Source organism: Oncorhynchus keta, chromosome 12, assembly GCF_023373465.1.
Source record: "Oncorhynchus keta strain PuntledgeMale-10-30-2019 chromosome 12, Oket_V2, whole genome shotgun sequence".
NCBI lineage: Eukaryota > Metazoa > Chordata > Actinopteri > Salmoniformes > Salmonidae > Oncorhynchus > Oncorhynchus keta.
In genome coordinates this window covers 29,551,320-29,673,548 of record NC_068432.1, presented here as the reverse complement: position 1 = coordinate 29,673,548, position 122,229 = coordinate 29,551,320, and the positions used below count along the sequence as shown (strand labels likewise).

Here is a 122,229-nt window from a genome sequence, read left to right as displayed (position 1 = left end):
TTCCTACCAGTACACCAGCAAGTTTGGATGGGATCTCTCTCCATGCTCACTCCACGTGGACTCATGTCGCACTCCTGAGAGAAAAGGCAGTTGATAGCTTCGACTGGATGCTGTGTACAGGTTGCTGGCTCGGACTCAGGTCTCACGGTAGACGTGGTGAAGGACTATACTGAACACCATTGTCGCCATTGCTTCAGACGGTTAGGGGGGAGTTGAGGTTCACACGGTTCTTGGTCAAATGATCTCTTCCATGCATCTAGAAACCACCTGTGGTCACCTTCACCATAACCCAGAGAGAGGACAGACCAGAACAACAGTTTAGGTTAGGTTATTTCTGATTCAGGAAATCCACATTTATTTACTGTCTGATAAATTATTACGACCTGATTCAGGAAATCCAGACAAATTATTTACTGTATAACAAATTATTACTACTACCAATATTCTAATACAGATATCTAAAACAATAGTCAAAGAGAATAACAACACCGTTAAAACAATTTTTTTCTACAAATTGGCTTCTACTCCAATGTCATTTCTGCGATCACACTGGAGAGATACAGGGTCAGGGAGTTAGAGGGCTAATCCTTAGGGACAAATCCCAACCATCCAGCAGACCCAATCTAGTGACATTTGTTATTGAAGCAAGACAAAAACAAAAAAGAGAAGAAAGGAAAACAGCAACAGCAATGCACATCACTTGAGGTGGGGAAAACTTAAATCATTTGGAGTAATTGTCAACCATTACAAACATATAACAATTTGCATATCTACCAAAGGGCCAGGGCTCCAGGGGACTGGTAATTCCCCCTTTGTACACATGACTCCCATCGGGATTCATGTGTCCAATAAATGTAAAATAAACAAATTAGAATATCCAAATTAGAATTACAACTATTGACAACTCATAAAGAAATAATTGTGTTTGTGGTAAAAATTGCAGGGTAAAAACAAACAAAATGGCCAAGCCTTACTTAATTTGGGAGCTCCCTTGACAGCTGGATTCGGGTACATTTAACTGCTCTCCTAAAACACTTGCCTTAGGAAGCCTTTCAAAGGGAGAGATACAGAATCATTGCTAAAAATGTTTGTTTTTTTACTTGGTAGTGGACATTCCATCAGTCGTATACAGAATTATACTTCAGACACATGATATAGTGTACCGTCAAGCTGAATATGCACCTTCTAAAGTAAACAATCCCAGAACCCCTCTCTTGTAATCATTGTCATTTTGACCTGTTGCATTGAGATACAATTCTGTACAAACTGTCCCAGGGACATAAACTTAGTCAAATATATAAAACCTGTTTAACATCTGCTAGGATCTTTCAAAACGTTGGTGCTGTCTTATCTGCTCAACATTCGGTATTAAAAACATTTACTTGGATCTACTTCAATTCTGGACACAGTTCCGAGTAATGAAAACATATTATTGTTTTAGATAATTAAATCACTGGTGCTACCCAAACTATGGAATTGAGTAATACATTGTCAAAAACATCTTATTCAATTGTTCATACCTCCATCCAAAATTCCCCCACTGTGCCCCTTACAGCCAGTTTGAGTACCATGTGTACTGGCGGCAATCTATTGTTCCACAGGAAGCTTATCTCTAACCCAAACAATAGAGGGCTTAAACACGAGAGCAGTGAACCAGGCCTTGAAGAGTGAATGGCCTCTAATTTAATATCAGTTCCAATGCTCAATCCCTCTGTTTTACGACTTCAAATTACTAAGATATTGCATTATTGGAGTGCTATCTGAAAGCCAGTTGCAGATACTGATGGTGAGGATTCATTCAATCAGTCACTTGCATGAACACAGAAAACAGTTATCAGAAAAGTACAAACCTAGAACACAAATGTATGGGTAGAAAAGCACCAACATGAAATGTTCCATCACACTACATCAAGTCAAACTTTAAATCATGTGTGATTTGATTTAGTCCTATTCTTTTTGGTTGAGATGTAGACATGAATCCAACAAGTCAAACTGGAATTAAAGCCAGACTAAGTCAATGGCACAAAATATACATCTCCTTCAGATGTTGATATTTGGTTGCGTTGACAAACATAAACAATTTAATATCAACTTTGCAATACAGTAGCTAAATAACTTTTCAACAAGTTAATAGGCTAACAGATGATATGTTGGTTTCATGTCTAAAACCAAACCCCAAAAGAAAAGTTAAAGAGAAGGATTAAGCTAGTAGCTCAGATGAATCTATGCAAGCACTAGATACATCTCCTATAAATGTTCATATTTGGTTGAGTTGTCAACCAAACACAATTCAATATTACTTTTGTAAAACAGTAAATAGCCTAAAGTTAAGGCTATCTTACAAACTAATGCAGGGTTCCCCAACTTCAGGCCGGGTGGGTTTTTTTGCCTGTAAGACTGTAAAAACACCAGGAAATCTGCTCCAAGATATTTTAATTTTGGAAATCGGTTCCCAAGTATTACCATACATAAAAGAGACATGTGATATAAGTAAGGTTTGAAATGATTGTTTTAGTCAAATATTATATCTGCTTGAGCTTCTTGCAGTCTACAAATGATTTGTAATTATGTTCCGGCCCCCCAACCATCCGCTCAAGAAAGAATTGGCCCGTAGCTGAATCTAGTTGATGATCCCTGAACACAGGAGGTTGGTGGCACCTTAATTGGGGAGAACGGGCTTGTGGTAATGGCTGGAGCGGAATAGGAGGAATGGTATCAAATACATCAAGCACATGGTTTCCATGTGTTTGATGCCACTCCATTTGCTCTGTTCCAGACATTATTATGAGCCGTCCTCTCCTCAGCAGCCTCCACTGACCCTGAACTAATGTAACAGTATTTATTCAACCTTAAACTGAGTAACACATCCATGGACACATTGAGGTTACTGTAACTACAAATGTCTGATTTAATCATAGAAATCGTGCATGTTCAAGGAAGCATGCAAAGGTCGCATGTCTATGGATATTTTCACCATTGCTATAATAATCTGTGCAGAATCTCAATGAAACCTAAACTACAATACAGGTCATTTGGTTATGCTATTTCATAAGGCACAGTGATAACACATTAAGTTGTTTGTATAAATACAAAATATCTGACATTGTTTTGCCATTTGACTTTTGTTTAAATGGTTGAAAGTGTAGTGATAACACATTGGGAATTCAACAAACTTCTGGCTGGCTAGGTTGAAATCTCATTGATCAACGTCTCAACCAAATATTAAAATGTCCACGTTGAACTGCCGTGGTGTGCACAGTGGAATATTTCAGACAGACCATCTCTGTACCCAAAACTAATATCACAAACCTTTGGTAGTGTGGCAATAAACACATTTATATTCAGATCTATCAGGCTGGAAGTAACAGCAGACTGTTATCTGTCATTAGTAATAAAGTAATTAGTGAAAGTTCTAGCAAGCTGATTGGTGATTAATCTACCTGATCAGAACACTACCTCAGCCCAGCCCACTGATAATATAACAAATACATATGTGCCATTTTATCAGACATTTTTCTGCAAAACAACTTAGTCATGTATGCATTCATTTTACATATGGGTGGCGCCGGGAATTGAACCAACAATCCTAATGTTCTAAATGCCATGCTCTATTGTACAGAGTGATTAACCAGCTTTCCATTACTTTGACTAATGTCAGATAACAGAGTGAGTCTGATGTTATTGCCAGTGACTCTGCACCCAGCCCAGAGCAGAGCCCTCTGGTTCAGAAGTGAAATAGTTTGAATGAATGGGAGCTGCTGTGTAAACCAAGGTCTGGCCATGATGACTTGACAATATCTCAATCTCCAAAACAGTTTGGTACATAATGATGCAATCACTCAGACTGTTCCCCTACTGGTAGACTAGATGTGGAGGGGTAAATCCCCTTTTAATTACAGTAATTCCAGAGAGAAATATCCTCACAGAAAAGAATGAGAGAATTGCAGATTTTAAATGTGGGTTCATTTCAGCCTTGATCTGAAAGCCATGTCCCAAACATATTAACAGGGATCTGTAGTTTTCTATCGCTTTCCCTCATTCAATTTCCAATAATTATGTTAACATAAATATCTTTATTGAACCCCTCTTCTCCTTTTAACTTTCATCCCCCGCCCTCCCTTTGGCAAATCTGAGGACGACTCCATTTTTCTTTTCCCGTCCTACAGGCAGAAATTCAAACAGGATGTACCCGTGACAAGAACTATTCAACGCTGGTCTGACCAATCGGAATCCACGCTTCAAGATTGTTTTGATCACGCGGACTGGGAAATGTTCCGGGTAGCGTCCGAGAATAATCTAGATTTATACGCTGATTCGGTGAGTGAGTTTATAAGGAAGTGCATTGGAGATGTTGTACCCACTGTGGCTATTAAAACCTACCCTAACCAGGAACTGTGGATAGATGGCGGCATTTGCGCAAAACCATGGAAAGGTGACTGGGAAAATGGCAGAAAACAAACCGTGTAGATATTCCCCCCGCAAGGCAACCAAACAAGTGAAATGTTGGTATAGGGACAAAGTGGAGTCACAATTCAACGGCTGTGGCAGGGTCTACAGGCATCCACGGACTACAAAAAGACAACCGCCAACGTCACTCTTCCAGACAAACTATGCACCTTCTTTGCCCGCTTTGAGGATAATACAGTGCCACCGACGAAGCCCACTACCAAGGACTGCGGGCCCTCCTTCTCCGTGGCCGACGTGAATAAGACATTTAAACATGTTAACCCTCGCAGGGCTGCCAGCCCAGACGGCATCCCTAGCCGCGTCCTCAGAGCATGCGCAGATCAGCTGGCTGGTGTGTTTACGGGCATATTCAATATCTCCCTATCCCAGTCTGCTGTCCCCACATGCTTCAATATGGCCACCATTGTTCCTGTACCCAAGAAGGCAAATGTATCTGAACTAAATGACTATTGCCCTGTAGCACTCACTGCTGTCATCATGAAGTGCTTTGAGAGACTAGTCAAGGAACATATTACCTCTACCTTACCCTAAACCCACTTCAATTTGCTAACCGCCCCAAAAGGTCCACAGACGATGCAATCGCCATCACACTGCATACTGCCCTATCCCATCTGGATGAGGAATTCCTATGTAAGAATGCTGTTCATTGACTACACCTCAGCATTCAACACCATAGTACCCTCCAAGCTCATCATTAAGCTTGAGGCCCTGGGTCTCAACCCCATTCTGTGCAATTAGGTCCTGGACTTCCTGACGAGCCACCCCCGGGTGGTGAAGGTAGGAAACAACACCTCCACTTCGCTGATCCTCAACACAAGGGTGCATGCTCAGTCCCCTCCTGTACTCCCTGTTCACCCATGACTGCGTGGCCATGCAGTTTGCAGACGACACAACAATAGTAGGCTTGATTACCAACAACGACGAGACCGCCTACAGGGAGGAGGTGAGGGCTCCAGGAGTGTGGTGTCAGGAAAACAACCTCTCACTCAATAGCAACAAAACAAAGGACATGATCGTGGACTTCAGGATAGGAGGGAGCACCCCCCTATCCACATCAACGGGACAGCAGTGGAGAAGGTGGAAAGTTTTAAGTTCCTTGGCGTACACATCACGGACAAACTGAAATGATCCACCCACACAGACATTGTGGTGAAGAAGGCCTCTTCAACCTCAGGAGGCTGAAGAAATTTGTCTTGTCACCTAAAACCCTCACAAACTTTTACAGATGCACATTTGAGAGAATCCTGTCGGGCTGTATCACCGCCTGGTACGGCAACTGCACCTCCCACAACTGCAAGGCTTTCCAGAGGGTGGTGCCGTCTGCACAACGCATCGCCGGGGGCAAACTACCTGCCCTCCAGGACACCTACAGTACCCGATGTCAGAGGAAGGCCAAAAAGATCATCAAGGTCACCCTGCTACCATCCATAAGGCAAGGTCAGTACAGGTGCATCAAAGCTGGGACCGAGAGACTGGAAAAACAGCTTCTATCTCAAGGCCATCAGACTGTTAAACAGCCAACACTAGCACAGAGGCTGCTTCCTACATACAGACTTAAAATCATTGGCCACTTTAATAAATGGATCACAAGTCACTTTAATAATGCCACTTTAATAATGTTTACATATCTTGCATTACTCTTCTCATATGTATATACTGTATTTTATACCATCTATTGCATCTTGCCTATGCTGCTCTGTCATCGCTCATCCATGTGTGCATATTCTTATTCCATTCCTTTACTTAGATTAGTGTGTATTAGGTAGTTGTTGTGGATTTGTTAGATTACTGTTAGATGTTACTGCACTGTCGGAACTAGAAGCACAAGCATTTCGCTACACTCTGCTGACCATGTTACCTACCAATAACATTTGATTTGATTTAGACACAGAGCTTACTATGCCCTCTAGTGGTGGGATGGTACAATGACACACTTTAATATTTTTTTTTTTTTTTTTTACATTAACCCTCAGTCAATGCTGAGACCAATATATTTTTTCCTGGTGAGCCCTGTATAGCACCATAATACACATCCAAATACAAGAAACACATTACTACAAATGCATATACACATTAAAATACACTTTATTATACACAACAATACACAAAAAGCTAAACGCAATCATAAAAAACAGACACATTCTTCAATAAAAAGGTCCCCTTACAGCCATCTGAAATGCCCTAGAGGTACCAATTCCTATTTCTTAAGTGCATTGTAGATCATTCCACACACAAGGCGCAAGGAAACCGACCTAACTCTCTAGACACCAAAGGAGTCTCCAGAGTTAACCAACCCTGTGAACTAGTTTGATAACTTGTCATTGTAAATCTTAAAAGTGATGTTAGGTAAGTCGGAAGTTTGTGGAGCAGGGCTTGGAAACAAAAAGAGTGTAAAGATGTGATCTATGTTACTTCAAAGAGGTCCAGCCAACCTTTTGGTAAAGAATACAGTGATGAGTAATAATACTGTTTTCTGTGATAAAACTGAAGGAGCTTTGAAAAACGGCGATAAGGTGTTTAAGAGTAGAGGCAGCTGCACTTTGATAAATACACTGAACAAAAATATAAATGCAACATACAACAATTTCAAAGATTTTACTGAGTTACAGTTTTATATAAGGAAATCAGTCAATTGAAATAAACTCATTAGGCCCTAATCTATGGATTTCAAATGACTGGGAATACAGATATGCATCTGTATACCTTTTAAAAAGAAAATTAAAAGTAGGGGTCTGAGTTAGAAAACAAGTCCGTACCTGGTGTGACCACCATTTGCCAAATGCAGCATGACACATCTCCTTCGCATAGAGTTGATCAGACTGTTTATTGTGGCCTGTGGAATGTTGTCACACTCCTCCTCAATGGCTGTGCAAAGTTGTTGGGTATTGGCAGGAACTGAAAAACGCTGTCGTACATGTTAATCCAGAGCATCCCAAACCTGCTCAATGGGTGACATGTCTGGTGAGTATACAGGGCATGGAAGAACTGAGACATTTTCAGCTCCAAGGAATTGTGTACAGATCCTTGCGACATGGGCCATGCATTATCATTCTGAAAACATGAGGTGGTGGCGGTGGATGAATGGCACGACAATGGGCCTCAGCATCTCGTCACGGTATCTCTGTGCATTCAAATTGCCATCGATATAATACAATTGTGTTCGTTGTCCACATCTTATGCCTGCCCATACTATGACCACATCGCCACCATGGGGCACTCTGTTCACAACATTGACATCAGAAAACCGCTCGCCCACACGACGCCATACAAGTGGTCTGCGGTTGTGAGGCCAGTTGCATGTACTGACAAATTTTCTAAAATGATGTTGGAGGCAGCTTATGGTAGAGAAATGAACATAAAATGTTCTGGCAACAGCTCTTGTGGACATTCTTTCAGTCAGCTGCCAATGCAAGGCAATTGCACGCTCCTTCAACTTGAGACATTTGTGGCATTGTATTGTGTGACGACAACAGCACATTTTAGTAGCTATTTATTGTCCCCCGCACAAGGTGCACCTGTGTAATGGTCATGCTGTTTAATCAGTTTCTTGATATGCCTCACATGTCAGGTGGTTGGATTATCTTGGCAAATGAGAAATGCTCACTAATAAAGATGTAAACAAATTTATGCACACAATTTTGGAGAAATACAAGCTCATGAAACATGGGCCAGCACTTTAAATGTTGTTTATATCTTGTTCAGTGTACTTTTCAAGCCAGCATAATGTGACTTGTGGAAGTCCACAGGACTGAAAATGGATGAATGCAACAACCATGTCAACCATGGCTAGGTTTCCATCCAATTGGTGACAGATTTTCATGCTAATATAAAAAATTCTGCATAAAAACAATAACTATGCAGAGCTGAGATTGAGCAGAGATTGTTGTATGCAAAGCCAGGCACACAAAAGAGCCCTGGAAAGGCCAATGACAAATTGTAGCCAGGACTACTGTACCCTTAAGGGATCTGTGGGAGATTATATAATTGGATCTTGAGTTGTATTATTTGGACGGTTGATACAGGTTTATATTGGGACAGCTCCCTCACGGTTACCCCTCACTTTTTGTGAAATGGAAAATGGAATCACACACACAACCAGTCCCTTGTTTAATGCCATGATAAATGCTATTTTTAACTCCATGGGACTGGAACATTGGCATCACAATATGGTGATGTGGCAATATAGACATATATGAGACATATGATGGTGTGTATAGACATTATGGACAGTATATAGGATGAACCTTGACTATAATACGGTATATACATATGAAGTGGGTAAAACGGTATGTAAACGTTATTCAAGTGACCAGTGATCAATGACTATGTACAAAGGGCAGCCATCTATAAGATGCAGGGTGGTGTACCGGGTGATAGCCGGCTAGTAACAGTGACACAATATCAGGGCAGGGTACTGGGCGGAGGCTGGCTAGTAGTGAATAGTCAACAGTCTAATTGCCTGAAGATAGAAGCTGGCTTTTAGTCTCTCGGTCCCAGCTTGGTTGCACCTGTACTGTCTCCACCTTCAGGCCGTGGTTCAGTTGTCTGATAGATAGAAGCTGGCTTTCAGTCTCTCTGTTTTTTTGTGTGATGTGCCATAATGTGTTTGAATAGTAGCTGCTACATTAGGGTACTGTGGTCATAGAGGGTAAAGAATACTGAGTTGGAGAGATTTCACCTTCAGTCTGGCCAGTAGAGGGTCTCAATCCAAAGCATGGAATCCCTTTCCTTTTATAATACTGAAGCGCTTAGCTTACAGATAAATGGGATGTCTGGAAAAGACTGGCTCTTTAAGATCTTTAATGAGTGGACCTTAGCAAAGACCTTGGTAGGAAAAACTCATAACTTCCAGCAAATCGAAAATTTAAATAGAACTATTTAAAAAAAAATTTTTTTTTACATTGCTCCTACCTAGAATTGGATTCTTTGCAAATAAAGTTGATGTAGTGGTGATTGTCTTTTTTAGCTTTTGTTTCATCAAAACAAACATTTCCATTTGAGAAACCTATCCTAATTTCCTGGCTTAATATATGACAGTGCCAAGTAGAATGTCAGAGAATTAGATGATTGCTGATGCTGAGTAACCCTTCAATTACATCCTTATTCAGTCAGTCTAAATTCTGCTAGTTGACAGGCTGAACCATAACATTATTTTATCAAGATCTGAAATATATAGGTACTTTGAACAAAGTAAGATCAAAGAGGGATCAATGGTCCAGTAGATGCTGTGAATGGGAGTGTGAATAACCCTTGTTCTGCTCAGGTCATGCTACTGCAGCGTGCTTATTTTTTTTTTTACAGCAGCAAATCGCAATGGCCCTGATTCCAACCTGAGTTAAGCGTGTGTAAATGGAACGTTATTCCCTTTATATGCACTTCTCTTTCTGTGTATTCTGACCTTGAACTTTAGCATGATAATAGGGTGCTATTCACTTGCCATTCATGTTTGGTTTAGATGGAATAAATGAAGGTGTGGCAGAGGTGTGCCTACAGATATGCAGTTCTGACCTTTACTTAATCCCCTAATATTTCCAACTTTACGCATGCCGAAACCTTGAATAAGGTCCAGCGAACTACCAAGTGGAAAAATAATTGACTTTATTTTTTCAGATAGAAATAACGCTATTGATAAGAGCTAGGTAAATGAGTAATCTGTTTGGATAAGGGAATTGTAAATATAAATGACACTTGTTTTTAGATATATTTTACCTTATCGCTGAGGAAGTGAAACTAGTCATATGGCAGCGAACTGAAGCATATCAACTTTCTCACAGTAAAGTTTATGAAATGCTGTGCCATTATCCAGAATAAACATTTTACAGCCTTTTAACTGGCGGGGATGGGCACTCTCAAATGTTGTAATTACAGGCTACCCCAACTTTCTAAATACCACGATCAGTCTCGACCCTCAGTAGGCCTAATAACACATATTCAGCTGCCAATTGACTGTTAGTTCCCTTCAGTTGGTATAGCCTACATTATCATTCCATTGTTTAGTTTGCCTTCATGTGCTTCCTTTGTGAACTCCATCACAGACGTGTGGTTGTTGCAGGGGATCATTCGTAATAGTTAATGAAATTGTTATGGAGCAGAGCACAGACCAAGACCGAACAGTTTGAACCCGACACTTGGCTATGTCATCATAGTTCCATGGCTAGTGCAGGCAATAAATTAGGGTATAGCCTGCTATTGTACACTATTCTCCCTATTATATTTGTATATACATTACCTTGGGTTAAACATTTTCTGAATGACTCAAACCACCATGTTTTTTTCATCAATATCTTTCATGCGTAAAGGCTCTCCAAACCAGTTTTCTATTTAATGATTCATACAACCCTAAAATGTGCCTAAATCACATATTTAAATGCATATTTTTAGATGACTTTCTTTCATTGATCCCTATTTTCTGAACCCGTTCTCTCAATGTATTCTAGTCTGTAGACAAATGTCTAATTAAAGGCACACCATCTTTAAAGGGATGGCTTAAGATAAATGTACTGAGAAGTGCGTAGGAATTTGCCTTTCCTAAGTTGGAATGGGGCTCTTTATGATTACTGTTCAGCCTGTGAGTGAATATAATAACTTCTGTACATCTGAGGACTGCGTTATTGCAATCACAAAGACCGTCAGTGGAAGGTCTTCCAATGACATGTACCTTTTTGTATTCTGACAAGGAAAAAGCATACTGGCAATACATTCAACCAAAGCGCATGTTTAGGGAACAAACTGAATGGGAAAAGTGCATTCTTATTTGATTTCCTTTTTCCTCTGAGAATGGCTAAAAATATTGTGTATAAGTTCAGCAAAGTGAAACTGAGCAACATGATTGAACAAACAAAAACATAGGTTGCATTCAGCCAGTTAATCGTTTTGTTATGTTTCCCCACGAGACGTACTATTCTTAACTTTCGTATGAAAGGTTGTACAATCAAATGTATTTATGAAGCCCTTCTTACATCAGCTGATGTCAAAGTGCTGTACAGAAACCCAGCCTAAAACCCCAAACAGCAAGCAATGCAGGTGTAGAAGCACAGGGGCTAGGAAAACCTCCATAGAAAGGCCAGAACCTAGGAAGAACCCTAGAGAGGAACCAGGCTACGAGGGGTGGCCAGTCCTCTTCTGGCTGTCAAACGTTCAGATGACCAGCAGGGTCGAATAATAATCACAGTGGTTGTAGAGGGTACAACAGGTCAGCACCTCAGGAGTAAATGTCAGTTGGCTTTTCATAGCATCTCTACCACGCTTGCTGTCTCTAGAGTTGAAAACAGCAGGTCTGGGAGAGGGAGCCCGTCCGGTGAACAGGTCAGGGTTCCACACCCGCAGGCAGAACAGTTGAAACTGGAGCAGCAGCACGACTCCTTGTGGTCATCAGGCCAGGTAGTCCTGAGGCATGGTCCTAGGGCTCAGGTCCTCCGTGAGAGAGAACATACCTAAAATCACACAGGACACCGGATAAGACAGGATAAATAGTCCAGATATAACATTTACATTACATTTAAGTCATTTAGCAGACGCTCTTATCCAGAGCGACTTACAAATTGGTGCATACACCTTATGACATCCAGTGGAACAGCCACTTTACAATAGTGCATCTAAATCTTTTAGGGGGGTGAGAAGGATTACTTACCCTATCCTAGGTATTCCTTGAAGAGGTGGGGTTTCAGGTGTCTCCGGAAGGTGGTGATTGACTCCACTGTCCTGGCGTCGTGAGGGAGTTTGTTCCACCATTGGGGGGCCAGACCAGCGAACAGTTTTGACTGGGCTGAGCGGGAACTGTACTTCCTCAGTGGTAGGGAGGCGAGCAGGCCAGAGGTGGATGAACGCAGTGCCCTTGTTTGGGTGTAGGGCCTGATCAGAGCCTGGAGGTACTGAGGTGCCGTATAAGACTGATTCTAGCACCCCCAACACAAACTATTGCAGCATAAATACTGGAGGCTGAGACAGGAGGGGTCAAATGATCTACCTACCATGGAAGTGAGGAGGAAATTAAGAAGGCAGGAACCACATGGAATAAGGTCAAGAAAACCAGCCAGAACAGAGTTCCCTGGAGATGTACTGCTGGCTGAGGACCTAATCTGCTGAAAGGAAAAAGTATGTCGTCATAATTAAAGTGAAGAATGTCTATTGCAACATACAATCACACCATCTCAAAATAAATGTCAAGCACATCTGCAGAGCTAAATGTTTGCCTTTATCAATATGAGGAAAATAACATCTTGCAAGGTTAAATTCAAACGAGAGAAGACATTCAGTGGGAACAGCTTAGCACATCAAAGCAGACGAAATACAAATACTTACTAATCTTTCCACATTTCTCTGCCACACTGAGTAGTGTGATGCGTTATGAAGAATATGGCTGGACTCATTCACCAAAGGAAAGGGAGCTCTGCCACAACCTCGCTCTCAAACCAAGGTGCATGAACTGAAGAGCAAACTAAAGGGGAGATTCAGCAACTATTTGAGGACAATGGAAGTTAAAACATTACAAGTAAAACCAGTGTTTCGGCTTTTGGCAATCGCATTAGTTTTACTTAACTTCCATTGTCCGTTAAATAGTTACAATATCTCCCCTCTAATTCTGAGGACATTCACCAGTGTGTGTGAACCTCCTCTTGAAGGCAGTCAGTCGGGGTGGGTTGCAGCTGACAGTAAGTTTAACCAACACTTCACTTCAGTTAAAATAAACATCCTCTGCAGAAAGGTTTAACCTCATCTCAATTAAAAGGCATGAGTCAAAGGTAATGTGTCACATAGGCTTTCAATGACCACAAAATATGCCCCCAAAACAAAAGGAGAGAAAAGGCATGCTGTGGAGCCTGCCATTGCAGAATTATAACTCCTGGGGCACAAAGCTAAAAGCAATGACACAACCATAAAAGCCCTCTCACAGACAGGTTTTATTTATTGTTTTATTAACATCGCTTAAAAAAAAGGCTAAAAGCAAAATAACAAAAAGTTGACTGTCGCAATTGCAACCATTAATTCCAAGGATAGAAAATGTTAACACTAAACAAAATTAGTTAATATGTTTGTCAAGAATTAGATTAATTTATATACAGAGGATTCGGTACATGGGGGTCCCTCCATTCTTCAGGTTCATTCAATAATTTCAGACTAATCCCTATCAGTCAGTGATGAACTGGAAACAGAGCAGAGCCGAGTGAAATGAAACACCTTCAAAGCAGAGTTGTAAGTTCTACTTCACATATTTCTCCATGAATTTCTTGTGGAACTCGGAGCGCAGAGTGTCGTTGACGAAGCGTTTCTCCCTGCGTGCCTCATCCACTCCCTTAGCACAGTTCTTGAACACTACATCATCGTCCCACCTTAGAGAGAAAGACAGGAGAGGATATAAAACAACTCATCCACAGCCATGCCCCAGGCAGTTGTGTGTGTGTGTGTTTACCTCCGCTTGACGCTGAAGGTAGTCGTGGTGGGGACTATCTGTTGCTGCTGCTGCTGCTGCTGTCCTGCCAGGTTGAGCAGAGGATTCCCACTCAGGATGTTCTCCATGCGGATCCTCTCTTCCTCAGCTTTCTGCTCCCGCTCCTGGTACAGGACACGAAACGTGGACAGAGGACCAGGTGCAAAGCTCTCATTGTTGATCAATACTTTAGCCACTTTCTGGTAGGCCTTAATAAAAGGCTCAAATAGTTGCTTGCAAGCATCTCAAAAATCAACAAAAAAGGTAGACTCAGGACTGTCCCTTTAAACATATGTAACTACTCTGAAATTCATAGACAGAGCTATAGATGCAAGGACTGACCAGCCAATATATCAACATTAGTTTCATGCATGTTTTGAGGCATTTACTCAAATCTTATATTTTGGGTTCTGATGGAGTTTGACAGTTGAATCCATATGTATATATCCAAGTCAGAAAATGTCTGACCAGGATTATACACTATAATGACGAAAGTATATGGACACCCCTTCAAATTAGTGGATTCGGGTATTTCAGCCACACCTGTTGCTGACAGGTGTATAAAAATCGAGCACACAGCCATGCAATCGCCATACACAAACATTGGCGGTAGAACAACCTTACTGAAGAGCTCAGTGACTTTCAACGTGGCACCGTCAAAGTCAGTCCGTCAAATTTCTACCCTGGTCAACTCAGTGCTGTTATTGTGAAGTGAAAATGTCTAGGAGCAACAACAGCTCAGCCGTGAAGTGGTACGCCACACAAGCTCACAGAACGGGATCAGTGAGTGCTAAAGTATGTAGCACATAAAAATAGTCTGTCCTCTGTTGCAACACTCGCTACCAAACTGCCTCTGGAAGCAACGTCAGCACAAAAACTATTTGTTGGGAGCTTCATGAAATGGGTTTCCATGGCTGAGTAGCCGCACACAAGCCTAAGATCACCATGCGCAATGCCAAGTGTCGACTGGAGTCGTGTAAAGCTCGCTGCTATTGGACTCTGGAGCAGTGGAAATGCGTTCTCTGCAGTGATGAATCACGCTTCCCCATCGAAGTCCGATGGCCGAATCTGGGTTTGGGAGATGCCAGGAGAACGCTACCTGCCAAAATGCATAGTGCCAACTGTAAAATTTGGTGGAGGAGGAATAATGGTCTGGAGCTATTTTTTTTTTTTTTAATGGTTCGGGCTAGGCCCCTTACTTCCAGGGAAGGGAAATCTTAACGCTACAGCATACAATGTCATTCTAGACTAGTCTGTGCTTCCAACTTTGTGGCAACAGTTTTGGGAAGGCCCTTTCCTGCTTCAGCATGACAATGCCCCGATGCACAAAGCGAGGTCCATACAGAAATAGTTTGTCGAGATCGATGTGGAAGAACTTGACTACCTGCACAGGGCCCTGACCTCAACTCCATTGAACACCTTTGGGATGATTTGGAACGCCGACTTAGTGCAAGGCCTAATCACCCAACATCAGTGCCCGACCTCACTAATGCTCTTGTGGCTGAATGGAAGCAAGTCCCCACAGAAATGTCCCAACATCTAGTGGAAAACCTTCCCAGAAGAGTGGAGGCTGTCATAGCAGCAAGAGGGGACCAACTCCATATTAATGCCCATGATTTTGGAATGAGATGTTTGGCTAGCAGGTGTCCACATACTTTTCAAACAAAACAACCCATTCATTTAGCAGGTCAATTGAGCCCTATTCTCTACTACTCGGCAAAACCGGAGTAAGCCATTTGCACTTGGCTGGACTCAACTGGCACGACTGACCTTGCAGCTATTGACTATCTTGTAGCGACTCGTATCTCTGCATGGGAGGCCTTACCTTGCGTTCCTGCTCCTCAGCCCGCTCCTTCTTGATCTTTTCCAGTTCAGCCAGCAGAGCTGCAGTGTCATCATCATCACTGTCCTCAGAGTCATCATCTTCCTCATCATCCTACACCCAAAAACATAAAACAATAAAAGGTTAGCGGCTGAGCTTTCAAAAAAGGGGAAAAAAAGCACAGACTAATGTGACAGGTGGATGAACATGTGGCACCTACGTCAGTGAGGGGGTCGTCTGCATCAAGGTTGGCAGCAGGAATCTGATCTAGTCTGGGCCTCTTTGAGGACGAGGATGAAGATGTGGTGTGTTCTGATAATTAAAAAGAGAAACCACAATTTCAATGATACTTGCTTGAGATGAAAGCCCCTGCAGATGACTCATGCCAACAAAAAATAACCTTTGGGCATAATGGCATGTCAGATGCTAAATCCTCTTGATCTTTTTTTACACACAGAAGACAATATTTTACGTTCAGGTCAATCTTTACCTCAGGTCTGAGTTTATGTGTATGCCTGGATACCCACCTCTAGGTCCCCTCTCTCTGGTCTTCTCCCGGACAGCAACACGCTCCCTCTCCTCCAGCTCTCTGCGGAAGTCACGGGCACGCACCTCCTCGGGGGCATCCTGGGTGGGCTGTCTGAGGGGATGAGACAGGGACACAGTGAGACATCACTCTACCTTCAACCAGAGGGACCTGTTCCCAACTACTGGTGCAGTGCGGCATATGGTATGCGGAAAGACTGATGCCAAGATGTCAAAACACAACAAGAATAGGTTTTGTTACTTGTGTCACTCACCTGTATTTGATCTTTGTGTGACCAGGCAGATCTCGGCTTGAGTACTGTTTGGACAAGGCACTGAGATCGCCCTCTCCCTTCCCTCTCCCTCCTCTCGCTGGCTCAAACGTTGGTCTCGCGGCTGTTGTCATTTTTGGTAGCTCTAAAAATAGAAAACCCAAGGAAATATAGCTAGCTAGCGAGAACATAAAGGGCAACACATGCATAGCTAATCTGCCATTGACACATCAAATCACGTGACAACTTTTTTTTATGTCACGTTAACATAACTCAAAACGTATTTAGTTAGCTAACTCGCCATGATGAAACAATCAAACGGTGGACGTCTGAGATACGTTAGCTAGCTAGTAGTACTGTACTTAAATAAACAGACATTTAGGCTAGCTAGTTATATGGCTAGCTAACCAGCCGACGCAGCTAGTTAGTAAAGATTTCAGCATTGCATGGAATTTAGTACAAACGTGGTATTGATTATTGCTGCGCAAACACCAGCACACTCGTCTACGCTAGGTAGTCATTTATGTGTCCCGGGGTTGTTAGCTAGCAAGCTGGCTGCCAGCTAACGTTTGCTTTACTATATTTTCAGCGAGAAAAATAACAGTCATACAGTAACCAAAGCTACAAGTTTACTAAAATAATAAACTATATTTCTATTTAAAAAAAATAAAATCAACTAGCTAGCAAGCTAATATGGAATAATGTCGAGGAAATGTACCTTTTTCCTCACACTATGAGGAAGAGAAAGGGCCTTTAGATGTAAACAGTGACGTCACGTCGTCCTTCTTCTTCTGTGGGTTTTATGGCGGACTACAACCCCAAAAGGTGTATTACCGCCACCAACTGGACGGGTTGAAACGTGACGTTGAGGCTTCTTGAGTGTGTGATGTCTCACAGAAGCACTTTTACCATTCTACAAACTGTCCGTATTTTGCTTTTTGTGCTTTCAAGAAACTGGGAACAAAAAACGAGGTCAAATCATGATGTCGGTGATCTTCAAGTCGGAAAGTTGGAGCTGTAGAAAGATGCCTGAGTTTCCAACTTCGAATTCAGAGTTAGATCTGAGCTTTTTTGTATATATTTTGTTGAGTTCCACAGTTATCTTGAATGCACTTAAGTCGGAAGTCAGAGATTTCTGAGGTCCCAGTTGTTGAACGTTTTTAACTCTGCATTTTTTTTTACCGAGGTGCAATCTGAATGAGATGGTTGCCAGTATAGAGTAGTACCACAGTATAAGTCATAATACCCATAACACCTAGCGGTCAAATAGGGAAATGGTTCCAATCGTTTTTCCACCATTCATTTTTCCTATAGGGGATTTTAGAAACACTTAAAATAGTAAGATGTCACTGACAGATATGGCAGCTCTGCTTCTAGCGCCTAAGCAACTTTGCAGTATTTAGTTTTTTTGGTTTGTTATTCTTACATTATTAGGCCAGAAAATGTTTTGTGTAACTACATACAGCCGGAAATAACTTTTGTATATCAGAGCAGCGGTAACTCACCAGCGTTACGACCAGGAATACGAATTTCCCAAATTTGATCAATGGCTCAGACACGAGACGTATGTGGCAGGGTCTACAGACAATCACGGACTACAAAGGGAAACCAGCCACATTGCGGACATCAATGTCTTGCTTCTGGACAAGCTAAACACGTTCTTTGCCCGCTTTGAGGATAACACAGTGCCACCGATGCAGCCCGCTACCAAGGGCAGTGGACTCTCCTTCTCCATTGACGACGTAAGACATTTAAGCGTGTTAACCCTCGCAAGGCTGCCAGCCCAGACAGCATTCCTAGGCGCGTCCTCAGAGTATGCGCAGACCAGCTGGCTGGAGTGTTTACGGACCTATTCAATCTCTCCCTATCCCCAGTCTGCTGTCCCCACTTGCTTCAAGATGTCCACCATTGTTCCTATACCCAAGAAAGCAAAGGTAACTAAATTACTATCGCCCCGTAGCACTTCTGTCATCATAAAGTGCTTTGAGAGGCTAGTTAAGGATCATATCACCTCCACCTTACCTGACACCCTAGACCCACTTCAATTTGCTTACCGCCCCAATAGATTCACAGATGATGCAATCGCCATCACACTGCCCTATCCCATCTGGACAAGAGGAATACCTATGTAAGAACGCTGTTCATTGACTATAGCTCAGCATTCAACACCATATTGCCCTCCAAGCTCATCATTAAGCTCAGGACCCTGGGTCTGAACTCTTCCCTGTGTAACTGGGTCCTGGACTTCCTGATGTGCCGCCACCAGGGGGTGAAGGTAGGAACCAACACCTCCACTTCGATGATCCTCAACACAGGGCCCCACAAGGGTGCGTGCTCAGCCCCCTCCTGTACTTTCTGTTCACCCATGACTGCGTGGCCACGCACTCCTCCAATTCAATCATCAAGTTTGCAGATGACACAACAGTAGTAGGCCTGATTACAAGACAGCCTACAGGGAGGAGGTGAGGGCCATGGTAGAGTGGTGCCAGAAAAAAACCTCTCACTCAACGTCAACAAAACAAAGGAGCTGATCAAGGACTTCAGGAAACAGAAGAGGGAGCACGCCCGTATCCACATTGATGGGACCGCAGTGGAGAAGGTGGAAAGCGTCAAGTTCCTCCATCAAGGACATTAACCACCCGAGCCACGGCCTATTCACCCCGCTATCATCCAGAAGGCGAGGTCAGTTTTTGTGCATCAAAGCTGGGACCGAGAGACCGAAAAACAGCTTCTATCTCAAGGTCATCAGACTGTTAAATAGCTATCACTAGCTGGATTCCACCTAGTTACGCAACCCTGCACCTTAGAGGCTGCTGTCCTATATTCATAGACTTGGAATCACTTGCCACTTTAATAGGGGAAGACCAGTCACTTTAATAATGTTTCAATCATGTTCACATACAGCTTTACTCATCACGTATGTATATTTTGAAGTCTATTCTACTGTATTTTAGTCAATGCCACTCCGACATTGCTCAATCTAATATTTAGATATTTCTCAATTCCATGCTTTTACTTTTAGATGTATGTGTATTGTTGTGAATTGTTCTTAGATACTACTGCACTGTTAGGAGCTAGAAACACAAGCCATTCACTACAGTGTGTGATCAATAACATTTGATTTGATAAGGGCTGTGTTTCATGTAGGCTTACCCTGGCATGACGTTTTGTATAATTCTGTCTAGGGCTAGGTGACTTTTAGCAATATATTTGCCTGTATTTACCCCCCTAAAAAAATGTAAATGCTAATTAGCTGCTAATGTGGCTAACATAAATAACTACAAATGCCCTGATGATCTGGACAAGTCTACTTGTCACGTTCTGACCTTTATTTCCTTTGTTTTGTCTTTATTTAGTATGGTCAGGGCGTGAGTTGGGGTGGGCAGTCTGTGTGTTTTTCTATGCTGGGGTTTTGAGTTCAGTCTAGTATGGTTCTCAATCAGAGGCAGGTGTCGTTAGTTGTCTCTGATTGAGAATCATACTTAGGTAGTCTGGGCTTCACTTTTGAGTTGTGGGTGTTTGTTTCTGTGTGAGTGTTTTGGCCACATGGTACTGTTTCGGTTTTTGTTCATTTTCACGTTTATTGTTTTGTAGTGTTCAGTTTATGTCTTTTAATACATTTTATGGACACTTACCACGCTGCGCATTGGTCCTCCGATCATTCTCGCTTCTCCTCCTCAGAAGAGGAGGAGGAATGCCGTTACAGAAACACCCACCACCAGAGGACCAAGCAGCGTGGTAACAGGCAGCAGCAGCAGGAGAGGCAGCGATACCTGGAGAGATGGACATGGGAAGAGATTCTGGACGGCAAAGGATCCTGGACTCAGCCAGGGGAATATCGCCGTCCCAAAACAGAGCTGGAGGCAGCGAAAGCAGAGAGGCGCCATTATGAGGAGCTAGTTCGGTAGCGCGGCTGGAAGTCCGAGAGGCAGCCCCAAAAATGTATTGGGGGGTGGCACACGGGGAGTGTGGCGAAGTCAGGTACGAGACCTGCGCCAACGTCCCGTGCTTACCGGAGAGAGAGGAACCGGGCAGGTACCATGTTATGCGGTGGAGCGCACAGTTTCCCCAGTGCGTGTGCATAGCCCGGTGCGGTACATTCCAGCTCCTCGTATTGGCCAAGCTAGAGTGGGCATCGAGCCAGGTGCCATGAAGCCGGCTCTACGCATCTGGTCTCTAGTGCGTCTCCTCGGACCCGGCGTACATGGCACCAGCCTTACGTATGGTGTCCCCGGTTTGCCAGCACAGCCCAGTGTGGGCTATTCCACCTCGCCGCACTGGCCTGGCTACGGGGAGCATTCAACCAGGTAAGGTTTGGCAGGCTCGGTGCTCAAGAGCTCCAGTGCACCTGCACGGTCCGGTCTATCCAGTGCCACCTCCACGCACCAGCCCTCCGGTGGCAGCCCCCCGCACCAGGCTGTTTCTCCATCTTCTCCCTACAGGTGCTCCCACCTGTCCTGAGCCGCCAGAGTCTCCCGTCTGTCCTGAGCCGCCAGAGTCTCCCGTCTGTCCTGAGCCGCCAGAGTCTCCCGTCTGTCCTGAGCCGCCAGAGTCTCCCGTCTGTCCTGAGCCGCCAGAGTCTCCCGTCTGTCCTGAGCCGCCAGAGTCTCCCGTCTGTCCTGAGCCGCCAGAGCCGCCAGTCTGTCCTGAGCCGCCAGAGCCGCCAGTCTGTCCTGAGCCGCCAGAGCCGCCAGTCTGTCCTGAGCCGCCAGAGCCGCCAGTCTGTCCTGAGCCGCCAGAGCCGCCAGTCTGTCCTGAGCCGCCAGAGCCGCCAGTCTGTCCTGAGCCGCCAGAGCCGCCAGTCTGTCCTGAGCCGCCAGAGCCGCCAGTCTGTCCTGAGCCGCCAGAGCCGCCAGTCTGTCCTGAGCCGCCAGAGCCGCCAGTCTGTCCTGAGCCGCCGGTCAGCCAGGATCCGCCATTCAGCCAGGAGCCGCCAGAGCCGTCAGCCAGCCAGGAGCCGCCAGAGCCGTCAGCCACGCCGGCGATGCCGGAATCGCTTTCACTCCGGCGCGGCCGGTTCGGGTCCCATGGCTCGGATCTCCAGTCGGAGGTTGGCGCTCATAAGAGGCCACGGGGCGGTTGAGAAGGTGGACAAAAACTGTGGTGAAGTGGGGTCCACATCCCGCGCCAGAGCCACCACCGCGGACAGACGCCCAACCAGACCCTCCCCTATAGGTTCAGGTTTTGCGGCCGGAGTCCGCACCTTTGGGGGAGTACTGTCACATTCTGACCTTTATTTCCTTTGTTTTGTCTTTATTTAGTATGGTCAGGGCATGAGTTGGGGTGGGCAGTCTATGTGTGTTTTTCTATGTTGGGGTTTTGAGTTCAGACTAGTATGGTTCTCAATCAGAGGCAAGTGTCTTTAGTTGTCTGATTGAGAATCATACCTAGGTAGCCTTTTGAGTTGTGGGTGTTTGTTTCCGTGTGAGTGTTTTGGTACTGTTTCGGTTTTCGTTCATGTTCACGTTTATTGTTTTGTAGTGTTCAGTTTATGTCTTTTAATAAACGTTATGGACACTTACCACGCTGCGCATTGGTCCTCCGATCCTTCTCGCTTCTCCTCCTCAGAGGAGGAGGAATGCTGTTACACTACTGAATCGAGGCAAATGTAAGAATCTCTGGATTAACTACCTAATGTTAGCTAAATGTAGTAATGAATAAATTGCCAACATTTCTTTTAAATTGACAATTCTGTGAACTGTCTTGTGCAAGTTTTAAAATGACACTAACTGTTTGCAAAAGTATCAGCTAGAGATGACTTGCAGGAGCTTACAGGGATTTGTAGTTTTGCATGATGACTCGAAGTGTAATCGTGTAGATATTTTGCGTTTCTGCCGTCTAGAGTGAGTGAACGTGTGCCACATGATTGGGGACAAGAACTGCGACTTGCTTTCCTCTCCAGAGCAAGGCACCATTGAAAGGAGTGATAACTAGAGTGGCATTAAGTGTTGAGGAGGATAAATTGAGAAGTGTGCAGAAGGACATGATACAAAGGAAGGTGTATAGGTGGAAAAAGTTGTGTAAACTATAGGGGTACCCATGATGTTGGAGATCAGAGGTGTCTGGTAAGAGAAAGGCTAGTTGAGGTTGCCAGGATCAGAGTTGTACAGAAGGTGTCAGATGCTGAGGCAGTGAAGAGAAGTAGAGAAAGATGGGTCCAGGGTTAGGGATCCTAAGAGGAGAGGGCAGATCCAAGCACGCACTAACGAGATCCTATAGGCGCATTCTAGCACATATTTGCATATTTCCGTTATGGAAAGGGAAGGGAAAGGGGAATACCTAGTCAGTTGTACACCTACACATTCAACTGAAATGTGTCATTCACATTTAACCCAACCCCTCTGCTCCCTTAATTGACATCCAAAGCCTACTCTGTGACATGCATGTGCAAGAACTCAATTCGCCTCATTCTAAACAACAATATTGTTTTTTATTTGGCAAAGGGTAAAATCTTACATGACTTAGTCCACTCTGTTCGTAACATATTCTAGTTTTGGGAACAGAAAACAGTATTGAGATCAAACGTTTAATTCATGAGAAAATCTGCGTAATGTTGGCCAAATTCCAACTTCTCCATCTGCCGGTCACTGAGCTTCCTCTCATTACCATATTTGGCAGTGAGTGGAAACGCCAAGCAGATGCTTCACACTTATACATCCAAGGAAATATCTGGCTCATTGTTCTGTGGCATTATCATGTCTAGCTAACCAGTTGAACCTCTGAGGTCGAACAGCAATTTTGAAACCCGATTTTACAGTATGTGTATTTGTGGGAGACATTTTTCTAAATAGCCTAATTTTCATGCCACAGTTTTTCTATCTAGAATGAGTTACTAAAATGTTGACTGATGCTACAGATACACATATACCAGTATCATACATCAAGTTACCAGTATGCATGTTGATATATCAAATAAACAGAACACATAATGTATTTGTAACTTCTTTATTGTTTTGAAAATGTCCTTACAGGCGAGGTACAGTTTCAGTTGCACTGTTGTCCTTTTAGCTTTTTTTGGTGTGGGGGGGGGGAAGGCACGACCTCCCAAAACTATTACAACAATCCTGAAGCACAATCTGGGAAAGAGAGAAGTGCAGCTTTAACTCTGACCAGTAGATTATCATTTTGTAAAGTTTGGACAACTCAGCTTCCATCATCAGTTATAATTCTGATGATACAGAGCCTAATTGGTATTGTTAACACTTTGTTTATTCAAATAAAATATGAAAATGCACTCAAACTATTTGGGTATTTTTTTCTTTAGTCCACTGTTAATACAGCATCATGATTATGTGTACTAATGAAAAAAATATCCCTTTAAAAGGTAGGTTGGCAAAAAGTAAACAGTACTTTGGTGAATGTCATCTGAGTTCACAGAGGCATTGATTAAACATTGTAACTAAACCTATACATGGGGGGTGATATGACACATTTCACATCTGAGAAATTAAATGCAAGAAAGATTTGAGACAGAGGGGATTTAAGGAAATACTGGCATTTCTTGCATATTTCCAACTGGGAGTTTTTTTTTTCCTACAGTAAATATCTGCAAAAATGATTGACACTGCCATCAGCAGTTCCTACATTTGCAGATACAGATGTGCAAAGAACAATCATTCACAAAAACACTGATTTTTTTCAACCCTACACTGGTGAAGAAATAAGCATAAAATAAATGCTGGTGATACAAAGTTAACAGTGCAGATTTTAGGATTAGGAACACACTCATGTGGTGATACTTCAGTAATTATAAAACAAAACAGAGCACGTTCCCAGCATTACATAGCTTATTGCAGTTCTAAAAATGTACTTCCTAATGGAATATAAAAATGTTTTGAAAATGTCTCATGGATCTAACATCTGTACACTGCATCTTTGGTCGAAATAGACAAGTATGTCATCTTAATGTCTTACAGACCCAGTGAGAAACATTTGGCACAGAACAGGATGAGAGAAGTCCTAAAATTGCTGATAATGTTGCCACAAAATCTTGTGCGCTACCTGCTGTGATTTATATTCTGTATTAGGACAAACATTGCAGATAAATAGTTCTCTAGAAATATTTTAATTTGACAGATTTATTGACAAAGGTATAAATATACTGAAAAGCAAAATTATTCTGTCAAAGGTAAACTCAGAGATATGACAGATGCATAAAAGTAAACAGCATAGTGGGTCAATTTCTGCAGCAACTAAGAGTGATGAAGCGAGAGGTTCAACTTCTGTTTTGGTATCCTGGCTACCACGCTGTAAGTGTGAAGTGAACTCATACCCATGCGAAGATACTGTGTGTGACTGTTAGGGTGAAGTCTTGCATCTCACTCATCTCAATATCTGCGGTGCTGCTCATGGCAACGTCATTTAGCTAAGTCTACCTTTTTTAAATAGCAAATTATGTAGAAATATTGCACTTTTTAAAATAGTGCCACAAAAGGGCTTGCTCTCTCAATCAGATAATATTTTAATCTTACACCTGATATTGGTGGGACTGTACCAAATCAAGGCATTACATTCAGAGGTATATTCTACGTTGTGCAACACCGTTTCCGGCTATTCAGTATTTCCTTAGAGCACAGTGCAGTACTTTGAGGTTGCTTGGATAAATATATATTTTTTAAAGTTAGTCATGAACTCCAACCCCTTCACTATGTCACTAAAGCCAAACTGGCAATATCATTTTGGCAAAAAAGGATGAGAACGTGCACCCGTTTTCACAATTTTTACACACTCACAGTAGGATTTCCTTCATTTTCATATAATTCCTCATTATGCTAAAAGAAAATAGGTAAAAGTCCCCATCCAACCATACAGTAAGAGGCCAGTGACATGTGACTGGTAGTGAGACAGTTTCCTGGTTCCCAGAGGCCGCATTCCTGGGGCTGTGGAGAGGGGAAAGGCCAGTAGCGGTGTTGGGGGGGACGTGGGCTGGGGTTTCTATTGGTCAGGTGGACACAGATGGCCCGCTGTGGTTGGTCAGGTCATGTAGCGTGTGATGGCGCGTAGGGCATATAGCAGTTCTGCCTGCATCCTGGCCTCCATTAGGAGTAGGTTCACATGGACCTGGAAGGGGCATGGTGGCCAGAGGATTAGCATACCATACATACTATAACACAGTGCAGTTACTTTATATAACTGGAATGGTATGGACTGCAGTATGGACAGCCATTGAGCTGTAAAATGGATATGCATTTGCAGAATGTAGCACAAGGCTGTAAGAGACAAAAGACATCTCACTGAGTCGGATATGTAAACCAAGTGAGATTCTGTTGAGAAACGTTTTAATGGGGTCTGAAGGAAAAGATGCTTGTACAGACATAATTACTAACTAAAGTGAATGCTACTGTCCTCATTACGTCAGGGATGAGACATTTGTTCCAGGTTGTCTTGACCGGAGCATTAAAAACAAGACAATGACCCACTTCCACGCTGCTGGTTCTAATAATAACTCGAGCTCGTCTTTCATCTCTTTCAGCCCAGTCAGATTCCAACAGGGGGCCTCTCTGCAGAACAACCAAAACACAATAACAGCATGTTCCTGCAGCCAAGAGCTTAATTTCCTCCAGCTCTGCTCAATAGTCCTAATGTACTCATGAGCCAAAGCCTCCTGCAGAAACACAATCTAACAGCATGACCAATCCTGCCACTGAACTCTGGCCTAGTTACAAAGACATATCAGGATTCACAAGATCATTTTTGTGGCTGTTGACAGTGTAAAGAAAAGCAAAACGTTGTTTTTCAAATGATACACATGTACATAAACACCATACGATTATACACTCTCACAAATACGAGCATCTGCAGTTTTCTAACCTTCTCGGAGTGGCGAAACTGCCTCCAGTAGCTGTCATACATGCGACGAGTGGTCCTCTCTGGATAACATGTTACGGTCTTTATATAGACCTTCAGACTGCGTTCCAATAGCTGATTCACCTCCCCATAGTCATAGTCATCATATCTGCAGACAGGACATCAAGCCTGGAGCATCACTTTACGGTCTGCTATGGACTACTTCAGGGATTCAATAAACACTTACTCACTCATTTAAATATTATCATTATCACACTAACTTGATTAATACTAAGTATCCACACTTGATAGTGAATGAGAAATGTATGTGACAGAAAGGGCACTGATGCCTTACCTGATGCCATACATGCAGTGCACGTAGTTGAAGAGTGCACGTCGGAGCATGGTGGTGTCCACGTCCTCGTGACTGGCCATGTTGTAGTAGGTCAGGTCACACGCTGTTCGGAACTTGTCATCCAGCAGCAGCCCGATGTCTGAATAAAGCCTGTTGACCAGAGAGAAACCATGGTCCTCCCACGAGTAGTCCTACAGACAGAGAGAGACAGAGAGAAAGCGAGTGAAGTTGTTCAGGCATGACAGTGGAATTAAGATTTTCCATTATCACCCACCTGTGCTCTAAAAGTTGGTGGATTGTCTTCCCCGCGTCGAGCAAAGTCCTGGTACCCGAAGGTGGCATCTTCCACAAACTGAGACACTTTGGATGTGGGCATCACCTCATCCTCCAAATCTGCAGTCACAATGGAGATGGATCATAATCAGTAATCACATAATCCTTTTACTCAGTGAGAGAGAGACAACAGGAACAGGTGTGGTTGCAGTACCTCCAGAGCCCACCAATAGGCTCTCTTTCTTCTCCTTCTCGAAGCGTGTGGCCATCTCCTCCTGCGAAGCCTCATCCTCCTCTCTCTCCTCCTGCAGCCTCTTCATTCTGTCCATCAGCGCCTCCAACTCACTGACCGAGTCTGTGGTCTGAAACACACACAATAAAGCAGAACTCTATTATTATGACAATAGAGTTACACATACATTTCCAACACAATCCCTCCAAACACACATAGTTAAATCTCACCTCAGGGCTGCTACTGCTGAGATCTCGGTCCAGGTGATGGTCGCTGGCCAGGTCACATGTACAGTAGTTGCTGATGTAGATGGCCTGGAAGCCGTTGGTGTTTTGTGTGTCAACCTGGGGGTTGATGCCACTGCCAAACACAAAGCTGGCCAATGCATGGAAATGGGTCAATATGACCACAGCATGGACCAGCTCTGCCAAAGACCAACTGTGCTCCCCTGTCTTCACCAAGTTCTAAAGTAGAGGGGAAGAAAAGGGTTTGGTGTGAGTTACTTTGTGTGCGTATGTGGATAAAAGTTGTGTTTTTGAATAGATACAGTATGTGCATATGTGGATAATGTACTTGAATATGTGTATGTTTTATGTATGTCTGTGTTCTAACCTGAATGTGCTCCTTGGTGATGAGCCATGGTCTGTGTGCTAGGAGCTTGTTGATTTCGTTGAGGTTCCTCAGTCTCTGAGGGACGTACTGCAGGCCCTTCAGCCAGTCCAGACACACCCCCATCCTGTAGAACTCACGCACATGCAGAGACACCAGGAAGGAACACTGGTGACGCGCTGCAGCCTGGAGAAAGAAAGAGGGGAGGCTTTCTTATCTATATTTATAGCCTACTGGGAAATCTCTTCCTTTACTGCATATACTTTGTTGTTTTCTACTGTCTAAACTATTTATATTCTTGTTCTATATACTATAGGTGTCTGGCTAGACTGTAAACTCTCCTTCCAGACTCACATTAAGCATCTCCAATCTAAAATTTAATCTAGATTCGGCTTCCTATTTCGCAACAAACCATCCTTCACTCATGCTGCCAAACATACCCTCGTAAAACTGACCATCCTACCGATCCTCGACTTCAGCGATGTCATTTACAAAATAGCCTCCAACACTCTACTCAACAAATTGGATGCAGTCTATCACAGTGCCATCCGTTTTGTCCCCAAAGCCCCATATACTACCCACCACTGCGACCTGTACACTCTCGTTGGCTGGCCCTCGCTTCGTACTCGTCGCCAAACCCACTGGCTCCAGGTCATCTACAAGTCTCTTCTAGGTAAAGCTCCGCCTTATCTCAGCTCACTGGTCACCATAACAACACCCACCCGTAGCACGCGCTCCAGCAGGTATATATCACTGGTCACCCCCAAAGCCAATTCCTCCTTTGGCCGCCTTTCCTTCCAGTTCTCTGCTGCCAATGACTGGAACGAATTGCAAAAAAAAAATCACTGAAGCTGGAGACTCATATCTCCCTCACTAGCTTTAAGCACCAGCTGTCAGAGCAGCTCACAGATCACTGCACATAGCCCATCTGTAAATAGCCCATCCAACTACCACATCCCCATACTGTATTTATTTATTTATCTTGCTCCTTTGCACCCCAGTATCTCTACTTGCGCATTCATCTTCTGCACATCTATCACTCCAGTGCTTAATTGGTATATTGTAATTGCTTCACCACCATGGCCTAGTAATTGCCTTACCTCCCCGCTGATCTTACCTCATTTGCACACACTGTATTTAGACTTTTCCATGTGTAACTCTGTTGTATGTGTCAAACTGCTTTGCTTTATCTTGGCCAGGTCGCAGTTGTAAATGAGAACTTGCTCTCAACTAGCCTACCTGGTTAAATAAAGGTGAAATAAAAATAAAATAAATATTCTGGGTAGTACTGTATTTAACAGTCCTGTTTTAGTTTGCATTCACCATGTAACTGGCTTGGCAGACTAATATAAAGCATACATTTTGCCTGTATATGCACGATCTATACTCAATTAATATTTTATAGGCATGTTGTATACTGTCACTTCTAAGCATGACTTATTTTAAACTGCACATTGATGGTTTCCACATGGTTATTTGACAATGCATTGCATTTAGCTGTTCCTCCTGACATAACATGCTGTGTCGTTAAGAGTGAGGGGGCAGACTTTGGCCTAGTTGTGGGCCACATCAGGAACTGGGTGAGTTGGAGGTGTGCTGGGAGGACCCTCTGAGATGGCTGCATAACAAAGCTCCACAGACGGAGGTGTTGAGTGGCCAGTGTGGAGGTGTTGAGTGGCCAGTATGGAGGTGTTGAGTGGCCAGTATGGAGGTGTTGAGTGGCCAGTGTGGAGGTGTTGAGTGGCCAGTATGGAGGTGTTGAGTGGCCAGTATGGAGGTGTTGAGTGGCCAGTATGGAGGTGTTGAGTGGCCAGTATGGAGGTGTTGAGTGGCCAGTATGGAGGTGTTGAGTGGCCAGTGTGGAGGTGTTGAGTGGCCAGTATGGAGGTGTTGAGTGGCCAGTATGGAGGTGTTGAGTGGCCAGTATGGAGGTGTTGAGTGGCCAGTATGGAGGTGTTGAGTGGCCAGTATGGAGGTGTTGAGTGGCCAGTATGGAGGTGTTGAGTGGCCAGTATGGAGATGTTGAGTGGCCTGTATGGAGGTGTTGAGTGGCCAGTATGGAGGTGATGAGTGGCCAGTATGGAGATGATGAGTGGCCAGTATGGAGATGATGAGTGGCCAGTATGGAGGTGTTGAGTGGCCAGTATGGAGGTGTTGAGTGGCCAGTATGGAGGTGTTGAGTGGCCAGTATGGAGGTGTTGAGTGGCCAGTATGGAGGTGTTGAGTGGCCAGTATGGAGGTGTTGAGTGGCCAGTATGGAGGTGTTGAGTGGCCACTATGGAGGTGTTGAGTGGCCACTATGGAGGTGTTGAGTGGCCACTATGGAGGTGTTGAGTGGCCACTATGGAGGTGTTGAGTGGCCACTATGGAGGTGTTGAGTGGCCACTATGGAGGTGTTGAGTGGCCAGTATGGAGGTGTTGAGTGGCCAGTATGGAGGTGTTGAGTGGCCAGTATGGAGGTGTTGAGTGGCCAGTATGGAGGTGTTGAGTGGCCAGTATGGAGGTGTTGAATGGCCAGTATGGAGGTGTTGAGTGGCCAGTATGGAGGTGTTGAGTGGCCAGTATGCCTAGGCGCGCGCGCGCACACCTCTCCCTCTCTCTCCCTCCCTCCGGGGAATCTCAGCACTGAGACGGAAGTTTAAACACCATAAAGAAAAATATAATCCGTCACGTCGGGACAGCTATTGGTTGTTAGGGAAATGGGTGAATACGGAGATGATATAAATCAGTAGAAGTGTGTTACGTAGGTCTCCTGAGCAGGGAGGGAGAATCTAAGAGAGGACGTGTCTATGCAGGAGACATCCCCCTCGGCTTAGCTTGACCGTTGACCTATCCTGTATCATGCAGCTTCAGGTAGAAGTTGCCTGTAGGATCAGCTTACCTTACCTATATCCTAACCTCAACCATTGCAGGGAAAAATGGCACACTATATATACTACACTTCTTTTGACGAGTTCCCAGGGCTCTGGTCAAAAGTAGTGCTCTATATAGGGAACTATGGTGCAATTTTAGACACACCCAATGATAATCTCTTGTTCATCCTACTCCAGTGTTTACCATGATGGCGATGAAGTGTCGGCAGTGGAGAGGCAAGGGGCCGTCCATCCTCAGCAGGTAGAACTGGCTGTGCAGGAAGGACTCCAGGTAGTGGGGGTGCAGTCCCATCACCTGGGTCAGGTGGTCCACATGGCCTGACGGAGAGTAGGCCTCGGCTAGGAGCTGCTCTGTGAGGGGGTCCACTTGGGACGCCTCCACAATCTGGAACCAGGAGGGAGGGATAGGGGGAAGGGGTCCGGCAGGACAGGGAAGAGAGAGGTTTCAGTTAGGCAGTGTGTATTGAAATCGTGTTACAGTAAAAATGCTGCTGCTGTAATCTAAAATATGGTTTACACCTAAATTCGAGGCTAGAAGAAGATAAAGGTGGAAAGAAAGACAAAAGGGGAAAAAGTTAGAGATTAACAAAAGTGACAGAAAACGAGAGTGTAAGCAGGACAGGGGGAAGTATAGCCTCAAGACAGAACGAAAGCATTTTCTCACCTCTTCCTTTGGAATGAAGGCACTGGGTCCACTGGAGAAGGGTCGCGGCACTCTGACTCCTTTATCCTGAGACGAGACAAGAGTGTTAGATAAGGAAACTGGGTTAGCTAAGGAACCATATAGTACACAAGGAACAGATGTACAACCCCACTTTAAGCACCACTTAAATGAACTCAGCCATGTTCGGGAAACAAAGATATATTTTTTTTTACATTAAGTGAAAAAGAGGGCATGTACGGTGCCTTCGGGAAGTATTCAGACCCCTTGACTTTTTCCACATTGTTACATTAGCCTTATTCTAAAATTGATTAAATTGTTTTTTCCCCCTCAATCTACACACAATACCCCATAATGACAAAGAAAACATTTGTTAGAAATGTTCAAAATAACAAAACTGAAATATTGCATTGACATAAGTATTCAGGCCCTTTATTCAGTACTTTGTTGAAGCACCTTTGGCAGTGATTACAGCCTCAAGTCTTCTTGGATAGGATGCTACAAGCTTGGCATACCTGTATTTGGGGATTTTCTCACATTCTTCTCTGCAGATCCTCTCAAGCTCTGTCAGGTTGGCTGGGGAGCGTCTCTGCACAGCTATTTTCAGGTCTCTCCAGAGATGTTCGATCGAGTTCAAATCCGGGCTCTGGCTTGGCCACTCAAGGACATTGAGACTTGTCCCAAAGCCACTACTGCGCTGTCTTAGCTGTGTGCTTAGGGTCATTGTCCTGTTGGAAGGTGAACTTTCGCCCCAATCTGATGTCCGGAGTGCTCTGGAGCAGGTTGCCATCAAGGATCTCTCTGTACTTCTTTCCCTCAATCCTCACTAGTCTCCCAGTTCCTGCCGCTGAATGAAAAACATCCCCACAGCATGATGCTGCCAGCACCATGCTTCACTGTAGGGATGGTGCCAGGTTTCCTCCAGACGTGACGCCAAAGACTTCAATCTTGGTTTCATCAGACGAGAGAATCTTGTTTCTCGTGGTCTGAGAGTCCTTTAGGTGCTTTTTTGGCAAACTCCAAACAGGCCACCATGTGCCTTTTGTCTGGCTATTCTATCATAAATGCCTGATTGGTGGAGTGCTGCAGAGATGGGAGAACCTTCCAGAAGGACAACCATCTCAACAGAGGAACTCTGGAGCGCTGTCAGAGTGACCATCAGGTTCTTGGTCACATCCCTGACCAAGGCCCTTCTTCCCCAATTGCTCAGTTTTGGCTCCAGGAAGAGTCTTGATGGTTCCAAACTTCTTCTATTTAAGAATGATTGAGGCCACTGTGTTCTTGGGCACCTTCAATGCTGCAGAAATGTTTTGGTACTCTTCCCCAGATCTGTGCCTCGACACAATCCAGTTTCTGAGCTAGGACAATTCCTTCGACCTCATGGCTTGGTTTTTGCTCTGACATGCACTGTCAACTGTGGGACCTTATATATTCCAAATCATGTCCAATCAATAGAAATGACCACAGGTGGAATCCAATCAAGTTGGAGAAACATCAAGGATGATCAATGGAAACAGGATGCACCGGAGCTCAATTTCAAGTCTCATATCAAAGGATCTGAATGATTATGTAAATAAGGTATTTATTGTTATTTTGTTAATGTGAAAAAATGTCTAACCTGTTTTCGCTTTGTCATTATGGGGTATTGCATGTAGATTGCTGAGAAAAACATTTAATTTAAGCAATTTTAGAATTAGGCTGTAATGTAACAAAATGTGGAAAAAAGGAAGTGGTCTGAATACTTTCCGAATGCACTGTATAGAAGTGAGGTTTGATATGTAATGGGCAGCAGACAAATCCAGCGGGTAAGAGCATTGAGCCAGTAACCGAAAGTACACTGGCTCAAATCGCTGAGCCGACTAGGTGAAAGATCTAACGATGTGCCCTTGAACAAGGCATCCAACCATAATTGCTCCTGTAAGTCGCTCTGGATAAGAATGTCTGCTAAGTGACTAAAATGTAACAGCCAGGCCTTTGTGCATCAATCCATTTGCTCAGAGGTAAAGTAACCCCCTCCTCTTGTAACCTTTTGAGATGAGCAAACAGCCTGTGTGCACACACATTAGCCATGGAACATTGGGATCAAGTCCTGGGCAGAGGAAAGAACGGCAGCTTTATAGTTCACATTGTCGTGTGTGTGTGTGTGTGTGTGTGTGTGTGTGTGTGTGTGTGTGTGTGTGTGTGAGTCTGGCATGTTAAAGTGTAGATTTATGTTAGGTTGTGTATGTCTCACCTGTACATCTATTGAACTTAATGTACTGAGAGCTCTGAGGAGAGAGGGTTAAAGAGATCTCTTCCCAGAGGCAGTGATGTAAAGTAAGTAAGTAAGTAAGTAAAAATACTTTTAAATACTACACTGAACAAAAATAGAAACGCAACATGTAAAGTGTTGGTGCCATGTTTCATGAGCTGAAATAAAAGATCCCAGAAATTGTCCATATGCACAAAAAGTGTATTTCTCTCAAATGTTTGTTTCGTACACTAGCCCCACAACTGCAGACAAATTAGTTTCGTACACACGTCCAACTAGCCCCACAACTGCAGACCCCACGTGTAACCACACCAGCCGAGGACTTCCACATCTGGCTTCTTGACCTGCGGGATCGTCTGAGACCAGCCACCGACAGCTGATGAAACTCTGGGTTTGCACAACCGAAGAATTTCTGCACAAACTGTCAGAAACCATCTTAGGGAAGCTCATCTGTGTGCTCACCCTTCTCACCAGGGTCTTGACCTGACAAGAGTTTGACGTCGTAACCGACTTCAGTGAGCAAATGTTCACCTTCGATGGTCACTGGTACGTACACTGGAGAAGGCTATTTTACACACAATTCCTAGAAACTGAAAATGTCCCAGTTCTACATGATCAAGAGACATGTCACCCATTGAGCATGTTTGGGATTCTCTGGATTCTCTGGGTTGCATGTTCCAGTTTGCGCCAATATCCAGCAACTTCTCACAGCCATTGAAGAGGAGTGAGACAGCATTCCACAGGCCTGAAATGGTGGTCACACGAGATACTGATGGATTTTCTGATCCATGACGCTAACTTATACATATTTATTTTATACATTTTATTTATTTTTTCTCCACAATTTTGTGGTATCCAATTGGTAACTCCCGCTGCAACTCCCATATGGACTCGAGAGAGCGGTGAAGGTCGAGAGCCGTGCGTCCTCTGAAACACAACCCAGCTTCTTGCTTCTTGACTCAATGCCCGCTTAACCTGGAAGCCGCAACAATGTGTCGGAGGAAACACAGGAGTCGCTAGTGCGTGATGGGACAAGAACAACGCTGGGCCAATTGTGCGCGGTTGGCTGGGACAGGGCCTGGACTCGAACCAGGATCTCATTTGGCACAGCTAGCACTACGATGCAGTGCCTTAGACCACTGCGCCGCTCGGGAGGCCCCCTAATGTAAAGAAAAACGGTATCTGTGACCAAGAGATGCATATCTGTATTCCCTGTCATGTGAATTCCATAGATTAGGGCCTAATGAATGTATTTCAATTGACTGATTTCCTTATATGAACTGTAACTCAGTAAAATCTTTGAAATTGTTGCATGTTGCATTTTATATTTTTGTTCAGAAGGATAGTAAAAACAAGAAAATTGGGGACATGACTAACCCTAACCCCACAAGAAGAAAGGCTATTTTAGATTTAGGGATTAGGTTTAGGGAACATAGGATTTTGAATGTGAATCAATTTTTTGGTAACTGGAAAATGTACCAGTTTCTCTAGTGAAATCACAGTTGACATATTTTACTGACTCTAGGAGAATCCTTTTTTTAAACAATGCAAGACGTTTTTTTTCCAATTTATTTGGAATGGCAAACCAGATAAAGTTAAACGAGCATATTAATATAACGAACATGAGCATTAAAACGATTAAATATTAAGACATTAAACCTCTCTTATAGCCTCCATTGTACCACAATTGTATCTACTGTAAATCCAAATAGGATTTCTTGCAAGCTACTAAGAGAGGCCCATCCTATCTTTACCTTTTTTCAGATTTTCGGTGGATTGACAATGGATGCCTGTTTAAAGTATCCTCCTGTTTAAATGAAGTCATACAGAGTTGGCTACAATTTCATCCTCCAGAAAAGGCAGATATAATATTACAGCAAATAATATAGCTAAAGTCCAATATACCGATAGAGAAAAAATATATAGAATTTTGAAAAAATGTACATGAAGGGTATAATATTTATGAAGGACATTGTAAACAAGAACTGTAAAATGTCACACAAGCTAACGACAGTGTAGGCTCAATACATATAGAGGTGGAGGAGAAAGAGTCAGAGAGACCCCTCTCTGTTCCAGTGGCATATGTCTTATTACATAACAGACCTTTGAATGTGCCTTCTGTCAACAGACAGGCAATTTCCCGTGAATCTAGCTAATTGGGTTGAAGCCCTGTGTCTCCCACTGCCACCGGTGACACACACAGACAGACAGACCTGCCCTGTGCTGTGCTGCAGACAGGTGCAACCTGGTAGCAATCCCTCCCTCTTTCTCCCTATCCCCCTCTATTCTCCTATTCTCTCTGCCCTCTGGCCCTTTGTGTGTGATGTGTGTCTGTTGCTGGGGCAGCGTGGCTGATGCAACTACCTGAGATGATACAGAGAGATGTGGCTCAAGTGCTCCTATATATCCTGGCCTGTGCAGATCTAAAAAGAGCCTGGACCCGTCTGTCTCCATCACACAAAAAACTAATAGACAGTTGTAATTGTGGGATAAGTATTTGTTAAATAAGTAATAAAGTAATCAAAAACAAGAATCTTACATCATAATTAAAGATAAATTAAGTAAAATGCCAAGTGACAGTTCTCTCTCTCTCTCTTTCAGTAAACTCTATGAAACCTCTATGAAACCTTTCGGGTTTTAACCTACAAAATAAAATATCTATAGTTTCTGCCTTTACCAGTATATGTATATCTGATTGAGGCATAGAGTATTTACCAGTATCTATTGGTAAATGTAGGAGGCAGACATGAAAGTGTTTTTTTTCTGTCAGTGATGTTTGTCATGAAAGGGCTGACTCTGGTGTGCATACAGACAAAGCTGTCTCTAGGCATTGTAATCTGTATGTCCTCATGTTTTGTTGTTAAACCGATAACTGTGGCAACAGGGATAGGACAGAGTATTGATGCATTCATTGACTGAGAGCTGCTTTTGAAGTTCTTCAACAGAATGTTGTTTAGACCGAAGTAGAGATTTAGAAAGAAGTAGGAATTAAGAGGTGGATTTAAATAAAAGTAGGGATTAACTAGAAATATACCAAAACATTTTTAGAAATGTACTTGAAATAAATATTAGACTTGAAGTCAATAATAAAAACATTTTTAAGTATTCGATGACAGATTACAATCATTTTAGCATATAGGTTCATGGTATAGTTGTCAATCTATACACTCACATGCCTATACAAATATTACCACAAAATGTAAATACAAATGGTACTTCACAGTGAATCTGCAGAGAAAATGGAAGTGATGCAGTGGAAATATGATCACCATGCTAAACTAATATCAAAGGTAGTCTCTATTTGTTCTGCTAAATGTTTTTGAGTACATTAATTGTGTAATGGATATGTGCCATCTGTGTGCAAAATGCAGATACATTTCTAATGAGTTTACCATTTACATGCAGTGAGTGAGTTAGACTCTTATCAATCCCCCCACTCTATTGCTATCATACTGATTGATGACCATACTGGGAATTAAATCAATGCAAAGGGGACAATTTTTGCAGATTGTTGTCTGATATGTTTGAATGGAAAAACAGTCTGATTGTCATCAAATTATCATTAACTTTCATGTTGTTCATGAACTGCAAAAAAGCCCATGACTAATGACTAAATTATTAGATTTGAGATTATTTACAATAGGCCTAAATCTAAAGCAATTCAGGTCCTGAAGCAAATATATAGATGATGTTGAAATACAGAATTTAATACAAACATATCAGTAAGGGAAGGATTAGACCCATGAAAAGATATGTGCATGTCTGCTGTCTGAATCAGTAGATCTAAATCAAAGCCTACTAGAGTCTATAAGCGACTTACTGTACTAGGATCTAATTGAAAACTTAATAGGGTGCAATTATATTTTATCTAAATTGGAAGGAATGACTAATCACCTTGATAAAACATGCTATTGGTCGACTAGTAAAAATAACATTTGGAGAAATCAATCTGAAAACACCATACCTTTTTCCTTATCACCTTTTGACAGATGTTACACATGTGAAATGGGTTGGGGGAGGTGGAGTCCGCACTGAAGCTCATGCTGGCCGCCACTGTAACCGTCGTAGAAACGGTACTTTAAATAACTGTAGGCCTATGTCACTCTCTTGCAGGTGTGGTAGTGGTGGGTTGGGGAGACCGAAGAGTTGTTATATCACGAAGCCGTTTTTCGAGAGTGGTATACGGAGGCTCTGTCTTCCCCAGTCTCGCTCACCACACAAAGCCAGGCAGTTCGGTGAGCAAACTTCTGATTTTGCTCTGCCGGAGGTGGGCACGCCCACCAGCCAATAGCGACGCACAACAGCTAGAGGGGTGTGTTTGCGAAACAACATACGCCTGCTGTCTTTAGTTAGCTATTAAAGCAATAACTTTCCACAACCCGCATCCTTTTATTAGACCCAAGACAACTAAAAAGCAACTTGAATCCGTACCAAATAAAGGAAAAAACAACATTCAGCAAAATAATACAATTTGATTACTTTTCTTTGTGTTACGATGTATTGCAATGCGTTTGTCATAAGTAATTTCAATTGGATATAACAGCATGGATAGAACCAGGATACAATACTCTGGTCTACAAGGTTTGTTTTAGTAATAGGCAATAAAGATTTACGTGTGTGTGTGTGTAAACAAACAAGATGAAAAACGAAGGCTCAGCAATTTGCAGAGCAACGCAACACAGGTCTACAGCCAGGTAGATCTTCAATAATAAAACCATTATTTTCATCTTTATACTAAAAACTATAAATAAATACAGACATAAAGGAAGGATCCTGCTTTTGTTTTTCGTGTATGGGGCCATGGTAGTACTGGTAAATCTGACGCGAGTCACCATACTTTCTGCTGGTATGCTGTAAATTCTCTTTAATTTGAAATGCATTATTAGTTGAGGAAGCAGAACATATTTCATACAAGTACAACATTGAGTCAGCAAACAAAGAGAGCAGCAGTGGTAACAAAACCACTCAGCAGAAATCTTGACTAATCCAGCAGCACAGACATGTAAAGACATGTCGTCTCATCATCTTTCACCTCCTCTCTCTTCTTCCTTTCAAGTCTCACCCAGGGCTGGGGAGTAAGTGAACTATGCTAAACAAAAATATAAACGCAAAATGCAACAATTTGGAAGGTTTTACTGAGTTACAGTTAATATAATGAAATCGGTCAATTGAAATAAATGAATTCGGCCCTAATCTATGGATTTTACATGACTGTGTAGGGGTGCAGCCATGAGTGGTAGTGTTTGGTCGTTCGCGAACGAGTCGTCTCTAAGATCCAGCTCTTGTGGTGAACGTTGGGAGCCGGATCGCATATCAAAAGAGCCAAATCTATTTATAAAAATATTAAAACATTAAGATATGAATAATAAAAATATTTAAATGAATAGAATTAACAAATTCAAAGAATAAACAAAGAAATCAAATATATAGGCCTAAATGCTCAACACATTCTTTCAGACTGTCGGCTCAGACTAACAGCCTTACCTGTTGTTCCTGTCAATCAGACACACAGTGTCAACCAATGAACCAAAGATGCGTGAGGGAGGGCCGAGCCAACTCGCTCACAGTCACACATTCGCTCACAGTCACACATTCGCTCACAGTCACACATTTACACAGTCACACAGTCACACATTTAGCAGCGAGGAGAGAGAGGAAGGACAGCTGTGAAAACAACAGCTGGAAAATGAGTCGGAAGCACAGTAGCATGTGGATGCATTTTAATAATGTACACAATGTTAGAGCACAGTGTAGAATTTGCCAAAACAAAATCTCATATAAAGCCGGTTCTACGCACAACCTACACCGGCATATGCGAACTGTGCACCCAGCTGTAGCGGAGCTTCGAGAAACTAGCGGGCCTGCTAGTGATACCTACCTATAGGCAAATCGTGCCATTTTGTTTTTACCAAGTTACTCAAGGCCTCTAGTTTCTGTGTGCCAAATTAGAAAAATGTTACCAATCTGTACTTGAGTTATTTGACCAAGTCAAGAGAAAAAAAATCTAAGAATAAAAATAGGTTTGACAGCCTAGCTGTGAACCCCTAAATATGGGTGTTGGAAAAGCTACTCTGAAAATATAGTTTACAAAGCTACCAATTCCTACACACTGGAAGAAGTTAAGCTACACTAAAGCTACCTTTAAGAAAAACAGTTTACTTAACTAAAGCTACTTTGACTACTTCGTGAAATTCTCATATCTAAATCTGAAATGTCATCGAATACAAAATGCAATAACATAATGTGTAATTTATACTATTAAACACAAAAGCAATGTTTCAAGGGAGAATTAGGCTGGTCTGATGCCTGAAAATAAACGACATTCTTGCCTACTTCACCCATATTTTATTTGAGCAAAAAAGTAATTATCTACTGAAAACACGATGTAGATTTAAACCAAGCTACTGCAAACTAGTTTAATTACTAGTTGAACTATATGTAGTAAACTACTCCCCAACACTGGTAATCTTATGAGTGCCACTGATGCAATCAGTTTCTCCCTTACATTATCTTTTGGAATTATCTTTTTTTGGAACAATGTACATTGTTTTTTACTTAACTGATTGAAAAGGTGACAGGTCAAAAGGTAGTTAGGGACAATCTCCTCCACCTCATTGCCAGGGAGTTTCAGCAGGCGATACCAGGTGACTGGCTTAGGTGCTCTACTGCTCATTATCCCTCTGCATTAGGCTTTGAGTTTGGCTTTCCCACTTATATTTGTAAAGTAAAATTCTTTAAATCTCCCTATAAAAACAATTACTAATCATTAGCCATGAAACTGAAATGTGCTCCATCAAGTATGTATCAAAGGTCATTCAAAGTCTTGATCAAAGGTCATTCAACAACTGGCTCACCCAAAATTCTCGCTGCTTAGCTTTTCATCCCGACTATTGTTGTTGTCGTCATCGTCCTTTTTCTAAGAAGAGTGACATTTAGATTATTATTTACTGTTTGTAATGCTATGTGAATGGGTTGTACATACACAGTACAGGCCTTTAATTTGAACAGTTTTACACTTGAGTGTATCTGTATCTGCACTTATCTTCCAAAATTGTATTTTTATATTTTTTATTTCACCTTTATTTAACCAGGTTGGCCAGTTGAGAATAAGTTCTCATTTACAACTGCAACCGGGCCAAGATACAGTAAAGCAGTGCGACAAAAACAACAACACAGAGTTACACATGGGATAAACAAGTATACAGTCAATAACACAAAAGAAAAATCTGTATACAGTGTGTGAAAATTAAGTAAGGAGGTGAGGCAATAAATAGGCCAATAGTGGCGAAGTAATTACAATTTAGCAATTAACACTGGAGTGATATATGTGCAGATGAGGATGTGCAAGTAGAAATACTGGTGTGCAAAAGAGCAGAAAAACAAAAACAAATATGGGGATGAGGTAGGTAGTTGGTTGGATGGGCTATTTACAGATGGGCTGTGTACAGCTGCAAACATCCAGAGTATTTATATACTGTATGTTGGGGGAATTGAAGACCTTCATTGTACTGTAGGTGATCACTATGCTGTACTAATACTGTAAGAATAACTGGAGAGAAAAATACTCAAGCCCTCATGTCATGTTGGCATGATCTGATTGGCTGTGTTATTGATTCCTGGCTCCTCCCATACAAAGATAAAGAGTTATACATATGACATCTTATAGTCTCAATATTTCAAACTAGTCACAATTGTTTATTCAGGTGTAATTCAATGTGTATTATTGAATTTGACACTAATCTGGATTTCAGCTTGTGTTTTCATACACACTGTAAATCTGCCGTGCGAGAGCTTGCTTCAAACAAGCAAAAAGTGTTACCCAGTAAGAAATCCGACATTTACAATGCTGTAAACTGAGAGACTTTCCAGCCGAAAGCTACAGTGAAAATGGTCAGTCTGCACAAAACATTCCATAATGACAAAGCAAAAACAGGTTTTTAGAAATGTTTAGAAATGTATATAGAAAATAAAATAATGAAATATCACATTTATATAAGTATTCAGACCCTTTACGTAGTTATTTTTTGAAGCCCCTTTGGCAGCGATTACAGCCTCAAGTCTTCTTGGGTATTACGCTACAAGCTTGGCACACCTGTATTTGGGGAGTTTCTCCCATTTTTATCTGCATATCCTCTCAAGCTCTGTCAGGTTGGATGGGGAGTATCGCTGCACAGCTATTTTCAGGTCTCTCCAGAGATGTTCAATCGTGTTCATACCCGGGCTCTGGCTGAGCCACTCAAGGACATTCAGAGACTTTTCCCGACGGTACTCCTGCGTTATCTTGGCTGCGTCCTTGGGTCATTAACATGTTGGAAGGTGAACCTTCGCCTGAGGTCCTGAGCACTCTGGAGCAGGTTTTCATCAAGGATATCTCTGTACTTTTCTCTGTTCATCTTTGCCTCGATCCTGACTAGTCTCCCAGTCCTTGCTGCTGAAAAACATCCCCACAGCATGATGCTGCCACCACCATGCTTCACCGTACAGATGGTGCCAGGTTTCCTCCAGATGCGACGCTTGGCATTCAGGCCAAAGAGTTCAATCTTGGCTTCATCAGACCAGAGAATATTGTTTCTCGTGGTCTGAGTCCTTTAAGTGCCTTTTTGGCAAACTCCAAACAGGCTGTCATGTGCCTTTTACTGAGGAGTGGCTTCAATCTGGCCTGATTGGTGGAGTTCTGCCGAGATGGTTGTCCTTCTGGGAAGTTCTATCTCCACAGAGGAACTCTGGAGCTCTGTCAGTGACCATCAGGTTCTTGGTCACCTCTCTGATCAAGGCCCTTCTCCCCTGATTGCTAAGTTTGGCCGGGTGGTCAGCTCTAGGAATAGTCTTGGTGGTTCCAAACGTGATGTAGGCCATTGTGTTCTTGGGGACCTGCAATGCTGAAGACATGTTTTGGTACCCTTCCCCAGATCTGTGCTCCTGTCTCAGAGCTCTATGGACAATTCCTTCGACCTCATGGCTTGGTTTTTGCTCTGACAACTGTGGGGCCTTTGTAAAGACTGGTCTGAGCCTTTCCAAATCATGCCCAATCAATTTAATTTACCACAGGTAGACTCCAATCAAGTTGTAGAAACACCTCAAGTGTCATCAATAGAAACAGGATGCACGTGAGCAACATTTCAAGTCTCATAGTAAAGGATCTGAATACTTATGTAAATAAGGTATTTCAGTTTTTTTTGCACATTAGCAAACATTTCTAAAAACCTGTTTTGGCTTTGTCATTATGGGATTATTGTGTGTAAATATTGTGTATGTAATCCATTTTAGAATAAGGCTGTAATGTAACAAAATGTGGAAAAAGTCAAAGGGACTGAATACTTTCTGAAAGAACTGTAACCCCTCTATTTGGTCAGTGCTGCTGTGTGTCGCATACATTATAATCTCTCTGTGGCACTGAAGCTACCCACTGGACAAAATCTGGTTGAATCAACGTTTTTTCCCAAGACATTTCAACCAAAATAATCTGTGATGACGACTCAACATGCAAAACTGATTGGATTTGTAAAAAGTCATTGGCATAAGTGCATTGTGTTTTTTTCCCCTAAATTTGAACATAAATCCAATGACACTGAATTATTTTGTTGATTTCTCGTTGAATTAACGTTAGATGACAACTCAACCAAATGTAAATCAAAGCTATACCGTGTTGTGACTTCTGCACCCAGTGGGTAGTTTGTGTCCTTCGTTAAACCTGTCCCTACTACAGGACACATATACTTCTCATTTTGGTTCCAGTAGGTGGCTATTGAATGTGCACCTTTCTTCCAGTTCCTTTGTAGCTGGTTTACTTTCAAACTCTAAACTCTGTCATCAGGTATTGCACTGCCTGACCCTCAATGGCTGGTTTACACAACACTCAGTCCCACTGGCAGCAACAAAATAATAAATCTTATCATAACACAGGGTCCTCCAACACAATGAAGGCTGTCTGAGCTCACTGGGAAACCCAGACACAGATCACTGGCTGTGGCTAGAGCAAGAGACTGATTTCCAGACCCTGTTAGCTAGGTGTTTGGGAGGTTATGCGGAAATGGCTTGGCTATATTGCAATTTGTGTTTATGCATATTACAGTCTGCCCCACAGATATGTCTGCACCGTACAGTGAGCATACCTAACCGCTGAGAATTTTTCAAAGCAATAAAATATTTTGTTTCCATTGCTGGACAGTGACACAGAGGAAGGTCAGATTGGTAGCTGGCAGGAGCGAGTGGCTTCTGATTTGATATCAGATTCTCAGTACTTCCTATACTGTGTGAGGATGACTATATTATGCATTACAACACATCGCAGTATAACAATCAAATTCATAAACAACTCCTACTTCATATCTCAGCAATCAAGGTTCAATGCCTGGTCACAATTCAGTTCATACAATGAATAACAAAGCTTTTTTTGTGTGCCTTTGTTCATTATTGTTGAGACTTATATAATGAGGTTCTTGTGAATATACAAAAACATGTTGGTCTGATTCAGGTTTTCTTGGCAGAAGTATTCACCTCCTGTTTTTTATGAACAGATCCAGAGTGCCTTTCTTTCTGTCAGAGCTCTGTGAATACGTACTGCTGTTCTCTCTTCTCTGCATGAGTTTGAGCAGATTAAACTTGGACATTCACCTGCTGTTTCTCTAGTTAAGGCTGTGTTAACTGTATGGCTTTTGTCAAGCTGTCAGTAATAATTGTATTATCCTTACATTATTGGAAGGCTGAAGGACAACATAGTGTATTATCAACAGTAAATTCCATAAGAACCATTGTAATAGTGCAAAATGATCCCGGCGGATTTCGTAAATGGTAAAGGGCATAATAAAACAGAATCTAAAACCATAAATGTGCCACATATATTGGGTCTAAGTTACATCTACTTTACATAAAATGTAACTCTTAAAGTAACTGTGAAAATATCCTTTTTAAAAGTTAATATTCTGTTAACCCATACCCCAAAAATGCTGTTGACTAGTCTTTTACTCGTATTTGTGGTCAAAGCATAAATTGGAGAAAAAACACTTCAAAATCCCCACCTCAAACTTGAATCTCAAACAGAAGTTAAAAAAATGCTTGCTATTTCCTAAAGGAGAATGCCATCCTGCTTCATTAACTAAGCTGGCCGATCAGTGGTCTACATTAATATTTTTGATGACTAGTAAACGCCCACACCATTCTGTTGTTGGGGTAGGTCATTGACATCACCAATAAATTCTGACAGGGAGAGCAGGAAAGGGGGAGGAGAGAAGAAGCATCCATATAGATAATACTGCCTCAGTCAAGAGGACCCGAGTGTAGACCCCAATGCATTGATCCACATTCATACCTGCATTGACCCACATTCTGGACTGTTGAACCTTACTTCAGCCCAGCTGACCCTTCTGAAGCCTATGTCCTTCTACAGGGCTGAACTACCTGATCCATAGACTGCAATGTGTTTGTTGTTTGTGCATACCATTTTGAATGACTAGCAGATAACATATGTAAATAGAATTGCGAAAACTTGTTTCTAAACAAAGTGACATGGGATGACAGGCCTTCAATGTTGGGCACCTTCTCTCTGCACTCACGTAACTTTTTTGATGGAAATTACAAGTCTAAGGGAGATTCTTACTTGATAAAAAGACTGTCCTCTCCTTGACTCCTTCGTCCTCTCTCTGTGACCAGGAAACCTATAAGTGGTTGAGGAGAATATCAGTTAGTTTGTAGGCAAACGGAGGAGTGTCCTCGCCTCCTTGACAGCCTCCTTCCGCTGAGGAAGCACAAGAGAATCCTACCTGAGTGAGTCCTTCGGGGAAGAATTTAGAGATCCGCCAAACCCCCTTTGAATCAGCTGTTGTTTACACGGAGGAGAAAGCATGCATATATTTCAAAAACAATATGCTTTTTTATCTTTAAAATGTTTATCACAACTAGCTAAATGTATTTTTACTACTTTACACAATTAATAGAGGACTCCACCACTGTAAACATCATTTGCATGATGTCCATTTGTTTCTACTTTCCTCTCCTCCCCTCGACTACCATTTACCTTTTTCAAACGGAGGTGAGGAGAGGATGGAAGAGTTGATCAAACCAATTGAGAATCTCCCAAAATTCCACTGTGCTGATTCCCTGGCATTTTCTCATTTGGGCAAAAGTCAGTCTGCTCTCCCCCATCACCTGTAAATTGATAAATGGTTGAGGAGTATGCTAAACAGAAGATTGTCCTCCCCTCCTTGATATCCTCCTTTTGGTGAGGAAGCACAAGTGTATCTTACCGTGGAAGAGTTTTGATACCTGCCATACACCCTTTGAATTAGCTGTTGTATTTTCAAAGGAGAAAAGCATGTGCACATTTAAAAACTATATGCCTACCTACCTTAATTAGTTTTTATCACTTTACACATTTATTTTGGGAACCACCCCTGTAAATGTAATTTGATGACTCGCAAGTCAAGGATCTTCTCACAAGCACATTTTCGTCTACGTTCATTCGCCTCGATTATCTTTGACTTTTTTCAAGAGGCAAGAGAGGATGGAGGAGACAGGACGCAGGAGTTGTGCAAATCCAATTGAGAAAAGGCCCTTGTTGTAGGGTTAAGACAAAACAAATCCAAAGGTGAAAGAGGACTTTAGTACCTTAAAGTTTTAGCATGGGCAGCACCATTGAGGATATTCACCATTTTGAAGTAGTCAACTGGGTGGGTCTTCCTATGGGGTAAGAGAGCATCATATAATTCCATCCAGGTCATCAGCCAATGAATTATGCTCATGATCAAACATTTTATAACTACAGGTAGCAGTAAATCAACAACCTTGGCTTTATATCGGTTCAAACACTCCTGGTGGCAATGTGCACCCTTTCAGTTTGTTTGCCAACTCAGAACTATCAGAAGGAAATTGACTACTTCAAAATGGAGATGGCCTCACTGGCACCACTCTTCACCTCAGATGCCACAATTGGACAGATATAAAGAATTCTCTATCGGTCTTCTTTGGAAAACCCTCAGGTAATATTAGATTAGCTCCAGACCATCCAAACTGTGATCATGGGTAAATTGTAGTGATGGGTGAAAAATATCCATAGTTACATATCAGGATATTACTTTTGCTCTTTTTTAAGAGCCAATTTGTTTTCAGCTTTCGTTCCCCATGACTGATCCAAACTCATTCATGTCTCTCTGCATCAGACAAATGGTGAGCAATGTTTGGAACATTAAATACTAATTTTATTACTATCCAATCGCAATTCATTAGCCTATCATATCGTGATAACATATCGTGAGGTCCCTGGCAATTTCCAGCCCTAGTAAATTGTGACACTGACTGATCAATAATTAATATTGAGTAGTTATGTGATGCAAGCTAATTTGTAGATCAGTCTGGACTCACCTTTGAAGTCGACTGTCCAATGCACCCATTGAATGTAGAGCAATGTATGAATCAGCATGTCAGATTTTATAGAGTAAAGCAAACAAGTGCCACCTAGTGGTCAAATCTTGAATATCATTTAACACGTACACCAGCTCTGGTGGAACAGGAAACCAACCGTACAGGCACAATATGGTGGTGTTTGGGTGGGTCTGACAATATTATGAAGGAATGATACAGGGCACAGTATTAGAGAGCCACTGCTTGCTGAGAATGCAACAAATAAAAACAAAAACATATTTAACCAGATTTAATATTTTTTTTTAAACATTGGGTTTGGAAAAAAAGTACAAAAGTGATCTGTACGCCACAGTATGAAACCAGTTTGGTCCAGAGCTGTAAAGTGAAAGTTGTGTTCCTTTAAAAACCATATTCTACATATAATTACCCAGCCTACACATACTCACTAAAACCGATACAAGTTACACATTATAAATACATAGGCTGACCCCTGTAATACCTTTACATGTGATAAAAAAAGGACAAGTCTAAAAGTACATGAGACCACAATGCCAACCTGTATATGGCACTAAGTCATGCAGTATTACAATCGTTCCACTACAGAGAAACAGCAAAGCACTACAGCTGTCACAGTGAGAAAGAGGGCAGCCGGGAGGTGTCTCTAAATAACAAGGTTTAAAAATCTCTCAAAGAGTTCATGGTTTTTAGACTTTAACGCCGAGAGAAGTCTCCGCTGCTGGCCAGCAACGCTGTGGTTGGACACTATTTTAACATTTGCATACATAGTAAGTTGAGAAGGGTCTCTCCCAATGAGGAGAGAACCTATTCCATAATTATGTCCAATTAGAAAAATATAACTAATATGTTGCAGAGAAAGTTGCTGTTGAAGACAAAAATCCCCCAAACCCTGGGAAATGCTCAGAGTATGTGGTGAGAAAACACTAAGAAAGACAATTGAATAAATAATTCCATGACATCTATAAAAATCAACTTGGTTCTGTGATGTTGGCAATCTTTTCCACCTTGCGCAAACCATGTTGCTGGACCCAGGCAGTGTTAACGAGGCTCTCTCCTCCCTCCATCCAGATAAAATATTTTTAACTTGGGGTCAAAACATGATGCATTCTTATTGTCATGTCAACATGAAAGACAATTTCCATGTACAGCATGTTCACCAGGTTTTCCAATGAAGAATACTGAGAAGAATCAAAATTGAGAAAACAGAAAGGAGAGGGGAAAGGTTGAATGGCATCAGCCTTTCACAGTGTTAAAACAACAAAGTCCCTCCAAGCTGTGGTTGGGTGGGCTTGTCGTTACGGTAACAGCAGTGAACTCCCTGTTCTGTCAAACTTCTTGCCCTTTGAGAGTGCGGCCACTTGTTTTAGCAGATCCCGATTTTTGGCCTGTAGTAAAATAAAAGTAGTGAGTATGTAACAATCTATGTTTAATGAAAGCATTTACCACACAAGCTAGTAGTGTTTGATTACATCCTACTGTGCCTCTTTCTTAGGAAAGTTGTTTGAATCCCATGTACTTGAGGGGCTAAAGGTCAGCATATTGGGTTGGAACTTGTCTCAATGGCTATGTTTACACAGACAGCCAATTCTGATCTTTTTCCACTAATAGATCAACCCATTTGCCAATAATTGGGCAAAAGATCTGAATTTGGCCAACCGTGTAAATGTAGCCAATGGCTCACAAGATGTCAGGTTTTTTTCTTGTAAAGGCATGCATGGAAATTTCTAGTCTACCTGTTGCTGTTCCATGGACTCTTTGTGTGCCTTCTCCATGTTGTTCATCTTCACCCTCATGTTGGATTCCTGGTACTGGAAGTCTGCCTTGAGCTCTGTGAGCTAGAAGTACAAAACATAAAAATTAAAAAAGGAGTCAGACAATCTAATGAATACAACATGACCAAGTCAAATTTCACATAAAAAAGTTTAGAAGTGTGTATGAGTACCAGTCAAAAGTTTGGACACCTACTCATTCTAATTATTCTTCAGTTTTATTATTTTCTACATTGTATAATAATAGTGAAGACATCAACTATGAAATAACACATATGGAATCATGTCAGTGTTAAATCAAAAATACATTTCACATTTGAGATTCCTCGAAGTAGCCACCCTCTGCCTTGACGACAGCTTTGCACACTCCTGGCATTCTCTCAACCAGCTTCACCTGGAATGTTTTTCCAACAGTCTTTAAGGAATTCCCACATATGCTGAGCACTTGTTGGCTGCTTTTCCATCACTCTGCAGCCCAACTCATCCCAATTGGGTCGAGAATTCCATCACTCTCCTTCTTGGTAAAGTAGCCCTTACACAGCCTGGAGGTGTGGTGGGTCATTGTCCTGTTGAAAAACAAATTATAGTCCCACTAAGTCCAAACCAGATGGGATGGCTTACTGCTGCAGAATGCTGTGGCAGCCATGCTGGTTAAGTGTGCCTTGAATCCTAAATAAATCACAGAGTGTCACCAGCAGGGCACCCCCACACCATCACACCTCCTCCTCCATGCTTTACAGTGGGAACCACACATGCAGAGATCATCCGTTCACCTTCTCTGCATCTCAAAGACACGGCAGTTGGAATCAAAAATCTCAAATTTGGACAGATTTCCACCACTCTAATGTCCATTGTTCGTGTTGCTTGGCCCAAACAAGTCTCTTCTTATTATTGGAGTCCTTTAGTTGTGGTTTCTTTGCAGCAATTCAGCCATGAAGGTCTGATTCACACAGTCTCCTCTGAACAGTTGATGTTGAGATGTGTCTGTTACTTGAACTCTAAAGCACTTATTAGGGCTGCAATTTCTGAGGCTGGTAACTCTAATGAACTTATCCTCTGCAGCAGAGGTAACTCTGGGTCTTCCTTTCCTGTGGCGGTCCTCATGAGAGCCAGTTTCATCATAGCACTTGATGGATTTTGCAACTGCACTTGAAGAAACGTTCAAAGTTCTTAATTTTCCAGATTAAGACATGAAGGTCAGTCAAAGTAATGATGGACTGTAATTTCTCTTCGCTTAGTTGAGCTGTTCTTGCCATAATATGGACATGGTCTTTTACCAAATAGGACTATCTTCTGTATACCAACCCTACCTTGTCACAACACAACTATTGTCTCAAACTCATTAAGGAAAGAAATTCCACAAATAAACTTTTAAAAAGGCAAACCTGTTAATTGAAATGGATTACCTCATGAAGCTGGTTGAGATAATGCAAAGCTGTCATCAAGGCAGAGGGTAGCTACTTTGAAGAATCTCAAATATATTTTGATTTGTTTAACTTCTTGGTGAAAAGCTAGAAGAACGTGCATATAATTAGTATATTTGGACAGAAAACACTGAAGTTTCTAAAACTGTTTGAATGTCTGAGTACAACAGAACTCATATGGCAGGCGAAAACCTGAGAAAAATTCAACCGGGAAGTGGGAAATCGGTGGTTTGTAGATTTTCAACTCTGTCATTCCAATATACAGTGTCTGTGGGGTCATTTTGAACTTCCTAAGGCTTCCACTAGAAGTCTACAGTCTTTAGAACCTTGTTTGAGGCTTCTACTGTGAAGTGGGGCCGAAGGAGAGGGGATTGCTTTTCTACAGACAAAGGAATTCTCCGGTTTAAACATTACTGAAGATTTATGATAAAAACATTGTAAAGATTGATTCTATACTTCGTTTGACATGTTTCTACGACCTGTAATATAAGTTCTTTGAAATCTGACACAGCGGTTGCATTAAGGAGAAGTTTAGCTAAAGTTCCATGTATAATAGTTGTATCTTTTATCTATGTTTATTTTTATTATGAGTCTTTCTGTAAATTGACGTGGCTCTCTGCAAAACCACTGCATGTTTTGGAACTACTGAACATAACACGCCAATGTAAAATTAGATTTTTGGATATAAATATGCACTTTATCAAACAAAACATAAATGTATTCTGTAAGATGAAGTCCTATGAGTGTCATCTGATGAAGATCATCAAAGGTTAGTGATTAATTTTATCTATATTTCTGCTTTTTGTGACTCCTCTTTAGCTGGAAAAATGGCTGTGTGTCTGTGACTTGGTGGTGACCTAACAATCGTTTGTGGTGCTTTCGCTGTAAAGCCTTTTTGAAATCAGACTGTGGCTGAATTAACAAGAATTGTATCTTTAAAATGGTGTAAAATACTTGTATGCTTGAGGAATTTTAATTATGAGATTTTTGTTGTTTTGAATTTGGCGCCCTGCACTTTCCCTGGCTATTGGCGGGGTGAGACGCTACCGTCCCGAATATCCCAGAGAGGTTAACACTTTGGTTACTACCCGATTCCATGAGTGTCATTTCATAGTTGATGTCTTCACTATTATTCAACAATGTAGAAAAAAGTACAAATAAAGAAAAACCCTGGAATGAATAGGTTTAGGTATATCTCTATTAGTTAGGCATGTACCTTTCGGTCCTTCTCAAGCATTGTCTGATCCCTCTGCTGAAGCATTCTCTTTAATGACATCACTTCCTCTTTCAGCTGGCTGATCAGAATGAAGTTGTCCGTTCCTCCAGAATCCATAGATTGGGTGATTGAACTACTGCAGGGAGAGAGCAGGGAAAAAAACAAGTTAGGGTGGCAGAAAAAGGAAAATACCCGTTTGGAGATCTTTTTCACACTGGCCAACTTTACCTGCTCCAACAACACCTTGATGACAACCATCACAGATGTGTGTTAGAACCAAGAAGGCCAAAAAAAAGTGTCAGGAACATACTGGATGTTCAGCCCGGTTTACTTCAAAAAGTTAGAACGAGTTTGTAACTCCTTACATCTGATTGAAACTCCTCTCGTACCTGTCCCCGTTGGATGGCTTCATCTCCAGTTTTGGTTTCTTCTTTGGGGTATCCTTCTGGATCGAAGACGATTTATGGCTGAAGGGAGAACCAACACACAACTTAAGCCACAGAGGCTCCATCAAAAACAGAACTCGTCCCAGATTGCCCCATAGTTAAAATACACTGCATAACTAAGCAAATGGGCTTGTCATAAGTCAAAACACTAGGGAATGTGATTCAGAAAGAGGTGGTAAGTCACCTCTGCTTCCACATTCCCTGCTCCTGCTCCGGACTTAAGCTCCCACTGAGTCTACAACACAGAGACAAGAAAATACACACACAAACAAAAACCAAGTTATGTAATTTCATCTTTCAAGATGTTTCTTCTGATATTTGACACATACATCATTACTCAGACCCCTACATCCTTCCAAAAAGTGCCTGTTCAGCACAATACATATATAGTATTGTGACAGAGCAGAGACCTGCATTACAGAGGATGTAAAGGACTAACATGTAGAGGAGAGGGCTGTGGCGCCAGGGCCTACTTGTGTGAGCTGCTGTGTCTTTGCTGCTGGTGGTGATGGTGCTGTCTGGAGTGGTGGTCCTTCTCATTGAGCGAGGAGTTGGAGTGGGAGGAGCTGAAGCCTTTCCTCTGCTCCTTGGTCTTTTGCAGTACACGTCGGTAGGACAGAGTGCACAGCCAGCACAGCAGTTTCCCATCCACCTGACAACACACACAGGACAGTGGAGGATAGTGAATACGCAAGTGTTGGAACAACATGCATGTCAGGGTACCAATGCAGCAGGAATCTGTGCCTACCTTTCTCCTGCCCTCCTCCTTGCGGTCAAATGCGCACTGTTGTTTGCACTGCTCGCAGGTCTGTGGAGGGCCATACTTCTTCTCTGAGTTGGTGCAACGCTGACACTTTGTCCCGATGAAAGCAGCAATGATGTTACAGTATTGGCAGGGTTTGGGCTATGTGGGAAACAACAGAAGACTGTTTCAACCTGATTTGGCAGACAATTTGGCCAGCATAACCAGAACTGAGTCAATCAGTACACAATGTACAATTATAAACAGATAATTCAAGTCAAACATACTGTCCCAAACTGCTTTACATTCTGGGCACACTTCTTGCAAATGGTGTTTGTTTTGCTGGAATAAAGAACGGTAAAGAGAAATCACAACAATGTCCTGAAACCAATGTTTTCACTATATTAAGAATGGAATAAGAATACCAGGTGCTGGAGCAGAACTCACCTCTCCTGCTGAAACTCTGATCTGCAGTATGTGCACTTGACGATGGGATGAGCGATGCGACACTCCTGTTGACACAAGAAACAAAGCATTAGTGATTCATCTCTTCAAACACTTATAAAGCTCTTTCAAGGACAAAATATAAATATAATCGTGTATAATCGTGTTTAAAAAATAATAATGTTGGCAATAACACTAATAAACAACTTAGTTAATAAAAACCCTCAATCATGAGTTGTTTGTCCTACCTGTCAAAACACCTTTGTCTGCCTTTATTTAGTGTTAAGCATTTGTTCATTATTATTTACCATGAATGGGAAGTATTTACAACGAACCTGTTATTTAGTCAATCTGGGCAGAAAGCTTGAAAACCTGTGTGTGTGGTGGTGAGCTTATGGCAATGGGAAATATGTATTTACAATGCACCAGCATGAATGGCAAAATGTTTTAATAAAATGTAATAATTTGCCACTGGAATTATAACTCGATTTTTGCCCATTCCATTTTGAATTTCTGTGGAACATAGCCTACCCTACAGGCCGAAGAAGAATGCTACATTGAGCGCACTGGAATTCAGTTCTATAAATGCCGGTAGTTAGACTACATTGATGATAAAATAGACTTGTTAGTAAGTGGCATGAAGTGTAAACTAATGACAACTGAACAGGTCACGGACGATGCCATGTGAAAATAGATAACGTTACTTAATAACACAAGTTCATCTGACATTATTTTGTCTGCTACACCCAGCGGACACTTCCGTGAGAAAACAACTCGCGGATACATTGTAGTCCCATGGTATATTATCTAGCTAACGAGGATGCCATTTGCGTCCCAGACATGTTGCAATGATATAGCGGTTACATAATTATCACTTGTTATAAGGGCTGAATGTGGCCAGAGACCTTGGAATTCTACATCCAGGTAGCAGTCTAAACACGCTTGAAACACGTATACGTATGTAATAGTACAGTAACGTTCGTTAACTTAACCATTCATATTGCCAGATTTGGGGCTAACTAAATAGCAGGCGCCCACAACTAGCTAGCACCCACACCTCCAGTCCAAACCTTGCACAGCTGCTGTCCCTGCGACAGTTCTTCGAACGGATACCGCTGGTTACACTTCGTACACGCGTAGAGGGCCGTTGTTGCCATTCTCACCAAGATTAACAAAAAGTCACAGATAAAAACAAATAGTGAAATATGTAGTCACCTAGACAGCGTGCCGTCTTAATTATTTCCTCCGTAGCTATTTAGCTAAGCATGTAGCTAGCCAACTAGCTAATAATAGTTAGCTAGGCTAATGCTAAATAAAACAGCTAAATGTTCTCAAATATCTATCATCTCTTTCTGTTGGCTAGCTAACATAAGTTAGTTAACATCGGTAGTCAAAACAGCTGATAATGGTTTCGCAAAATATAAAAACGAGTAAAATATTTAACGCTGATCTTAGCTAGCAATTCTCCTAGCTTTTTTCCCTTTCTCTTTTTTTGTATCCGCGGCGGCGTCATTCATACCGGATGCGGCCGACTAGAAAAGAAAGAAAGATATGCCAATCATGACATATTATTATTGCGCGGGACTTTGCATTTTGAAACACAGAAGCCAATCAGAGAATAAAACAAGACTGAATGATTAAGTTCCACCAGAGAGGAGGCGAAAGCGAGAGGGTTTTTTTGTATATGAGATTTACGAATTACGTGAGGCCTGATCGAATAATAGTTTCGTAATGTTTAGACTATTACAAATGTACTGACATAAGTGGATGCACGTGGCATTCCAGCCAATTTGAGAAAAACTACAACTACAGTTGTTCACACGCGTATCTGAACACTCATTGGCTAGAATGGTCCCTTCATGAAAACATGTATTTCAATTGTTAGTTCGGTCATCTTGTCAATATAATATATAATCTCCGATTCCACTAGCCTCTGCCGAGTGTCCATGTCTAGATGGGATACAACTTTTCTAGATGGGATACAACGTCAAAAGTCGTTTCTTACATTTTAGCGAAACCTTTTCTTAATGTAGGTCGCAGTTGTAAATGAGAATTTGTTCTCAACTGGCCTACCTGGTTAAATAAAGGTGGGGGGAAATGATCTAACCTGCTACGTTAAATCTCCCAACGTGCTGCGTAAATTTTCCTAAACCTGCTATGAAAAGTTTTGACAAAAGCTGTATCCCTTCTAGACAAAACCCTACAGAGCCCCAACAACCGAATGTTCCGGTTTTCAGGGGAACTGGAAAGAGACCTTGTGACGCGTGTTCAGCTTTTGGGCAAATTCATGGAAACTAAAAATAGCTTTTTGGTCTTAATTTAAGGTTAGAATTATGCATAAATTTAGCAGCGTGGTTAGGTTTAAAATCTGATTTTAAGAAGAGAAATCTTTGAAATAACTCCACCTCCACATTTAACGGATTGGTTGAACAGTACAGGAGAGAACCTCCTTGTTAAGACCAGACCACCAAAAGAGAATTCCAAGATTGCTTAGCAGTCAGACGTCTTGTCCCTTGGATATATCGTTTTTTAAAACATATTTTTCTTCGCATATCTTTTAAAACATTTTGCTTTCCACACAATATTGACTCCCCTTTTTTTCTACTGTGTTATTGACTTGTTTTAATTTTACCTTTATTTTACTAGGCTGTTCACACTGCTATGCTTTATCTTGGCCAGGTCGCAGTTGCAAATGAAAACTTGTTCTCAACTAGCCTACCTGGTTAAATAAAGGTGAAAAATAAAATGTATGGGATCTAGTTTCAGGCGTTTCTTTTACGACCCCTACATTAGGTTAGAGTTACCTCAATTTGTATCACTTTGTGATAAGAGAAATTTGGAAACTAAGTAACTAGAATATACATGTGCTGTGTTACTATTAGATATTTTAATTATACAAGGTAGACACATTTAATGTATTGTTCGTTTTGACTCTACTATGCCTTTTCCTAGCTCGTTTGTGTGAACCAGTTATAGCCTTCAGTCCTAGTTTGGATTCCTGCCTGTTTGCCTACCTGTGTATGACCCTTGCCTGCCTGTGACCACGATTCCTGCCTTTAGTGAAGGCGAAATTAACACCTGCCGTGCTCTGCGAATGAATCTACACCTTTTCTCCCTGAGTATTCATGACAGAATACCTAACCTAAAAATGTAATGGATTCAGCGGAGCTACAGCGGAGCCTAACCCAGCAAGAGGAGCGTATGGAGGAAATCTGCCATCTTCTCCTCCAGCCTATCCCTAAATCAAATCAAATCAAATGTATTTATATAGCCCTTCGTACATCAGCTGATATCTCAAAGTGCTGTACAGAAACCCAGCCTAAAACCCCAGACAGCAAGCAATGCTGGTGTAGAAGCACGGTGGCAAGGAAAAACTTCCTAGAAAGGCCAAAACCTAGGAAGAAACCTAGAGAGGAACCAGGCTATGTGGGGTGGCCAGTCCTCTTCTGGCTGTGCCGGGTGGAGATTATAACAGAACATGGCCAAGATGTTAAAATGTTCATAAATTACCAGCATGGTCAAATAATAATAAGGCAGAACAGTTGAAACTGGAGCAGCAGCACAGTCAGGTGGAATGGGGACAGCAAGGAGTCATCATGTCAGGTAGTCCTGCGGCATGGTCCTAGGGCTCAGGACCTCCGAGAGAGAGAAAGAAAGAGAGAAAGAGAGAATTAGAGAGAGCACACTTAAATTCACACAGGACACCGAATAGGACAGGAGAAGTACTCCAGATATAACAAACTGACCCTAGCCCCCAGACACATAAACTACTGCAGCATAAATACTGGAGGCTGAGACAGGAGGGGTCAGGAGACGAAAGGGAAATGACGAAAACGTCTTTTTTTTTTGTAAATTGAAATTTGTTATCGTAAAAGTTAGCAACACCTCCGCCTTTACGGGATGCACGGGGGATATGGTCACTAGTGTAGCCAGGAGGTGAGGCCTCATTTAACACAGTAAATTCATCAGGCTTAAGCCATGTTTCAGTCAGGCCAATCACATCAAGATTATGATCAGTGATTAGTTCATTGACTATAATTGCCTTTGAAGTAAGGGATCTAACATTAAGTAGCCCTATTTTGAGATGTGAGGTATCACGATCTCTTTCAATAATGACAGGAATGGAAGGGGTCTTTATCCTAGTAAGATTGCTGAGGCGAACACCGCCATGTTTAGTTTTGCCCAACCTAGGTTGAGGCACAGACACGGTCTCAATGGGGATAGCTGAGCTGACTACACTGACTGTGCTAGTGGCAGACTCCACTATGCTGGCAGGCTGGCTAACAGCCTGCTGCCTGACCTGCACCCTATTTCATTGTGGAGCTAGAGGAGTTAGAGCCCTGTCTATGTTGGTAAATAAGATGAGAGCACCCCTCCAGCTAGGATGGATTCTGTCACTCCTCAGCAGGTCAGGCTTTGTCCTGTTTGTGGGTGAGTCCCAGAAAGAGGGCCAATTATCTACAAATTCTATCTTTTGGGAGGGGCAGAAAACAGTTTTCAACCAGCGATTGAGTTGTGAGACTCTGCTGTAGAGCTCATCACGCCCTCTAACTGGGAGGGGGCCATAGACAATTACTCGATGCCGACATCTTTCTAGCTGATTTACACACTGAAGCTATGTTGCGCTTGGTGATCTCTGACTGTTTCATCCTAACATCGTTAGTGCCGACGTGGAAAACAATATCTCTATACTCTCTACACTCGCTAGTTTTAGCTTTAGCCAGCACCATCTTCAGATTAGCCTTAACGTCGGTAGCCTTGCCCCCTGGTAAACACTGTATAATCGCTGGATGATTCGTTTTAAGTCTAATACTGCGGGTAATGGAGTCGCCAATGACTAGATATTTAAATTTTTCAGAGCTAATGGTGGGAAGCTTCGGCGTCTCAGACCCCGTAACGGGAGGAGTAGAGACAAGAGAAGACTCGGCCTCTGACTCCGACTTGTTGCTTAATGGGGAAAACCGGTTGAAAGTTTGTCGGCTGAATGAGCAACACTGGTTGAGCATTCCTACAGCATTTCCCTCTAGAAACCGTGAGAAAGTACTACAAATATATACTAAAATAATCAGATATCGATTTATATATATATATATATAACATTTAATAAAAAATAAAAATAAACAATTTAAAACGTTTTTTTCCCAAATATACAACAATATATATATAGTGCCTTGCGAAAGTATTCGGCCCCCTTGAACTTTGCGACCTTTTGCCACATTTCAGGCTTCAAACATAAAGATATAAAACTGTATTTTTTTGTGAAGAATCAACAACAAGTGGGACACAATCATGAAGTGGAACGACATTTATTGGATATTTCCAACTTTTTTATCAAATCAAAAACTGAAAAAGTCAGAACTGTCATTCAACACCATTAAGTATTTTTCTTTCCCTTTTCTTTCCCTGTACTTCAGACTACATTTCCATCATTCTGCTTACCTGGTTTACATTGGGTTTTTCAGTACCCTTCTTATCAGGAGAATTTACATGGGTAACCACCACTAACAAATATTCATAAATGGTGTGTTGCGTGTGCTGGTGTGTGTGGTAAAACGTAGTGCAAAAACAAACAAATGGCCAGGCCTTACTTAATTGGGAGCTTCCTTTACAGCTGGATCCAGGTACCTTTTATACTTTATAAAACTGCATAATTTCACTAACTGCTCTCCCAAGACAACAGCCTCGGGAAACATTTCAAAGAGCGAGATAGGGACACCCCATCCTCTCCTGGAAGAGAGTGTGTACATTTTGTTAGTATTCACTATGCTAAATCTTAATCAGCAAAATTACAGACAAAAAAAAACAACTTCTGGGAGCCCACTGTCCTCCTTCCACTCATCCCAACGTTTATGTACCCTTTATGTAGCCTGTACTACACTTAGACATGGAGACATTTCTCTCGCCACCGAGTCTAACGATTTCCTTCCCTACATGACTGGTCTCTCTTTTCCCCATGATTTTGTGTCACCGTCACCACCTCATTACAAAATTGGTAAGTTTAGGTTTGGTAACCCCAATGCTGTCGCTTGACAGAATTGCTTTATCAAAACTCCACAATTACTCACAATATTAACTCCGCTCTAATTTCTTGTGAGGACCCCTCCTTCCTTTAGTCAATTCTATTTCAGAATAAAGTGTCTCACAAGATTAAACAAAAACCACGGTTTTTAGCCGTGCCAATTTTAACTTGTTACCTTTTAGAATCCATTCCCCTGTCATTTCTACAAAGACTATAATTTTCCCTTGGCAAATTTCTCATCATAAGGAATCAGTGACATTTGAGCGCCAATATCTATTACAAAGTTGTGATACGTGGCCTCCTACGGCCTCCTACATCCCCCTCCACATAGAAACGGTCCTCTCGTCTAACCACAATCGACCATAGAGGCCAGCCAGCCCAATGTGAAGTTTTCCTGCCCCACTGCTTTCAAGAGAATTTGCTGCTGCTATCTAGTGCGCCAAATGTCTGCATTGCGGCGTTCCCTCCAGAAGAAGCGGGTTGTTGGATTCAGGGTAAACTTTGAACATTAAGATATTAAAGACATGATCGATCAGACTCATTGTGTGTAAGGAGTGAAAGAGACTGGATTTTATGTCAGGAGGTAATGGGTCTCTGTCGAAAGACAGATGGCTTTGGAATGTGTTGGGCAAACGGGAGGAGATCACAGGATTGCTATAGGGGAAGCGGATGGACATCTGTGGATTAGGCTACGGAGGGGTTGAGGTCAGGTCAGATCCCCTGAAGGGAGTAATACGGGTTTATTATCCTAGTACCCTCTTCATGTGGAACCACAAGATGTTAGCATTGGAGAGAAGGAGTGTTTAAAGTGGAGTATATATATACTTGTGATGGTGAGAACATGTTTTTGTCTGGATTACAACTGTAACCCTTTGGGAATAATTAAACTTGGTTAAGCTTCTCTAGTGTCCGTGAGTTATTTACTCTGAAAAATGAAAATTTAACAGAGTGAAGAAGTAGGCTCCAGTACACTCATTCTACCAATGACCGACGGTCCCACATTTAAAACAGGGATCTATCGCCCTATGCTTCTGTATTTTTTCGCTACTTTTCCTTCCCTGTTTCTTCGTTTTACTTGGGCCGTTAAAACCACCGTTAGTGATTTTCACTGTAGCCGTACTAACTACTCGCACAACTGCGAAGTGAGCGGAATTAGATTATACTCTCAAGGCTGGCTGTACTATTTCACTATTTCATATTCTCATTTCCCAATGAGAATATTGGTGCACTACCCCCGCAATTGCCGTTTTGATAACAGGTTTCAAACCTGGCATTTAAGCAGAGATACAAATAATGATATAAAAAGGTACTCATATACCCAGCCCTTTCGATGCTGAGTACATCTTCACATTTTTTGTTCCATCGGTTTTGCTTTTCTGTTGATAGAACGCTGAAATCAAAACACTAGTGTATTGAGATTGATTTCTTTTGTCATTGTGCCAAATCACGATAGCATCTCTGAATTCTTTATTAGATTGGAATTTTCTGTCAGCAGAGATGCGGACCAATTTTATCCAGTTTGCTAAATTATTCCCATATTCGAACATAATTGGTACAACGCTTGTGCGCTTTTTTAGCGCCTCTATGGCTTGACTATAGTTTTTCTCTTCTATTCCCCGTTTTACAAGAGTTTCAGAAAACACGGGTGCCATCTCAATAGTGGCTACTTTTGCGCCTCTCTCGACGGTGTTTAGATTTCCTAATTCACTACTCTAACAATTTTCCAACGTAGTGATACCCACTTTCCCTGAGAGTAGGTATGGTATTTATACCTATTAATTGGTCACGGCAATTGATACCCTGTATTAAAACCAATACTGAAGCGTCTGCCAACTTACTACTGGACAATACAGTATAAATATCCTCGTTAACGACACACAACCAAAATGATTCAGTTGTCTTCCTATTTCCACATAATCTGTCACGGTTCCCCACCCCAATAGGGCATAAACCAACCTCTCTCCTTATTGATACTGCTAATACACTCAAATCATGTTCAAACAACATTTGAATATCTTTTTGCTTCTCTAACCATGGATGAGGCTCTCTTCCAGAACTTGTAGGCAACCTTTTATCACCATCCACATTCCCACTCACAATGTTTTATCTTTAAACACAGATATTCTCAGATATCTCCTATTCTCCACCGTATGCATTTCCTTCCTTTGTCCTTCTACATGGACTACTTCTCTACAATCTTTTGTATTAGTACACAAGCATGACAATTTATCCATACACACACTCCACTGCCTCCTGGCCACCGTGGCTTCCCTTACAGATATCGCAGGGGAACACCCCCACTATAGACCTATCCTACACAGAACCTACCCTACACTGGAAGTTAGCTATTGATCTGTGGACCTATCCTAACGGAACCTACCTTAAACTATATATTTATATCCTTCTATTAGGAGGAGTCTCCTCTTTGCACATCTAGACAGCCAATACATCTTTGTTGCTAGGCAGGAATTTAGGTGGTGTGTGTAATAAAAACTCACTTCATCTGACCTGGGCCCAAATTCCTCACTAATCCACAGCTATCCAACCAGGTGATTGCCTTTTCCCTCACTCATTAACTTTCCACAGACCCCTAGTTTTAATCCACCCTCCATTGACCCCACCATATACATGTAATCATTAACTTCTAGTATAGCAAGTATTTCAAGCTAGAATCCAACAATACATATGCAGCATTTATTAAGGACCTGTGAGTATGACCTTTCAAGAAGCACTTAGGGTTTTAAAATGAAAGCTGTAACTAACTAAACCATTAAATGCACATTGTCAATCCCGATTATCCATTTTCTGAGTGAGCAGTCTGCAACGTGATGTTATCGCAGAAATCACCACAATATACACATAAGCAGATAACAGGGCCAAAATTCTAACATACATTCATATAGCTACCCTCTAACACTATCCCTCCTCCCTATATATGATGCACAGCATAACTCTAGCTAGACTTGTCTAGACTAGTCCATATCAAAGATTTCCACCACTACTCCCTCATCTTTGCTGTAGGAGTGAGGGATGTTATACAGTACACAGATCAGTCTTCATGCTTATGGTTAACAATATTTAACTAAGTCAAGATGACCACTCATTGCAACAATTCAATGTATTAGATGATTAACTGGTCTTTGCAGTCAAAAAGCCCTCAAGCTATAACCTAATCAATTAGGAATGAGACAGAACTATAAGCCTATAAGTATATGGTAAACTGTAAACTATACACACAACCTACGAGACAGAAAATAGTATTCAGTTAACTTGCTAATAAAAGGAACTTGACAGCTTAAAAACACAACATACTGATCAGATGGAATGTCATACATAACTAACAATGCACCCACCCATGCCCACATTGATTCATTCACACCTATTTGGTCAAAATGTGTCCATTCAGTAACTATTTTCTCAACTCCGAGACAATTCTGACCTCAAACCCTATTTGGATTATGTCAAGTAGAAATAAACATACATTTGTTTAAATAGCCTGCCTTTCTGGAATAAATCTCCACCCTGCTTTAACAATGATGGAGGAATTAATTGAGCTATTACTTTTAGTATGTTGCTTGTTTTATCCTATTAATCTATTAATTATTAGTGTACTTATCACTTAGAATAAATGTAATACCTACATTCAGTAAGCTAATATATTTCATACTTATTTGATGATAATATGTTACAGTACTCTTGACCCTGGCAGCAGAGGTCAGTAGAGTGTAGTATGGCTGTAGCAAGGTGGTTGGAAACAAAGGCAGCTCTGTTTGGTGCAGCAGAAGGTTCTGACCATAGAGATATACATTAATCTTCTTATTCTCATTCTACAGTTCTGACTCTATATGACCTCAGCTGTTGAGGTGGAGCAGCCAAAGGCCAATATGCGGTTTCTACAGACACTTGTTGGTTGTTTTGCTTCCTATAGGAGTTGGGCCTCGGTCCTCAGCCGTCCACTATAAGCTTCCGGACACCATCCCCCTGGGTTTTGTCTGTCTGCTTGTCAGACAAAGGTCTGAACTGGAGTGATGGAGCGGGTGGGAGAGCCCGCCCTCTCAGAGGATGAGGAGGCAGAGCGATTGGTCACCTCTCGCTGCAGCTCCTCCACCCTCTTCTGAAGCTCCGCCCGCTTTGCCAGCAGCTCCTTGTAGCGCTGGTGAACAGGCTCCTGGGAATAAGGTAGACAAACGGTAATGGTCAACACTAGAACACAACTATGCTATAACAAGCATACAAACAGCCATTTATATTTACATTTACATTTACATTTAAGTCATTTAGCAGACGCTCTTGAATGGAAATGTACATTTACCAGTGGAGGCTGCTGAGGGGAGGAAGGATCATAATAATGGCTGGAATGGAACAAATGGCATCAAACACAAGGAAACCAAGTGTTTGATGTATTTGATACCATTCCGCTCGAGCCATTACCACGAGCCCGTCCTTCCCCAATTAAGGTGCCACCAACCTCCTGTGACATTTACACATACTAATTATACCAGAAAGCATGAATATTTTTTTTATTTTACCTTTATTTAACCAGGCAAGTCAGTTAAGAACACATTCTTATTTTCAATGACGGCCTGGGAACAGTGGGTTAACTGCCTGTTCAGGGGCAGAACGACAGATTTGTACCTTGTCAGCTCGGGGGTTTGAACTCGCAAACTTCCGGTTACTAGTCCAACGCTCTAACCACTAGGCTACGCTGCCGCCCCGAATATTACTACCATTAACGTCATTACTCCTGCTATGAAAGTGAGGTAGTTTTCCCAGACCTGTGGCCTCATGCGAGGGTTCCAGCGGATGTAGTATCCCACCCAGAGCTCCAGGTGGCGCATGCTGACCACTGGGAACAGCACATGGTTGGAATAGTTGACATACAGAGGGTTGGTGAACTCCTCTGGCTGGCTGTTGATGTAGGCCCACAGGGAAACTGCCTTCTTGGGCAGCTCCTGCAGAACAATACAATGTATGACATGTGGGTGTTAACATAAGCAAATCAAATATATCCCTTAGCATATTCCTATTAGCACTGTTAAACAACTGTGTATGAAATGTTATCCATGACAGACCACATTTAATTTAGTTTCACATTTCTGCATTGCACTCCATGCGTTTGTCATCAATCTAACGCCATTGTTGGCACTCACCTCCTTCACCCTCTGCTGTTCACTATTACACATGAACGTCCCAAACAGGCAGCTGTACAGGTGGTCCAGGATGGTGATCAGGAAGTATTCGTTGAACTCAAAGGCTGCAGGAAACTTAAGACGACAACAACAGTTAATTTACAATCCAAGGGGACGTTTGTTAAACATGACCCGTGTACTTTTTACGAGGGCCCAGAGCTTTTCCTGGTCAGGTCATATGGTTAGGAAAAACTCAGGGCACTAACCCATCAGCACCAAACAGTGATGTCACTCACCTGGCGGGTCATCTGCCACACGCAGTCTATGAACTGCAGGAAGACAGGCGAGCGGTCTGCGTCTGTGTGGTTCTTATCCCCATGACCGATCCTCTGGAAGGAGAAGGACAGGGAGTCATGTGACCATAATGGCTGAACAAAACACAAGAAACAGGAAAGGGTGAAGTTGTGCCATGGGACATGGTTGACCCGAGTCAGGAAATGATGTAGCCATCCAGAGTTGTAAACCATTTCAACTCCTCTTACGACATTAGAATGTCCAAAGCATTTCCAAAATGTGTCCCAAGTATTGAGGCTTGGTATAAGGAACACAACACTGTTAGAGGGAGCAAAAGCTTATTTACCAGCTGGAAGCGGTGGCCGAAGCTCAGCCACTCTTTCTCCAGCAGCACCTGGAAGCCGCGGATGGTGCGGTAGTGTCCGTCCAGCATCACCATGGCCAGGGAGGTGAGTTGGGCAGTACGGTCCCACCCATCACTGCAGTGAACCACCACTGACGTCTTCCCTGACTCCACCTTGTCTGCAATACGCAGCGCTCCAGCCAGGATCAGCTACGCAGGGCACAGACAGACAGGTTAACATGGGCTGGAACAGCATCCAAGACACACCTTCTCCCCATTTTCTGCTTCCACTCTTTAACTCTATGTACAAAACAAATAATCTCAACCTTGATTTATTTTCTCTCCCCTCACCTTGATGTGTTCCAGCCAATGAGTGGACTCGAGGTTGGAGAACCAATGGGACTCCTCGATGTTGGGATAGACTACCTCCTTCAGCTTGCGCAGTGACTCCCTCATCACGTGGATGTTGTGGATGTCCAAGAACACCAGCTCTGCATTCTGATAGGCATCCTCACTCTCATAGCCACCCCCTTTCATCTGAGGACAACACAGAGAATGTAGTCATCTCTTGTAATTTAATAATGTTACAGATTTTTTTAAATTTATGCTTCAGAGTGGCGATGCTGTTAAGCAGCTGGTGAAAATACTGCGAGACACTGGGGCAGCCCAGTCTTTCATTTTGTTTTGCCTTTGTCTGACACTTCAGCTACTGCCTATAGTGTGTAGCACAAGGCATGGAGATGGGTTGCATGGAAGCTCCTTTGTATAATGTGGAACTCGAGTCTGATCTTATTTATGGATCCGCTGTCGGTGTGAGCTCTAGACTACCGGTGAAGGGGGTCTCATTAATTTTGGGAAACGATTTGGCTGGAGATGGTTGTGCTAAATCCTGTAATTTGTAAGGAACCCAGAGTAGAGGAACCTGATGGGTTATCAGAAAAGTAGCGTGTTCCCAGCGTGTGCCGTTACACGTGCTATGTCTAAGAAAGTCACTGCGAGCAAGTCTAGTGTTGAGGAAGATGCCTGCAATCCCACCATGGTTGATCTGTAAAGATGTCTCCCTCGTATTTTTGCTGAGATACGTCCAGAGGAGGAGTTTGATAAAGTTTGTGTGAGTTACTTTGACAGAGATGGGATTCTAATGAGGAAATGGCATTCTCGCTCTACTTCTGGGCAGGACGATTGGCCCAGTGCATCTCAAATTGTCATTCCAGTTACACTTCGATAAGAGATACTGAGGTTGGCTAACGATGGTAGTATGGCAGGTCATCTTGGAGTCAACAAGAAGTCTGACTGTATCTTGCGTAACTTCTTCTGGCCTGGTCTGAAACAGGATGCCATGTCTTACAGTAAATCCTGTTATGTTTTCCAGCAGATGAGTATACCGAACCAAGCTGTGGTGGTTGCACCTTTGCAGCCTATTCCTGCTTTTGACAAACCTTTCAGCAAGGTTCTGGTGGATTGTGTTGGTCCTTTACCCAAAGCAAAGAGTGGTAACCAGTTTCTCTTAACCATCACGTGTGCTGCCACTTGTTTCCCTGATGCCCTTCCACTGAGAAAAATCACCAGAGGAAAGTTACTATGGATATTATAGGAGTTTCCAATTGAAAATCCGACATGTCGGTGTTAAGGACAACTTGGTTGCCATTTGTCTTTCAAGGGTGGGCAGTCAATAAGTTTTGTATTTAGCCAGTGTGTTGCCCTGGCTCACAATTTGTTTGACTGCACGTTTTGCTGTTTTGGAGATGAGTATTGTTTTGGTTGCGTTCATTCCAGTGCGATGAGAGTATAAGAAACATACTTTATTTTACATGTTTCTCAAAACTTCTGTGTTTTAGTCAACTATATAAAAAATAATAACAATCAGGTGGGGGGTTGTCTTGTATTTAACTGTTGACAGTAGACGCCATGTTAATATTGGAAAAGGCGATGCATAAGTAGCAACGCATTTAAGTGAAATTAAAGTAGTTTTTTTTGGTGGTGAACAAACTTGTCCAACAAAAATATAGGATATATTTGTTGTCATAAGAAAGAAGGTGTTTAGTTTTTCCATTTATGTTTTGAGGTTGTACTTTTTGCCATGTATAGCACGTTAGTACGTAGGGTGCGCCGATTGGCGTCATCTATTTAGTGACGTTACACATCTGCTGGTTGCCATCTTGTTAGTGGGAAGGTGTTTCACCTGTGCTGGCCCAGATGCTATGTAAGTGGCTGGCCCAGTGTTTCAGTTGTTGTTGCTCATCAACTTTCAGTGGACAACACCATGAGTGTCTTTCAGATCCCCTCTTAAAACACCACCTGTTTCGTTTTGGTTGTTTTAAGTGACTTTATTTAATTATTTTGGTTTTCATGCTGGAGAACGTTCCCATACAGTGGGGCAAAAAAGTATTTAGTCAGCCACCAATTGTGCAAGTTCTCCCACTTAAAAAGATGAGAGAGGCCTGTAATTTTCATCATAGGTACACTTCAACTATGACAGACAAAATGAGAAGAAAAAAATCCAGAAAATCACATTGTAGGATTTTTAATGAATTTATTTGCAAATTATGGTGGAAAATAAGTATTTGGTCACCTACAAATAAGCAAGATTTCTGGCTCACAGACCTGTAACTTCTTATTTAAGAGGCTCCTCTGTCCTCCACTCGTTACCTGTATTAATAGCACCCGTTTGAACTTGTTATCAGTATAAAAGACACCTGTCCACAACCTCAAACAGTCACACTCCAAGCTCCACTATGGCCAAGACCAAACCGCTGTCAAAGGACACCAGAAACAAAATTGTAGACCTGCACCAGGCTGGGAAGACTGAATCTGCAATAGGTAAGCAGCTTGGTTTGAAGAAATCAACTGTGGGAGCAATTATTAGGAAATGGAAGACATACAAGACCACTGATAATCTCCCTCGATCTGGGGCTCCACGCAAGATCTCACCCCGTGGGATCAAAACGATCACAAGAACGGTGAGCAAAAATCCCATAACCACACAGGGCGACCTAGTGAATGACCTACAGAAAGCTGGGACCAAAGTAACAAAGCCTACCATCATTAACACACTACGCCACCAGGGACTCAAATCCTGCAGTGCCAGAAGTGTCCCCCTGCTTAAGCCAGTACATGTCCAGGCCCGTCTGAAGTTTGCTAGAGAGCATTTGGATGATCCAGAAGAAGATGGGAGAATGTCATATGGTCAGATCAAACCAAAATAGAACTTTTTGGCAAAAACTCAACTCGTCGTGTTTGGAAGACAAAGAATGCGGAGTTGCATCCAAACAACACCATACCTACTGTGAAGCATGGGGGTGGAAACATCATGCTTTGGGGCTGGTTTTCTGCAAAGGGACCAGGATGTTTGATCCGTGTAAAGGAAAGAATGAATGGGGCCATGTATCGTGAGATTTTGAGTGAAAACCTCCTTCCATCAGCAAGGGCATTGAAGATGAAATGTGGCTGGGTCTTTCAGCATGACAATGATCCCAAACACACCACCCGGGCAACGAAGGAGTGGCTTCGTAAGAAGCATTTCAAGGTCCTGGAGTGGCCTAGCCAGTCTCCAGATCTCAACCCCATAGAAAATCTTTGGCGTGAGTTGAAAGTCTGTGTTGCCCAGCAACAGCCCCAAAACATCACTGCTCTAGAGGAGATCTGCATGGAGGAATAGGCCAAAATACCAGGAACAGTGTGTGAAAACCTTGTGAAGACAGAAAACATTTGACCTCTGTCATTGCCAACAAAGGGTATATAACAAAGTATTGAGATAAACTTTTGTTATTGACCAAATACTTATTTTCCACCATAATTTGCAAATAAATTCATTAAAAAAATTCTGGATTTTTTCCCCTCATTTTGTCTGTCATAGTTGAAGTGTACCTATGATGAAAATTACAGGCCTCTCATCTTCTTAAGTGGGAGAACTTGCACAATTGGTGGCTGACTAAATACTTTTTTGCCCCACTGTATACCCTGAACGATAGTGAATAGTTTTCATACTTACAGAAGATCTGTGAGAGGAGATCAACATCAATTCCACAGCAAATAACGCTATCGGTTGAGCATTGAACTGTATTGGCATTGAGTATGTGAAACGCACTTTGCACTCAAATATTATTATTACCATTAACATACCTTGTTGGCAGCAGCATTGACGCTAGGCCTGGCATCGAAGATGAAGAGCTTGTGGGACTGAGCGTTGGCATCCATGATGGTCTGGAGGTACTTCTCATCATCTTTGCTGCGCTTGCCGTTGACCCCGACCATGGGCTGACTACAGCGGATCACTGTGGCCTGGCTCTCTGGGTGAATCCATGACAGCACCTGCACCGCACACAGCAGAGGCATTGGCATGGACAGGACCACAACACTGGACCACAAGTACTACATCAAGGTACTAATACGGAGGTACCGCAGACAGTGTAAAGTGTAAATATTAACTCACAGGTATCCTGCCCTTGGCTCTGAAGGCAGCCACTCTCTTCAACTCCTCGTCTGGGATGTTAACAGGCACCACCAGGGTTGATGGGTAAGTGTCACACAGCTCGTAGTGATCATTCACTTTAGTTATCCTCCAGCTCTCGTTGGGTAAGCCCTACACACACCCCACCACAAGTGTATAAACAGCTTATAACCAGAGCCCAGATTCTCGGAATCTTTTAAATACCTGTCTTTTGTATTCCGCTTGAGCATCATACACTTTCCAGCCATTTTCAGGATAGACCTGCCCATACTCAAAGGCAAAGATTGTCTGTGGATGATAGACAAAAAATAGTCAAGTCAGTTGAGTCTGTACATACAGCACACAGGTAACAGACCAGGGGTAGCAGAAACCTAGTGACTCACTCACCAGACCATTAGAAACAGGAAAGGCAAATTTCATCAGGATTTCGAAAATGGATTTCCTGAGTGAATCCTCCATCTGCTTGTGTGCAAACCGCAGATTACGGATATCCTGAGGAGACCGGTCACTGTAACCACTGTCATTTACACTCAGAGAAAAAAGTACACTAGTGCAGTGATTGGAGTCACATTTAAACAGATTTATCTGAATCAATCATGGTAATTTCATCAGGGCACAAGAGTATAAGAAAAATGCTTGTTCTCTTTGAGAGCGTCATAGATGATAGATTAGGACAAATATCAGGTAAGGGATGTTCCAGGAATTTTTGTGGTGGTCACTGCTCACCTTGCAGACAAGCCCGTAGGAGACCTCACCACGGCTAGATGCCCCTCCTATCTTCTCCACCCGGCTCACTACCCCCAGGGGCAAGTCCAGCACAAACGCTGGTTCCTAGGAGACATAAAGGAAATAATAAAAACAATGAGACTTGGGTGAAGTGTGTGAGATGCAGCAAATGGGCCCATGATGCTTGAACCTCAGGCCAGGCAATTTGTGTGCCAGAACTGACTGAAGAGGAGTCTGATTAATCTGATATGGATGTATGTCCTATAGACTGTTACAAAACTGTGTATTAGTGGCACCACTTCTGTTAAGACTTTGGACATTTAAGCAAGTTATCTGCATTATTCCATTCCAACAATTATCGTGGATCTATGTGCATGCCAAAGAACTTTCGATTTGTAAAGTGGTCGTGCCACTTAATCTGTGTTCTGCCAGCATTGTTTTGATTCTCAAGGCATGATTTTGCCAGATTCTCAAGGCATGATTGTTTTTATTTTGAATTCTTTAATGAAGTTGAATTTGGTTTTGAATTTGAAATTAAAATTAAAATCAATATTCACAAATAATGAGTTGTGTTCTTATTTGTTGATAATCCAATATGACGATTTACCTTACCCGCTGATGGGGCAAATTGTCACAAGTGCACACTTTCTATTAACGGTCTACAACTCCGTACTGGAATAAGATATGAAGATGTAATGAATACAAAATATGTGCCCAAGACTTTCTCATTTCATTTCGTATGACATACCATTGTGATGCATTGTGCCCAGTAAATGTTAGAATGTGTGACAACATACTTCGCCCTCCCCTACTTTACATACCTCGCTCTCCCCTACTTTACATACCTCGCTCTCCCCTACTTTACATACCTCGCTCTCCCCTACTTTACATTCCTCGCTCTCCCCTACTTTACATTCCTCGCTCTCCCCTACTTTACATTCCTCGCTCTCCCCTACTTTACATACCTCGCTCTCCCCTACTTTACATTCCTCGCTCTCCCCTACTTTACATTCCTCGCTCTCCTCTACTTTACATTCCTCGCTCTCCCCTACTTTACATTCCTCGCTCTCCCCTACTTTACATACCTCGCTCTCCCCTACTTTACATTCCTCGCTCTCCCCTACTTTACATTCCTCGCTCTCCCCTACTTTACATTCCTCGCTCTCCCCTACTTTACATTCCTCGCTCTCCCCTACTTTACATTCCTCGCTCTCCCCTACTTTACATACCTCGCTCTCCCCCACCACTGCTGCTTTTTTTGGGGCAAACTGTTAAATGACCTTTTTGAGCTGTCTCCCATAGCGATTTTTGTAACCCTAATCCCAGTAAGGTTCAGCTAATACTTCAACATCTTTCATTGAATTACAGTCGTATAATGACATACAGTATATTGACTATCGAGAATGTTTCGACGCATTTTATAAAGCGATGGGTAGCATAGTCAGATATACAAGCGCCTGTCAATCGAATACACAGGGAGCAAGTTGAGCGAGCCCCACCTGGACAGTGAATCGACACTCGGCTGCCTTGATGAGGAACGCTTCGAGCCTAGACTGTCGATGCTCCCGGTGTTCTCCATGGTAAATCTTGGTCAAATGTAAGTATATTAATTATCAGGTTGGGGCGAGAGGGCAGATATCTACATGCAACTGTTTTGATTCCGTCCTTGGTGAAAAGTAAATCCAAGGTACAGACAGGAAGCTGACATCTTTTCCCAGAGTTCCCTGACCCTGTCCATAATAACGGGAGTGGTTTGTTTTACTTCTCGTTTGTATGGAGCTATTTTTTAACAGTCCACCTATGGTTGGGGTTGCGCCCCCCGCAGCCATTACAGGTTATTACATGGAGCCCACCCCATCAACACTATCGAGAGCTAAATGCTCCATCATTAGAGATTTTTTTTAAAGAGAAATATGGGTAGAGAAGGTGAAGATGAGGATTGAGAATGGACACGTACTCAACACATTGTGTGCAAAACATTTTATTTGTGCACAGATATTAGGAACTAATATAAATATCCAGTGCATCATGTTAACATGTAGATTCAAGAATTCACAGAATTATCTATATTTTTGGTATTTGGAAATTGAAAAAGGCAAACAGACACATCGACATAAGAACTTAATATAGTTGGATGTTACAAAAACAAAAATGCATATCGACCACATGCCATTTCTACATGTCACACATTCAAATAGCAATGTCCAAATCAGACCAGATTTACACAAACTCTGAAAACAGTGTTTGGAGGGGATGCAGGGGAGAAGAAACATGTTATGAAAAATGTGTGCTATAAACTAGTGAATTGATAACTTTAAAAAAATATACAGTAGGCCTACATTATACATTCCAATCACCAACATCGTTATATATACACACAATACCACAAAGTATATATATTAACATACATAGAATGTATGCACACATGACTGTAAGTCGCTTTGGATAAAAGCGTCTGCTAAATGGCATATATTAACAATCGAGCAGTGTCTCATGTTGAAGGCAACCCAACAAGGTAAGGCAAGCTTGTTACATTCTGTTTACAAACGGATTGAAAATATGGTCCGTTATGGCATCCCGGCAAAATAAATAGTGGGGGTGTGCTTACCGGTAAAAAGTGAGCCTATCACAATTAATACAACATGGCCAAAAAACAATTGGCTACTACAGAAGTATTTATTATTACTGCATGTCAGCCACATCAAATTGTTGGGGTTTGGATGCCGACATTATTTTGTGAGTGGACGTATATGCGTGGGTAGCCTACAAGGAGCGTATTTGTTAAGCGATTGTTTGACAATCAGATGAAAACATCATGACTGGTTGTGTTCATGCCACATTAATCGGCATAGGCGGCCGTGCCATAAGGCTAGGGGACGCTTTCTCTGGAGTAAATTGAATTAAATTGCCGAAATTATATGGCCTAATTAGCTTACTCCTGTCAATACATAAATAAAATCATTGAAAATAGGCTATTACACCAGAAAGCATGATTTGGCCACAGAGGATTATTAGTTCAAAAACAAACAACCTGTGAATTGTTTTCAATCGCATCGCCTACAGTCGGAAGGGTCCGACATTTGGACAGTGCAGGCTGCAAATACATGATTGAGTTACTACTGTCAGTGAAAAGCAGAGACCCAGCCAGGCATATCGCTATATTTAAAAATACAATCGCGGAAAAAACGTTTGGAAAGCAAATGGCTATTGCTGTAAATTGATGAGGATGAAAATATCTGTCTTTTAATTATCAAAAAATGATTATGCTACTGTTCGCTCAATTAAGTTACCTTATTGGCACCAGTGGAGAACATCGGCCATATCCCCGGTGTGAGCATATTCACTGTATTTGTCAATGGGCCAGTGCCACTTTTAGTTTTTATTGATCTGTTTGTCAGTGTTAGCAGAGTAGGATACCCTGTACTTTATGATGATTAAAAAAAAAATGCCTGCTCGCACCTGGGTGTCCCATACCGGTAGGTAAAAATGTTAATCTATGTTCACCCCCGTTTACAATGTACATGGTTCTACCTGATAACTCTCAATATCTGCCTTTAAAGATTCACACAAACTTCAAGTATCATTGTGAGAAACTCAAGGCAAAATAAAAAATATATTTTTGTAAAATTAGTTTATAGCCATTGTAATATTCCTCTCTCCAAATCTATGTAATCAATCATTTTCTGTGTCCCCCTGCTGTCTGCATTGTGTTCCACACCAGCTGCAATGTGAGAGAATGATCATTTAGATTGTTGTGCACTACATCCTGTAAAATAAGTGTCTTTGCAGGGGGAGGTAATAAAATAATGATTGAGCCACAATCCATTTTGGGTATGACAGAATATAAAATCAAAATCACTTTGATGTAGGTGTTAGTTCTCCATGACTCTTGGTTGTCTTGCTGTGGCCTAGGGCTGGGCTGGAGGGCTACCATTGGTCTCATCGTCCATTTCCTGCCCTGTCTGTCTGTCCTGTCCTTCCTGTTCCATCTGTCCGTTCTGCTCAACCTGTAGCTGCTCAAACTCTGCATCTAGGTAGTCCAGAGAATCGTTGCCGGGCCACCGCTTAATGTTGAGCTTGTGAGAGACCCTACCCCACTGTTCTCTGTTGCTAGCCACGGTTTCATACAGCTCTGCCGACCTGGGGAACAGGTCCTGGAGGAGTCTGTAGGAGGAAGTAGAGGAAGGGGGGGGGATATAGTGAGACAAGCTAAGGAGAGTCCACTAATATGCATTACAACAAAAACAGTTCTCATTGTCTGAGAACAATTACACCCATCCTCTCCCAGATTTGGGAGTTAGGGATCAGTCAGAGGCTCACTTATAGATGGGCATGGCTATGTGCTCCATGAAGCTTGTCTGCAGCTCTGGGATGTAGGCCTTCTCCCTGTCCATCATCTCACTGGGTCGGTTCCCCATAGCCTTCTCCTGCAGCCACAAGCACAGGGACACACTCTCACACAGAGGAAATCGTAAAAGCCCCTGTACCACATGGAGACAGAAAACAATGAGGCATACCATGTTGGGCATTCAATAAACAATTCCATACATACCAGATCTCCTTGAGAAAAGAATTCCTTGTAAATAAGTCCCTGAAACAAAAACAGACATGCGTTTCATGTGAACATACTGCATGGAGGCCTACACCATCTTACTAAGACCACTAAAAGTGATCTAAATGTGAAAGAAGGTTAGAACACAGTTGGTTATTAAAGGCGTAAGATCTGAGTGGGTTCTTACTGCGATCTTCCAGGTGGTCTTCCAGTCCTTGGTCTGGTCAGAGAGGTCACAGGAGGTCATGATCAGGCACAGTAGCAGGTTATGGTGCTGAGGGTCTTTGGTGTTGTAGCCCACTGGAAGACACAACAGACAGTATGATTATAATAAGAAATAGAAGAGAAGTGAAGTGCTACCTTTCATAAGACTCTGAGACAGGATGTAGGGGGATAATTTACCGTCTGCCATTTTCTGCAGATCCTTCAGGATCCGTAGGTGATGAGCCAAGTCTGTGGCGAGGATGATGTCCCTCATCAAGTCAAGCATCCTCTGGTAGTCCTGGCAATCAAAAAAACAATGTGGAAACAGAGTCAAAATAGTACAACACCAACTAAAAAACCTTGAGAAAAGAGTACAGTCCTTACATTGCCTTTTGTTTTACCTTTCTAGATAACTTTTCATAGATGTTGCAGCCCTGGGTGTTGAGTATGGCAATCGTCTGAGCAAAGTGATGCCTCTGGAAATGAGAGCCAATTCAATGTCAGTGGTGAGGTTGCAATTATATTTCATATCCACTTGAGGGCAGAAACAACCCAGCGCACCATCGAGCCATGGTTTTGCCTGGGGAAAACCTAGTCAGTTGCACAACTGAATGCATTCAATGGAAATTTGTCGTCCACATATAAAACAAAACCGCTGAATCAGAGAGGTGCGGGTGGCTGCCTTAATTGACATCCATGTCATCGGCTCCTAAGGATGAGGGACATGCATAATACCATTCTGATTCATGAAGTATTTGTGTTTACCTCCAGCACAGATCCCTCAGAACTATACAGGCCAGCCAACACAGATTTCTGGAAAAAAGAAGACAGAAGAGCTTGTTTGGGTAATACACTTTTCTGTGGCAGTTGGTATGATATACAGTGCATTCGGAAAGTATTCAGACTCCTCGACTTTTCCCATATTTTGTTACGTTACAGCCTTACTCTAAAATGGATGAACAAAAACAAGTATCCCTCAATCTACAAACAATACCCCATAATGACAAAGCAAAAACAGGTTTTTAGAAATGTTTGCAAATGTATTAAAAAGCACCTTTGGCAGGGATCACGGCCTCAACTCTTCTTGTGTATGACACTACAAGCTTGGCACACCTGTATTTAGGGAGTTTCTCCCATTTCTTCTCTGCAGATCCTCAAGCTCTGTCAGGTTGGATGGGGAGGTTTGCTGGACAGCCATTTTCAGGTCTCGCAAGAGATGTTTGATCAGGATCAAATTCGGGCTCTGGCTGGGCCACTCAAGGACAATTAGAGACGGGTCCCGAAGCCACTCCTGCATTGTCTTGGCTTTGTGCTAAGGGTCGTTGTCCTGTTGGAAGGTGAACATATGCCTCAGTATGAGGTCCTGAGTGCTCTGGAGCAGCTTTTTATTAAGGATCTCTATACTTCACTGTTCATCTTTCCCTCGTTCCTAACTAGTCTCCTCTGCCTCTGCCTCTGAAAAACATCCCCACAGCATGATGCTGCCACCACCATGCTTCACTGTAGGGATGGTGCCAGGTTTCCTCCAGATGTGACGCTTGGCACTCAATCTTGGTTTCATCAGACCAGAGAATCTTGTTTCTCATGGTCTGAGAGTTGTTTAGGTGCCTTTTGGCAAACTCCAAGCGACCTATCGCACCTTTTCCTGAGGAGTAGCTTCTGTTTGGCCGTTCTACCATAAAGGCCTGATTGGTGGAGTGCTGCAGCGATGGTTGTCCTTCTGGAAGGTTCTCTCATCTCCACAGAGGAACTCTGGAGCTCTGTCAGTGACCATCGGGTTCTTGGTCACCTCCCTGACCAAGGCCCTTCTCCCCCGATTGCTCAGTTTGGCCATACGGCCAGCTCTAGGAAGAGTCTTGGTGGTTCCACACTTCTTCCATTTAAGAATGATGGAAGCCACTGTGTTCTTGAGGATCTTCAATGCTGCAGAATGTTGTGCCTTGACACAATCCTGTCTCGGATCTCTACGGACAATTCCTTTGACCTCATGGCTTGGTTTTTGCTCTGGCATGCACTGTCAACTGTAGGGCCTTATATAGATTTCCAAATAATGTCCAATCAATTGAATTTACCACAGGTGGACTCCAATCAAGTTGTAGAAACATCTCAATAATGATCAATGGAAACCGGATGCACCTGAGCTCAATTTCGAGTCTCGTAGCAAAAGGTCGGAATACTGTAAATAAGGTATTCCTGTTTTTTATTTAGTGTATACACTATTTGCAAACATTTCTAAACCTGTTTTTGCTTTGTCATTATGGGGTATTGTGGGTAAATTCAGGGGGAAAAAATGTTTTTATAAGAATAAGGCTGTAACATAACAAAATGTGGAAAAGGGGACAGGGTCTGAATTCTTTCCAAATTCACTGTAGATACAGGTATACATACAGCATAGGAGTCTGTGTGTTTGTGGTATGTGGGATCTTACCGATGCCACCTGGAAGGAGTTGTTGGTCCCTCTGTGGTCCAAGTCATGACACATGCAGGACACAAAAAGAGCAAACATCTCGATGTCCCTGAAACAAAAGAACGCTGCGGTGTGAGTTGAGGTGTTCATGAGTGTGTTTCACTTTGCTGAAGCAAAGTTTGTAAATTCTTATCTCTGTGTGTTCATACTCTAGGTAGTTGGAGAGCTCCAGGTTCTTGCAGAGGAGGTAGCAAAAATGAGAGACTGAGAATGCGTGCATCCAGTTGTGATATGGAGGATCCCTGTAGCCTCTCTTCACCATCAGACAGAACCTGGCCAGCGTGTGCATGTTGATCTTGTAGGTGTTTATGAAGCCCATGTCCTCAAACATGCTGATAATGGCCTGAAAACAGGAGGCATGATCAAGATACATGAGAAAAAAGAAATTATACTACCAGTGTATTTCTCCAAGAGTGTGTGTTGATTGTCTCACCGTGGGTGTGCTGTCGTCTGACAGGGAGCGAGGTGTGTAGGTGAAGCTGGAGAAGCTGGGGTAGATTTCCCCTACAGGCTGGATTCCCACAGTCAGTAGCCGGGTCACTTCCTCCTCTGACACCTGAGAGACAGGGTCAAAGGTCAGGACATTAACTGCCAAATATTACAAACTGACTGGATCTGCATTCATAGGTTGAAGAGATTAGTTGAATAGGTTGAAGAAGAGCTCTGATTGGATGCTTTACCATCATGTGGTACTTCATCATCTCATTAGCCAGCTGACTCCTAAACTGGGCTTCGTCGACTCTCTTATACAGGAGGGACTGGGGAGGAACAGAGAGCACAGGAGTCATTCATCATGATGACAACATTGATTAACACTAACGTGTCATCAACAATCTATCAATATCCTTACTCTATAGAAAAATATGTATCAGGTAATAATCAGTTATAAGGTCTAAAGGATACGCAAAGGGGATGTCTGTGCACTCACATGAGCGATACTGATGCCACAGTATATGGAGAAGGCTGTGGCCAAGTCCTCATCAAGGCGGGTGAACCATGGTCCATTAGTCTTGTTGACCAGCTCAGCCACGCCAATCACTTCTGAACCCACAGAGAAAGAGAGGGAGAAAGAGAAAGATGATAGATGTATGTGTATAGATATAGATCAGAAATAGGGAGAGGGGCCGCGACCGGGAGGCTCATGGGGCGACGCACCATTGGCCCAGCGTCGTCTGGGTTAGGAAGGGTTTGGCCTGCCGGGATATCCTTGTCTCATGGTGCACTAGCAACTCCTGTGGCGGGCCGGACACAGTGCACACTGACCAGGTCGCTAGGTGTATGGTGTTTCCTCCGACACATTGGTGCGGCTGGCTTCCGGGTTGGATGTGCGTTGTGTCAAGAAGCAGTGCTGCTTGGTTGGGTTGTGTTTCGGAGGACGCATGGATCTCAACCTTCGCCTCTCCCAAGTCTGTACGGGAGTTGCAGTGACGAGACAAGACAGTAACTACTACCAATTGGATACCACGAAATTGGGGAGAAAAAGGGGTAAAATAATACAAATTTAAATAAAAAAAATAGGGAGAGGGAGAATTGGAGAGAGAAAGACAAAGAGAGAGAGAGACAGACCTCCGTGTTCGTCTTTTATGGGGAAGCAGAGGATGTTGCGTGTCCTGAAGCCTGTGCTGTCGTCCACGGCACGGTAGAAGAGAGGGTGGGAGTAGGCATCTGTGATGTTGAGGATCTTCCCTGTGGTGGCGACATGGCCTGCTATGCCCTGGTCAGCAGGGATACGCAGCTCTGTCTGAGATGAGAAGAAAAAGCAATTATACTATGGAAATAACATCCATTTACAATGAAATGTTATCTTATACTAAACTTAGGGCTTTGATGTGAGTAAGTTTAGGATAAAGACCCACTTCCTCATTGATAACCACTCCTCCATCAAACACCTTGGCAACCAGCTCATGACTGACACTGTCCAACAGGAACACAGAACAACTGGAGGAGAGAAAGATGGGTCATATTAATCAGTGATACTAAGGCTGTGCTCGAATACCCACACTAACATCCTGTATACTACATACTTAATGCGTCAGTCGTGATACAGTCATGGCCAAAAGTTTTGAGAATAACACAAATATTAATTTCCACAAAGTTTGCTGCCTCAGTGTCTTTAGATATTTTTGTCCCATGTTACTATGGAATACTGAAGTATAATTACAAGCAATTCATAAGTGTCAAAGGCTTTTATTGACAATTACATTAAATTGATGCAAAGAGTCAATATTTGCAGTGCTGACCCTTCTTTTTCAAGACCTCTGCAATCTGCCCTGGCATGCTTAACTTAACTTCTGGGCCACATCCTGACTGATGGCAGCCCATTCTTGCATAATCAATGCTTGGAGTTTATAAGAATTTGTGGGTTTTTGTTTGTCCACCTGCCTCTTGAGGAATGACCACAAGTTCTCAATGGGATTAAGGTCTGGGGAGTTTCGTGGCCATGGACCCAAAATATCAATGTTTTGTTCCTTGAGACACTTAGTTATCACTTTTGCCTTATGGCAAGGTGCTCCATCATGCTGGAAAAGGCATTGTTCATCACCAAACTGTTCCTGGATGGTTGGGAGAAGTTTCTCTCGGAGGATGTGTTGGTGCCATTCTTTATTCATGGCTGTGTTCTTAGGCAAAATTGTGAGTGAACCCACTCCCTTGGCTGAGAAGCAACCCACACATGAATGATCTCAGGATGCTTTACTATTGGCATAACACAGGACTGATGGTAGCGCTCACCTTCTCCGGACAAGCTTTTTTCCGGATGCCCCAAACAATCGGAAAGGGGATTCAGAGAAATGACTTTACCCCAGTCCTCACCAGTCCAATCCCTGTACCTTTTGCAGAATATCAGTCTGTCCCTGATGTTTTTAGGAGACGGTCATGGCGATTGCTGGACTTTCTTGAGTGTCCTTAAGCCTTCTACACAACAATTGAACCCCTCTCCTTGAAGTTCTTGATGATCCGATAAATGGTTGATTTAGGTGCAATCTTACTGGCAGCAATATCCTTGCCTGTGAATCCCTTTTTGTGCAAAGCAATGATGACGGCATGTGTTTCCTTGCAGGTAACCATGGCTGACAGAGGAAAAACAATGATTCCAAGCACCACCCTCCTTTTGAAGCTTCCAGTCTGTTATTCGAACTCAATCAGCATGACAGAGTGATCTCCAGCCTTGTCCTCGTCAACACTCACACCTGTGTTAACGAGAGAATCAGTGACACGATGTCAGCTGGTCCTTTTGTGGCAGGGCTGAAATGCAGTGGAAATGTTTTTTTGGGAATGCATTCGTTTGCATGACAAAGAGGGACTTTGCAATTCATCTGATCACTCTTCATAACATTCTGGAGTATATGCAAATTGTCATCACACAAACTGAGGCAGCAGACTTTATGAAAATGTATATTTGTGTCATTCTCAAAACTTTTGGCCACAACTGTACTATATACTATTAGATCATTTTAGTATACTGTAAGCGAATGGTATTATTTCAGTTGAGCGTACTAGAGCTTCACTTGTCTTCCGGAAATTGATGCTGTTGCTATGCAACCTGTTGCTAGCTTGTTAGTATAACAAATGACTAACTAAACATTTTATGATTTTGGTTGTGTGTGTAAATTCAATCTGGAGTGCCAAAGTGCGCTCTGGGCGTTCGTAAATCTCTAGAGTGTTGTCAGATTGTCCATTCGTAAATTCAGAGCGTTTCGCTTTTGTAGCATTCAATGGCAGTCAAGCACCCAAGCTAACTGGTTAACGTTGGCTAATTACTTCCAGACACAAAAAACACCTCACTCTCACCCTTTTACCCACCCTAGCACAGCTGGTTAAGCTGTTTTCATGTTATCCAGAGCGTTGGTGACTGTAACTGTACTGCTGGCAACAATATATATTTTATTTCAATGGGTGTTGAGCGTTCGTAAATTAATCCGTTATTCTGCAGGAGAGTGCTCTGAAATCTGAGTAGATAGCCAGAATTAACAATGTCCATTGAAACTCACAATGACTCTTCCACTTGGCTAAAAAAAAAAAAATAATCAAGTCAATAAACATTGGGTGGTTAGTTAGATAGCATATAGTTAATATACTGCCTGGCAAGTTCGATGTATTAGTAGCCAACTAATGTTAGGTAACTAGCTAACATACCGGTACATTCTGCTGTAATGCTATGTAGTTGGTAAGGATAGCGTAGCTAACAAATTGTCAGCCAACATAATGTGTAATGTAACTTATTTGAAAGATCATTACTTTATTACATTGATCAACATTTTCTTAACATTTTTCATAATTAGTTAAAGCAATGAATTTGTATCCGCTCTCGTCCGACTTCTTTGCTTCAACTGCATATTTTCCACCATTTTCTTCGAATCTGAAAATGTTGTGAAGCCACGCCCATTTTCTGAAGTATTGTATTGTGGACCCTAAAGCACAGAAATAGTGTCCAGTGCATGTATACTTCGTATTTTGGCAAATTTAGTACGACATCCGGGAACTTTGGCAAACTAACTATATCCATACTATGACCTATAAGCATACTATATACTCAATTCACGTCACAAATAGTGCGGTTAGTATGAGTATTCAAACACAGCTTTAGGCTTTTGTTACAATGCTTGTGATAGCCTTATGGTAATACAGTACTTACATTTCTGCACTGGTGAGACTCCGTGCTTCTGCAATGATCTCTTTTAGCAGGACTGATACATCATCTGGAGACCGAGATATATAAATGTTGTTATAACAGCAAAAAATGATGCCCCACTGTGCCACTAAAACAAGGATAATAGGTCAAGTATGATATTTACCCAGGTGTGTGAAAAGGTTTTTGGCGACCTGAAGCAGTGCCTATATGAACACAGACAGACACAGGAAACAGTTGAGAAGACTGGAAGCGTATTTGTGGGCTAGCTAAATATTCTCACCAAGTTAGGGATCGTGATGGACAAAAGGCAGTCACTCCGAGCAAGGCTCAGTAAATTGGGTGGTCAGTCCCTCAAAGTACTACTGAATTACTACATAAAACCTAGTCGCGCAGTAGTGACTATGTAGAGACCTGTAGGGATTGTGAAGTGAATGTGTAGTTTATGCACTACTCAAGCTACACAATTAGAGTTGTGTACTTTTCAGTAGGAAACAGTAGTGTTTCCAGTAGTAATCAGGTAGATTTTTACTAATTGATGTTAGTAGTAAATAAGTATCACAACACTACAGCCAGACTACGCCGGCTTTTTGCGACCACAGAAGTACACAAAACACGAAGTAGTTGGTTGTTGTTATCTAGCTACTTTTTGACAATCCTGAATGTAATCATCTTTCATTCTTCGTCATCCTGTCTTTCATAGCCCTTGTGCTGTCACCATCTGTACGTTTAACTTTCCTTTATGTTTTATGAATACTTTCATGTAGTTGTTTAGCCATTTATATCACTTTTTACCACATCAAAAAGATTGCTAGACAAAAAAGACCACTTAGCCATTAGCCATCATCCCAAACCATCTCAAATGCTGTTGAGGTCGAGTGATTGTGATTGTCATCTTATGCAGCACTCCATCACTCTCCTTATTGGTCAATTAGCCCTTACACAGCTTGGAGGTGTGTTGAGTCATTGGCCTGTTGACAAACAAATGATAGTCCCACTAAGCACAAACCAGATGGGATGGCGTATCGCTGCAGAATGTTGTGGTAGCCATGCTGGTTAAGTGTGCCTTGAATTCTAAATAAATCACTGACAGTGTCACCAGCAAAACACCATCACATCATCACACCACCTCCATGCTTCATCCGTTCACCTATTCTATGTCTCACAAAGACACTGCGGTTGGAAACAAAAATCTCAAATTTGGACTCATCAGACTAAAGGACAGATTTCCACCGGTCTAATGTCCATTGCTCATGTTTCTTGGCCTAAGCAAGTCTCTTCTTCTTATTGGTGTCCTTTAGTAGTGGTTTCTTTGCAGCAATTCGACCATGAAGACCTGATTCATGCAGTCTCCTCTGAAAAGTTGATCTTGAGATGTCTGTTACTTGAACTCTGTGAAGCATTTATTTGGGCTGCAATGTCTGAGGCTGGTGACTCAAATTAACGTATCCTCTGCAGCAGAGGTAACTCTGGATCTTCCTTTCCTGTGGCAGTCCTCATGAGAGCCAGTTTCATCATAGCGCTTGATGTTTTTTTGCTACTGTACTTGAATAAACTTATCAAAGTTCTTGACATTTCTGGATTGACTGACCTTCATGTCATGTTCATGAACTGTCATTTATCTTTTCTTATTTGTGCTGTTCTAGCCATAATATGGACCGTAATAGGGCTATCTTCTGTATACCACCCCTACCTTGTCACAACATAACTGATTGTCTCAAATGCATTAAGAAGGAAGGAAATTCCACAAATTAACTTTTACCAAGGCACACCTGTTAATTGAAATGCATTCCATGTGACTACTTCATGAAGCTGGTTGAGAGAGAGAATGCCAAGTGTTTTCAAAGCTGTCATCGGGGCAAAGGGTGGCTACTTTGAAGAACCTCAAATAGAAAATATATTTTGATTATGTTTAGCACTTTTTTGGTTACTACTATGTGTTATTTCATAGTTTTGAAATCTCAACTATTAATCTACAATGTAGAAAATAGTAAAAAATAAATAAAGGAAAACCCTTGAATGAGTAGGTGTGTCTGAACTTTTGACTGGTACTGTAAATACTATGCATGCCAGTCTCTCTTGGCTAAGAGTTTAGGAGAGACTGACTGGAGCACTTCTTTTTATAATAAACGTGTTAAAGTCAAAATTGTTTGCATAGTTAACTTACACACAGCTCTGACACACCCTTACCCCACCAGACATGCCATCAGGGGTATTTTCACAGTCTCCAAATCCAGAACACATTCAAGAAAGAGTACCATTATTGCATGGAACTTCCTTCTATCTGATATTGCTCAAAATGAACAGCAAACCTGATTTTAAACTGATGAAGCAACATCTCACAACACAATGCCTCTCCCTTATTTGACCTAGATATGTTTTGTGTATGTACTGATATGTAGGCTATGTGTACCATTTTTAAATTCATGTAGTTCTGTCCTTGAGCTGCTCTTGTGTCACGATCTTGGAAATGAGCGGACCAAGGTTCAGCGTGAGTATAGTTCCACATATTTATTTAATTGATACTAACAAAACTTACAAAGACCGTGAGGACGTTAGTGCCCAAACACACTAACAAGCAATCAATATCCCACAAATGCAGGTGGGGAAAAAGCCTACTTAAATATGATCCCCAATTAGAGGCAATGATTACCAGCTGCCTCTAATTGGGAACCACACAAACCACCAACCTAGAAATCTATGAACTAGATAAACCCCCCCCCGTCACGCTCTGACCGATGGCTCTCTATGGTCAGGGCGTGACAGTACCCAACCCCCCACCCAAAGGTGCGGACTCCGGCCGCAAAACCTGAAACCAAATGGGGAGGGTAGGGGGGGGTGACTAGTATCGGTGGCGGCTCTTTGTCCCCGCCCAAACCACGGGTCCGGCCATGGAGCCAGGTAGAATGCCGTGCCCGGACTGGGCATCTGCGCAGAGGAGAACCCAGGCCATGGAGCTGGGTTGGGCACCGGCGCCGAGGAATGCTCCGGCCATGGAGCTGAGTTGGCCGCCGTGCCTGGAGTGGGCATCGGTGCAGAGGAAGGCTCCGGCCTTGGGGCTGGACTGGACGCCGTGACCTGACTGGGCCCCTGGACGCCGTGCCCGGACTGGGCCCCGGACTGGGCCCCGCTGGAGGTTCTGTACCGTGGACCGTCGCGGGAGGTTCAGGACCGTGAAACGTCACCGGAGGTTCCGGACAGTGAAACGTCGCCGGAAGCTCTGGACCGGGAACCGCCGTAGGAACTTCTGGACCGTGAACCACCGCCAGAATCTCTGGACTGTGAACCGTCGCCGGAAGCTCTGGACTGTAAACCGTTGCCTGAAGCTCTGGACTGTGAATGCGCACTGGATGCCTAGTGCGTGGAGTGGGCACAGGATGTACCGGACTGGGGAGACGCACTGGAGGCCTGATGCGTAAAACCGGTGCAGATGGCACCGGACTGGTGTCACGCTCTTCAGTTCAGCACACCTGTACTGGCAGCATTCTCATCGCTACCACCTCTCTCCGGAATCTTTCATCAAATTCCTCCTCCAACTCCCAAACAGGCTCTGGCACTCTCTGCTGCTCGACCACCAGCTCCATGGGGTTTCTGTGGCCGTGGTCCCCGGTGTCCTTCCATGCTCCTTGGCGACTCCCGCAAAGGAAGGGTCTCGTCTCCTCTCATGTCCTCCCAAGTCCAAAACTTCCTTACCTCATTTTCACGCTGCTTGGTGGGATATTCTGTTACGATCTTGGAAATGAGCTGACCAAGGCGCAGTGTGAGTATAGTTCCACATATTTATTTAAGTAAATCTAACAAAACAAAACAAAATAAAAAAACGTACAAAGACCGTGAGGACGTAGTGCCCAGACACTAACACAAACAATCAATATCCCACAAATGCAGGTGGGGAAAAAGCCTACCTAAATTTGATCCCCAATTAGAGGTAACGATTACCAGCTGCCTCTAATTGGGAACCACACAAACCACCAACATAGAAATCTATGAACTAGATAACCCCCCCAGTCACGCTCTGACATAAACACCATAGAGAACAGATGGCTCTCTATGGTCAGGGTGTGACATTTTGTTTATTAATGTTCTGTATTATGTCAAATTCCATGTTTTGTGTGGACCCCAGGAAAAGTAGCTGCTGCTTTCACAACAGCTAATGGGGATCCCAATAAAATACCAAATACACAAAAGCTCAGTAGTTACATAGTCATTAATGGAACTATGTAGTGATTTGGGAAGGAATAATGTAGTGTTCTCCGGTAGTGAAATGTCCCAATTTACTACATAAATCACTACTGGTTTACTATACATCTCAATAGCAATCAAGTAGTAAAACAGTACATTTTGTGCAGATCTTGTGTAGTAGTGATGAGTAGTAATTCAGTAGTACTTTTTCATGAGGGGTGCAGTCAGGTAGCGTCTCCTTACCTGGCATTCATACTTGAGTCTCTGTTCCTTTTGGAATGCCAATGTGCTGGTCAGTACTGAGGAAGTGTAGCAGAAACAGTGCTGCACTATGTGTTCATCCACTTCTGTGTGTCTGAAGAATGACAAGCACACACACATTTTACAGCAAGACACAAACCTATGCAGCTATGCAAGCACGCACGCATACACTCAGACAGAAGTTTGCATGCTTATGCTAACACACACAGCTCTATACCTGTCTGCTCCTTTTTTGTTGAAGGCACAGGCAAGGGCCACAACCTTGGTGGTGGCCCGACACTCAACAGGAACACACAGCATGGAGAGAACTTCAAATCCCAGAGTGCTGTTCAGCTGCTGGTGTTCCTTCTACAGTATCAGCCCAGAGAAGAGGGAAAAGGGGCAGAGATGTAGAGGACACGGCCATCAAACATATCCTAACGTACTACTGTTAACACTACAATACTGATCAGGGGACATTTCAGTGTTCTTACTTGAGTGACGTCTTGCAGAGAGATGCTCTTCCTCTTCTCCACAGCCTGACCAAGGTTGCCAAATGACAGCTGGATCACAGACAGACAGACAGACAGACAGACAGACAGACAGACAGACAGACAGACAGACAGACAGACAGACAGACAGACAGACAGACAGACAGAGGGTCAGTGGCACAGGTGGTAATGTCAGAGGGATAGAAGGGTTGTGTTGTAGAACTTACAGGGAAACTGATCTCCGCCTTCAGAACCTTGTCTCCAACTACCTGAGGAATAACAAAGACATCTAACAAACTTGTTTTTGTTTGCATTTTTGCACTTTTGCGTCATTTTAGAATATTGAATATTGTGTGTGTACATGTGTACCTGACAGAACAGCTGTTGGTTATCCTCTGATACCAGAAGTAAACAGCAGCACAATGAATGAGTCTGCGCCTCCAGCTGTGAAAACAACAATACAACCGATTCAGTCAAACAGTCACTCTGTGTATCAATCAAACGATCAACCAGCTTCTATAAATCAGTTTATTTCTGGTTCTGGACTTACATAACGGATTACTTTTAGTTGGAGGGTGGCAGCGTCCAGGTCATACAGCTCTCCTATAGTAGACAGTGAAAGAATCGACAAAGTCATTACACATAGTAATATATTATTAACTACTTTTATCCAATATACTCGACAATGACGAGTCTATAGACGGCAGAACACAAGTGCTGGGCCCCATCGCACTATCATACCACAAAGCCTCAGGATCTGATGGTCCAGTGCACTGTAGTCCACATCAGGTGTGGTCCTCCTGGTCAGGGATAGATATGATTTCCTGTTGACCTCTAACCCCTGGGTGAGCCTTTGACCCTGCAGGGCCTGGACTCTCTTACAGGCTATGGTGACCTGTGAGGAAAATCAGAGTTGTACCAGCAGTAGGCCTGCTGTCTCAGAATGTGATCGTATTAAAGGACTGGTGGGTCTGGAGAAGGACACTTCAGACTCACATGTCTCTCCAGTACATCAAGGCTTTGTTCCTGAGCTTTAGTGGGCTGTGTACAGCAAACCTTTCAGAATAGAGAAGACACCGTGTAACAGGCAGGCAATATTAAAGTGATATCTTTGATAATGTAAGGCAGAGAGGTGAGAGGGTTATGAGGGCGGCAGGTTGCAGTTAATAGCGTTTGGCCAGTAAAATAAAGGTTGCTGGTTTGAATCCCTGAGTCGACTAGGTGAAAATCTATCGATGTGCCCTTGAGCAAGGCACTTAACCCTAGTCGCTAAATGTAAATGATGAGGAGCATGCTCACCAAGAGGAGGGCGGTAGTTACAACCTGGTCCAGGATTGGAATGATCAACACTGTGGTGGACGTGCAGAAGATAGATGGGAAAAGGATTGGGTAGAGAGAAGGAAAGTATTAGCCAGGAGGAGGACTGTGGACTGTTTTGAACTCTCTCAAATCTTTTAGAGTATAGTTGCTGTTGCTCATCCTGCAACATAGCCAGACACACAAACACACACCTCTTTTGTCCTGCTGCAGTGGCTCTGTTAGTCTCTCTCTCTGTTGCTCCTGCAGCTCTGAGGAAGGAAGTCCTTCACACTGTACTCTCCTCTGCTGGACAACCACATCCCTTAGAAAGACAGTGATTTTATTGATTTAGGAACATCACAAACAATGTCACTAGAGTGAAAATGAAGACTGAATTAGTACGGTCTGAAGTACAGGTCAACTGGGCACCAAATCAGCCCTGCCGATTACCTGAGTCTCCCCTCCTTCGGTAGCTCATGGGGTGGTTCTTCACACCACAAGCGTCCTGTCTCTGCATCCAATAGATAGACGTATACACTGTCCTATAATAGAGAGAGGGGGAGGGCAGCCTGTTAGAGGGGGGAGAAAATATGGTTGTAAAAAATGTTTTGTAACATTATTTGGTCAAACATGTTCAAGTGGATGGTCAACCCTCCCCCAGGGAGAATACAGTATGGTGCTGAATAGGATGGAGACAGACCATATATATAAATCATGATGGAGACAGTAGATACACACCACTTCATAAAAGACAGTCTGGAGAGCCTCTCTGATGGCATCCTGCAGGGAAGAGGAGTCTGTGACTGAAGCCAGTTGGAGCAATGCATACTGGGAAATAAAACAAGGGGAAAGAATAATTAATACTGTAGTGACTTTGATGCACAGATACACAGAGAAGGAGGTGGAGGAATGGGCTCTGGATGTTACTCACACAGAGCTGCCTCTCCAGTAGCTCATATTCACTGGAGACACATGCACTGTAGAGTACAGCCAGACCGACCAGTGACACTTACAACACACTCACCATTACATCAATCAATGCAGTATATTAGGCCTTATCTCAAAGGATGTAGCTGGGTCAATTCTCTAACTGTCAAACTGTGACTGACAACCCAACACTCCGCCTCCAATTGTAAGACAAAATATTAAGTAAATTAAAGTAGACTATGTTATATTCATTGCATTGCCAAAGGACATTCTGTGTTCCTTTATAATTTATCTAAATTATGGAAACTGGTTTTAATATTGTTTGATAGCTGTATTTTTTGCAATGACAACAGTTTCATGTTTACATGCACAGTGAATGCCCTGGAGAGGGTGCCTGTTTTATAGTGCCTTGTATCAGCTCGCGCACACATGTACACATGCTTACACACACACTTGTCACACAGGCAACCTTCACTTGTCTTAGAGTAAATTACAAACAGGTCTGGAGAAACAACTTCATCATACACAGTGATACTCCTTAATCCCAGAAACCAGCGTGTTTATTATTATTATTACCTTTATTTAACCAGGCAAGTCAGTTAAGAACACATTCTTATTTTCAATGACGGCCTGGGAACTGTGTGCCCAGTTAAACATAAAAAAACTAAAAGCATAGGCCTCCTGGGTGGCGCAGTGGTCTAGGGCACTGCATCGCAGCGCTAGCTGTGCCACCAGCTAGCACCAGAGACAGGCTCTGTTGCAGCCGGCCGCGACCAGGTGGTCCGTGGGGCGACGCATAATTGACCTAGTGTCGTCCGGGTTAGGGAGGGTTTGGCCGGTAGGGATATCCTTGTCTCATCGTGCACCAGCGACTCCTGTGGCAGGCCGGGCACAGTGAGTGCCAAACCAAGCCTCCGGGTTGGATGCGCGCTGTGTTAAGAAGCAGTGCGGCTTGGTTGGGTTGTGTATCGGAGGACGCATGGCTTTCGACCTTCGTCTCTCCCGAGCCCGTATGGGAGTTGTAGTGATGAAACAAGATAGTAATTACTAACAATTGGATACCACGAAATTGGGGAGAAAAGGGAGTAAAACATTTTTAAATAATAGAAAATTATAATAAACTTAAAGCATTTGTATGTGGGACAAATATTCACTAAACCCTAAACCTCAACTACATCTTATAATAAATAATGTGGAAATGAAGCAAGTTGAGGTGACTATAAACTGCTTGGAGAACCCTGTATTGTAAACTGTCATGGTCAAAACATGTTGATACAACAGTAGGTAGCAATGGGAAAAGTCTCTCCATAATAAAGAGCTGTCCTGCCTTTTTAACAAGACAGGTCCTACAGGCCCTAGTTTTGTTGCAGCTGGACTACTGTTCAGTCATATGGTCAGGGGCCACAAAGAAGGACCCTTGGAAAATTACAATTAGCTCAGAACAGGGCAGCACGGCCGGCCCTTAAATGTACATATGGAGCTAACATTAATAATATGCATGTCAATCTCTCATGGCTCAAAGTGGAGGAGAGATTGACTTCATCACTACTTGTTTGTGTAAGAAGTGTTGACATGTTGAAAGCACCGAGGTGTCTGTTTAAACTACTAGCACACAGCTCAGACACCCATGCATACCCCACAAGACATGCCACCAGGTCCCTTCACAGTCCCCAAGTCAAGAACAGACTACGGAAGGCGCACAGTACTACATGGCTACATGGAACTCTATTTCACATCAGGTAACTGATGCAAGCTGATAAAAATACACCGTATGGAACAGTGGGGACTGTGAAGAGACACACACAGGTTCAGACACACATACACATGATAAGACACGCACTCTACACACACGTACACATGGATTTTGTATTATAGATATGTGGTAGTAGAGCAGTGGCCTGAGGGAACACACTTAATGTGTTGTGAAAAGTGTTAAGAAATGTCATATTTTAAATTGTATATATAACTGCCTTAATGTTGCTGGACCCCAGGAGCTGCCTTGGCAGCATCTACTCTAATGGGGATCCTTAATAAATACAAATACAAAAACGGCATCCCTTTTGTAAAATGTGCTATGCTGATTGAGCTATGTTGATGAACCTGATTCGGTAGTGTCTTGCGTGGCAACGTCTTTCAACACTATCACTTTTCTCAAGAGCCCTTCGGAGGAGCAGAGCAAACATGACCTCTTCCTCTAGTGTCTGTGGAATGTACGTCATATAGGGGTGTCTCAGGTAAATAACAGCACAGGACGTAATAGTGTTTGTGCTTCCATAGCAGCATCTGGTGTTTACCCTCTTTATCTTACAAGTGTGAGGAATTTCTGATGCAAATGCTACTGACGTTGGAGTTATTTTACAGGCAGCAACATGTACCTGTGCACTCCTAAACATTGTGAATAAGGGAGGAAAACACACGCACACAGATGAACATGCACACACCCAGGGTGAGTCAGACAAAGGTCATCTGAACCACCCCCAGCACCCATTGCGTGTGGAGTCATGTGTCTGCTGATTGAATTGAATTGATCTATGCTAAAGTTCACAGTAACCTTATGGAGAATATAAGCACCGAGTAATCACATCACCTGGAATCAATAGGATTCCTCCTACACTATATGGCAGGCCAATCTGCTTTACTATACGCCCTCCCTAAGTCTGCCCTAGTTTTCTGTGTCCCAGTCTTGTTTCAGTGTGTCTCATTTATCTACTTCACACATCTCACACGAACAACTTCCTGACATGTGACCTATTTTCAGTACATTTCTATACACATAGTACCAAACATAAAGCAGATACAGCGAACAAAGGCCCAATGACGCCAAAGCAGGAAGATGTGTATGAATCCTATTATATACAATATAATCCTATTTCTCCACCAGAGTGGAGACTAATGGGAGCAAACTTACAAGACACCTCGCTACTGTTTATAGGACAAAGTCTGAACACTGTCTAAAGATAAACACTAAGGTGGACTCATTTACCTTGTGTGCGTGGGTGTGTGTGTGCCTGTATGTATGTGTGTGTGTGTGTGTGTGTGTGTGTGTGTGTGTGTGTGTGTGTGTGTGTGTGTGTGTGTGTGTGTGTGTGTGTGTGTGTGTGTGTGTGTGTGTGTGTGTGTGTGTGTGTGTGTGTGTGTGTGTGTGTGTGTATAAAATCAGGAAGGTAATGCTCACTCATTCGTTGCAGTAGGTCTTGCCTGCATGGTCTTGTTCAGTAATTTTCTCATCCAACACCTTTACCAGCCAACTCTGACTTAAGCTGCACCAGTCAAGAAATATGATCAGGCTTATGTTGAGATTTCCTTTCCCCCATCTTTTTCTTAAAGGGTTTGAAGTGTGTTTGCCAGCAACGATACTGTTAGTATTGCTTACGAAATGACAGAGGAGAGACTTTTCAATTCTGCTCAAACTCAGACAAAGACAGATGTCACCTTCAGGCTGGCCTGCCATAGCCCCAGGTCAAAGGTCAAATGTTAAGAGGCAGCTCAGGAGTTAAAGCAGCACTGTATTCTAAAGCAGATTGGCCTGGGAGTGACAAAGAAGGGCCCTGCTTGTTAAAATTGACAAAGTGGGGGGAAGGAAAGCGCATGTGAGAGACAGAGAGATCAGAGAGAAAAAGAGTGAGAGAGAGCATTACGTACATAGCTATGATAACATAATTTCACAGTCATTTCAGTGCATTAAACCCATATCTGAACGCGTCATAAGGAGGATAAATAGGGGGAAATTCACAGTACCACCGTCTGCCTACGTAAGCTACTAGCTTCTTAATCTCCTGGGAAGTTTCTGTAAACTCCATATTTAGTTTAATACAGAGACCTCTTTCATCACATCAAGATAATGACAGTGGCACACAGACATGCCAAAACATCCACACCATCCTCACAGGAGTGTCAACACTATTACTCTAACCTGTATTCATTTGCTTGGCAGATACACTTATATCTGGAGTCAAACATCTGTCTTTTAACCTTTACGTATGACAGGTAGCTCACTCACAATCTGCTATTTTCATCAGTTTATTACATACACATGGTGCTATCTGCTGCTAATATGTTACAGTGTGTTAGGGGGTGTTCAGACCTTTTGGTTCAGAATTATACCATTGGAGGACTGCCTGAAAACACTGTGACTGAGCAATCTGAGGGGTTCATATAGAAATGTACAGTGCATTCGGAAAGTATTCAGACGCCTTGACTTTCCTCCCCCCAAAATGACTTTACAGCCTTATTCTAAAATGTATTAAATACAAAATGTTCCACATCAATCTACACACAATACCCCATAATGACAAAGTGAAAACAGTTTTTTTGAAATTTGGGCAAATGTATTAAGTATAAAAAAACAGAAAAACCTTATATAGATAAGTATTCATACCCTTTGCTATGAGACTCGAAATTGAACTCAGGGGCATCCTGTTTCCATTGATCATCATTGAGATGTTTCTACAAATTGATTGGAGTCTACCTGTAAATTCAGTAGATTGGACAAGACTTGGAAAGGCACACACCTGTCTATATATAAGGTCCAACAGTTGACAGTGCATATCAGAGCAAAAACCAAGACATGAGGTCGATGGAATTGTCCATAGAGCTCCGAGACAGGATTATGTCGAGGCACAGATCTGGGGAAGGGTACCAAAACATTTCTGCAGCATTGAAGGTCCCCAAGAACACAGTGGCCTCCATCTCTCTTAAATGGAAGAAGTTTGGAACCACCAAAACTCTTCCTAGAACTGGCCGCCCGGCCAAACAGAGCAATCGGGGGAGAAGGGCCTTGGTCAGGGAGGTGACCAAGAACCCGATGGTCACTCTGACAAAGCTCCAGAGTTCCTCCAGAAGGACAACCATCTCTGCAGCACTCCACCAACCAGGCCTTTATGGTAGAGTGGCCAGATGGAAGCCACTCCTCAGTAAAAGGCACGACAGCCTGCTTAGAGTTTACCAAAAGGTGCCTAAAGGACTCTCAGCCCATAAACAAGATTCTTTGGTCTGATGAAACCAAGATTGAACTCTTTGGCCTGAATGCCAAGTGTCACATCTGGAGGAAACCTGGCACCATCCCTACTGTGAAGCATGGTGAGGGCAGCATCATGCTGCAGGGATGTTTTTCAGCGGCAAGGACTAGGAGACTAGTCAGGATTGAGGGAAAGTTGAACGTAGGAATGTAGAGAGAGATACTTGATGAAAACCTGCTCCAGAGCTCTGAGGACCTCAGACTGGTGCGATGGTTCACCTTCCAACATGACAACGACCCTAAGCACACAGCCAAGTCAACGCAGGAGTGGCTTCAGGACAAGTCTCTGAATGTCATTGAGTGGTCCAACCAGAGCCCAGACGTGAACCCGAACAAACATCTCTGGAGAGACCTGAAAATGGCTGTGCAGTGACACACCCCATCCAACCCGACAGAGCTTGAGAGGATCTGCAGAGAAGAATGGGAGAAACTCCCCAAATACAGGTGTGCCAAGCTTGTAGGGTCATACCCAAGAAGAATCTAGGCTGTAATCACTGCCAAAGGTGCTTCAACAAAGTACTGGGTAAAGGGTCTGAATACTTATGTAAATGTGATATTTCAGTTATTGTTTTTTATAAAAATGTGCTAAAATTAAATTAAAAACATCATTTTCTTTCATTATGGGGTATTGTGTGTAGTTTGATGAATATTATTACATTTTAAATCCATTTTAGAATATGGCTGTAACGTAACAAAATGTGGAAAAAGTCAAGGGGTCTGAATACTTTCCGAATGCACAATTTGCCAGCACTTGAATTTGTCTCGGGCCTAACAACACCTGTGCCATTATATCCTCCAAACACAGCTTCTCTGGCATAATCACTTACATATAGTATAGTAGTAAAAGTTGCTTGTTTGAGTGGTTCTCAGCCTCATTCCATGTGAATAAGAGAGAAGATCGTAAGAGAATGTACCCTAGTACGGATGGATATAAATCAGCTATGCAGATTTAGGAACTTCATCTAAACAGGAAAGTCTGAATCTATATAAACAATGTTGTCAAGGGCTTAATGGGATGACAGAAGAGATTTAAAAACAGTGCCTCTCACCCCCAGCTGTAGTCAGACAAACACTGTAGTCAGACAAACACTGTTTGTTGGTATCATTAAACAACAGGTGGGTTAGATGAAGGATGGCCTGCTGATTCAGCTGTATATGAATGGGCCCAGATTGATTAGCAGCATGCTAGTTGTGGCCCGGAAATACCTTCCCTATTTTTACACAATTGCATGCGCACAGCGTGCATCAGAGAGCTGACACTGACAGTAAAAAACACTGATTGACACCCTCACCCCAACTGTGCTTTGACAAGCTGCTCAACTGCCAGTACCAGCCTTCCATCGGACCTGTCTCCATTTGCAAACAAGGATCTGGAGGGTGTTAGTTAGAGCTGAGCATCACCCACATTAAGAGGTACCCCACTGATAAGTGCTGTGGACAGACAGGAAAAGCATCACAGAGTTCAGAGTCGTGCACCACTGTGGCATCACTAATGAGCAGACTCAACATGGGGTTCTTTGGGCTTGACACTCAACAACATCCCTGATTATCTTTGAGGCTGAGCAGCCTTGACCTCATGCATATGCACAGGCCTGCCTGCCTGTCTGTCAGTTAGCATGGAAGACCAACTGAGACTGTCAGTCAGAGTACTCATGGGAGGATTACTGTGGACATAGTCAGCTGTTACATAGCTGAGTGGGGAGAAGGGAAGTCAATGATATGAGTTCTACACTCTCCCAAACAAAGATTAATCCATTGCTCTGTTAACTTTCTGAGAGACTTCAAAAGAGAATCAATACACATTTGCCCTCAATACACATTTCAATTGATGATGTGGTTGGTGAAACATTGCTTCTTGAAAGTCCTTTAACTGGAAAACTTGACTGTTGATATACAACAGGCCAATGAAAAAAATACTAAAGGAAAGTTTTGAGTGGATTTTCCCTTAAATATCAAGTCTAATATGGGGTGGCCCTAATGTCGTTGCTGCTGTACTAAGTATGCTGCTCATCCTGGACAATGAGCTCTATCCTGTAGGGAGAGTAATTTTCAAAAAAGCTTAAAGATGGCGCTGACAGAGAGGGCTGCCTCGCTTCTAGTTCTTAGGAAACTTTGCAGTAGTTTGCTTTTTATGTATTATTTCTAACATTTTTAGCCCAGAAAATGTTATGTGATATTGCATACAGCCGGGAAGAACTATTGGATATCAGAGTGGCGGTACCTCACCAACACTGCCAGCATTACGACCATGAATATGACTTTCCTGAAGCGGATTCTTTGTTCGCACCACCCAGGGCAATTGAACTGATTCCAGAGACTGGCCCAAAACAACGCTGGCGAATGAGAGGTACTCAGAGCGGTCTTCTAGCCCGATTATGGAGGTGCGCAAACCACCAACCGCTTCCGAGTATATTACTCACTGTTCAGTCCCTGGATAATAAAGTTGATGAGCTCAGGGCAAGGGTTTCTTTCCAGAGAGACATCAGGGATTGTAACATTCTCTGTTTTACAGAAACATGGCTCTCTCAGGATATACTGTCGGAGCCTGTCCCGCCATTTGGATTCTCAGTTCATCGCGCCGACAGGAATAAACACCTCTCTGGGGGTGTATGTTTCATGATTAACGACTCATGGTGTAATTGTGATAACATACAGGAACTCAAGTACTTTTGTTCACCTGACCTAGAATACCTCACAATCAAATGCCGACCGTATTATCGCCCAAGAGAATTCTCTTAGATTATAGTCACAGCCGTGTATATCCCCCCTCAAGCCAATACCATGACGGCCCTCAAGGAACTTCACTGGGCTTTATGCAAACTGGAAACATTATATCCCGAGGCTGCATTTATTGTAGCTGAGGATTTTAACAAAGCAAATTTGAGAAAAGGGATGCCTAAATTGTATCAGCATATCGACTGTAGTACTCACGCTGCTAAAACACTCAACCACAGTTATTAAAACATACGGGATGCGAGGCCCTCCCTCGCCCTTCTTTTGGAAAATCTGACCACCACTCCATTTTGCTCCTCCCTACCTATAGGCAGACACTCAAACAGGAAGTACCCGTGCTAATGACTGTTCAACGCTGGTCTGACCAATCGGAATCCACGCTTCAAGATTGTTTTGATCACGAGGACTGGGATATGTTCCGGGTAGCTTCCGAGAATAATGTTCACGAATACACTGAGACGGTGACTTAGTTTATCAGGAAGTGTATAGGAGATGTTGTAACCACTGTGACTATTAAAACCTAGCCTAACCAGAAACTGTGGACAGATAGCAGCATTTGCGCAAAACCGCTTTTAACCATGGCAAGGTGACTAGGACTATGGCAGAATGCAAATAGAGTAATCATTCCCTCTGCAAGGCAATCAAACAGGTAACACGTCAGTATAGAGACAAAGTGGAGTCGCAATTCAACGGCTCAGACACAAGACGTACGTGGCAGGGTCTACAGACAATCACGGACTACAAAAGGAAAACCAGCCACGTCGCGGACACTGACATCTTGCTTCCGGACAAGCTAAACACCTTCTTTGCCCCTTTGAGGATAACACAGTGCCACTGACGCAGCCCGCTACCAAGGACTGTGGACTCTCCTTCTCCGTGGCCGAGTTGAGAAAGACATTTAAACTTGTTAACCCTTGCAGGGCTGCCGGCCCAGACGGCATCCCTAGCCGCGTCCTGGCTGGTGTGTTTACGGACATATTCAATCTCTCCCTATCGCAGTCTGATGCCCCACATGCTTCAAGATGTCAACCATGGTTCCTGTACCCAAGAATGCAACGGTAACTGAATTAAATGACTTACTTACTACTAGCACTTACTTCTGTCATCATAAAGTGCTTTGAGAGGCTAGTCAAGGATCATATCACCTCCACCTTACCTGATACCCTAGACCCACTTCAATTTGCTTACTGCCCCAAAAGGTTCACAGACAATGCAATTTCCATCACACTGCACACTGCCTTATCCCATCTGGACAAGAGGAATACCTATGTAAGAATGCAGTTCATTGACTACAGCTCATCATTAAGTTTGATGCCCTGGGTCTGAACCCCACCCTGTACGATTGGACGAGCCGCATCAAACACCCAAACTGGACAGTTTAATCTCAATCTCTTCATTCAAAGACTCAATCATGGACACTCTTACTGACAGTTGTGGCTGCTTTGTGTGATGTATTGCTGTCTCTACCTTCTTGCCCTTTGTGCTGTTGACTGTGCCCAATAATGTTTGTACCATGTTTTGTGCAGCTACCATGTTGTTGTTATGTTTTGTTGCCACCATGCTGTCATGTGTTGCTGCCTTGCTGTGTTTGTCTTAGGTCTCTCTTTATGTAGTATTGTGTTGTCTCTCTTGTTGTGATGTGTTTCGTCTTATATTTACAGTTGAAGTCGGAAGTTTACATACACCGTAGCCAAATACGTAAAAACCTTGAATATGCCTATATATAGACAAGGACCTGTCCTCCTGCAGCTTTGGAGCCTGTGATTTGTGTGAGGGTCCAACAAGATTTTTTTTGTGAATCCTCCTACAACGAAAATAGCATCAGAGGGCCAAAGAAGGTGACTTGGCAGGGGATTCCAAAAATAATTAATGTTCCCCTTCTGTCTGGCTTCGATCACAGGTGACTGTTAACAGGTGACTACGTTAACAGGTGTTCAGCGTGCTCTATCTCCCTCCTTTCATCACATAAATACACAGACAAAGACACAGATACACACATATACACTCCACGTTGCCATCAGTAAAGCATGAACCATTTGACCAACCGGCACAGCCAACTAAACAGCACAGCCAATCCAGAAGCATCTACAAATCAGCTGAGCATTGAACATGTAAATACCTCCAACTCTGAACATGAGGGAACCATCTCTCTCTCACAGGGATTGGCTCACTACTGCATGTCAAATGATTTCAGCTGAAATGTGACTGACAGCTGTCTCTATGGTGTCCGATCATACAGTATCTCACAGACACACAAGCCAGTCCTATAGTTCTTAGAGTGCAGACACATGCAGTGGTGGTAATGTACTTAAGTACAAATACTTGAAAGAAATACTTAAGTAGTTTACTATTTATATTTTTGACAACTTTTAGTTTTACTCCACTACATTCCTAAATAAATTAATATATGTTTTGCTCCATACATTTTCTATGACACCCAAAAGTACTTGTTACATTTTGAATGCTTAGCAGGACGGGACAATAGTCCAATCCACGCACTTATCAAGAGAACATCCCTGATCATCCGTACAACCTCTAATCTGGCAGACTCACACAGACTCATGCTTCGTTTGTAAATTATGTTGAGTGTTGGAGTGCTTCCCTGGCTATCCGTAAATTTAAAAAGCACGAAAATCTTTGTCAGGTTTGTTTAATATAGGGAAATAATTGTTACTTTTACTTTTGATACTTACGTATATTTTAGCAATTGCATGTACTTTTGTTACTTAAGTATATTTCAAACCAAATACTTTTAGACTCTTACTCAAGTGGTATTTTACTGGGTGACTTTCACTTTTACTTTAGTCATTTTCTATTAAAGTGTCTTTACTTTTACTCAAGTTTGACAATGGGATACGTTTTCAGCTACTGGACACGTGGCAGGAGGCTGGAACACTTTTTACTACTGTATGTCCTGGGGCTAGAAGAAGGAAGATAAGGGAAAGGAGAGCAGAGTCTTACCTGTACGGAGTTTGAATATGGCCCTCTCTCCTCCACCGGCGGGAACACCTGCCGTCCCCCTCCCCTGAAGAAGCGAAAGAGGGCAATAAGAACCCCCTGCAGCATACCTGTGTTTCTATAGTGCCCTCCTCTCCCTCTTTATCACTTTCTTTATCTCTATGTTTCGTTTTCTATTTGTCTCTCTCTGTCTTTCAGCCACTAACCCTACGTCTCTATCAGTCTCCTTGACTCTCTTCCTCTAACACTCTCCTGGTTGTCAGTGGAGACAGAGTCTCAGTACATAAACAAGCCTACCCATATCTACACATGCTCCAGGCTTCTCGCTCTCTCCTTTTCCCTCTCTCTTTCTCTCTCTCAAGTCTCTCTTCAAATCTCCTCCTCCCTAACTCTCTCTCTCTCTCTCTACTCTGCCCTGCCCCCCTTCTCTCTGGTCCTCTGTAGCTCAATTGGTAAATTATGGATCTTGCAACGCCAGTACAGTGGGTATGATTCCCGGGACCACCCACAAGTAAAAATGTTGGCATTCATGTCTGTAATTTGCTTTGGATAAAAGCAACTGGTAAATGGAATATATATTACAGTACTGTGTGTGGTTATTATGTTGTGTGTGCCTGTGTGTACATGTGTGCGTTTGTCTGCATGTGTGGTTTGGACAATCCAGTATCTGCACACTGGTATGGAAACTGCATTTTTGTGTGAGTGTCTGTGAATATCTCCAATGCCATCTCCACCTGCTCCAGAAAAACTGCAGGGCTCCAAAAACAGATAGAGAAGCAAACACGAAATGCCTAGTCTCTCTCTCACTCTCACTCTCACACTCACAGGGATATCGATCTAAGTGCCAACGAGTGAGAGATATTGTTTCAGCCCAGGGTCAGAGAGGCTGGCTCAGTGGGGGTGGGGGTTCCCTTTTTGCAAGCTCCGGTAACACAAGGCTTCACGGAGCAACATTCTATCACATGCACAAGCCTATCAACATATAATAGCACTGTCAGGTTGGTCTGTAGTGTACCGTACATAGCCTATGGTCATATTTATTTGGGTCATATTAATTTTTTTCTGTTTAAGTTTGAATTCAATTAAGGGATTTATATTTCTATTACATTCTAATAATCCAGGAGGATGTTGTCACATTAATGTGACATGAATAATGGTCCTGTGTAAACATCCCGTTGAAGAGTCGTCTCCATTGACACAAGATCCATTTGACTCTGAGTCATATTTAGCAACTAAACAGCCATGAAGTGATATGACTTTCCAGTTAAAAGGTTTTGTTATTGATAGGCTAAAGCTGAACACAGAACATCGGGGGAATCATATGCAACACAATCTCCTTTGTATGATAATGAGAGCAAAGAACCAAGACCCTGACATCAGAACAGGCCTGTCCCCTGTCAAGAGTTCAAAGCTGCTGCACCTACTGAAAAACACAGCAAAGAAAACACCCATAAATACATCAGCATGTGCATTTAGCATAATTGTGAAATAAGACACAGATAATAACACAAAGGAAACTTCATAGGCTTGTGTGATTCTATTAGTTTGAATAAAATAAACATAATCTCTCTTCAAGCAGAAAAACCTAATTATATCGGAATGCTTTTTTTATCGTGTACATAATTATACTGAATCAATTACCCCTGAATGAGAGCTGACTGGCAGAGAGTTAATACAAATATTCACTTGAGCATGTAATAGGCAATTTATTGACATGACCAAACATGACCAAACAACAAAATGAGTTTTACAAATGGTACAAATTATTATAAATAAAAAGAAAACTATTTTTTAACAAATGTTAAGACCTCAGTCTATTTTTTCCTTCATAAAGCCTTTAAAGATTCATGACACCACCGGGAAGATATTCCCTCTTTGGTTTCTAATCTAGTTCCATGATGGACCACTGAAAAAGTTTTTCTAAAACATGTTGTACCAGTAATTGGCATGCAAGTCTTCTCATTGCAAGAGAACCACTTCCATTAAACGTAGAAAGATGATTCAGTCTATGTCAGAAGGTAATTAAATGACAGACCAGTCAGCAACATCTAAAGGTCTGCAAGATGGGAAGTGAAAAAAGCTGCACTAAAATGTGAGATTCCATAATGAATGTAGAATTTTTGTGTCAAATATGCAGGTTGACATTTGTTGTCACGGGTTTTTCCCTGGAGGTAGAACTGAGCGGTTTCCGCTCTATGGACCAGCTGCAAAGTCAAAATTGGCTTTATTGTGAAAATTTATGAAAACCAAAATATATTTTTGGTCTTAATTTAAGGTTAGGGTTAGGTATTACCTCCCTAACCCTACATTTGCACACACTGTGCATAGATTTTTCTATGGTGTTATTGACTGTATGTTTGTTAATCCCATGTGTAACTCTGTGTTGTTGTTTTTGTCGCACTGCTTTGCTTTATCTTGGCCCGGTCGCAGTTGTAAATGAGAACTTGTTCTCAACTGTCCTACCTGGTTAAATAAAGGTGAAATAAAAAAATGACAGTCAGCCGTGTGGTTAAGGTTAGAGTTAGGGTTAGGGTTAAAAAGCGATTGTATGACTGTGGCTGTGCCAGCTAGTGACCACTCTGCAGAGCTGCCTCCAGTACATGAGTCATCTTAATGCCAATCTGCGTCAAATATGAGCAGGTTATGGTAATGTGTGAAGCTTAATGGGGGTAGTGATTTAAGAACTGGGGGTGAATGGAGTGCATGGTTGTTACTAGGGTGACTGAGCCTCTTCAACAGCCCTGAGTTCCTAATGTAAAGCAATTACCCACACAGCCTCACAGCTAATGACAGACAGCTGAAAAATAAAAGGATATTAGAAAGCCCTTTTATTGAGCGAGAGGCACTTAGCCCCACAAGAGCACCAATAAAACTTTATGGGAGATTGAGAGTGGTGGGGGGTCTAATGTGCTGTAGCTACACACAACATGCCAGAAACCCAGTCCTAAACCCTTTGTTACATCAAAATGATGATATAAACCTGAGAGAATTATAATGGGGTGGCAGGTAACCTAGTGGTTAGAGCATTGGGCCAGTAACCGAAAGGTTGCTGGATCGAATCCCTGAGCTGACAAGGTAAAAATCTGCCGTTCTGCCCCTGAACAAGGCAGTTAACCAACTGTTCCCAGGTAGGCCGTCACTGTAAATAAGAATTTGTTCTTAACTGGGTTGACTAGTTACATTTAAAAATAATAATAATAATAATAATAGAATGTGGGAAAACATTGAAATTGGGAACAGCAGGTGTGTGTGATCTGGTGTGTTCACCTAGGTTTTTTAAATGAAAGGCAGAGGTAGACAATGGGCTAGCATGATGGTGAATGGAAACAACGTTGTGTGGATGATTCATGTTGGTGCATGTTCTCATTTACCACAGGCACTTCATTTGCTTTAATAAACAATCAAAGTCTTGAAATGTTTTTATTTATGACAAAAATGGACTGTGATTGCCATTCAAATAGTCTAGACTCTAGATACAGCGGCAGTGTGAAGAGACTACCTACTACAGTGTTTTAGGCGAGCCATTTTTGCAAACACATCCATATCAAAGGCTACAATAAACAATTTACCATCAGAGATCTAGGGTGTAGAAATAATCTACTTCTCTACCTCTTCAGACCTTTTATTTTATTTTGAAGGAGAAATGATCAAACACTGACAGGCCTTTTATTTCTATGCTTCTTCTACAGTAGAAGTGGATTTATTAAATCGGTAATGTTTTGCTTTGATCAACCAACCAAGTCAAAGAGGATTTTTAATGGCCACAGCATCCTGACCTCAGACATAAAAGGAACGGTGGGATAATGATTTTAAGAAACACAAAAACCCTACACATTGTATTTCAAAGACAAATTCAACTTTGAATGATATACAATGATATCAACATTTCGTTATCACAATCTGGTACTCAGATAATGATGTATAATCATTATATTCTGTTGTACTTCAGACACAACCATCCAGCGCATCAACATGTATACACTTACATCTCTGCTGTTGTCGATGGCTGGAACTGCTGACTACGGCACAAGAAGGAGTTTCCACATGCCTGGCCCATCTCTGTCACCTGTCAGTCACAGTCCCAAACAGCTGGAACAGGGTCCCGTCTTCACAGCTCTAACCCCAGTCCACCCTCTCAGTACAGCGGAATGCTGTTATGGTGTCTATGTGAGCAGCAGCATCTCTGCAGCTCGTGAAGAGGAGATGGGTTGTTCCACAAAAAGAGTGGCATTTGCATCCCTTTGATATTTGAAGTAGAAATTGTGCACCAATATGTAGTGTTTATTGCTTGGTATATATGAAATGAAAGGCCTTTTAAAGATGTTCTCTCTAACTTTTGTATAATTTCAGCCAGTAGTCTGGAAAGTGGTGCTCAGAGCCGAAAGTGCTCTCTGTTATTTTGTGTACTACGTCGTTCATTTCATGTGATATGTTACACATTTTGCAATTTGCATGAAATCATATGTATTTTGCAATTTTGTGTGATATGGTAAAATAATTTGTGCATTATGCAACAAATGTGTTATGCTTAAGATCCCCGAGTGCATCTTTAATATAGACAACATGAAGAATTCAATCAATCAGATTTTTTGTATATGAATAAAGATTTACTAGTTCTAAAAGTCAGCTTTTTGACAGGTCCCTCTCTGACATCTAGGAGGATTTTAACCAACTTAACAACAACATCCCAAAAATATTTGTGTTGATGTTGTGAAGATTGCATTCAACTGCCACTCCCTGTTGTACACAATAAGCTTCCATTCCCCCTGTCACAAGGGGATTTCAGGCTTTAAAAAAATGAAATCATCAACCCTGTTACGGTCAACTCTGTTACTTTATTTGAAACGTTATTTAAAACGTGTTTTTTTATGAAGATAAAAATGTTTTTAAAGTTACACTTCTCAAAAGCCACCGACTTGGTGGAACGACCCAGATTTAGATACAGAGAGAGAGAGAGAAACCTCTGGGGCTTCGACCAGCCCGGCACTAGATCGATGCTGAATCTGCAATAGCAACCGGATCGGTCTCCTTTCCCTGCCCTGGCTGCTCTAAGGGTGCTGTCTAGCTAGCCTTACAACTCAGATTCCTTTTCATGTTAAGGTTCTGTTAAAGGATGAGCTAATGAAATTAATGAAAGTAATATAAACTGCACATCTCTGTAATGCAACAAGCTGTGGTCTTGAGTAGTGACAGCGTAGAAATCCTGCTCTCCAATCATTACTGACCACCACTGTTACCATAATGACATGAACAGAAAGCACTGTGTCTCATCTTAGATGGCTTTACGACTGCAGCTCTCCAACATGGTCATTATGTCCCCATAAAAGAGAACCTCAAAGTCAACATCGCGTTTAGATTATATTTCTCATGTGCCTCTAATATTATTGTTACTCATTTTTAGAATGGGAGTTTGTTGATATAGTGTAGTTCTATACTGCCTCCCCTGTTATTACCATAGCTGTGGGTTATAAATAGGTTCAACCAAATATTGACAGAGAAAATATATACTTTGAGGTTATTGATTTGATATACAGTGAAAGCGCATTTCTTTCCAGGAAAGACCTGAAGACTTGAAAACATTTCTAGTAGTAGATGGGATGGGAAAGCAGGATCAGGTTATTTCCCCTTTAGCCTCAGATCAGGAATCTAGCCTGGAAGCTGCTGGCCACAGATCGCCATCATGCTATGAAAATGAATAAATACAAAAAAAAAGTGATGAGAAAAGCTAAAGTAGAAAAAAAGCAGGACATTTTATTTCACAAAAAGATAATTACCTGGAGGCTCATAAAAGTGGCCAGCCACTCGATCAGCTCGGTCTTTGATTCACAGCACAGGTACCTGAGAAGATTGGTAGCGGGCGAGGGTGAGTTAGAGAAGGGCTAGATCTTTACCATGATCCTCAGCAGAGCTTAAGTGCTCTAATTACTATTGTTTAACGATCTTCAGTTGCTACCCAAGATACTCACCATTGCTGTATGTCTCGTACTGCCTTCTCACACACTACAGTCATCCCCCAGCTAGAACACAAGATCATAGAGATCATAAGAAAGGAGAGCAAGGACATGATATGGACAGCTGATATGGACTCAAATGATTTGAAATGGGGGGGTTGCTGGTTAAAGCCCAAAGTGGGACATTCAGAGATTCTCACCATGACGGTGGCTGTAACTTCCTCTTGATACCACAGTAGACCTTCAGAGCGTGGATTTGACACTCCCTCTCAGGCTGAGAACTCTACAAGATGGGCAAACAAGGTTGTTGTTACACAAATACTGCATATACATTACAGGCGTCTCACACTGTCACAGAAACAACACACATCTCCTTCCATCCTCTCTTACCTTCACATCTTTGTACAGCCTTAGAGACAAGCCACTGAGCACACAGAGGCGTCTGCTGAAGGTTCCCTTACCCCTTTGACCTTTCTCTTCACAGAACTTGATCAGGCCGTTTCGGGAGACATCTACCCTGCCTGCTGTGAAAGGGTACATCCCACTCTCATTTACTTTGTACACATTTTCTACCATATCATTAACACATCTCCTTCCCCCTTTTCATTGGACTTTCTCTTCAGTTATAAATGCTTTTTTTTTTTTTTACAGAATATATGCAATTGTGTAAGTATATTTATGGTATGTACTGGTCATCAAAACTCTATGTAGTAAAGTTGAACTTTGTCGTCAATTAATCTTCTCCTTTCCCCCTTCTGATGACCAGGTGGTGAATCGCATCTCTGCATGTCTGGCAGACATATCAGTGTGGATGACGGATCACCACCTCAAGCTGAACCTCGGCAAGACGGAGCTGCTCTTCCTCCCGGGGAAGGACTGCCCGTTCCATGATCTCGCCATCACGGTTGACAACTCCATTGTGTCCTCCTCCCAGAGCGCTAAGAACCTTGGCGTGATCCTGGACAACACCCTGTCGTTCTCAACTAACATCAAGGCGGTGGCCCGTTCCTGTAGGTTCATGCTCTACAACATCCGCAGAGTACGACCCTGCCTCACACAGGAAGCGGCGCAGGTCCTAATCCAGGCACTTGTCATCTCCCGTCTGGATTACTGCAACTCGCTGTTGGCTGGGCTCCCTGCCTGTGCCATTAAACCCCTACAACTCATCCAGAACGCCGCAGCCCGTCTGGTGTTCAACCTTCCCAAGTTCTCTCACGTCACCCCGCTCCTCCGCTCTCTCCACTGGCTTCCAGTTGAAGCTCGCATCCGCTACAAGACCATGGTGCTTGCCTATGGAGCTGTGAGGGGAACGGCACCTCAGTACCTCCAGGCTCTGATCAGGCCCTACACCCAAACAAGGGCACTGCGTTCATCCACCTCTGGCCTGCTCGCCTCCCTACCACTGAGGAAGTACAGTTCCCGCTCAGCCCAGTCAAAACTGTTCGCTGCTCTGGCTCCCCAATGGTGGAACACACTCCCTCACGACGCCAGGACAGCGGAGTCAATCACCACCTTCCGGAGACACCTGAAACCCCACCTCTTTAAGGAATACCTAGGATAGGATAAAGTAATCCTTCTCACCCCCCCCCCCCTTAAAAGATTTAGATGCACTATTGTAAAGTGGCTGTTCCACTGGATGTCATAAGGTGAATGCACCAATTTGTAAGTCGCTCTGGATAAGAGCGTCTGCTAAATGACTTAAATGTAAATGTAATGTAAATGTAATCCAAAACTGACTATGTAGTCATTCACAACTCATTCAAAATACTGTACCTATGTAGGTAAGAATGGCCTCCATGTAGCAGTTCTTCTTGACCACCAGATGACAGTCTTTACCCAGAGAGAAATAGATAGTCAGCGCTTGCTCCTGATAGTGCAATGGACGCTCTGTTGGGGGAACCAGAGAAGACACCATGTATTTTACCACTAGTTTACAGTTGAGCACCAGCTTTCATTATAACAATGTAAGATATTTCACACATTACCAACAGCTGTCCAACTCCTCAAACATTTAAGAAGAGACTTTGCAACTATATAAAATTTCAAATGTATTTATTTATATAGCCCTTCGTACATCAGCTGATATCTCAAAGTGCTGTACAGAAACTATAACTAGGTGAGGTGTTCTAAACCATTACCTATCTCCTGGTTGTTGTCGACCAGGAAGCAGCTCCAGTAGTCCCCCTGCTGTGGAGGGATTTTCCTGCGTCTCAGGACCTTACATACCAGCTCTTCAGCACTCACTTCCTGGGAGATCTGAGAGAGGGGAGCAGGCAGGGGAGCTTATGATTATCTGGGCACAAAAAAATTGCAGAAGAACACCCTGTACTGTAGCCTATGGATTCTAGAGTCAAAGGTGAAAGGTGAGAGTGCACATGGAGCTGACCTGAACCAGCAGCTCAGAGCCCTCCTCCTTCCTCTCCAGGTAAACCCCGCAGATGGTGAGAGGTGAGGGGCTTCCCTACAGAACAGTATGAAGAGAGAGACGCAGCAGGCCAACAGCCATCCTTAGTCCAGCAAATAGTAAGAGATAGATAGTATAGGTCAAGGAAGTCAGGACTTAATCATTTCAGTTGGGTGGCGAACAGCTGCTGCAAGGGTTCTGAAAATGTCATCATGCCATGGGTGTGTGCTCACCTCCTCTGTGTGTTCCTTCTGTGCTTTGATGACATGCGAGATCATGTCCAACTGTCTCTGAAACTGCTCTGCATCCACCTGCCACACAGACAGACAAATGTATTCCATCCATCTGATCAGGCCAATTCATTTGTCTTCTTGTGACAACACAGTACATTTCTCACTCTTTGTCTTCTATAAATCAGTGGTCATCAGTGCGAGACAGACACACTCACATTGAAGATGTCCTGGTAGTTCTGGATGAGATCCTCTACCACCTGTCCTGCGCTGTTATCAGTGCCGTCCATCTGGAAGAGCGTGGGACCAAACACAATGGCCAGGTTGTGCATGTTCATCTGATTCTCATCTGCAAAGCACTGGACGCTTTGGGAACAAAATCGCCAGATTTGTACAACAGCGATACATGTCTTGAACTTTCAAAGAGAAACTGTTTTTATTCTACTTATGTGAATAAAGGACAAATGTCCTGTGGGAAAGAGGTCAATTTTTCCAGAATGGAGGTAAATAAATAAAAGAGAGGGGAGGACAGACAGACAGAGGTAGAGACTTGAAGCTCACCAGTAGAGGTGGTTGATGACAGCCCCCAGAGTGGCTCTGTTGACTCGCGGGAGTCTGTGGAGGAGGGCCTGGTACTGGGACACTCTCTCACTCATCTCACTGACAGCTGGTGGACATAGAAGAAGAACACCTCCATATTACAGCACAGCACACAACTCCCTATCATGGGGCTACCACTGAATATGTTTACATGCACACACATAATTCTACATTAAACTGATTATGGCAGAAGGCAGAGTATGAAATTTGTCATGTAAACACCTTACTCTGCTTATCTTAATGTTTGTACGGTCATAATCAAAGTAAGCATATGCCGATTAAAACACCTTGCTTTCTGAGCAATCTGTAGAATTATTAGGACATATAAACAGCTTAATTGGCGTTCCAGTGGTTTATTTGATCTGCGTATATGCAAGCACCTGGTAGTGCAAACCTCCTCTTATGCACGAGTGAGTTCAGAAAAACGTCTAAATTGTTTTTACTTACAAACTTTATATGTCTGAACTCAGAATCAAATAGTCTTTGCAAAAATACCATGGTCACTGTGGTAGAATGTTTATTTTAATTGACGATTTTCTGCATTTATCAAAAGTCCCATCAGAAGCCGGATTTCAGATGTAAACAGGAACGTTTTAAACAAACTATTATATTAACCTGACTTTCCACAATAATAACATTATTGTGTGCATGTAACCGTGCTCAAAGATACGACTACCAAGACAAGCAGTGAAAAGCAGTGTTGTGGTCATTGTGGTCCACCAGTATTAGAATGAGGGTAGGCCAGACTCACTAGTGGTGTGGAGCCATGGCAGAGAGGCCTGATGGCCATTGAAAACCCCCTCTCCCACTTCCCTGAGGAACCTCTTCAGGACGTTTGCCACGTCATCCACCTGGCGCCCCCCTTCATTCAGACGGACCTGCCGGGCATCATGGCGGAGAAAGAACAGCAGGGCGGCGATCTTGGAGTTCACACCACACCTCCGATAGATGCCCTCTGACTTCAAACCTGGAAAGGAAATCTCCCATAAAGAAACACATCAACACTGAACCATTAACACAGACTTACAAATACACTGATAATGATATGAGTGAAGCTAGTCAGAGCTTATCTTTTGTTAGGTATCTGTCCCGACCGATGCCATGCTAAGTCCACCCACCATGCTGTGTGATGTAGCTCATGCAGCGGTCCACGATGACAGGGACGTCTGTGTCAGTGAGCTGCTGCTGGTCCAGGGGGCCATCTCCTCTGCCTGAGCCCTGTTGGAGCCCACTCAGCCAGCCCTGGAAGTCAGGCCTCCTGTCCCCCTCCACACGCAGGCTCCTGCCTCCGTCCACCAGCACCACAGCACCAGCACCAGCCTCCTGCTCCATGGCTAAAACAGGGACACAAAACAACATACAGTGTCATGACTCACACAATCAAACACTATCTACATCAGCATGTACATCAACGTAGTAGCTGTTTTATTCTGTTGCAACCAAAAAATATAGCACTCTTACATCATTAGTACAACAACACACACTAAAAACTTAAACTTCACGAAACTTCTCCCTCTACAGTACATCCTAATACGTCCACTGTGGCAGTTTCAGGAGTGACTCACAGAGCTCCTTTATTTTGCGCAGGTCGATGTTCTCCACTCGATCTGCTCCGTGGAGGAGTAGGAGCAGTCTGGAGCCCCCCAGGGAGAACCAGCCCAGGAGGGGGCTATGGTGGCTCTGGCCCTCAGTGTAGCTCAACCGACCCACCCTCGCAAAGGGCCAGCACACCAGGTCCTCTGCTGCAGAGGGGACCAGCGCCTGACATGCAATAAGATAAGGCAGTACTATATACACTAGCAAAACTACTAATTACCAGTCTATCATGATACTCAATGAAATCTAGTTTTAAAGAGGTGGTTACCTTGGCGATGGCCTTGATCCACCCTTTCACTTTGTCAGAGGAGTCTTCTCCAAATAGATAGACTCTCCCAGAGTCATGGTACAGCTCAAAGGAATGGGCATAACTGAGCCAGGAAAGGTACAGTGTGGTAAGAAATATATATATCAACATTAGTATTAAAGCCTACACTGATAGGGTTTTATAAATTCCCAATTATGCCTAAATGGTATAAATAACGGCATTTGCTACACCCTGGAAATGTGATCTGCTCATGTCATTACTGATGGGAGTGAATGTGTTGCCTGTCTTACCCATGTTTCCCTGGGGGATTGACCAACAGACACAGGACATCACTCATCTTCATCCCGCCGCTCTGACTGGAGCTCTTCTCACTCTCATAGTAGCTGAAGTTACCTTGGTTCAGAGAGCACCAGCGACGGCTAAAATCTAGAGAAAATATATACATTAAGCTGATGGTAACTGTATTGGCATTAATAACACTTTCCTAAGAGGACTGTCCAAGTTGATCATTATTTCACCTAACCAATAGACATTCAGATCTAAACAGGGTTGGGGAGTAACTGGAATCTGTTTACAAAAAAACTGTAGCTGTAATCAGTTATATTACCAGCAAAAATATTGTATTCAGATTACAGATACTTTTGAAAAACTAGATGATTACTTCTTGGATTACTTTAAAATTCAGAATGGATGTTTGCTAAATAAAATTATGACACCTTTCTATTTTCTCAATGAAAAAGGCGGAAGTTTAAGTTTTTTTCCCACTAATAGTCAGACCACTATTATGACACACCAAAAGCGTTTGATTGATCCTTTGTGTCTTCTTCTAATGCCTCTTAAGGGAAAAGTAATCCGATTACGTTACTGAGTTTGGGTAACCCAAAGGTTATGTTACTGATTACAATATTGGACCGATAACTAGTAACTGTAACAGATTACATTTAGAAAGTAACCTACCCAACCCTGGATTTAAAGCATGTCCAAACAAATCTCAGAGTTTCAAGTTTATACATAGTGCCATGAATCACCAACCTCCTTTTGCTTTGCACTCTGTTACTGGCCGTATTGAAGAAGCGGTCTTGAAGAGATAACCAGTGTGTGAGACAGGGAGAGCAGCCTCTAGGAGTGTGTGATTTCCAGCCCTAGACCCTGGCAGATCTAGAGAGGAAATAAATAGAACTACTGATGGCTCCTATACTGAACAAAACACAGTACAAGTTGAATGTAAAGTTGGAGAGGAGGGTTCCCTTTCATATATTTTATTGGAGTTTTTCTTTTTTTAAGTGCAAGACAACACAAAACATGCCACCTGGTGGTAGAAAAGCCACACAGCATCCATAAACAACAAATTCATACAATAGGAGTCAAAACAACACCCACAAACAATTGACAACAAAAGCATGGAGCAATAATAATGATAGAGTTGATTCAGGACCTTTACGACACCAGCTACGTTGTGGTCAAGAGCTTCGGTTGCGAAAACTAAATAAAATCAATACAATTTATTTATAAATCAAATGTATTTATAAAGCCCTTCTTACATCAACTGATGTCCCAAAGTGCTGTACAGAAACCCAGCATAAAACCTCCAAAAAAGCAAGCAATGCAGGTGTAGAAGCACGGTGGCTAGGAAAAACTCCCTAGAAAGGCCAGAACCTAGGGAGAAACCTAGAGAGGAAGCAGGCTATGAGGGGTGGCCAGTCCTCTTCTGGCTGTGTCGGGTGGAGATTATAACAGAACATGGCCAAGATGAGGGGTGGCGAAAAATAGGTGCATTGTTCCAGACCTGTAAATGCACCCAGAAAAAAAATATATATAAATGGAGCAGAGAGATGAGACTCCTACCTGTGTTGTGGTTGTGAGTTAAGAACTCCACCTGTAATATCTGTCCATAGTGTTGGGCCACAGACACAGGGCTGGGCAGCTCTGGATCACCTGTATAACAGTTCACATCTGCTCCACAGAACACCAGAGACAGAGTCTCCAATACATCATCCGTCTGAACGGTACTGCACAGAGCCTGAGAGGTAGGCAAGGAGGAGGGAGAGAAAGAGAGAGAGGGAGAGAGAGAAGAGAGAGAATCAGAGAGCAGCAAACACGTCTGGACTTTTGAGAGTATGGGATGGAGAGAGAGAGAAAGAGAGAGAGAAATATATACAGTTGAAGTCGGAAGTTTACATACACTTAGGTTAGAGTAATTCAAACTCGTTTTTCAACCACTTCATAAATTTCTTGTCAACAAACTATAGTTTTGGGAAGTTGGTTAGGACATCTACTTTGTTCATGACCCAAGTAATTGTTTACAGACATATTGTTTCACTTATATTTCACTGTATCACAAATCCAGTGGGTCAGAAGTTTACATACACTAAGTTGACTGTGCCTTTAAACAGCTTGGAAAATTCACAAAAATTATGTCATGGCTTTAGAAGCTTCTGGTAGGCTAATTGACATAATTTGAGTCAATTGGGGGTGTACCTGTGAATGTATTTCAAGGCCTACCTTCAAACTCAGTGTCTCTTTGCTTGACATCATGACAAAATCAAAAGAAATCAGCCAAAACCACAAAAATTATTTGTAGACCTCCACAAGTTTGCTTCATCCTTGGGAGCAATTTCCAAATGCCTGAAGGTAGTATAAACACCATGGGACCACGCAGCAGTGGAAGGAGACGCGTTCTGTCTCCTAGAGATGAACGTACTTTGGTGAGAAAACTGCAAATCAATCCCAGAACAACAGCAATGGACCTTGTGAAGATGCTGGAGGAAACAGGGACAAAGGTATCTATATCCACAGTAAAAGGAGTCTTATATCGACATAAACTGAAAGGCCGCTCAGCAAGGAAGAAGCCACTGCTCCAAAACCGCCAGACTACGGTTTGCAACTGCACGTGGGAACAAAGATCATACTTTTTGGAGAAATGTCCTCTGGTCTGATGAAACAAAAATAGAACTGTTTGGCCATAATGACCATCTTTATGTTTGGAGAACAAAGGGAGAGGCTTGCAAGCCGAAGAATACCATCCCAACCGTGAAGCACGGGGGTGGCAGCATCATGTTGTGGGGGTGCTTTGCTCCAGGAGGGACTGGTGCACTTCACAAAATAGATGGCTTCATGAGGTAGGAAAATTATGTGGATATATTGAAGCAACATATCAAGACATCAGTTAAAGCTTGGTAGCAAATGGGTCTTCCAAATTAACAATGACCCCAAGCATACTTCCAAAGTTGTGGCAAAATGGCTTAAGGACAATAAAGTCAAGGTATTGGAGTGGCCATCACAAAGCCCTGATCTCAATCTCATAGAAAAATTGTGGGCAGAACTAAAAAAGCTTGTGCGAGCAAGGAGGCCTAAAAACCTGACTCAGTTACACCAGCTCTGTCGAGAGGAATGGGCCAAAATTCACCTAACTTATTGTGGGAAGCTTGTGGAAGGCTACCCGAAATGTTTGACCCAAGTTAAACAATTTAAAGGCAATGCTACCAAATACTAATTGAGTGTATATAAACTTCGGACCCACTGGGAATGTGATGAAAGAAATCAAATCAAAATCAAATTTATTTATATAGCCCTTTGTACATCAGCTGATATCTCAAAGTGCTGTACAGAAACCCAGCCTAAAACCCCAAACAGCAAGCAATGCAGGTGTAGAAGCACTTTGGCTAGGAAAAACTCCCTAGAAAGGCCAAAATCTAGAAAGAAACCTAGAGAGGAACCAGGCTATGTGGGGTGGCGAGTCCTCTTCTGGCTGTGCCGGGTGGAGATTATAACAGAACATGGCCAAGATGTTCAAATGTTCAAAAATGACCAGCATGGTCAAATAATAATAATCACAGGCAGAACAGTTGAATCTGGAGCAGCAGCACGGCCAGGTGGACTGGGGACAGCAAGGAGTCATCATGTCGGGTAGTCCTGACATGGACTAAATAAAAGCTGAATAAATTATTATTCTGACATTTCACATTCTTAAAATAAGGTAGTGGTCAGAGACCTGCCCGGGTGGTGCCAGAATAACAACCTATCCTCAACGTAACCAAGACTAAGGAGATGATTGTGGACTCTCATCAACGGGGCTGTAGTGGAGCAGGTTGAGAGCTTCAAGTTCCTTGGTGTCCACATCAAACACACACTAAAAGGTTCCAAACACACCACGACAGTCGTGAACAGGGCACAACAAAGCCTTTTCCCCCTCAGGAAACAAAAATTATTTGGCATGGGTCCTGAGATCCTCAAAAGGTTCTACAGCTGCAATATCGAGAGCATGGTTGGTTGCATCACTGCCTGGTATGGCAATTGCTCGACCCCCGACTGCAAGGCACTACAGAGGGTACTGTGAACGGCCCAGTACATCATCGGGGCTAAGCTGCCTGCCATCCAGGACCTCTACACCAGGCAGTGTCAGAGGAAGACCCTAAAAATTGTCAAAGACCCCAGCCACAGACTGTTCTCTCTACTACCACATGGCAAACGGTACCGGAGTGCCAAGCCTAGGACAAAAATGCTTCTCAACAGTTTTTACCCCCAAGCCATAAGACTCCTGAACAGGTAACCAAATGGGAACCCGGACTATTTGCATTGTGCCTCCCCCAACCCCTCTTTTACGCTGCTGCTACTCTCTGTTTATCATATATGCATAGTCACTTTAACTATACATTCATGTACATACAACCTCAATTGGCCCAACCAACCAGTCCTCCCGTACATTGGCTAACCAGGCTATCTGCATTGTGTCCCTAATACCTTTTTTGCACTATTGGTTAGAGCCTGTAAGTAAGCATTTCACGGTAAGGTCTAAACCTGTTGTATTCGGCCGACGTGACAATTTAACTTTGATTTGATTTGATCCTAACTGACCTAAAACAGGCAATTTTTACTAGGATTAAATGTCAGGAATTGTGAAAAAGTTTAAATGTATTTGACTAAGTTGTACGTAAACTTCCAACTTCAACTGTATATAGGGAGCGGGGGAGAAAAGTGATATTTGACAGTATGTGTGTGTCTCACTTTGTTGAGGGCCTCCTGTTGGCCAAACAGAGCATGGTAGCGGCGATATTTCCCCTGACAGTACTTAGCAGAGACAAAGCGCTGGCGCTTCTCACTATCACTTGATGGTTGGAGTGCCTCGCTTGGTGGTGTGTTAGCTGCCCAGAACAGGTTTACCCTGTTGTTACCTAACAGGAACACCTGGTGAACAGGGAGTGGCATTAGAACCTTGATCTGAAAGATGGATCCCTTTATTGACAGGGTGAGCTATGAGGGAGTTCTTCTTTTCAAAGGAAAACATGTAAATTAATGCAAATATACAAAAAGAGGAACCATAGTGTGAGGAACATAAACAGAGGAAGACCACATATGGGTGGTGAGGATGAGGTTCCTAATAAAATACTAATTAGAAACCTACCTGAATAAGGTTATCAGTCCACACCTTTTCATCCATTCTCAGACTGCGAACTTTGGACACACTCTGGCCCAGACCCCTGTGCACGCCTAAACCACAGAGAGATGTCAGAATTTGATGTCAATGTCCTCTCCCAGGCACATCCAATGGAAATGTATGTGCACTGTACCAATGTGGTACAACTTATTGACCTGAAATATTTGTTTATCAATTTCTATTTTATTTGTCACATGGGCTGAATAGAACGGGTGGAGACTTCGCTGTGATAGGCTTGCTTACGATCTCTTCTCAACGATGCAGGTAAAAAACAAAAATTGTAACACAAGAGGAATAAAATGCAGAAGGATAGAGCTATATACAGGGAGTACCAGTACCAGATCAATGTGCAGAAGTACAAGGTATTTGAGGTAGATATGTACATGAAGGCAGGGTAAAGTGACTAAACATCAGGATAGATAATAATAAGAGCAAAATAGAGAACAGAGTAGCAGCAGGATATAATTAGCGTAGAAGTGTGTGTGTGTGTGTGTGTGTGTGTGCGAGCATGTATGCGTATGTATGTTTGTGTTATGTCTGCATGCGTGTGTGTGTGTGTGTGTGTGTGTGTGTGTGTGTGTGTGTGTGTGTGTGTGTGTGTGTGTGTGTGTGTGTGTGTGTGTGTGTGTGTGTGTGTGTGTGTGTGTGAATGTAGTGTATGTGGATGTGTGTGTGTTTTTGTGTGAGAGTGTCAGTGTAGTGTGTGTGACTGAGTGTGTAATCTGATCACTATAGAAACTGATCAATGCTCTTGACCATTCACTCTCTGAGTTTGGTCTGCCATCTAGGCAAGGTTCTTCTGTACCTGCACAGCACTTGCAAAGGACCACACAGAGGTTGACAGAGGCCCAGTCTGGATGGGGGGCGCCACAGTCTGCACAGCGCTGGTTGGCCTCCACAGCCCAGATCTTCTGGGCCACCACATCGCTGGACAGAGAGCGACTGACACAGTCCTGCAGGGCCTCCACCCACTGATCCCTCTGCTGTGCCGACTCGGCCAGGAAACTAACCAAACAGAACAGGGGTCACAGAGGGTTCACTGTGGGATGACATTAAAGGGTCATAGGTCAGAGGTCAGTCTCACCTGAATGTTCTGTAGAAGGTGGTGAGGTTGAAGGCCCGTTTGTCTGTGCACTTCACAGTACCCACATTCATCTCAATGTAGGTGATGCCAACACCCTGGCTGTGCTCCTGATGACAGAGAACATCACAGGTTTTTAAGGATAACTGACTCCAAAGGACTTTCATTAACATTCTATTTGATTTATTTCAGGACAAATGCATGCACCATGGATACACACCTCAGCGTTCCCGTAGAGGAAGACCCTGTCAGCACAGATGACTACATAGACCTTGGATCGCAGTCCATTCATCTCCAGGTATCCTTGTTTACTAATGAGAGAGACTCCACTATCACGCTGTCCACTAGTAAAACTGAAGTTCATAAGGGACATCTCCATGCTGCTACGATGCTGCTGAATAGTTTCTTTCAGTACTGACACCCATTCCTCCCTGACAGCTGAAAACACACACACACACACACACATATAGATTGCACACAGATTGCACACACAAAGTATTCATATTTCCTCATTGTGATCATTGTTATTTTAGGCTGAACACTTACTGTTGTTTTCTGCACGGAACAAGAAAGTCCTGTTCCTTGTCACCACCTCAAACTTCTGCTCTCCAACGTTAAGCACGTCAGTGACAAACAGTATGGCTATGATCCGCTTTGAGTAGACCTCCTGAGGAATAAGGAGAGAAGGAGTGAGAAGGGGAGGGTCTAATAAGTAAGGTATTTCACAGTATACACTCTGATCTGTGACACTATGTGTGGGTCTATGGAAGACGTCTGAACCTTCTCATTTTGAAAGTATCGCAGGTACTGTGCATCCAACATCACCCAACGCTTCTGGAAAATAAGGCTCCTGCAGATAAAGCAGAGATTACTTACACTCTAATGCATGCACACACAAACATGCACGCACGCACGCATGCACCTCTCCCTCTTACCCCTGAGGTGGGGTCTTGTCCAGCCAGCCCATCTTGATAACAGGAGTATGGTGAAGATCAGAGTCTCCGAGGTCGTATGATCGTGACAGTGTGCAGGCAAGATAGATACTGTCTTCATCAACCGATGATGTTCTCCTGAGAACAGAGATACACACAAAAGTGGCAAGGACATCACCTTATCTCATCACGTTTTCTCCAGTTTCTAGTCAAGTATAATATAACCAAAACATGCAATCGAAGGAATCACACACAACTCACATGCAAAACAGTTCAAAAGAAACACACCTGCTCGCTTCAATGTCTTCACACTCAACCTCCTCCATACTAAACTGACTGCGGAAGCAGTTCTGCATAGCTCGCAATGAATCCTCCTATGGTCCAGAATACAAAATGCTAACAATGTATCAAAATGTAATCTTTTATACTTCAATGACTGTGTACAAAAATAACTCTGGCATGTGTACGATCACTAACATAAACACCCATCAGTCAGTCACTCTAAACATCTGTAATCCCACAAAATAAGAGACAAATGTAGTACCTAAACATCCACACAGATGCATAACGTACCTGGTCTGCCATGACATCTGAGACGAATAACTGAAGCCAAAGGATTACAGTAAATAAATAGTTGCTCGGTTATGTCGGGAAATGTACAGCTGCGTCACGTTCCAATGAAAAACCACACCATCCAAAAGAGAGTCAGACCTCACAACTGATGGTAAGGAAGTCAATTAATACAGTAACTTCATACAGTACCTCATTCATGTTTTCTCAGAGTCTGAGATTAGTTCACATTGGTAAACTGACGGGGTTCGAGTAAGAAATGGGCACTGTCATCTGGCAACCTGCTTGGGATTGCGAGCCCCATCCGTCTGACAATGTTCCTCTTATCACAGCAGGTATATACAGGATGTGGGCTTAGTAAACTGCTGTCAGAGAGACTGATGTTCCTCATGAAACTGCAATCACCCTGAACAAACAGCCTCTGTCTGACATTTACAGCAGCTTCTCTAATGGCACAAGGCCACAGGCATATGAGTAAGGTATGAGAGAGAGAGAGAGAGAGAGAGAGAGAGAGAGAGAGAGAGAGAGAGAGAGAAATCATTGCCCAATAGAGGGAACAAGGTCCCACAAAATATAATATGAGCATAGAGCATAGACTCTATGGCCAGACTCACAGATGGCAGCCTTTGTGATCAGAATGCTTGAAATAAATATTGATGGTATCACAAATAAATATCATAAATAAGATTATTCTGTGCCCTGTCACGCAATACAGTTATGTTGTGGTATGTAACACTAGGAAAGGCTGACCAGATGTTCAAAAGTCAAATCATCGTCTTTACCGGTAAACATTTGGCTGGATTAGCCAGCTAATAATGGAAGTAAACAAACCATATAGTGCATATATGGGAAGTACACTGATGTTACCTGAGAGGTGGACATTAACCAGGTTACCATCCAAATGTGTGATGCCTGTAAAGTACATGTTACAACAGGCCTGATTTGTCAGTACATTTCCAAACGTCGACTAAACAAAATCCGCTAGAAAAGGTGGGATTTTTTCCTGCGCTCTAAAAATGAGGGGGTTCAACAAGGGTTCTTGGCACTGAAAATGGCCCCTGAAAGCTATTCTAAGAACCCCATAGGAGGTGGGGTTCATCGAGAAACCTTCTTAGTCGGTGGAGGTTCTTGCAGGAACCTAACTGCCCAACTGAAACATTTGAATTTGAAAGGGCAGCAGGTTTAGCCACTTAACTGAAACATGTTTTAAAATCAATTTAAATGACTGTTTGTCCCTTGTATGATCTACATTGATATTGTTTTATGTTTATCTTTTGTGCAAATCTTTCTAAAACAGAAAATGGACACAATTCAATGGATATGAATCAACAAAGAGGTAAGAATGTGTAGGCTATATAAGATATGTTGAAGGCTAGCTGTGTTGGGTGCAGATGACTGAACTGGAGGTATACAATATGGTATGTCATTGGTATGTTATGCTGATCACATGTACCATCCTCCTCCCTTACCTCTTCAATGAATATTCCATAGGCCTCTACATTATGGACAAGGTATGTGTATGAAAACCATTATCAACACCATTTGTTTTCATTCATTCAGGTATGAATTCTGTCGTGTGCATGTTTTGTTAATCATCTGTACAATTATATTTCAAATCAAAGTGTATTTGTCACGTGCGCTGAATACAACAGGTGTAGTAGACCTTACAGCGAAATGCTTGCTTACAGGCTCTAACCAATAGTGCAAAAAAAGGTATTAGGTGAACAATAGGTAAGTAAAGAAATAAACAACAGTAAAAAGACAGGCTATATACAGTAGCGAGGCTATAAAAGTAGCGAGGCTACATACAGACTCTGGTTAGTCAGGCTGATTGAGGTAGTATGTACATGTAGATATGGTTAAAGTGACCATGCATATATGGTGAACAGAGAGTATCAGTAGCGTAAAGAGGGGTTGGCGGGTGATGGGTGGCAGGACACAATGCATACAGCCCAGTTAGCCAATGTGCGGGAGCACTGGTTGGTCGGCCCAATTGAGGTAGTATGTACATGAATGTATAGTTAAAGTGACTATGCATATATGATAAACAGAGAGTAGCAGCAGCGTAGAAATAGGGATTGGAGGGGGGCACACAATACAAATTGTCCAGGTAGCCATTTGATTACCTGTTCAGGAGTCCTATGGCTTGGGGGTAAAAACTGTTGAGGAGCCTTTTTGTCCTAGACTTGGCGCTCCGGTTAGGGTTAGGGTTCCCATGTGGTAGTAGAGAGAACAGTCTGACTGGGGTGGCTGGGGTCTTTCTCTGACACCTCCTGGTGTAGAGGTCCTGGATGGCAGGCAGCTTAGTCCCAGTGATGTACTGGGCCATACGCACTACCCTCTGTAGTGCCTTGCGTTCAGAGGCCAAGCAATTGCCGTACCAGGCAGTGATGCAACCGGTCAGGATGCTCTCGATGTTGCAGCTGTAGAACCTATTGAGGATCTCAGGACCCATGCCAAATCTTTTTAGTCTCCTGAGGGGGAATAGGCTTTGTCGTGCCCTCTTCACGACTGTCTTGGTGTGTTTGGATCATTCTAGTTTGTTGTTGATGTGGACACCAAGGAACTTGAAGCTCTCAACCTGCTCCACTACAGCCTCGTCGATGAGAATGGGGGCGTGCTTGGTCCTCCTTTTTCTGCAGTCCACAATCATCTCCTTAGTCTTGGTTACGTTGAGGGAGAGGTTGTTATTCTGGCACCACCCGGCCAGGTCTCTGACTTCCTCCCTATAAGCTGTCTCATCGTTGTCGGTGATCAGGCCTCCCATTTTTGGGGGATTCCCAGACTTCACCCTTCCTACACCTCTGATGAATATAACAGGAAACCTGTTTGATCACCATCACTGCAAAATCATTGTGGCTGTGGATACGGAGAACATCATCACATTAACATCAACAGGCCAGAGGGTATATCCATTGGACTTGGGGCTCTGCTGGGATTGACCTCATTTAGATTGTATTTAGATATTGTGTTATTGTTATTGATATGTGCATTATTCATTATAATAATAATAGGGAAGTGGGGGTTGTTAAAAAATGAACTCAAAAGGTTCTTCAATGATCCATTAAAAGGGGTTATTTGAAGAACCATTTCAAAGGGTTCTTCGAATAATTTATAGAGATTCCCCAACAGTTTCAATTTGAAGAACCCCTAAAGGATGCACCAGGAACCTTTTATTTTTAGTGTGTCTGTAAAATTAACTATTTGATAAATGGCAGTGGAAACACCTTCATTCACAAATATTTATAAAATAACCGATCATAGCGAAGTGAATTTGGCAGTCACGTGATATGTTGTGTGGTCTTTCCACAAAGACTCGGGAAAACATGCAGTTTATTTGGCAACAGATTCTATACAAAGTGATTTTCGTAACAGGTAAGAATAGCATTTTTGCTAACCCTAACCTTTTTCCTAACCTTAACCTCGTTAGTCACCGCCTTTCAAAGTATGTTGCATTATGGGGATAAAATGTTCCGACTTGTGTTTAAATGTCGACTGCATGAACTTTACAAAGATCATGTCATCAAAGCACACTGA

At 42.7% G+C, this 122,229-nt stretch overlaps 6 protein-coding genes across 12 annotated transcripts; all 6 read right to left on the bottom strand.

Moving 5' to 3' along the window:
- Positions 1-13,348: 13,348 nt before the first annotated feature.
- On the bottom strand, positions 13,349-17,380 carry LOC118391266 (protein CWC15 homolog). The gene is made up of 7 exons (XM_035782490.1): positions 17,232-17,380; positions 16,517-16,658; positions 16,244-16,356; positions 15,937-16,028; positions 15,720-15,830; positions 13,877-14,019; positions 13,349-13,796 (listed from the first exon to the last, which is right to left on the bottom strand). Exons 2-7 carry the CDS (start codon positions 16,645-16,647, stop codon positions 13,667-13,669), a joined length of 720 nt encoding a protein of 239 aa, XP_035638383.1. The 5' UTR covers positions 16,648-16,658; positions 17,232-17,380; the 3' UTR covers positions 13,349-13,666.
- Positions 17,381-23,442: 6,062 nt separating this feature from the next.
- LOC118391265 (sestrin-3-like) lies at positions 23,443-37,868 on the bottom strand. Its single transcript, XM_035782489.2, has 10 exons — positions 37,518-37,868; positions 31,306-31,371; positions 30,826-31,026; positions 27,772-27,954; positions 27,390-27,623; positions 27,142-27,289; positions 26,929-27,047; positions 26,655-26,845; positions 26,324-26,468; positions 23,443-25,573 (listed from the first exon to the last, which is right to left on the bottom strand). The coding sequence occupies exons 1-10, from the start codon at positions 37,593-37,595 to the stop codon at positions 25,487-25,489; spliced, it is 1,452 nt and encodes a 483-aa protein (XP_035638382.1). The 5' UTR covers positions 37,596-37,868; the 3' UTR covers positions 23,443-25,486.
- A 9,315-nt stretch (positions 37,869-47,183) lies between these two features.
- LOC118391264 (protein FAM76B-like) lies at positions 47,184-54,875 on the bottom strand. 3 transcript variants are annotated; one of them, XM_035782486.2, is made up of 10 exons: positions 54,039-54,875; positions 52,972-53,036; positions 52,812-52,866; positions 52,531-52,686; positions 52,256-52,434; positions 51,967-52,017; positions 51,702-51,803; positions 51,337-51,472; positions 48,661-48,762; positions 47,184-48,312 (listed from the first exon to the last, which is right to left on the bottom strand). In XM_035782486.2, the coding sequence occupies exons 1-10, from the start codon at positions 54,123-54,125 to the stop codon at positions 48,223-48,225; spliced, it is 1,023 nt and encodes a 340-aa protein (XP_035638379.1). In that variant the 5' UTR covers positions 54,126-54,875; the 3' UTR covers positions 47,184-48,222. The 3 variants fall into 3 exon arrangements, with proteins under 3 accessions (XP_035638379.1, XP_035638380.1, XP_035638381.1); XM_035782487.2 differs by having other exon boundaries at positions 51,726-51,803; positions 54,039-54,857; XM_035782488.2 differs by lacking the exon at positions 54,039-54,875 and adding an exon at positions 53,961-53,979.
- Positions 54,876-61,667: 6,792 nt separating this feature from the next.
- Positions 61,668-71,684, bottom strand: LOC118391797 (myotubularin-related protein 2-like). The gene is made up of 12 exons (XM_035783280.1): positions 71,404-71,684; positions 69,930-70,034; positions 69,591-69,695; positions 69,408-69,491; positions 69,186-69,335; positions 68,876-69,064; positions 65,105-65,290; positions 64,757-64,963; positions 64,413-64,505; positions 64,138-64,251; positions 63,763-63,939; positions 61,668-63,155 (listed from the first exon to the last, which is right to left on the bottom strand). Exons 1-12 carry the CDS (start codon positions 71,506-71,508, stop codon positions 62,991-62,993), a joined length of 1,680 nt encoding a protein of 559 aa, XP_035639173.1. The 5' UTR covers positions 71,509-71,684; the 3' UTR covers positions 61,668-62,990.
- Positions 71,685-71,894: 210 nt separating this feature from the next.
- Positions 71,895-100,132, bottom strand: LOC118391263 (cGMP-dependent 3',5'-cyclic phosphodiesterase-like). Its single transcript, XM_035782484.2, has 29 exons — positions 99,630-100,132; positions 88,730-88,819; positions 88,442-88,533; positions 88,204-88,313; positions 87,992-88,041; positions 87,689-87,748; positions 87,434-87,587; positions 87,243-87,295; positions 87,062-87,136; positions 86,920-86,961; positions 86,696-86,764; positions 86,440-86,570; positions 86,205-86,316; positions 81,946-81,985; positions 81,786-81,849; positions 79,009-79,090; positions 78,719-78,893; positions 78,081-78,193; positions 77,833-77,910; positions 77,586-77,708; positions 77,302-77,495; positions 77,114-77,201; positions 75,451-75,498; positions 75,087-75,161; positions 74,884-74,983; positions 74,669-74,781; positions 74,482-74,520; positions 74,250-74,356; positions 71,895-74,093 (listed from the first exon to the last, which is right to left on the bottom strand). The coding sequence occupies exons 1-29, from the start codon at positions 99,732-99,734 to the stop codon at positions 73,838-73,840; spliced, it is 2,838 nt and encodes a 945-aa protein (XP_035638377.1). The 5' UTR covers positions 99,735-100,132; the 3' UTR covers positions 71,895-73,837.
- Positions 100,133-103,035: 2,903 nt separating this feature from the next.
- Positions 103,036-120,839, bottom strand: LOC118391796 (arf-GAP with Rho-GAP domain, ANK repeat and PH domain-containing protein 1-like). Of its 5 annotated transcripts, none has more exons than XM_052457978.1 (29): positions 118,885-119,151; positions 118,696-118,725; positions 118,411-118,496; positions 118,126-118,260; positions 117,971-118,040; positions 117,737-117,857; positions 117,411-117,628; positions 117,194-117,300; positions 116,915-117,114; positions 116,077-116,162; positions 115,680-115,859; positions 112,521-112,695; positions 111,708-111,833; positions 110,966-111,101; positions 110,676-110,778; positions 110,377-110,572; positions 109,930-110,145; positions 109,563-109,778; positions 108,773-108,878; positions 108,430-108,577; positions 108,215-108,292; positions 107,964-108,038; positions 107,716-107,833; positions 107,351-107,464; positions 105,968-106,098; positions 105,778-105,860; positions 105,593-105,643; positions 105,401-105,464; positions 103,036-105,309 (listed from the first exon to the last, which is right to left on the bottom strand). In XM_052457978.1, exons 1-29 carry the CDS (start codon positions 118,891-118,893, stop codon positions 105,265-105,267), a joined length of 3,423 nt encoding a protein of 1,140 aa, XP_052313938.1. In that variant the 5' UTR covers positions 118,894-119,151; the 3' UTR covers positions 103,036-105,264. The 5 variants fall into 5 exon arrangements, 4 of the variants coding, with proteins under 4 accessions (XP_052313938.1, XP_052313939.1, XP_052313937.1 ...); XM_052457979.1 differs by having other exon boundaries at positions 105,968-106,101; positions 118,696-118,784; positions 118,885-119,149; XM_052457977.1 differs by having other exon boundaries at positions 105,968-106,101; positions 118,885-119,149.
- Positions 120,840-122,229: the final 1,390 nt, after the last annotated feature.

Excerpts from the sequence above, each read along its gene's own strand:
- LOC118391266 (XM_035782490.1), bottom strand. The coding sequence starts at position 16,647 with ATGACAACAGCCGCGAGACCAACGTTTGAGCCAGCGAGAGGAGGGAGA. Across the intron at positions 16,029-16,243 it reads CAGAGAGAGGGGACCTAGAG|AACACACCACATCTTCATCC; the intron begins GTGGGTATCCAG and ends TTTAATTATCAG. Across the intron at positions 13,797-13,876 it reads ACCTTCAGCGTCAAGCGGAG|GTGGGACGATGATGTAGTGT; the intron begins GTAAACACACAC and ends TTTCTCTCTAAG.
- LOC118391265 (XM_035782489.2), bottom strand. The coding sequence starts at position 37,595 with ATGAGCTTCAGTGCGGACTCCACCTCCCCCAACCCATTTCACATGTGT. Across the intron at positions 31,027-31,305 it reads CCTTCATTCCAAAGGAAGAG|ATTGTGGAGGCGTCCCAAGT; the intron begins GTGAGAAAATGC and ends TCCTGGTTCCAG. Across the intron at positions 27,624-27,771 it reads TCACCAAGGAGCACATTCAG|AACTTGGTGAAGACAGGGGA; the intron begins GTTAGAACACAG and ends CCTCTACTTTAG.
- LOC118391264 (XM_035782486.2), bottom strand. The coding sequence starts at position 54,125 with ATGGCAACAACGGCCCTCTACGCGTGTACGAAGTGTAACCAGCGGTAT. Across the intron at positions 52,435-52,530 it reads AGGAGGAGGGCAGGAGAAAG|GTGGATGGGAAACTGCTGTG; the intron begins GTAGGCACAGAT and ends GTGTGTTGTCAG. Across the intron at positions 48,763-51,336 it reads TGCTTGAGAAGGACCGAAAG|CTCACAGAGCTCAAGGCAGA; the intron begins GTACATGCCTAA and ends TTGTACTTCTAG.
- LOC118391797 (XM_035783280.1), bottom strand. The coding sequence starts at position 71,508 with ATGGAGAACACCGGGAGCATCGACAGTCTAGGCTCGAAGCGTTCCTCA. Across the intron at positions 70,035-71,403 it reads GCTCGCTCAACTTGCTCCCT|GAACCAGCGTTTGTGCTGGA; the intron begins GTGTATTCGATT and ends TATGTCTCCTAG. Across the intron at positions 64,252-64,412 it reads TGTGGCAGATGACCCGCCAG|TTTCCTGCAGCCTTTGAGTT; the intron begins GTGAGTGACATC and ends TGTCGTCTTAAG.
- LOC118391263 (XM_035782484.2), bottom strand. The coding sequence starts at position 99,734 with ATGCTGCAGGGGGTTCTTATTGCCCTCTTTCGCTTCTTCAGGGGAGGG. Across the intron at positions 81,850-81,945 it reads AAACCTTTTCACACACCTGG|ATGATGTATCAGTCCTGCTA; the intron begins GTAAATATCATA and ends CTCGGTCTCCAG. Across the intron at positions 77,202-77,301 it reads GAGCTCTCCAACTACCTAGA|GGACATCGAGATGTTTGCTC; the intron begins GTATGAACACAC and ends CTTTTGTTTCAG.
- LOC118391796 (XM_052457977.1), bottom strand. Across the intron at positions 118,497-118,695 it reads CAGATGTCATGGCAGACCAG|GAGGATTCATTGCGAGCTAT; the intron begins GTACGTTATGCA and ends TCTGGACCATAG. Across the intron at positions 110,779-110,965 it reads AATCCCCCAGGGAAACATGG|TTATGCCCATTCCTTTGAGC; the intron begins GTAAGACAGGCA and ends TTCCTGGCTCAG.